Source organism: Lycium barbarum, chromosome 3 (assembly GCF_019175385.1).
Source record: "Lycium barbarum isolate Lr01 chromosome 3, ASM1917538v2, whole genome shotgun sequence".
NCBI classification, from domain to species: domain Eukaryota; kingdom Viridiplantae; phylum Streptophyta; class Magnoliopsida; order Solanales; family Solanaceae; genus Lycium; species Lycium barbarum.
In genome coordinates, this window is record NC_083339.1 from 148,521,514 (window position 1) to 148,643,409 (window position 121,896).

Below are 121,896 nucleotides of genomic sequence, written 5' to 3' on the forward strand. Positions count from 1 at the left end.
AAACAGCCCCAAAAATGGGCTGAATCCATTCTCGATTGTAGCAGTCCTAAATGGGCTGAGCCCGTTTAAATTATATCTACTTTTTTTTTATGCATTTAATTTGTATTGTGTGACTAACACCTGTTAATTTAGATGAACTTTAGTGAAGTTACTTAATAACGGGTAGTAAACCAATAATTAATAGGTTTCATTCTTGTTTTATTTTACGTTAAAATTATTTATAATACTTATAATGTTTATTTTTCACCGGAATAATTGAACTACAAAATGGCATGACTATATATTTTAAGTAAAAAGGGAATCATATTTTTATCCTAAACATTTCAAAACGTCATTAATGTGCCAATATAAATTTCAGTATATTTTAAATTCTTCAAGTCGAATTAACCACACATATTTGGCTAAGTATTTAATAAGGAACAATAAAAGGGATAAAGTAAATTCATTAGCGGTTTTGTATTTCATTTATCTTTCTAAAATGCAAAGTCAATTCATACCTCATCGTTTGGTTTGTTTCAAATATATATTAAAACATTGCCCCGCATCTTCTTCTATTTTATATGCAAATTATCATATTTCGTAAAACTAATTTTGAATAGCATTATTCCACTTCCATTTAAACCATTAGTACCACTCATAACTTTATAGCATTTTAGAATATCCTTTTATACAAATCGTTAGTCTCGTTTTGAGTAATGTCATTATTTGAAACCTTTTACAAGTCCTATTATAAATAGCATTTGAAACCCCTCTTTACGCAAAACATTATACTTCGTAAGTCTTATTTTCAGATAACATTACTATTTTCATTCAAAGTTTCAACAGTATTTATAAGTCTCATTTTAAAAAGAAACATTCCCGTTATGCAAGTTATTATATCTTCCTACAAGTTAGTTCAAATGGCACTACTATATTTTACAAGTTATTTCTTAAAATTCAAACACTATATTTAAAACTTAATTAATTAACCTAAGTTAGTCGGATAACCGTAAGTTAACGGATTCTAAAGGATGCCTAACCCCTTCCCTTTAGGATAATATAGAGCCCTTACCTAGAATCACACTGGTTAAGCAGACTATTAATTGAGGTTTAGTTTTAACTTTGCCTTAGTTAATCTCTAGGTGTCCTAATTCACCGTTAAACTAATTAGGTGGCGACTCCTTAAAACGAACAAACAGGAATCACCAATACGTCATACTCCCTAAATCAACCCGGTTAAAATGGGGTGTGACATGTAGTACTGTTAACATATTTTTCATTCAAGTGCTTAAATAATCAAAGAATATTAATGCGATGTATGACTATGATATTTCATAGTTTGCCCGTTATTCTATATATTTTTTATCACCTCAATTTTTTTAGCTTAATGTAACATCTCATCTTATTTCTAGACATTTCAGATGCAACACATCTGGATTTGACATCTACGATTATATATCTACTTCGTCAATAATGCTCCATTTGTGCAATTCCCAACATGCAAAATGCAAATATAAGGGTCAAAGCTCATCCATTTACTTATATTCAAGTTTTAGAAGTTGCTTGTTTACCGTTTCTTTAACATGAATGCACTAAAACAAAAAAAAAAATCATATGTAAACAATAGAAGCATTATAAAGAGAAATTAATAATGGTAAATCTTATCAATTAGCCTTGTAACAATATGTAATACAAACAGATTTGGGGCAATGGATAAAAGCATCATATTCTTCGTATGATTATATTGATACTTCACGTGATCAATATAAGCAAAAGTATAAGGCGAACTTGTTTCATGTCAGTACCGGTCCTTCTACATGCATATGCAACTTAAAGTCAAGTGATACATACATTATGAAAAACCAAAATAAAATAAAATTACAAAGTCTTTGAATAAATGATCCCATACAATCCACCGAGAAAGGGTGAAGAAAAAATCATATGTAAATATTTAATATCATCAACACTATATTAAAAATTACAAAAGAAAAATAAAGCACAACTACAAAGAGAATTGTACAGACAGAATGAAGATATTAAAAGAATAATCTCTAAAGAAATTTTATATGGTGCCAAAACTCATTATTGATATTATGTTACGGAAGAAAAAAGAATCAACAGCTAAAAGTAACTTTTGATCTTAATTTTTCTTTATTAAAATACCTTGTGTGATCTTCAATTTATAAAATTACATGATAACAAATTCAAATTCAAATTGAAAATTTTGCTATGATTATTTATCTCAATATCCTTATCCACAGTAATAGTAGCATACTGTTATCTTAAAAAGTGCATTCCAATTCAAATTTTAACTTTATATTCCAATTTGATAATTATCTTCGCAATGACTGCTAGCAAAACACGTAGATGTGATAAAGCAAAATGCATGCTGGCTGGTCATTTTTATATTATTATACTTTTTTTATAATATAATGGAGATATGTGGATATATTTATAAATATTTAGCTTTTCAATTTAAATTAAGAAAAAAATATATTTCAATTTGAAGACATTATCTATAGATTCAAAAACAATGTCTTTATATTTATCGAACAATCAAATTTAAGAAAAATTAATTTACATTGATCTTCCACCTTGCTTATGCGATTGAGACATCACCACGGCTCACAATCTCTACTATAATATCAGTATATTTTATGATATAGATATTTTCAAAAGTTGTATATTTTTTAAAATATTCATATTTTATAAGAAGTAATTATTAATATACCAAAGTTATATTAACTGTTCGAGTAGTTTGTACTTATAAATATGTTAGTATTCAATCATGAAACATCAAACAAATTCTTGATGAACCCACAAATAGACTTTGAGAATCAATCTTTAGCATTTAAATTTGTTTTTTCCCATACATATTTTCTTAACTTTTTAATATTGATTCTTCTCTTCAATAAATAAGAGATTCAATTTAAGTTGGTCGTTGAAATCACTACCCATATAAAACCATCTAAATCTAATTAATGGCACAAATAAATATTAAAGCAAAAATTAGGGTCTCATTTAAGTTGCATATGAGCAAACTAATAGTATGTGTCGATATTAAATATTTTCTATCGATGATAACATTTGTTTTTTAATATTGGTATAATTCAGTAAATTAGAAGATAAAGATTAAAGACAACCAACAGGAAGTTGCTTACATTATAATTTGTAAAAGGCTTCTTCAACACTCTTCTCTTCATAAACACCTTGTTAGCGCTTGTTCCTGCATCATTAGGTAATTAGAGATTTAGAGCAGAAAATAAAAGCAAAGGTAATTAGAGATCCTTATTGCACCCTTGTTCTTCAATTTTACACTTTCATGCTAAGCAGTTGAATTATACAAACACAATTTCTGAATGAAGAAAAAAAGAATATTTAAAATTAGGTGATATATTGTAATATAATTTATTGTGACCATTACAAATAGTGTGTTAAAATTCACGCGCTATATTATAACTTTGCATCAGAAATGGAGCTTTCGAAAGGAAGCAGATTGTAGGCTATTCACAAAATGAACTGAACTAAATCAAATGATAGACAAATATTAACAAAAGAATGAGTTGATTTCTCAGATGGTCACTCAACTAATACTTATTATCTTAATAAGTCACTTTCTTTATTACAGAAAATGAAATAAAAGAGAAAGGTGACTCTTTGTGATAGTAAGTATTAGTTGAGTAACCATCTGAGAAATCAACACCTAAAAGAATGAAGGATGACGACATGTTAAACTCATTTTTCCAAAAAAACATAATGTATAATCACAGAAACAAACATGAATTTGGCTAAATGAGATTTCCAGCAAGTCTTCAAAAAGGAAAAGCTATTCAAAATTGATGATGTAATTCCATATTAAATAGTGGACTGAAGAAAGATTAGGTTTATCCATAAAAGATTTACTTTTCATTTCAAAATTCAAATTACAAATAAGTACAATAATGATAAAACATTTAAAAGATAATCATCTTCAATTTAATTCATAAAAGATATATTTTCCAACTCAAATCTAAATTGCAGATTAGTATGATAAAGAATTAAGAAAATACATTTATCTTCAATTTTAAAAAGAAGAAAGTTCAAATTTTAAATCAAATTCAAATTGCAGCTAAGTACAACAATAATGATTTACAACTCAAGTTTAGATAGCAGATATCATTAGGCAGGATTTTAGTGGCCCAAGCACTTATTTGTAGGAGAAATTGATCCAATTCGGAGCTGTTGATGTTTATATCGATGTTTTAGCTAGATAGAACAAAAATGATAAGAATAATAAATATTTCACATTTGACTATTCAAATTCAAATTGTAAATTTAAAATTTATTAACAACCAAGGAGTGTTGCCGGATTTATCGTAATTTATATACGTAGAACACTTGATATATTTTGACTTAAGATAATATCTTTTATTTTATTTTATTTACATTCATCTAGTAATAAATCATAATTCTAGAAGTATATATGAATATTAATCAATTTATTCTCAATTGTGCAAATCATGTTGGAGATATTATTTGGACGAATTTAAATCAAATCAAAATACTTCTATATCTTGCCAATATTAGACAATATCTTCATAAGTATTTATTTTCTAGGTAATAATTTTCACCAAAATTTTGATTTAAATAACAGGCACATTAAGTGATATCTAATATACATAAACGAATTGTAGAAATAATTGAAACAGCTCATTCTGTATAGAAATGATTCATATCTCAGACACTAATAACAAATAACAAATTTTAAAAGAAGAAATTGGGACAAAAAATGTGCTCACTTGTGCTGCTAATAAAGAGACTCTTTCTTGATTACATGCAAAAGAAATAAATGGACTAAATTGTCACATTTAAAAAGACACAAAACAGCACTTTAAATACCAAAGGTCCCACGACCGGTAAGTCCTGAGTTCGAGTCACACTGGAGGGGAAGTGTGAAAACACTATAAATCCTCCTAAAATGGGAGGGGAAAAAAAAAAAAAATACCAAAGGTCACATAACTGAAGGCTCTTTTTGCATTCTCCTTTTTCTCCAATTAGTACGTAGTTGCATACAATATATGCTATACTCTACGAACAAAAACCTAGCACAGAGTGAATGATCAGTACTCTTCTTCCACTACTACATTTTAAAATTAACTTGTACTAAATTCCCAGGTTTTTGTGTCACTAATATGATGTGGTAATACCTTTCTCATTAACTTCTAAATCATCAAACGAAAATTGAAACCTAAGAGCACGGTGATGGAGGTGTGGGGTCCAGTCCCCTATCCCATATTTTAAGAAAGGAAGATTTTTCTTCCTTTGACAAATTATACATTGGCAACAATTGTGGACTTGGCTAACAAGCCAATTTCTTTGTTCACATTTTCATGATGTAAGCGCTTACCTCATCATAATCGTGATGTAAGCGCTTACCTCACCATAGGAAATTCATTCCTATAAATAGGCAGCTTATGGTTCATTTGTAACACACCAAAATCTCAGACAATACATCTGAGTGAGAGCAAAAGTGAGGTATTCCATAGACTGTAAGAAAATAGTCTGTGAAGAAAAATAGAGTGTGAGTGATATTGTAGTGAGGTGGGAAAATCAAAAGAGTGTTATTTCTTTTGAGGGTGTAGTGGTCTTAGGAGTATTTGTACTCGTTACTACACAGTGTAAAATTCCTCTATAGTGATATCAGCTGCTCCTCTTGGCCGTGGTTTTTCCCTTATTCAGAAGGGTTTCCACATAAAATCTTGGTGTCATTATTGCTGCATTTTATTCTTGCTGATTTAACCATAAGTTAGTGTTCCGCGTTTATCACTAATACCGTGAATATTATTTTTGCGGGTCTATTTTATTCCCATCAAGTGGTATCAGAGCTAAGGTTCTGTCTGAGTATGCTCTGTGGTTGCAGCACAGTCTGAACTTCCACATCAGAAAAGAATTACTTTGGTCTTCGAATAAAATAATATTTGTATTTGTGATAAACGATGGAAGCCAACACTAGTAGAATGGTTACTTTGAGTGGCGTAAATTATGCCATTTGGAAGGGCAAAATGGAAGATTTGCTCTATGTCAAGAATTTTCATCAACCTGTCTTTGGAAATAAAAAGCCTGATAATAAATCAGATGAAGAGTGGAATTTGTTGCATCGGCAGGTTTGCGGCTTTATTAGACAGTGGGTTGACGATAATGTGTTGAACCATATTTCTGGAGAGACACATGCTCGGACCCTATGGGAGCATCTTGAAAGTTTGTATGCTCGAAAAACTGGTAATAACAAGATGTTTCTGATAAAGCAAATGCTGGGTTTAAAATACCACGATGGTTCCGCAATGACAGATCATCTGAATATTTTTCAGGGGATCATGAACCAGTTATCTGCTATGGGTATTAATTTTGATGAAGAAATTCAAGGCTTATTTCTACTTGGTTCCCTACCAGATTCTTGGGAAATTATTAGAACTTCATTATCAAATTCTGCTCCGGATGGTGTGATCTCTATGGATCTTGCCAAGAGCAGTCTTTTAAATGAAGAGATGAGAAGAAAATCTCAAGGTTCCTCCTCATCAGATGTCTTGGTGACTGACACTAGGGGGAGAGGCAAGAATCGTGGTTCTCAAAATAGAGAACATCATAGAAGCAAATCCAGAAGCAGACTTAAAGATATTGACTGCTATCATTGCGGGAAAAAAGGGCACACAAAGAAGTTCTGCCGGATTTTGAAAAAAGAGAATAGAGAAAAGGAGGAAAAGAAAGAAGATGGCAATCGTGTTGCCGCTGTCACTACAGAAGATCTTGTTACTGTCCTTGATGCGGATCTGATAAATATTGCTTGTGATGAGTCAAGCTGGGTTGTGGACAGTGGTGCCGCATCTCATGTGACATCAAGGAAGGAATTTTTCTCATCCTATACTCCGGGTGACTTTGGAACTTTGAGTATGGGTAATGAGACTGTATCCAGGGTGGCTGGTGTTGGAACGATTTGTTTGAAAACTAGTATTGGAACTAAACTAGTTTTAAACAATGTAAAGCATGCACCTGATGTTCGTTTGCACTTGATCTCTGTTGGTGTTTTGGATGATGAGGGATATGTCAGTACCAATGGTGCTAGAAAGTGGAAGCTTACTAAAGGTTCCATGATTGTGGCTCGTGGCGAAAAGCGTCGTGGTCTATACTGGACTACGGCCTCTACCTGTGTTGATATGGTGAATGCAGTTGAGAGCAATAGCTCTTCAACGTTATGGCATAAGAGGCTTAGCCACATTAGCGAGAAAGGACTAAATGTTCTGGCCAAAAAGAAATTATTGTCAAATTTCGAAAGTGCTAAATTAGAAAAGTGTGAGCACTGCTTGGCTGGAAAACAAAATAGAGTTTCTTTCAAGTCTCATCCTCCTTCAAGAAAGACAGAGTTGCTTGAGTTGGTGCATTCAGATTTATGTGGTCCAATGAAGACAAGGACTTTGGGTGGTGCACTTTATTTTGCTACCTTTATTGATGATTGCTCAAGGAAACTTTGGGTCTACGTCTTAAAGACTAAAGACCAAGTGTTGGGTGTCTTTAAGCAGTTTCAGGCCTCAGTTGAAAGAGAAACTGGAAATAAGCTAAAGTGTATTCGTACTGATAACGGTGGTGAATATTGTGGACCGTTTGACGAATACTGCAAGCAACAGGGTATCGGACACCAGAAGACTCCTCAGCTTAATGGTTTAGCAGAGAGGATGAACAGGACCTTGATGGAAAGAGTCAGATGTTTGCTTTCTGAAGCAAAGTTGCCGAATTCCTTTTGGGGTGAGGCTTTATTGACCGCTGCACATGTTATTAATCTATCCCCTGCGGTTGCTTTGCAAAGTGATGTTCCAAACAGAGTTTGGTATGGAAAGGATGTTTCCTATGACCACTTGAAAGTGTTTGGTTGTAAAGCTTTTGTACATGTGCCTAAAGATGAAAGGTCGAAATTAACTGCCAAGACAAGGCAGTGCATCTTCATTGGTTATGGCCTTGATGAGTTTGGTTACAGGCTATATGATCCAATTGAGAAGAAGGTTGTGAGAAGCCGTGATGTTATCTTCATGGAGGATCAAACCATTGAAGATATTAACAAAGCGGAGAAGATAAAATCTTCAAGTTCTGAAGGTTTAGTTAATCTTGATCAAGTTCCTCATACAAATGCTGATGAAGTTGGTGGGCTCGATGACGATGGTGATGCCCAGAATCATGTTCCAGATCAGCATGTTGATGATGATAACGATGCTGCTATTGATGAAGTAGATGCTCCTACTCATGAAGTCGTGGATGAGTCAGATATTCCACTTAGAAGGTCTACTAGACAGCATGTTCCTTCTTCCCGTTATTCACCTAATGAGTATGTATTACTCACTGATGGGGGAGAACCTGAATGTTATGAGGAGGCCATGGAAGATGAGCACAAGGATCAATGGATTGAAGCCATGCAAGATGAGATGAAATCTCTGCGTGAGAACCATACTTATGAGTTGGTGAACTTGCCTAAGGGCATGAGAGCTTTGAAGAACAAGTGGTGTTCAAAGTTAAAGCCGAAGAACACAGCTTGAAGCCCAGATACAAAGCTAGATTGGTTGTTAAGGGATTTGGTCAAAGGAAAGGTATTGACTTTGACGAAATATTTTCTCCTGTCGTGAAAATGTCCTCCATTCGGACAGTTCTTGGTTTGACTGCTAGTCTTGATTTGGAGATTGAGCAGATGGATGTGAAGACTGCTTTTCTTCATGGTGACTTAGAACAGGAGATTTATATGGAACAACCTGAAGGCTTCAAGGCAAAAGGTAAAGAAAATCTTGTATGCAAACTCAAGAAGAATCTCTATGGATTGAAGCAAGCTCCCAGACAGTGGTACAAGAAGTTTGAGTCTGTTATGGGGGAGCAAGGCTACAAGAAGACTTCTTCAGATCACTGTGTGTTTGTACAAAGATTTTCTGATGGTGACTTTATCATCCTTCTGCTATATGTGGATGATATGTTGATTGTAGGCAAAAATGCTTCCAGGATTGACGAGTTGAAGAAACAGTTGAGTAAGTCTTTTGCAATGAAAGACTTGGGTCATGCTAAGCAGATTTTAGGCATGAGAATTACTCATTCGAGAGATGAAAAGAAGCTTTATTTGTCGCAGAAAAAGTACATAGAACGTGTACTAGAGCGCTTCAATATGAAGAGTGCTAAGTGGGTTAGCACACCTCTTCCTGGTCATCTGAAATTGAGCAAAAAGATGTGTCCTACAACAACAGAGGAAAAACAGAGAATGGCCAAGATTCCTTATTCCTCTGTCGTCGGAAGTTTAATGTATGCAATGGTATACACTCGACCAGATATTGCTCATGCAGTCGGTGTTGTTAGCAGATTTCTCGAAAATCCAGGGAAAGAGCATTGGGAAGCTGTGAAGTGGATACTCAGGTATCTAAGAGGAAGATCAGATGAATGCTTGTGTTTTGGAGGATCAAATCCAATTTTGAAGGGCTATACAGATTCTGATATGGCAGGTGACCTTGATAACAGAAAATCCACTACTGGATATTTGTTTACTTTTTCAGGGGGAGCTATATCATGGCAGTCAAAGTTGCAGAAGTGTGTTGCACTATCTACAACGGAAACGGAGTATATTGCGGCTACTGAAGCTGGCAAAGAGATGATATGGCTCAAGAGATTCCTTCAAGAACTTGGATTGCAGCAAATGGAGTATGTTGTCTATTGTGACAGTCAGAGTGCAATAGACTTGAGCAAGAACTCCATGTACCATGCGAGAACAAAACACATCGATGTCAGATATCATTGGATTCGTGAGCAATTGGAAAGCGAATTGTTCCAAGTCAAGAAGATTCACACGAATGAAAATCCTGCAGATATGCTGACCAAGGCGGTACCGAGAGACAAGTTCGAATCGTGCAAAGAACTTGTCGGCATGCACTCAAATTAGAAGCCAGTGTACCCTCCTTCAGGTGAATGGGACTGGAGGGGGAGATTTGTGGGGTCCAGTCCCCTATCCCATATTTTAAGAAAGGAAGATTTTTCTTCCTTTGACAAATTATACATTGGCAACAATTGTGGACTTGGCTAACAAGCCAATTTCTTTGTTCACATTTTCATGATGTAAGCGCTTACCTCATCATAATCGTGATGTAAGCGCTTACCTCACCATAGGAAATTCATTCCTATAAATAGGCAGCTTATGGTTCATTTGTAACACACCAAAATCTCAGACAATACATCTGAGTGAGAGCAAAAGTGAGGTATTCCATAGACTGTAAGAAAATAGTCTGTGAAGAAAAATAGAGTGTGAGTGATATTGTAGTGAGGTGGGAAAATCAAAAGAGTGTTATTTCTTTTGAGGGTGTAGTGGTCTTAGGAGTATTTGTACTCGTTACTACACAGTGTAAAATTCCTCTATAGTGATATCAGCTGCTCCTCTTGGCCGTGGTTTTTCCCTTATTCAGAAGGGTTTCCACATAAAATCTTGGTGTCATTATTGCTGCATTTTATTCTTGCTGATTTAACCATAAGTTAGTGTTCCGCGTTTATCACTAATACCGTGAATATTATTTTTGCGGGTCTATTTTATTCCCATCAGGAGGATCACCACCAAAACCAATACGAAAGAGAAAAATATGCAAATTTTAACATGCAAATCCTTAAGGTATATAAAAGTGATCTAGTCTAGGATATAAAATAAAGACGGGGAAACTCGGAAACAAAAGAGAAAGAGAGGTTAGAAAATAACATTTGTTGTTAAAGACATTGTTGAAGAAGCCATGATGAGTAGATACATTATTGATGGTTGTATTACATGAGATTGAAGGGAAGTTTAATTCGCTGGTTTATTAGTAGGCTTAATACCTAGATGGACCCTTAAACTTGGCATGTTTTGTAAGATAGGCATATAAACTTATAAGGTGACCAGAAAGACACTTAAACTTACTCAAAGTGTATTTTTCAAGTTTTTCAGTTGTTTTGAAAACAAAAACTATATTTTTCAAACACTCACAATTTTCATGGCCAAACAAGCCCTAAATATATCACAAAATATTTTTTTTAAAATGCAAAAATAAGGCAAACGCATATACATGAGACTATAAATGTGCACTTAAACCAATAAATACTCGCTAATCGCAATTTTGCAGCTTTCAATTAACTCGGATTTTTTTTTACACTTGAATAATTAAAAAACAATAACTTTAACCAATAAAAATCCTTAAAAAAAGAAATTTCAAATTAAGAAATTTCTAAGTTCAGTATTTCAAGTGTAAAAGAAATTTCAAATTAAGAAAATTGTAAAGCCGAGAAGAAAATCCTTAAAAAAAAGAAATTTATTAATTTGAAATTTCTTTTTTTAAGGATTTTTATTGGTTAAAGTTATTGTTTTTTAATTATTCAAGTGTAAAAAAAAACCGAGTTAATTGAAAGCTGCAAAATTGCGATTAGCGAGTATTTATTGGTTTAAGTGCACATTTATAGTCTCATGTATATGCGTTTGCCTTATTTTTGCATTTTAAAAAAAATATTTTGTGATATATTTAGGGCTTGTTTGGCCATGAAAATTGTGAATGTTTGAAAAATATAGTTTTTGTTTTCAAAACAACTGAAAAACTTGAAAAATACACTTTGAGTAAGTTTAAGTGTCTATCTGGTCACCTTATAAGTTTATATGCCTATCTTACAAAATATGCCAAGTTTAAGGGTCCATCTGGGTATTAAGCCTTTATTAGTATGTGATGAAAGTGAGGAGGCTCCACGTTGTTTTAGTAAAGCTATTGGTTGGGTAGTGGAGGGTCTGGGTAGTTATCTACGACAATTGTACAATATTATTTCAATTCTTTTATTTATTGGCAAAGGTATTTATGAGGGAAATGGGAAAGTTATAGACATCGGTTAGTTAAAATTTTTTAAAAGTTCAAATTTTTTTAACCGTGCATGAGTGTTTGTGAAAGACGTGCTCTCAGGTTAGTTTTTTTTTCCCCTTGCCTTTTTGTCTTTTTCCCTTTCTCTTTTCTTTATCTTTTTTTCTTCCTTTTCTTAAAGCAAATACAAATAGAAATAAAATTCAAAATTATAAAATTCTAATTAAGTAACTGTTTGGAAGTTCCAGACCATTATCCTGATCTGGTGGAACCAATTTTCCATGTGTTCGTCCTTTTTTATTTTCTTTTTGCAGTTATTAACTTTATTCACTTGGTAACTTCCCAACTATTTTTAAATTAAAATTCAAAATAATAACTAAATTAACTAATTATTACCTAACTAATTAACTTTTGTCCTAAAAATATCCTCTTTTTAATAATATATGGATTAGAAGAGTGAACTTGAAGTGCAGATTAAATGGGATTGTGGTGACTAAATACAAATAATTCATATATTTGGACTCGTTATTCCAGGGGAAAACTAATTACATAGAACAGTTGTAAATCTAACCAAGTGAGCACATGTTATTAGAACAGTTAAACTACTCACGGTTGCTAGTTATTACTCTGGATGCGCATAACATGCATCAACGAATAACTTATGTCTTATAACTAGAGTATGTTAATAGCACAATAGTCCAAGTAATTAATACAAGAGAACAAATAACTAGATGAAACTTTTAACAAGGATAGCAATTTAAGCTTCTACATAACACAAGACAAAGGAAACAATCCCATCAATTGGTTGAATACATGTTCCAGCACATTAAAAAGTAGTTGGCCCAATTAATAATACTAGCTTCTGGAATGCGCGTTGCGCATGAACCCTTTATAATGATGCATGGAATTTTTTATACTAACATAAATAATACAAATAATTTGTGTCTAAATTAAACAAGTTGTAGCAAAAAGGTAAAAACTCCTTAAAAGTGAGGAATATAGATTTTATGTAACTAGCTCAACAAAGAAAGGAGCCATAACAGAATTATATGCCAAGACAATAAATTAAAAATGTAATGTTATTGATGTATGTACAAATTATATTATTGTACAACGATGAAAAAAATATAACAAAGCAGTAAAATGCAAATGATAACAACTGTATTCACTAGTGAAAATGATGAATTTTAGGATTACCTCCAATTACATAAACTTCTGTTGTGTACCTATACAAAAACAAAGACAGAAGAGAGAAATTTTCATTCATATTAGTAATACAAAATTTTAGACCTTCAGTACTCTTTGCTCAAATGAATAATAGAGTAAAATATATTGAAAAGCTCATCCGGCAATCTTTACAAAACAAAATTTCATATGCCTAGAAGCAAAAATAAAATCCCCACATACATACAATATAATCAGGATTAGCCGATTGATCAAAGAAACTTAAAACCTACTTAACATTGAAAGATATCCTCTTTAATTCTGACCTTCAAGCGTTGATTCATAACCTTTGTTGTTGGACCTCTATACTCCATATGTATTTTGCAAACCAGCCCTAAAACGCGTTGACAACTTGTAAGAGGAAACACTCATTGAGGGCCATTTTGAGAATGGAGGAGGATAAGAGACTTTGAACTGATGTTAACCTTTTGCTTCCTAATTATATAAATTTCAAAATGATGTTTCATATGACATGCCATCAATATAAATAAGAAGTTACAATATTTTTCCAGATTGCATGAACCTATGTTTACTCACGTAGTTATAAAAAATTTAATGCTCACATACATGGGTATATGAAATGATTAGCAGTTACAAAATTTTCCAGATTGCATGAACCTATGCTTACTCACGTAGTTATAAGAAAATTAATGTTCAAATACATGGGTATTTGAAAGGATTAGCTTAATAAGTTGATTGAAGGATAAAGTTGTCATTTAACTTTTAATGGGTATTTTGGTAATCCAACTTTGCACTTTGGAGCTTCCCACTTTTAGTAGAATATGATATGATGATGTTCAAAATAATCATTTAGACCATTTTCTGAAAATTAATTCTAACAAGTACAATTTAATTGTTATCATCAAAGTATCACATGAATCATAATACATATTCTTTGTAATGTAGTTTCAAGAAGATTCAAACATAATGAGTTTTTATATTCGTTGTTTTCGGCTTTTCTCCTACGTCATGCTTTTCACCTTTTGTTTTACCCACCACAACATACAGGCAACATTTACCAACATTATTACTCAAAATTTAATCGGTAAGACCAAATTTTCAACTGAAACATGTTCAATTTTCTGAACATTATCCTTGGAAAAACTGTACATAATGAGCCTTCATAAGAAAATAGAATGTTTTTGTACATCAGCAATGCAAATTCAGAAGAAAGAATGTATATTCAGATTTTCCTGGCAAATAAATAAATTAACTAAAACTACTGAGAAAGCAATTACAGTAATGATTCTCCAACATCTCCTGTTCTATTGCTAATTTGTTTAGCTCAGGCATTCCATATTAGTCAGGGAAGCTATGACATCAGAGCTTAGCGGATCGAGAAACCAATTCCAAATATTATCCAGAGCATATATCAAAGATGAAATAAAGCGATTTTTGGTACAACGAATAGAAATATCAGTAGGCACAGGAATTCTGCAGAGAGGACAAATTGAATTTATCTTTAGCCAAGAATCAATGCAATGAGTATGAAATCCATGTCCACATATTGTAAGCACCCGCCTCGATTCACCCAATGAAACATCACCAAGACAAATTACACAGGCCAAGTGATCTACACAATTGTTATCTTGTTTTCTTGCCTTGGTATATTTAGAGCTGCAAAAGGCGATTACAAGCGACAACAATGACTTGGCTGCACCTGTATGTGCACTTAGTATGGACATTATAGGAAATGCTACAATTACTGCTATGGCTATGATCTCAGTACTGCTTGAAGTGCTTGGAGAAACCACTTGTGCCATTAATTTACTTTTGGTTTTAATATATGGTGATGTTTGATGCCTTCCCTGTTTTCCGCTGCATGTTTATATTTATAGTGCATGGTTTGAGGTTTTTGTTTACAAGGTTGTTGAATTAATTGACTACTAATTAACCTCCAACATTATCTGTAAGGAGAAATATTTTTATTGACTACTGTCCTAAACGAGGCAGGAGCAGAATTCGCGCTTATTTCGTGTTCCAATTGGCATTCAAAATCAAAAGGTATGGGATTGAAGTATTGATCAACCAGCAGGCGTGCAGGGCACGAAGTTTAGAAGCAACATGTGCTGAATGAAAAGGTAAACAAAACTTGGTTCCAGCGAGAAGATATAGCATTCTGGTCAAATAGCAAAAGGAGGGAAAAAATACACAGGACAAAATAGTGGTTAGTGGTTGCGTTATGGAATGGCCTGTGCCGTAATATGTTGCAACACTTGCAACTGCTGGTACTACTTAACTTCACCGTGCAGATTATACCCCTTCCGTCTCAATTTATGCGAAGGTGATTAACTGGACACAAAATTCAAGAAAATAAGACTTGTCAAACTTATAGTTTAAAACAAATAGTAATAGACATCTGCAGAATAAGAAGTTTGAAATTAAATTGCTTATAAGTATGAAAATATTAACTTTTTTAAGATAAATTAAAAAGAAGGGCAAAGGTGCAAATATACCTCTCAACTTTGCAATTTAGAGCAAATATACCCCTCAACTTTGCAATTTAGAGCAAATATACCCCTCATTACAAAATAGTGCAAATATACCCTGCTGTTACAAAATGGTGCAAATATACCCTTTTCGCTGATGGTTTTTTTTATTTTAAAATTATTTAGGTTATTTTTTTAATTAAAAAAATGCCACGTGACTTTAAAAAAAGTCTTAACCATTTTTTTTAGTAGACATACTTTTCTAAAGCCACATAGTAAATATTTTCTGGTGGGTCAAGTTTGGTTCGTTTTGAAAAAATATCTCCGTGACTTTAAAAAAATAAGTCTACCCATTTTTTAAAACAAATCAGACCCGACCACCAGAAAAAATTACTATGTGGCTTTAAAAAATTATGTCTAAAAAAAAATGGTTAGACTTTTTTTTAAAGCCACATGACATTTTTTTAATTATAAAATAACCTAAATGATTTTAAAAAAAAAAATCATCAGCAAAAAGAGTATATTTGCACCATCTTGTAATGACATGAGTATATTTGCACCATTCTGTAACGGCATGAGTATATATACACCATTTTTGTAACAAGGAATATATTTGCTTTAAATCACAAAGTTGAGAAATATATTTGCACCTTTGCCCTGAAAAGAAAAATACGAGGGAAGTGTGTAGCTTGTTATCAACCAGACGCACTTGTAGAGCTTGACCAACATTTTGTTAACGGAAGGGTAGTCAAATACCCTCCAATCCCCCTGCCATCTTCCCCCTACGAAAAGGAGAAGAACTTATTGTTTGAACAACAAAATAATAGCCAAATCAATTGCGTATACAAGTATTAGACTATTAGTTAAGTAGTATCTGATTAAGTGTTACACGTTTGAAAATTAAGGTTATATCTATATTTGAAAAGTAAACTACTAACCAAAGGCTATGTACTTGACTGTAATAAGTATTTAAGAATTTGTCGTAGTAAACTAATAATCGATGAAAATAGCGTCAATTTTGAAGATCAGCGTCCAAACATTAATATAAACATTATAACTTGAATAAACAATTTCCTCTCATCAGTTAACGTCCTGGTGCCTGTGCTTGTAAAAGATAACAAATATTCATGAAATGAAATGAATAGGACCCAAATACTTGATGAAATAGGAAGAGGTTACATGTTTCCTAGCATGTATAGTGTATCATAGGAGCATATGAACCTTTTTTACTCCATTACTAAATTTTAGTGCGGAAATTTCAGCAAGGAAATAATTTCTTGTATTACTTACAATTTGATTAGGAAAAAAAAATTTCAACAATTTTTGCATTCAATTATGATTTCACAGGCTCAAATTATAACGAAGGCAAAAATATCTGATAATTTCTTCTCATCGATCTAAACTTTAGTAAGCAAAATTACTCGTAATTTGTGCTAGCGGGAGATATCAAGAACATTGAAATAATCCAGGAACCCGCACCTTAACCCGCAAAATGGATACAGATTGAATAATTTTATTAAATATATAAATAATATGAGAAAATCAGATAGGTAATATAAGAAAAGAAATGACACAACTTGGACGTAAATGAAATTGTAGGGACATCTTGGAATTTATGTACTCCCTCCGTCTTAAATTATTTAGCGTGGTTATTAAAAATAATTGCCTCAAATTATTTGTCGTTTTAGAAGTTCAAGGAACAATTAATTATTTTGTTCCTCATTTACTCTTAGTCGAATTTTGTCATTAATGGAGGTCACACAAAAATAGAGTAACATTTAGTGGGAAAAAAATTATAACTTAGATAATAAGAATAAAGTTAGTTAAATACTGTTTTTAATTAATATTTCTTAAGGAACATGTAAAGAAGGATAAATAATTTGAGACGGAGGAGTAAATAATATGAGAAATTTAGATAGGTGAGATTGAGAAAAGAAATGACACAACTTGAAAGTAAAAGAAATTGTTGGAACATATTGGAATTTATGTATAAAATTTAAATTAATCTTAGAAAATATCATACTAGTAGCATATTATCCAACGCTTGTGGTGTGGCTATCGCTGTGTCACCAAAACCGAAACCTCTCCCGCTTTCTCCCTCTGCAACCGCCTTTGCGTTTTATCTTCTTCACTCCAACAACACTAACCCCAAATAAAAACCAAATTTCAATTCAATCCAATTGCCACTAACAACAACTGTTTGGTGGATGGAATCTGAAAAATACATTGCATTTCCTTTCTCTTCTTGACTTGGAGTTTGACTGGATGAGCTCCCCATGCCTTTATTAGGTGAACTCTACCACTTTTATCTTGACCCTTTTCAATTTTCACTCTCTTTTACACTTTTATTTCTTGAAATTTGTAGTTGGACCTATTTGGGATATGTACTGAAGTAGCCGGCATGTTTTGTGTTCTTTATTGCGCAGATATAGCTACTACACAGCCTTGTTCAGTTAGTTCCCAAACTGTATTTGGTACTAGACTTGTTTACAACAATGATATTAGATTTGTATCTACTTGGAATTCATTCCGTATACCACAAAAACCTCCAAATTCAAGAATTAAGTTATTTCGGGGTGGGTTGATGATAAGGGCAGTAGCTACCCTTGAAAAAGGACCCACCAAGAACACCCAAAGCAATGAGGAACAAAACGATTTCGGTGGTGTGAGGATGGGAAAATATTCAACTTCTACTGTTGTTGAAAGTGAGTTGAATGAGAGAGAGAAGTTGAGGCGAATGAGGATATCGAAAGCTAATAAAGGGAATACACCTTGGAATAAAGGCAGGAAACACAGTCCAGGTACTTAAAACATGCCAAGGTAGTTTTTTTTTTTTTTTTTTTTGAGCTGTTTCTTATGGATAAGGTTTAATGTTTTCGGGTATGTTTGAACTATTTGCAGAAACTTTACAACGGATTCGAGAGCGTACCAGGATTGCAATGCAGGATCCTAAGGTGATGTCATGTAAGCATAATTTTGTGAATGAAGTAGTAAGAGATGAGAATCTGACTAAGAAGAGAGGACCCCTTAGATAGCTCCAGAAACAGCCAATGTTAATACTTTTAGTCTCAATTAAATATTTACAGAACTCTGTCTGTGAGATTTAAGGGAACTAGGACATATAGTGCTACGACTTCTAATAAATTTTGTGACATTAACGTGCATGTGAAGTTATACCATCTTATAGTCATTTTGGGAAGGTGTAATGCTAACTATGGGGAGCGAAAAATAGATATAATAGAACACAAGTAGGAACTAACTAGGTTGGATGTGAGCAGATGTAGAAATTTAACATTTTTGTCAAGGGAAAAAGCTCGATCTTGCTTCAGCTGGAAGATGTATTTTTTGGTCATTCTGCGAGGCCCAATCCCGTTTAAGAGTGTGTGGTGTGGGACAAGAGAATCAATACTCTTGATTACATTTTAGGCACATGCCATCTGGCAGTCAGGGTATCTTGGAGAAGTTTGAGATAATTGTATTTTCCATTTTTCACTCTCAGTATTTAGTAACTTTCTCTTGATGTCATTAAGCTCAGTTAGCTTCAATATACATATCCGGGAAAATAACTTAAAGAATCTTGGATATTGGTGTCATCTGAGTGTATTATGACATTATATACATCTCTCGTATGTTATGTGGTCATTTGGATATGCATGACTTTGTCCTGCCCAGCAAAGCTATATATATATAAGTGATTTTCGGAGCCCACAATGAGGAGCAGATAGGAGCTTCCAGAATATGGGACTGATATGCAACATTCAAAATCCATGTGGAATATTCTTTTTGTTCTTTGTGAATATGTATGGGTGTTTGAATCTCCTTTTGTATCAACACATTTTATTCCTTTCAATTGTTTGCTTCAAGTTTGAATCCAGTTGTGAACTAACCAGATTTATACTTGAAAAGCTCGCATTCAAAATGTTCCCATGCAAAGCTAGAGTGCGTCTTTCTTTAAGAGGAGGAAGATGTGGTTAGGTGATAATTCAGGCAAAATCTTAAACTTGTATGTTAGACAACGTTCTACTCACAAACGTCAGTTAGTCTCATCTACTATAGCTATGTTGTTGATCTTGCTGCAACATTTTTTCCTGGACAGGGTGTGACTTCTTCTTTCCTTCATTTTGGTATCTGAAATAACCATTGTTTGATTCAGTCAACACCATATTAAGATATTGTTCATTTCTGTTCAGATTGTGCAAACGATCTAGTGGAATCTGAGATGACTAGATTTTTATTTTTTTTTGTCACTATACTTATCCATTTAACTTCACGGTTCAGAACTTTCGTTTGACAATATTACTGATAAGCTCTAATTATACAGGTGAAAATGAAGTTGGTTAACCTGGGGCATGCTCAAAGGTGGGTTTTACAAATTACCTTTGAAATTTTTTTTTTTATTTTTTTTTTAACCCTTTTGATAGCATAGTGGAGTCTTGTAATCAAGAGGTGAATGAAAAATAACCTGCGTACAAGCTTTTTTTCAAGTGGATGGAATTTGTCTATTCTGGTAGCTGAAATAGCATAAAAATGATGGTAAAAAAAAAAAAATAGAGTATTGAACAAACTTTTGCTTCCTGTTTCATGGTAACTTGTGCTTCAATCTGTGAAACTCAAGCTTCACTGAAGTCACTGCCTGATGAGTGTGCAACACAGACATTCAGAGGTATTGCCTTTAGTTGGCATGCCAGTAGTGCGCAAGTTTTAACTTCTTCATCACTTAAATTGGTGCTCGGGAATTCAATTCAACCTAGCAATGTTATACTAATTCATTATTTCATATTCCTAAATGTAAAATCACCCTCTTTATCTAGAATCTCAAATGAAAACTGAAGATTTGTGAAATTTTGTGTTTCGAACTTGTTTTCTTAATTCCAGTGAGGAAACAAGGTTGAAAATTGGTGTTGCTGTAAGGATTGGATGGGAAAGGCGCCGTGGGAAGTTGATGCTCCAGGAAACTTGCCATTATGAGTGGCAAAATTTGATTGCAGAAGCTTCTAGGAGTGGCCTTATGGGTGAGGAAGAGTTGCAGTGGGACTCTTACGAGATTTTGAGCAAACAGCTTGAGCAGGAGTGGATAAAGAGTGTTGAGGAAAGAAAAAATATGCCCAGGCTTAAGGGTAACAAGAGAGCTCCCAAATCTGCTGAACAGAGGAGGAAGATTTCAGAGGCCATTGCAGCCAAATGGGCTGATCCTGTAAGTGCTTTTAAGGCAGTCAATTTGAACTTCCTCACATTTCGATAACTTTCCAAAAACGGTGTTTTACCAATCTACATTTTCCTCCAACTAGGATTACCGTACTCGGGTCCGTACTGCTCTGAATAAATATCACGGAATACCAGAGGGGGTTGAACGAAGACCCAGGAAAAAGCCTGTTAGTGATGGACAGACCAGAAAAAGAAGCCCTCCGAAAAAGAAAGCAAATGAAATGGATAATCTGGTGAAGTCCGAGCCCAAGAGCCAAGTTCAACGTGTTCGATTGAGGAGAAAAAACACACCAGTGTACAAGGATCCTTTGGCTAGTTCAAAGTTAGAAATGTTAAAGAATATCAGGGCACAGAGAGTAGGTATTGACCAGAAGAAGATTGAAGCCGTCACGAGAGCAAAGTAAGCTATATTAAGCAACTATCAATTTGTCTCTTTAGTCTTTATTTGCTTCCTTGCTCTGCCTCTTTCCATCTGAAGTCTGCTGGTCACTCTGTTGTTTCATGTACCTCATAGAATCTTTAGTTAGTACGATCTTCCTTCAATAGAAAGTTTGGTAGGAGGTGAAATGTAATAGTGGAGGGAACTATAATCTTGAAACTACGAAGAGGTAAATATCGATATGTCAAACTGAGGAGGTCTAAGTTATGGATTTTGGAACAATTTCGATTTCTACAAGCTGGTATCATTGGTTTCAATCTGCTAAATAGTAGTAACTTATAAGTTCTTGGTGTGTTGACAACTTTGCAGAGCATTGATAGCTGAGGCTGAGAAGGCTGCAGAGGCCTTGGAAGTGGCTGCCCAGAGTAGCCCTGTTGCTCAAGCGTCTCTCGTTGAAACTCGGAAGCTCATCTCTGAAGCTATCCAGTCCATTGAATCTATAGAGACAGAGGTGGCTGTTATAGATGGAAATCTTTCACCACCTTCAACTGAGCTGCTGAGCCACACTGCAGACAAGGGAGATTCAGAATTTGGAGCTCTGGTTGATCCTGGTGAAAGAATAAATGGTTGGCATACTGTGACGCCTACGAATCGCGATTTAGAAAATGGACAACATGCCTTGCAAGGTTTACTGAATGGTAAAAGCTCAGCTCTCTCGTCAGGCTCCGGTGACTATGACTTATTGGGTGACAGGCAGGAAGTCTATCAAATGATTTCTAGTAATTTATCTCTGGAAAAGGAGGCCAATAATATCACACAGCCCACCACCTCTACTCAGAGACTTGATGAGGATGAAGCTAATGAAAGCCCAGGAGATGAACAGAAACAGCTTCTAAACAGTGATGAATCTGATGAAGGCCAAGGAGGTGAACAGAAACCGCTACCAAACGGATTGATTTCTGGGAAGAAATGGGTCCGTGGAAGACTGGTTGAAGTGAGTGAAGGATCTTAGATTAGCTGAAGGAATATTGAAGTATCTGATTTACAAACATGGAATGCGTCTCATGGATGCACTATAGAGTATACTTATGCCTACAACAAATTTTGACAAAGAGAGTTCTCTCTGCAAATCAAATCATAGTTCGAGCTTCTCGCCGCTTGACAGTTGCAAAAATAGGCATTTCGTCTAGTTTCATGCTAGATGCACATTCTCTTGTAATACCTTTACCATGACCAATTATGTAAAGTTTCAGGATAGACCTAGCCGCATTGTAATCTGTGGTGCCCCAGTTTAGTTTATTCCAATTATTGTGGTGACATTTGATTCGTTTCTATCAATCTCATTGTTAAGTAGTCACTAAATTAATTGATTCATGATGATTCACTTGAAACTTTGGACAGGTGATAAGTAGAATGTAGCAAAACTAAACATTATGCGAAAATGATCTTAAAGCAAATGTCAGCATTGCTTAGATTACATGAGCAACAAGTACATAGAGATGGATGTTATGACTATTACATCCGAGTGCAGTATAACTGCTTTAGTTGGAGAACCGTATAACATTCCAATTCTTCAGTTGAGAATCAATAGCATTCTCCAATTCACGCCTCTTCTTTTCTTTCACTTCCCTGGCTTGATTGATCTCCACTTCAACTTGTTCCTTCTGCAAAATATCATTTTGAATTACTAAAATTTCATTAGCAGCAATTGAGATAATACGAGAAACGGAGTGGGTGATTTATTACTCGCTCTGTCACAATCTCATTTTATGTGACATTTTTTACTTTTCGAGATTCAAACTATATAGGTTTTGACCATCATTTTGAAATGTGATCTTTTATCGTGTTAAAAAGAGAAGAATTGCAATTTATAGTGATTTTTGTATAGTTTATAAATATTTAGATTGTAATTTTAAAATATTAAGTTTATCCGATTCGATTTAGCTTCAAAATTTAGTTAAATTGACTTTCGGATCACGAAAATGGGGGGGGGGGGGGGGAGAGAATACTTACGTCCACAACGTCGGGGATGGGAAGCTTGGTGCCGTGGACAGCGGAGCGATTAGCTGCTTTGCCGACCGACCGCAGAGCATTATGACGGAAAACAACCTTAGCGGTCTGCCAGGTGTGTGGTACTTTCGACGCTCTGTTCATTTTACACCAACTTATTATTCTTCAGATTAATTAACCGTTGATCACAAATCAAATTCTTTTTGCTATTTGCATATCTGTAGCTATGTTCTATTATTAGTAGGAGGAAGTTAGAACAACGTGAGAGATCTCGACTCTGACATTATGGATAATGGCAAATCCACGTGGCGTCTTTTGCAGACGTCTCGCTGTTTGTATGCCTCTTTTTCGAGCTGTCTCCCCTCTCCAGGTGTCTCTAGGACATTCTTACACAGTGGAGCCACTCGGAACTACACTTTGTTCCATGTGATAAGTACTGGTTCCAATTAGAACTTATTTTTTCTGCAACGCAAAAAATTACTCTATGTAATTTTTATATCATCCTTAATTATTGCCGAGTAATCAAATAATTAAATTAACGGAAAAGGCTCAAATATGACATCGAACTATCAGAAATGGCTCATTTATGCCACTCGTTGAAAGTTTGGCTCAAATATGCCACTGCCGTTACCTTTTTGGCTCATCCATGCCATTATTCACTAACGGTGGTTTTAAAATACCAGATATGCCACGTGGCAAAAATTTATTGGTCCACGTCACTTAAATGAAAACCAGCCAAAATAAATCCTAACTATACAACGAGTGGCATATTTGAGCCAAACTTTCAACGAGTGGCATAAATGAGTCATTTCTGATAGTTCGATGGCATATTTGAGCCTTTTCCGTAAATATATTTCAATGAAGGTAATATAAAATATAAAATAATTAATAATTAATAAAAATAGGGGTATATTCTATAACAAATTCCTAAAAAATTAGCTATTTATATTTTATATGAATTATATATATATATATATATATATATATATAGAGAGAGAGAGAGAGAGAAAGACGCCCACGCGCACACACACATACAAATATATGTAAAAATAAACAGTAATATGTATTTGTATGTGTGTGTGGGCGCATGTGTATATATACTTAATGCATCTAGTATTAAAATATCAATCATAAAAGTAATATTTGATTTTGTGATAAATTCATAAATGGATTATTCTACTTAAAGTATGAATTTAGATAAAAATGTATAAATAGGTTAAAAAATAAATTTTCTATAATATAAAAAGGTATTACATAGATGGAGGATTGAAAATGCCAAGGGTAAAATAGACATTGTTTAGGATAAAGGGGGGAGAACGTCTATTATTCATAATTGAGGGGGGATTTTGATTTTTAAAGCAAAGTTGGGGGTTGAAAATCAAATAGGACACTTTTTCCTCTATATACTTGTCTTTGCAAATGAAAAGTTTATTCCTTGATTAGAAATGTGCTTGTTGAATAATTTCAAATACTTAACGTCTCCGGATAAGTATATCCAAGCTTAATAGTGAGTAATCTAGATTCTGGATAATTAACTTCAGCTTTGGAGCATAAAAGGCTCAAATATGCCATCGAACTATCAGAAATGGCTCATTTATGCCACTCGTTGAAAGTTTGGCTCAAATATGCCACTCGTTGTATAGTTAGGATTTATTTTGACTGGTTTTCATTTAAGTGACGTGGACCAATAAATTTTTGCCACGTGGCATATCTGGTATTTTAAAACCACCGTTAGTGAATAATGGCATGGATGAGCTAAAAAGGTAACGGCAGTGGCATATTTGAGCCAAACTTTCAACGAGTGGCATAAATGAGCCATTTCTGATAGTTCGATGGCATATTTGAGCCTTTTCCGTTAAATTAATAAAACATAATTTAAAAGAGTGCAGTCACAAAGAATTTCTTGAACTTTCCAACTCGATAATTAATATTAACAATAAAATAAGTGTGAAATGATAATTATCTCTTGATTTTCTAAACTAAATAAGTAAAAATGGACACTATTTTTAATATACGGGACAAATTAAAATGGACAGAGAAAGTAACAAACAGCTGCTTAGAGAACCGTTATCCAAATATAATTGAAAACTATAAAATATTTAATATTTAATTGTTTTAGAATCAAATTCAAATTTATGAGATTGAAGTAATTTTAGCACTATTAAGAAGAGCCGGTTGGGCTCACTTTCTCGTCGTCCGTCCCAATTTAAAAAAAAAAAATTTGTGGGCCCCATATATATTAAACAACAACTAATATTAAAAAAAAATTGTGGGCCCCATAATTCTAATATATATATATCCTTTCCAATTTAATAAAAAAAATTGTGGGCCCCATATATATTAAACAACAACTAATATTAAAAAAATAGTGCAAATTAATAATGTAAAAAAAAAAGTGCACCCTATATTAAAAAATCAAACAATATTCATGTAATTTCCAAAGTATCTCATTAAGTCAATAATGATGGATTCATTGCCACGTGCGTATTCGTAACCAACACTAATATAATAAAGTTTTAAATATGGATCACAAACTACAATGTTATATTAATCGTGTTTTGCACATAGTATCCCATATTGACAAAATCAAGCAATATATATAAAAAAAAAAGTGAATCCCATATTAAAAAAACAAACAATGTCAAAAAAAAAGTGCAAAAAAAAATTGTGGGCCCCATAATTCTAATATATATATATATGTGTGTGTGCATAAAAATAGTGCAAATTAATAATGTCAAAAAAAAAGTGCACCCCGTATTAAAAAATCAAACAATATTCATGTAATTTCCAAAGTATCTCATTAAGTCAATAATGATGGATTCATTGCCACGTGCGTATTCGTAGCAAACACTAATATAATAAAGTTTTAAATACGGAGCACAAACTACAATATTATATTAATCGTGTTTTGAACATAGTATCCCATATTGACAAAATCAAGCAATATATATATATATATAAAAAAAATGAATCCCATATTAAAAAAAATAAACAATGTAAAAAAAAAAGTGTAGACTTTGTATTCGTAGCAAACACTAATATAATAAAGTTTTAAATACGGAGCACAAATTACAATGTTATATCAATTGTGTTTATAACATAGTATATATGTGTATATATATATATATATATATATATATATATATATATATATATATATATATATATATATATATATATATATATATATATATATATATTATATGCATAAAAATAGTGCAAACTAATAATGTCCAAAAGGATGGGCCCCATACTAAACAACACCAAGCAATATAAAAAATAAAAATAAAAAAAAGATACTATATAAAGCATGGGTTTAGACCCATGCTTCGTCGTCCATTGTCCCTTAAAAAAAAAGGTGGCCCCATACTAAATAACACCGAGCAATAAAAAAAAAAAAGTGAAACTCACCATCTCCAAACTCATGGCAAAAAAAAAAAGTGGACCCTATATTATCAAAATCAAGCAATATCAAAAAAAAAAAAAAAAGTAAACCTCATTAAAAAAAATATAATGTTAAAAAAAAAAGAGTTGGCTTTGTATTCGTAGCAAACACTAATATAATAAAGTTTTAGATACGGAGCACAAACTACAATGTTATATTAATCGTATTTTGAACATAGTATATGTATATATATTATATGCATAAAAATAGTACAGACTAATAATGTCCAAAAAAAAAAAAAAAAGTACACCCCATAAAGGGTGGACCTCATACTAAACAACATCAAGCAATATAAAAAAAAAAAAGTGGAACCCACCATCTCCAAACTCACTGTAAAAAAAAAGTGGACCCCATATTAACAAAATCAAACAATATAAAAAAAAACAAAAAAAAAAAGTGAACCCCATATTAAAAAAAAATGATGTAAAAAAAAAAATGCAGACTTTGTATTCGTAGTAACACTTATATACTAAAGTTTTTTATACAGAGTACAAACTACAATGTTATATTAATCGTGTTTGGACATAGTGTATGTGTGTGTGTGTATATATATATATATATATATATATATGCATAAAAATAGTGCAAATAAATAATGTCAAAAAAAAGGTGCGCTTCATATTAAAAAATCAAACAATATTCATGTAATTTTCAAAGTATCTCATTAGGTCAATAATGATGGATTCATTGCCACGTGCGTATCAATCCATTAGTAGGAGCAAATGAAATTGCTTTTCTTCAAAAAGTTAAGTAGTCAAACCATACAGTTTTCTTTCTTTTTATATATTAGCCTGAGATCTAATCTAGATATTAAACTGTTATATTTGCTATTCCGCCATGTCATTTATTTGTTATGTTCACTAAAATAAATATACTTAAAATATTTATATTTTAAAATAAGATAGAATTTAATTACTTTTTTATTTTTATTCTTACTCTAGTAAATGTGAAAAGAGATTAATGTCGTAAAAAAAAAATATCAAATGGAGATCAAATAATAAATAAGGTAAATTAGTCAAATTATAATTCTAATCGGCGTTTTCTTAAAAAACCATGCAAAAGACAACATGACAAGTAAAATGAGCTAAACCGAGAATATTTACCAAAAATTAAAAAATAGTATTTCTTCGTTTAAATACAAAATCAATTTCTACTTTGTTTCGTTTTAAACATGTAAATTAATTTAATAATTTGAATTAGAATTATCCAAATCAAAATTTGATAAAAGATAATAAGTATTTTACACCTTTAAATTAATCGAATTAAAATTGAAAGTATCAACTGATGCTTAAATATTGCTATTGTTTTATCTCAAAGAGAGGAAAATAGTTTCCTTTAAAACAAGTCTTCTCTTTTAAAAAATATTAATAAATTTGCCGATTTTGTATTCGTAGCAAACATTAATATAATAAAATTTTAGATACGGAGCATAAACTACAATGTTATATTAATCGTGTTTTAAACATAATATATACTCTCTCTCTCTCTCTCTCTCTCTCTATATATATATATATATATATATATATATAATCACTATTCAAAGACAACTACATACACATAGATGCACTATAATCTAAAGTGTTGGTCCCGTGCGCAGCACGGGCATAGGCCGTCTAGTTAGCATACATGTATGAGGTTGGCTTGTCAAAATAACTTTAAACCTGTATATTTAAAATAGGCATATTGCTTATCTAGTTTGAACTTTAGACATTTGGATACGAAGTTAGGCTTTATCATCTCTAATTTCATACATATATATTTGAAGTTTGAATTACTGAGTCTAATTTCATATCGGAATATTTGAAGTTGGCATTAGCTCTAGTAAGAAGAGGCACAACTCTAACCCAATAGAGGAACCAAATTGTGAGCAATAAAGACACAAAACTGCTTTACGGTTGATAAACTTCAACTATCAATGTGAAAAACGCATAGCTCCGTTAAGATGAATATTCTCTTGAATTATTTTATATTATTAGGATTTTGCCTGATTTTCTTATCATATTTGAGTTTTACTTTTCTCTTGAAGAAAAGTTAAAGTACTTACTTTACTTTTCTTGAAAGGAAAATATAATTATCTTCCATATTTGGCTAGTATTTTTTTGGAGAAAAAAGTTTTGGACCTCTATTAATTGAAGAATCCTTCTTATATAATAGAAAATACAGAAAATCATTCACAATGTAGTCTCTAAAGGAGTCTTATTTAGGGGGAGATTTTTTCTCATAAGTTTTTATGCTTTCTTGTATATTAGTTTTTTATGTAGGTCACTTGACTAAATAATATCACAAGATTATGCGCCTTTAGTATACCTTTCTTTATCCTTTGATTTATCATCGTTCAAGGTTTGCGATTGATAGCTTCCACATGACGCCCTGATTATTTCGATCGGAACAAGTGGTACAGCGCCAATGGTTCAATGACGTTGAAGACAGGTACAAGGTAGATTAGTTCAAGTTGCAACCAACTCGACGATTATGAAGATTTTTTGTCAAAAAAAAAAAAAAAGGAAGAAGAGATATCTGTAGTACTACATGTGGAGAAATTTTCAATCACATTTTCAACAATCCTGCTGCTGCATGGTTTTAAAACAAAAATATTTTTTAACTCATGCTTACTTTAACACACTAGCTCGAATTTTCAACTTATACTTACTTTTAACGTATGCATTCAAATTTTTAACCTTTGCTTACTTTAAACACTTGGGTCAATTTCAACACCCATGTTCACTTTTAACGCTTGGGCTCCACTTTCAACCTGTGCTCACTTTTAACGCACAATGCTCAAATTTTTAATTCATGCCTACTTTTAACCATAGCAAGCAGCAGTGACGAAGATTATGTGAAGAAGACGATCAACTTTTGTCAAGAAAATCCAAGCCAAAAGAAGAGATTTGTTAGGGTTTTGTTACCATATTTGCGTTTTACTTTTCTCTTGAAGGAAAGTCAAAGTATAACCATAATTGCTTTACTTTTCCTGAAAAGAAAATATAATTATCTTCCATATTTGGCTGGTACTTTTTTTGGAGGAAAAGGTTTTGCATATCTATAAATTGAAGAAACCCTCCCACAATGTAGTCTCTAAAGGAGTCTTGTTTTGGAGGAGATTTTTCTCTCGTAAGTTTTTATGCTTTCTTTTATATTAGTTTTTTATGTAGGTCAACTGACCAAATAATATCAAAGTATTATGCATCTTTGGTATACCTTTCTTTATCCTCTGATTTATCTTCATTCAAGGTTTGCGATTGATATCTTCCGTATAATGCTCTGATTATTTCGATCCCAACATATTTCACTGTAAGCCTTCTAAACATCGATAACTCAAAGTGATCCCAATGTTGAAACAACATCAATTGATTTTACCATAAAATATAAAACACAGAATTGTTATACCGTGTGATTTCTCGTACTAAGTACAAAAGAACAAGAAGCGGAGGAGAAGTAGTGATGCACGTTTGAAGTTTGTGAACACTAACTATAGGTTAAATACTTTGAAGAAATCGAATAATACATGTTAAATCAGCAAGGGCAATTCGCAGGAATGCCTTAATTTTTGTTGTTCCCCCAATACCATGAAATTTGGGATTTGAATCTCGCTCAATAAAAAAAAAAAAAAAAAAAATCGCAGGACAAAATTTTATAGCAACCTTAGGCCTATGGTAAAATTCTGCCTTAAGGCAGAGTTTCGAAGGCAAAAATCTGTCTTGCGAATCCAAGTTCTACCTGACAATTTTTTTTAAAATTTTTGATTGAGCGAACCAGGTAGCCCAGGCCCAACATTAGATCTAGTTCCAAATGGACAATTTGCACGATTGACCTTCGTTTTATGTGATCTTTAATTTTTGACCTTTATCTAAAAATTTATGGGTTTCGAGTTTGATCTTTCGCTCAGTCAAATTTTTTTAAAAAAATCACTTAGCAAAGTACACCTATTCGGCAAAATCTCTACCTTAATACAAATTCTGTCTTAAGGCAAAGTCTGCCGTCACCAGCAGCAAGCTTTTGCCGGAATAGGTATACTTTTGTACCAAACTCTGCTTTGTGATTTTTTTCTGATCTGAAATCTAAACCCAATACCTTAAGATATTATACGCGAATGACAAAAATTAAAGAGCAAGAAGATCGTCCGTGCAAAACAATGGTTCCAAATCAGGAAAATGAAAAAGAAGGCCTGGGCTTTAAACCAGTATGCCAACCATACAGCCATAGGTAGCCCACGACTTCTGAGGGGCCAAGCAGACCGATGGCTGGTTATTTTCTCCCACCGACTAGTCGACGTCATCACTAATCTGGTAGTAATTCCTTCGTCCACACCCTTCCCTCCTAATCATTTTTACAAATCACACGTAACAGCAGTTAACTCACCTAACAGATCTTATCAGTCTCACTTCTTCTTCCTTCTTTCTCTTAATTATTGTACTGTAGAGTACAATAAATACAACTCAACTAACCAAAATTACCAAATGCACATTCGAATTCCGTAAGAAAATGATGAGGGACAGAGAATCATCTGATGAAGAAGATGATAGAGAGAACCTGATCCAGCAAAATGAACGACTAAATGACCATCCTAAATCTCCACTTCGCTCCACATTCCAAATCGACTACCTAAAAGACCGATTTGCCCTTGGTCATCGCTTCAATTCCGCTTCCGGTAAGAGGTATTTCCTAGCAATTATTCTCCCAGTCTTAGTACTCATTCTATATTTCACTACAGACATCAAAAACCTATTTCAAACCACTGTTACCAGCATTAAATACGATGGTTCAGTTAACACCATGCGCGAGTCTGAATTACGCGCTCTTTATCTGCTTAGAAAACAACAATTAGGGCTTTTTAAGCTGTGGAATCACACATTGGTTAATGATACTTCTAGTACAGATTTGCTAAGTCAGATTTCACTAAATAAACAAATTCAACAAGTTCTATTGTCATCTCATGAATTAGGTAACTTGTTGATTGAATCGGATAATTCGCCAGATCCTAGTTTTAGTGGATTAGGTAGGTGTAGGAAGGTGGATCATGATTTGTCGAAGAGGAGAACTGTTGACTGGAAACCGAGATCGGATAAGTACTTGTTTGCAATTTGTGTTTCCGGTCAAATGTCAAACCATTTGATCTGTTTGGAAAAGCATATGTTCTTCGCGGCTCTGCTTAACCGCGTTTTGGTTATTCCGAGCTCAAAAGTTGACTATGAGTTTAAGCGAGTGTTGGATGTTGAGCATATAAATAAATGCTTGGGGAGAGAAGTGATTGTTACATACGAGGAATTTGCAGAAAGACGAAAGAGCCATTTGCACATAGATAGAGTTATTTGTTATTTCTCTCAGCCACAACTTTGTTTCATGGATGAAGAACGTGTTAAGAAGTTGAAGTCATTAGGGGTTTCTACGAATAAGCTCGAAACTGCTTGGGATGAAGATGTGAAGAAGCCAAAGAAAAGGACTGTCCAAGACGTGGTGGCAAAGTTTTCTACGGATGATGATGTTATTGCAATAGGTGATGTGTTCTTTGCTGATGTGGAGAAGGACTGGGTGATGCAGCCTGGAGGCCCCATTTCCCACAAATGCAAGACACTCATTGAGCCAAGTCGTCTTATTATGCTTACTGCCCAGCGTTTCGTCCAGACATTCTTGGGAGACAACTTTATCGCTCTTCATTTCCGCAGACATGGTTTTCTGAAATTCTGGTATGTTTTTTTTCGATGCTGTATCTAGTATTTAAATAGCTATTTGGTTTTGCATCTATAACTAGTTGTGGGAACAAAAAGGTCCATGCTCGTGGCTGATCAATATATTGCTAGTAATGTTCATTTCCAACCCCTCGATGCCTGCTATAATGCCTTTAGTTATGTACTACCATCTTAGTGACAAAAGCTTCTCGTCTTAGTTCTTCTTTACTTAATATTAGACCTAACCACATCTAATTTGTTTATTGTTCTTCTTAGCAATGCCAAAAAGCCAAGTTGCTTCTACCCTGTTCCTCAAGCTGCAGACTGTATCAATCGTGTGATTGAGAGGGCCAATTCTCCAGTAATATATCTTTCCACAGATGCTGCAGAAAGTGAAACTGGTTTACTTCAGTCACTAGTTGTATTCAATGGGAAGACGGTACCCCTTGTTAAAAGGCCCGCTCGAAATTCAGCTGAAAAATGGGATGCTTTATTGTACAGACATGGCCTTGAGGGAGATTCTCAGGTGAGTAAGAGTTTATACCTTATGCATTTTGTCCATATTCATATGCAGAATATTAAGAAGGCTCAGTTTATGTGGCACTGGATAATACCTTTGGTACTGAAACTTCTACGCTCTATCATTCTGGATCAGCCTCTGCTTTCTAATTATAATCTATCAAGTGAGCACATTTTGAATTCTTCAAGTCCAATCCTGGTCTGTAATGAATCTAATTTTAAAAAATTCAATACTATATACGGAAAGGTAGAGTAGATCTGATTTAATTGTATCTTGGATAACATAGATCATCACGGCATTATACGTGCAGCATATTTCAAGTTTAAATACTCAAGTTTAGTTGATTCCAGCTATAATTCAGTCTTAGCTAATAAGAATCAACTGAAAATAAGTGTAGAAAAGCCGTGTTTATCCAAATTGAAAAATTAGAATCGACCTAATGTGATCTAGTTCTTTAGATTCCTTGACAAAGCCATTTGTTAGTTCTGCATGGGCTTAAGTCAAAATTTGAAATTCTATTGCATTAGAGTGTGTGTTTAAATGCAAGAATAAGTTTACATTCTTAGACATTAAGGTTTTGACAGGATAAAAGTCAAACTGTATTTACAAAGTTAATCCGTATTTACCTATTAGTGGACATGATTGATAAAGTGTTTCTCTTTGTTTTTTAAAGATGCATAGTATTTTGGGATGACAAAGTAGGAAACTAGGATATTTAGGCCCCGTTTGTCCATAGATACAAAAAAAAAAAAACTTTTTTTGGAATTTTGGAGTTGGAGTTGTGTTTGGCCATAGTTTTTGAAATTGTAGTTTTTGGTGAAATGTAGTTGTAAAAAAGTGAAAAAAATTTGAAAAACAAGTTTTTTGAGTTTTTGGTATTCCGGAATACAACTTCATTCGGAATTCTCATGGCCAAACGCTGATTCCGGAAAAAAGTGAAAAAAAAATTCCGGAATAAAGTGAATAATTCTTATGGCCAAACGGGGGCTTAAAGTCTGTCTGAGTATTAGATGAACAAGAAAGTTGTTTTAGACCTGTCTGTGTACTTGCCCTTATCCAAAATCTTTATCGCTGGTCCGTTGTGTATAGAAAGGCTTAATGGTACCCTTCGATTCGGGGTTATAGGTACAAAATTCAATCTTCTCATATCTGTGGATCCTACTTTGAATTCTCATATTTTATCCAAAATTGTGGATCCAAACAATCTCATGTTTCCTCTCTTAGATTGTACAGTTTTCATTTTTTCACCATCAAGCTGTATATAGGATCTTGCAGAACTTATATTGGTAGAAGAACAAGGGCCATGTAACTTATACATAGTACAGTTTTTTGATAGCGCATGTTATTATTACTCATAGGAAACAGGCAACACATGAGCAGAATTTTTTCCTATGAAGTCTCTTCTTTTCTTTCAGCTTTTATTGCATTCTCTTTTTTATTTTTTTTGGTTTGTGTTTTTTCGTCTCGCATACTCTTATTTGTCTGTTCATTTCCTACATGAAGGTGGAAGCTATGCTGGACAAGACAATTTGTGCTATGGCTAGTGTTTTTATTGGATCATCAGGGTCTACTTTTACCGATGATATTTTGCGGCTACGGAAGGACTGGGGATCTGCATCTCTTTGTGATGAGTATCTATGCCAGGGTGAACTGCCAAACTTCATCGCAGATGATGAGTGAAACAGAAAATGGCTGAGCATATCTTGTCTTGTACACCGCAAGCTCATTCTGCTACTTAACTCTCAACCTGGTAGGACATAGAGGCTTTTCGAAACAAGTTACTATGCCTGTAGCAATTTCTCTACGTACAGGCAAATCAAAAACTGCGATGGAGTAAGAGTGATATCTGTTGTTCTATTGTTTGTTCCATACTTCTATTCTCGATTCTTTAGCATAGATGGCCTATTGGGCCGATTCTTTTGATCTGTATTCTAGTGTATTATATTCTTCTTAGCAGAGAGACAATGTTTTATCCTGTTTTAACTAGTCTTGCCATTAGTTTTAGTGCTTGTAGTTGTAGGTTCGCATATTGGCACATACACCTCAATAGTTGAATATTTTCAGGATGAAAGATAACTGCACCTTTTTCTCTAGTTCATTTGTTTCCTCCTTCTGATTTTCTGTTTATGTACACTGAGGAAAATCACAAGTGGGAACATTGAGGTAAATATAAGTGGATCGGAATCAACATGCTTGGGATAAAAATGTATATCGTTATTTCTTTTATTCGATTTTGCGATTAATATTCAATTACATTTCAACATTTTCTTGTCAATTCTCATTGAAAAGGAAGCGTTGCTTATCAAATTTGCCCAACATTGTTGAACTTGTGTGGCTTGAATTGTTTCAGCTGATTCGATCAACTCATTAATCAGCAATAATTGGCTACTACAAAAGAAAATTTTAGCGCTAGTAACAAGCTACTTCAAAAGAATTGATATAATTCACTTATTTAAACAATCTCAAAATTTTGATAAGCTACTTCAAAAGAATTGATATAATGTCCGATCACTTATCAAAAAACTTATTTAAATAATCTCAAAATTTTGATAAATTATTGTATGGTACATGCTCAAAACCAAACCATTTAATGCTCTTATGTTCTCCTTTTATATGTTTTCATATAATAGTCTAAGAACAATACACGGTTCTTACATATTCTTACAAATTTGTAAGTGCATCTGAACACATTACTGTATAACAACAACAACATACTTAGTGTAAGCTCATAAGTGGGGTCTGGGGATAGTAGGATGTACATAAAATTTACCTTTACCTTTACCTTTGTGGGTTAGAGAGGTTGTTTCCGATAGATCCTCGGCTCAAAATAGACGCGGTCGATGAAGGATTGTCAGAAAATAAGACAACAAATATCAAGATATAAAACAAATAAACCATTTTCGTATCGGAGGAGTGGCTGCCGATCTACCCTATGGCTGGATAGATAAATGTTTGGATTTTTGCGATTATTTTTTAACAGGGGTCGCTGAGTATCAAAAACTTATTACCTGGAATCCTATTTTTTTAGAACGAGTTGAAGGCGTAGGCATTATTGGGGGAGACGAAACATTAAATTGGGGTTTATCGGGACCAGTGCTACGATCTTCCGGAATAGCACATAGTAATACACACAAAAGAGTATGGATCTACATGATACCTAGATAATAGTACTATCACATTACTGTAACTGATTATTTTTATACTACTTTTATTCTTTTTTTTTTCTTTCATGATATCTATTTTTATTCTTAAAGGGAGCTTTGGCGTAACTGGTAAAGTTGTCTCTATATGCCCAGGAGGTCACTGGTTCGAGCCGCGGAAATAGCCTCTTGTAGAAATACAGGGTAAGACTCCGGCTCCCTGGACCCCGTGTATAGCGGAAGCTTAGTGCCCTGGTCCCCCTATCTATTTTTGGTATTCTTAATTAATTGTTTTTAGTTAATACCTTTAATTATCGGAGTGGGCTTAACCCATTACACGAAATAGGGCCGTATAGGTCGTAATGGGCCAGTAAACTAAACCGCCCCACCAATCACGTGGATTAAAAGCCCAGTTATATAAAGACTGAATTTGCTGATGTGCTTGTTTCTCAAGACAACTAAAGAGACTTTGCTTCTTCCAAAAAAGCGAACGCATCTGAAGAAAGTAAATGGCAGATATCGAAGATGAGATTAAGGACGAGAAAAACCCTAGGCCACTTGATGAAGATGATATTGCTTTACTCAAGACTTATGTACTACTCTTCTTCCTCTATATCATAAACCCTAATTTTTCGTATCTTTATATTCTTGCACTTAATATTACTGTAATCTTTCGGATTGTGTGCGTTTTTCTAATCATTGATAACCGAAGTGGAGAACTAACAGAAAATAGCAAATCAATGAGAAATTTGGAAATGAATAAGCTGTGAACTAACTAATGAGCTGAGAAAATCTAAATTGACAGCCAAAGAATGAGTTTTATTGATGTAAGGTACTCCTCTGTTTCAATTTATGTGACACGGAGTTTAAGAATGATAGGAAGACCGTCGAAACTTGTGGTTCAAAATAAGCTGGCTATGCAATGGGAAGTTTAAAGTTAAAATGTTACTACTATATATATAAAAGTGTCATCCTTTTTGAGTTTTTGTGACCGTCTAAAAAGGAAAGAGTGTCAAAGAAATTGGGACGAAGAGAGTAGTATTTATAATGGTCATTTTGAGCTGCAGTCGATATATGTGGGGTTTATTTTTTGAGGTAAATAATTTATTTAATGTTGGGGGAAGGTGGTATATATACAATCTGATGCCTCCTTCATCTTGTTTTTGTGTATCAATACCACTTCCTTGAAACAAATAGGTCAAGAACTGATGATGGAATTTCTGAGTTCCAAGGTTAGCAGAAGGTTAGACCATATAGAAAGAAATGAGCAACGTCCAGGGCCAAATATTTTCTTATCAGCTTGAAAGCAACCATACAACAATACAACTTTCCTGTTGCTTCCATACATGCTGACCCTCCTTGATGTTACAACTTCTGATAAGCTTTAGCAGATAATTCATGAGATTGTACTTGAAATATTAGTTAGTGAAGTGATAAAATTTCCAGCTCCATCAAGAAAAGGACGACTGCCAACGTAAGTGGCTGAAGAACCTGCTTCTGATCTGCCGCATGAAGTGCTTTGCCTCATTCTTATGTCTTGAAAGATGGTTGCTACTACATCAGGCTGTATCGATTGCCTTCCGCTTTTAGCAATGAACACACCCTTAAGTCTGAACTGGCCTTTTTAGTTATCCTTAACTTCTTTTCTTTCTCTCATAGGATTCGTTTAGCTCCTCCTTGTGAAATCAATGTAGAGTGGACATAGGGATGGATCTAGAAGCCTTGTTATACAAGTTCACATGAACCCAGCAGCTTTTGCCCACACCTTGTATATATAAAGAAATCTACTACAGCAACAACAACAACATACCCCGTGTAATCCTCCCACTAGTGGGGTCTGGGGAGAGTAGAGTGTACACATGCCTTACCCCTACCTTGTGGAGGTAGAGAGATTGTTTCCGAAAGACCCTCGGCTCAAGTTCAGCAAATCAAAATAGATATAAAAAAGGAAAAACGGCAATGAAGAAACATGTCAACTAACACGGAAATCAGTACAAAGCATATAGAGAAATCTACTAAATATTAATATTTGACTGTGAACCCAATTACTATTGTAGTATTAACTAGAGGTCGCTGGAGGAACCCGTTAACTTCAAATCCTGGAGCTGCCTCTGAGTGGACAATCGCCAGCACCATGAAACGTTACAGAGGCTGGAAACTAAATATCCACTTGGATCAAATGGAAAGTGGAGGTTACTCTTCCAAAATTTCTAAGCGATACTCATCTTACCTGCACTAAACCTTCTTCCAATTTGGAGATTTATATACAAGGGTATGGTGTGATCAGGTGATAGGGGTGTATAGTTCTTGCGATAAAATGTCATTCATTTGGATAGACATTACATGAGTGCTATTCATGTAAAAAGTGTTTGATCACATTTCTATATGTAATGTGGTCTACCAGTACCAACCACAGGCATATACCACAATATATGCACACTGAGTTCGAAGAAAGGAGAGTGTACTTTTTTTTTTTTTTCTTTTGCAAATTATAGTTTAGTGCCTTTTATCTATAGGTTCACCTTTTGGAGAATCCCCTTCATTCAGTTTTGAAAATATATGCGCCTTAGTTTCTGGTCATTTTTTCAGATCATTTTTAATTGAATTGTTGAAATGACTTTTGCAGGGTTTGGGGCCTTATTCAACAAGCATAAAGAAAGCTGAGAAGGAGATCAAGGAAATGGCAAAAAAGATAAATGATTTGCGTGGTAAGTAATTGTATGCCTTTGCCTTTTGTCTTTGGTGTTAAACTAATGGTATTTTCAACTGCAAAGTACTGTTCATTTGCCTCAAATTTTGGTCTTTGTTTTTTGGGGGCTAGTTAGAAGGATAGAAAAAGAAAGAGAGCTTTTCTTGTCCCTTGGTCCTGGGAATTGATTTGGTTCTGTTAAAATATGTAGAGGTGTTTTCCTACTTTCTTCGTTCTTTGCATATTTCCCTATAAATGCTTGGCAAATTCCAATTTACTGCATCTGCAGGTATTAAGGAATCTGACACTGGATTGGCTGCACCAAGTCAATGGGATCTAGTTTCTGATAAACAGATGATGCAGGAGGAGCAACCTCTTCAGGTTTGTTTTTTAGGAAATGAAAGATGACTAATTCTTTGTTAGTCAGATACTTTTAAAAAAAGAGAAGATACTTTGAAGCTATAACTAAATCTTTGGAGCAGGTGGCTAGGTGTACAAAGATAATTAGCCCCAATACTGAAGATGCAAAATATGTTATAAATGTCAAGCAAATTGCTAAGGTATGTTATCCTGTCTTTCTCATATAGTGCTGGCTGTACTAATTTCTGTGAGTGTTTGGAGGCGGTTTGTCTTACAAGTCTCCACAAACTGATCGAGATTTAGAGGTCTGTGCTTAAGCGGTAGTAATTAGCATATGTTGGTTAGCAGCAAGACATAAGTAAGAAATGTGAGACTTCTTGATTTGGAGATCTATCAGTCAGATTCCTTTTCTTCTAAGAACTGATTAATTAACAGGGTAATTTCCCATGTTTTTGTCTTTAGCCTGAGGGTTTGTGCTCTTTCCTTTGCTTTGGTTTATTGGCTAAATGATGTATTGTCATGAGACAAGTGTTGCAATACTTTTGCAATGGATTATGATCACCTTGTTTGACTATGCTTCTTTCATACACGCAGTTTGTTGTTGGATTGGGTGATAAAGTTTCGCCAACTGATATTGAAGAAGGCATGAGAGTCGGGTAGATTCTTCTTCTTGTTCTTCTTCTTGTTCTTCTTCTCTCTCAGGATCTTTTAGCTTTGTTTTAATGACTTGCTGCAGTTTGTCCCCAAAAAAGTATTGATTTGCTTTAGCTAGTTGTTAATTACTTTTTGCTGGAGATGACAAAAGAAAGCCACACTTATCTTTGTTGGCTTAGCAGGCATTTTGTCTTTTTTGTTTGGTGGATCCACATGCTCTATTAGAAGTAAGCTTTTGCTTATTGCTGATTATGAAGCTTGATTGGTGCACATTTTGCAAATTATTAGTTTGTGGAATGGATACAGATAGCTTACCTTTTTTTTCGTGCTAAAGATGCCTAGTGTAGGTATTAATTAGCTTTTAGGTGAAAGTAAGGATATCAACTTGACTCGAGTCTTCTGCTCTTTTTAAAGTTAATTGACTCTTTGCTTGACTATATTGTTAATGTTGCAGCGTTGATAGGAACAAATATCAAATTCAGATTCCGTTGCCCCCAAAAATTGATCCAAGTGTCACAATGATGACTGTTGAGGAAAAACCTGATGTTACATACAATGACGTTGGAGGATGCAAGGAGCAAATTGAAAAGATGCGAGAGGTGATTATGCGTGTTCATTTTTCTGTTGTGTTTCAGAGTGGAGTTCCATTTCTTTTTCCCATTTTCCCTTTGGTTGACGTTTGACAAAATTGGTTTGTGCTCCTTCTCTTGCTCAATTAACAACAGGTTGTTGAGCTTCCCATGCTTCACCCTGAAAAATTCGTCAAACTTGGAATTGATCCCCCTAAGGGTGTTCTCTTGTATGGTCCTCCTGGTACTGGGAAAACACTGCTTGCCAGAGCAGTTGCAAATCGTACAGATGCATGCTTCATTCGCGTTATTGGTAGTGAGCTTGTTCAGAAATATGTTGGTGAGGGGGCTAGAATGGTTCGTGAACTGTTCCAGGTTAGAAGCACTCTTATTATTTTTTATTTTTTTTGGGACATCCTATGAATCCCCCAACTCCAATTGGCCCACTGCTGGATAACTCAGGAGAGTATTGGCCCGCCCTTCTACCATGTTCCCTCTTAAATACCAGACGTCGCGTCTGTGACAGGGTTCAAACCTATGAGGTGCATCCACCTCACGTCGTTACCTTTTAACCAAAGCCCCACTGCGAGATACGTTCTTGTTGCTGAACTCTTTTATACAAGGTTCAAATTTAGCATTGATTCTTGACTGGAGCTTTGATATGACAGATGGCACGCTCCAAGAAGGCCTGCATTGTGTTTTTCGACGAAGTAGATGCCATTGGAGGTGCACGATTTGACGATGGAGCCGGGGGAGACAATGAGGTTCAACGAACCATGCTTGAAATTGTTAACCAGCTTGATGGTTTTGATGCTCGCGGGAATATTAAAGTTCTCATGGCAACGAACAGGTTAGCTTGCCTGTGTTGGGAAAATAATTTACTATATGTTGTGTTGTTTGTTTCCACCAGTATACACATCTACTTTTTCTTGTTCAGTTATTTATGTTTCAAGGTTTGGTGATTAATAATTGGAGCTATTGGTCAATTAGTGTTGCACAGAGATGTGAATGGCTTTCCTGTGCGTGTTTCAAGTTTACTTCCTATATATTTGCTACTGAAAAGCCACATTGGGCTGAACCGATGAAGTCCCTAGTGGCCCTCCTGATGTATTTTTTCATTGACATTTTTTTCCCATTTTATAGTGCTCTTTTGGTGGTATAAATTGTTCGTCTTTTAATATTGCTTATCTATGGGCAGGAACAAAAAGGTGTCCTCAGTCATATATTCGTATTTGGTAGCTTAAAATACTGCTGACAGCTTGTTATCATCTTGCTCAGGTTCTAACTCCATCCTATTGTTTACAGACCTGATACACTTGATCCAGCTTTATTACGTCCTGGACGATTGGATCGCAAAGTTGAATTTGGTCTGCCTGATATGGAGAGTAGGACACAGATATTTAAGATTCATACACGGACAATGAACTGTGAGCGGGATATTCGGTTTGAACTCTTGGCCCGTCTCTGTCCTAACTCTACAGGTAATATTTCATAAACATGAGTGGCATGTTTGACATTATAAAATGAAAATACTACAGCTGACATTTTGACATATGGGCATTAATTGTGTCCGTCTGATTGTAACGCCTACCTTCTTCTTCTGATTGTGTAAAGACTATTATATCAAAGCGGATATTTCTACTGCATCATACTAATGTCTTAATAGCTCCATCGCTACTCAAGTGCCACCTTTCCGTTGTAGGATTTGTCAGAAAATTACAGGAAATCATTAGAAGTTTAATATTATACAGACGGAGAAGGACCCTAATATATTATTGGTTCTTTTTGTTCCAGGAGCTGACATTAGAAGTGTGTGCACGGAGGCTGGAATGTATGCTATTCGAGCAAGGAGGAAAACTGTCACGGAGAAAGACTTTTTAGATGCTGTCAATAAGGTTATTAAAGGGTATCAGAAGTTCAGTGCAACGCCGAAGTACATGGTCTACAATTGATATAGCGTCTCTTTTTGAAGAGGAGACAAAGGGCATCGACAGAGGAACAAGGGGCTTTTCATTTGATCAACGATAAATATAGACCTCTGGTTGCAGTGTGTTTATTGCATGGAAGTGTAGGATCCCGCGTGCTTGTGCATTCTAATGTCTGATGATTTGTTCTCGGTACCAAAACTAGACACTATTTCTCTGATTAATTTTTCTTTGTTTCAGCTTCTTAATTTCAGTTCTGCTTCCATGCATAGATTTGTAATGTGCTATATACGTTTTGGTTCCCGCTTCTAAACGTCTTCCAGATGTACATTTTATTTTTTTGTTCTGCACATGCTTCCTGGTGTCATATGTGCTGTGTTTTTTTTTTAAAACAAGTTACACTAGACATCCTTGCTGTGCGACTCAACTGTAGTGTATTTTCGAATCAACACTAGAACTTTTTATATGAAGGATTAAACCTTTGGTATAATGGAAATCTAGCATAAGTATGAAAGTGACTCAATTTCTGAGAGATTCTTAAACTAGGGGTAATCCTATACATATTTAGGTGATTGATGTAAAACGTAGGGTTACACCTGTAGGGTAAGAGTATCTGAAATCCAACTACAAGTGTTTAATAAATCACGAAGGATCAACTTAACAACCGTACAAGTAGATATGTCTGACTTGTGCATGAAGCTCTAATTTATTAAACACTTGTAGTTCTTGGAATTTTCACAGCATGAATTCAAATCTTTTTTTGGCGCGGATTGCCCTTCAAATTGGTGGTCTTTAAGTATTGCCTTTCGCCTAACACCCTGAGGTTGTGGGTTCGAATCCCAGTTCAATATAAAAAAAATCGCAAGACAGAATTTTGTAAATCTACTATGCAAATTTTGTCTATTTGGGCCTTAAAGTAGAATTTGCATGGGCACAGGTAAAATTTTTGCCCCTGCAGCAGAATTTGTAGAATTTGCACGGGCAAAATTTAAAGACAACCTTGAGGGGTAAAAATTAAAGACCACCTCCAGCGAAGGGCAATCCTTCAAATCAAAACCGTGGGAGCTAGCTCTGAGCAATACATGGCCCCATTCATGGATTTTGGGCCGGTTAACGGGCCCATTCAGTGTATTTAGGGGCAATTTGCACGATTGTGCTTATTCGGAGGTGGTCTTTAATTTTTGCTCTTCGCTTAAAATATCCTAAGGATCTAGATTCGCCTAAAATATCCTAAGGATCTAGATTTGAATCTCGGCTCAATCAAAAAAAAAAATCGCAAGACAGAATTTCATGACAAAATTGAGCCTAACTTTTGTAGAATTCCAATAGAGTAATAAAAAAATAAAAAATAAAAATGAGAGAGAGACCAGCGCCTTTGAAGGGATCCGTGCAAAAAAAAAATGCCTAACTTTTCTTGAGATCTCATAAGCTTCGCTACAAGAAACATTAATGCAAGTCTGCAAGTGGGGCCATGCTAGGCATGATGAATTGACTTACAAGTATCAAGATCACAAGCAGTTAGTTGGTGAGGAAGGTATGGGCAAAATTATTGTTCCATTATGTCAAGCAGGCAATAGTCGATTGCGATGTCATGTCAACTAAGAAAGTGAAAGAAAAATATAATTGTTGGAGCACACTTGTTTGTCCTCTGTTTCTGGGGAGGGGTTGATAAAACTGCTGCGGCAGGCAAATAAGTAATGCATTTCTTGATTATTATTTTTTTACCCCTCCACTTTTTGCTCACTCAAACCCACAACCTTCGGGTTGGAGGTGAAGGGTGCTTTAACATATGAGCAACCCTTCTTCCCAGTAATGCAGTTATTGATCAACAAATAACCAATACATACTGATTACAGCTACTAACGGAGGCAGCATGTCCGTGATAAGATATCAGAAAGTTTCTGAAGTGATCATGAAAGTATGAAATAATATTATTTCTTTAATCCCGCAGTATGAACAAATCAGGAGGAAGCAATCCTGATAAAGAGAGAACTGAAAATAAATTATGCACTATGAACAGATTATAGCATTTCGTATTGGTACAATGAACTCCAAGTCTGCAAAACAACAGGATCAACCGTCATTTCTGATAATAGCAAAAAATAGAAAAAGGACACCTCCGCGTGTGTTAGAATAAGCAACATGTTAAGTGCTCGTCGCATGGAAACTATGGCTCATAGTCCTGAGCATCTGTTTCACCCCTTGCACCGACTGTCCTCTTGCTCATGTTTGCTCGTTGCACTAGCCGAACTAATGCTTCAACCACTTCTGACATAGGTGGCCTGAACTCGGGCTCAGGCTGCCACAAAAAAAAAAAAAGGTCCATTGAGATAGTGTTGACTGATTGAAGGAACTAGATTAATGCAAACTAATAATAGCAGATCTTTGAAGCTTAGTCACTTCCAGTTCGAAATATTACCTGGACACAGAGAGCTATTACATCAGCAAAGCGTGATAGAGATTTAACAGGATAGAGACCCTCGAGTGCTGGATCAACCATCTTAGCCAGGGCATCAATATCGTGCAGCTGAGGTGTTGCCCATCTAACTAGAGATTGTTCAGATCTTGCTCTTGCGCTGCATTAAAAGAACAAACATATCATTAGAAAACTTCAGAAAATATCTTAAAAATTACATGTCATCAAATCCTCATTACCTATCAAAAGGTTTTCGTCCGGTAAGAAGTTCCAACATAACCACTCCAAAGCTGTACACATCACTCTTTATGGTGAACTGCCCAGACATAGCAACCTCGGGTGCACCATATCCAGATCCTGTATTATGATCCCATGTCTGCGAGAAGAGTTCGATAGTCACATGAAGATGTCAGGAGACTGGCTTTATGATGAAAATCTATACCAATTGAAAAGGAGAGAGGCGGAGAGAAGACACCTGCGTGGATACTTCTCAGCTTATGAGTCAATCTTATTTTTAACATGGTAAACATATTCCTATTTTGATATTTGATAGTTCATGGTAAAGAGTATTTCTTCTATAGAGATTTTACCGTGGATAATTTATATTCAAGATCTGGATAAAAATTCAGGTTTCTTTTCTACAAGGACAGATGAATAGGCAAAGAAGATGTAAGTACAGGCATATAGGCATGTGCATGAGCCATGAGTACCGTTATGCATGTGAATTAATCTATCAGAATCCACATTCTTCCATTAGAAGATATTGCAACATCCAACAAAAGACACTTGGCAAGGAATCCTAAAGCAAGGAGCCCAAGTTACCTGATCTGCATCAGCAATAAGACTTGCCAATCCAGAGTCTGATAGATGAGGATTGAGTTCTGCATCAAGTAAAATATTTGCAGATTTGATATTATTGTGAACCAAAGACGGTGAACAAACTTCATGCAGATACCTGCAAAGGATGCTTATTTTAGCTAGTCAAGAAACTTGACAAAAAGAAGATAGAAAGATCAGCATATTAAACACGGTGGCTAAACAATGGCTTGCAACATACGTTCTTGTTTTTTTTTTAATATTAAGGTAATGAATCATATTCTTGCACGTTACTGATCATCAATGTTTAAGAGACATGTTTTTAATTATACTAACAATGTTTAAGAAGTATAAACTATACAGTGGCCTTCATAATAAAGCACTACGTCTGATTTAAATCCAAGAGATCAATAGCTATGTTCTAATTACAATGTGCTTCGTACTGGTTATCAAAACATGTACTCTTTACCTCCAACTTCAGAAAGAAAATACTACTCCAAGAGCTTTCATTTTATTCTCTCCCCCCTTCACCAAAAAGAAACTTAATAATTGTTGACTACAGTCACATAGCAGAAGATATATGATAAGAGACTAGCATTTCAACCAATGGTACGAGGAAAATATGACAACTTGTTATGAGCTCCATGAACATTATAAAATGACATCAAATATTTTTGTAGATCATGAAAACTCACTCTAATGCTCTTGCTGTGCCTAGTGCAATCTTAACTCGGCTATTCCATGTAAGTGGCTTGCTTTCCTCATCTGACAGATGCAGGAACTCATGCAGAGAACCATTTTTGTGGAATTCATAAACCAGAAGGTGCTGCCCATGCTCTGAACAATATCCAACCAGCTCAGTTACATTTGGATGGTGCAACCGGGATATCTCAGAAACAATATCGAGAAAATCTTCAGGATTCTGGAGTGCAGAAGAGTTGATTTTCTTGACAGCAAGAACCTGTGGCGTTTCAAAAATTAGAAAGGAACTTAGAGGATGGTTCAGTTATACGGGAATAGATGATAGTAGCTTTAAACCGAAAGTTTTTAACAGACATAATTGTTCAACTAAATGAATGTTTTATTATCAAACTTTTCTTCTTTCATTTTCTTTAGATAGGTAATTTTTCTTATCGAACATTTATTTCTCATTTTAACTATATTGCTTATAGCAGCACATAATAAATTCATGATATGAAATCCATATTCAGCTAGAAACATTTTCTTTTCATAGGTAGTTAGTCAGTCATAAAAGAGAAATCATACCTTTCCATCATCGAACTGAGCCCGATAAACACGCCCAAATGATCCCTCACCAATAAGGTTATCAACACTGAAGCTATCAGTCGCCATCTGTAGGTCTGCGATTGAATATTGTCTAGCATTTATTTTAGCAGTATTAACTTTCTTGGGTGGGACAATTGGTTTTGCTGCTATGTCATCTTCATCAAATGACTTGTGACGTTCAATAGGTGGAGGTCTTAGGTTTACTACCGCAGGAGCTTCAAATGCTTTCACACTTGGCGCAGCGGAAGCTTGATTAGTTTTCAACTCTGCAGCCAAAAATGGACAATGAACAGAAAATCCAGACAGAAAAGCAAGAACCAGACTCTTAAGTGTTACAAATAGGCAAATGCACAATCAGGTTCAGATTAATGAGACAGGGAAGTGAGATGAGGCTTAAAAGGCATAACTATGAACAACCGACTGATGAAGTTGAGCAAAGCAAAGAATTAGAATTTGCGAAGAGATGAATATGGTTGTAAGCACAAAATGGGTTAGAATGGAGAAACAATTTTCCAGCTATGCACATGAAGATGATTCTTCACTTTGCTGAAAATAGCTTTTTGAAGCAATAGTAGTTGTATAAAGGTCAATTAGATTTCTGAAGAGTTTTAGTGTCATACGAAGACAAACCATCAAGGGGAGCTGACTATAAATCTTCGAAACAGGCATATGACCAGATCCACTGGAAGAGACCATAAAGATGAAGTTTTCTTTCTGTCAGCGTCAACAGGTCTAAACATCAGTTCGAATTTCTACAATTTAGTTCTTGGAACTTTTCAGCATGTAAGAACTTTTGTTTCATCGGAAGATGGGACCTGTCACATCTGTGCAGTTTTATATTTCAATGGTAAATTTTGTTCCTTCCTTGGTTCTTTTCTTCTATATCAACGATAGTTGCTGGCAAAGTTTTGATCTTAGTTAAACATCACTTAAAAGTTATGAACGCTAACACGCAGTGATTCAGCACAAAGGTTAAGGTTGATTCTCCAAATTCACTTCAGAACATTTTCTTTTGATGCAACAAGTCTATCTTACACCTTTTCTAGACAGATACATGAATGAGGTCAATGATACTACGATTGATTGTTATGTTCCATAACTAAATAACAATCACAGAGACGATGACAGGGTCTAATAAAAATCTTAACTCACAAAACCAAGCAATTATGAAAAGAAGTACCTTGTACTTCCTGCGAAGCAAGAGGAGCAAATGGCTGATTATCATGTTTTTCGATGTCCGTTGATGACCGTCTCGATCTCTTCTTGATAACAAAGAATGCTACAATTGCACCAACAACTAGAATAGATATTACTATGCCTGCAATGGCTCCACCCCCTATCCCCGATTTACCACCACCATCACCACTGCCTCCACCACCAGAAGGGCTATTCTTGCCTCCTGAATTGTGGTGTCGCCTGCTTGCCGGGGGTGTGCCAGGTGGAGGAGGGGGTGCAGGTCCTGAGTTCCATGAATTACCATTTGATCTGTTACAAGAGTGTCACAAACTCTGAATAATTCAGAAAGCACTTTCGAAATAAATTTCAAGAACAAAACCAATCACGCTAGCATAAGATACTTACTTCGCGATCCCTTGCAACTGGGTAGGAACCCAGCCGGTAAAACGGTTGTTCTCAACATTCCTAAAGCATAAAGGAACACGCATGACTTTCAGCCATGCTTTAAATCGAGACTATAAATAAGATAAAATATCAATGATAATATCTACGAAGAACCATAGACTAAAAACTCACAAGTCATCAAGAGGAAGATTGGCTAAGACATCAATAGTTCCTGTGAACTGGTTGTTTTGCAAATACCTGCATGATTCAATATGTAAACCTCAACATTGAAGGACTCAACCAATTGTCTACAAGGACGAAGCAGAAAATTATTATCTCACATTTTGTGCATACTAGTCAGTGCCTTGAAGCTTTGAGGAAGGTCACCCGTCATAGCATTGAATGAAAAATCCCTGGAGCATAAAGATTAATCAATGAAAAACTATGCGACAAAGAATGATTAGCTAGTCATTTTGAGGTTTTTAAGACTTGGCCTAAGAATATCTCAAAATATATATGCAGCTACTCAGTTAACTTAATTGGGACAACCAAATAATTCTACAGTCAGAACAAGGATCAGATACTGTTTCATGATATTGACTTTCTTTCCCAAAGCAACAACTCAAATGGAAGAAAAATAAGTGTATATTAATGAGCTAAGAGTGGCATGTTATACCTACGACACCTCGTATAAGACCACGACTTGGTAATATTATAACACTCAAGAAATGGCATGAGAGGAAGATAGGCCTTACAATGTGTTGAGAGAAGACAGAGAGTCGAATGCGGCAGTCACTTGTCCTTGAATTTGATTATGACTGACATCTCTACAGCCAGATACAAATATTGCGCAGAGTCATTGAAAAGCTTAACCTTAAAACAAAAGCTTACTGCTGGAAAGGAAATTGCAATCAAATTCAATGATTTTACATACAAGTATCGGAGGGAAGTCATCTGCGAAATGGAATATGGAAGGCCACCATTAAAACCATTACTAGCAAGGTTTCTGCATTGCAAGGCAAGGTTTAAGAAAGATAACAGGAAAAATAGAGTCTGGAATGACAAGAATGTACAAATTATGAGACATACAGTCTTTGCACATTTGGAGGAAGCTGATATGGCAACTGGTTTCCCAAATTGTTATTGCTTATATCACTGCAAATCCCCAAAGATTAAACGTGTGTAAGAATTTAATATAAGTCGAAAAGACATCTATGAGGACATTATTGAAGGCCATTCATCTTACAAATTAGTCACAGATGTTAGACTCGCTAATTGGTAGCCCAGTGAACCAGAGAGTCCAAGACCTGATAACTTGCTGAAGGAGAATGAAAAAGGAAGCAAGCATCAGAAATCACCAAGTCAACAATTCTGAGAGTTGAAACAACATGCCGAAGAAGATAAAGAAGGAAAACATCAAAAATAACTACTTATAAACAATAAGGAAGGCAGAAACTCACATTTCAGTAACTCTATTGCCCGAGCAAGTAATGCCTTTCCAGTTCTCTGCACAAGGATCACCGCCATTGGCAGTCCATTTTGTTAGCTGCCCAGGTGAATTTAGGCTGCTATACATAACTCTCAGAGCAGCAGCTGAAAATCAAAGTACCACCAGAAAAAAATTAGACTGAAATCCAATTAGGCATATTTACCTGTCAACACACTCTTACAATGCCCAAAAGAAATTGTATATTTTGATTAACAATAGCTGGAAGAGAAATCAAACGTCCGACAAACTGTTAATGAGCGGTGTATCTACCAGACATCAACAAGCATGGTGAAACACAACAAGTGTGTTGATCAAGCCGTGAACCTATTTGTTTATTATCATCAGGAGAACAATCTTTTAAGTTATGAAGTCCTTGATCAATTTTAACCTCACTTGTTTTTTTCGCGGCCCACCCCTGTCTCTTCCAAGCAGCAAAAAGAAGAAGAAGAAAAAAAAAAAAAAAAAAAAACTTGTCGAGCAATGCTTGGCCGAAAATAGTGAAATCCATCAAATACGTCTGACACAGTTTCAATATGTCAGTTCCCAGAATAAAGGGTTGGGTTCTCATATGGTCTTATCACCATTCTTCTTGATTCCAAATTTCTTTAACAAAGATAATGACTTTATGAGATAATAACTACTTTATTAGTTGAGTGAAGATTCCACAATACTAAAAGTCCACCGACAAGACCAAATGCATACATGATAACTAAAGAATCCAAGAGAGCTTGATTAATGCCTTGATAAAAAAGAAACTTTTCAGTTTCACGCAATAAATTCAGGTAAAGAAAATAATTCCGACAGTTGCTGAGTTGAGTCCAAATATGCATCAACTGATCAGTAAACACATACAGAAACAGATAAAGATAATGAATGCCTAAACGAGAAATGATATCTTACCGTCATTTGGATCTGTGTCGGCAATGACAGAACAACAAAGCAAAATGCCGATGACTACCGGCAGTAAACTCATCTTTAACGGCGTCGTTCAACACTTGTCGGAGTTTTAATTACCAGTCAGTCACAAAAACCCAAGTTTTTTAGCTTGGGAACAAGAAAGGCTTTGTCAGAACTTTCCTATTTTTATTTACAACTAAATTTCCCTTTATAATATTTTGGGAGTATTTTATTTTATAAAAAAACAAAAAAAGGAATATAAATCTATATAGTGAAAAAGAGATGAGGTGGTTGGGTGGGGAGAGGGGGGAGGTAGTAGGCATTCTAATGAAAAGCTGGCAGGCACGATCTGCTACAAGAATCCAAAGCCACAGAGAAGTATACTAGTAGAGAGAGAGAGAGAGAGTATAGTATATTTCATTTTAGAATATTAATTGGAATTTATTTCTGTATACAGCTACAGGTCTACAGTACTCTGTGACATATACCCATACAGTTAATCATTTTTTTTTTTTTTACACTAAAAGTAGCTAGCCAAAACAAACATTAACAATAATTATTTTTTCAGAAAAAAATTGTTAGTAGGATAAATTATTTTTCAAAACTGAAATTTGATTATTATTATTATTATTATTATAGTTGCTTTTTTAATTATCCAAACTGAAATTTGTGAAGGTAACAGCAACAACATACTTAGTGTATTCGTCTGGAGAGGATAAAGATACGCAGACCTTATCCCACCTCGTGAAGGTAGAGAAATTGTTTCCAAAATACTCCCGACTAAGGCGTGAAATTTGTGAAGGTATAGTAATTTCTTTTTATCTATTCAATTCTAGGTCAATAGATTACCCAATACATATGTTGTTGGGACATAGCTGATATTCCATAAAATTAATTAAAATATGCCCGTATACCAACAATAACGTATTCAATGTAATCTCACAAGTGAGATTTGATAAAAATAGGATGTAAGAAACCTTACCTTTATCTTTTGCGGGGTATTGACCCGTATACCACAGTTACAAAAAAGGAAAATTGTGATCAAATTTAACTTATAATTTTCTTAAAAAGTCAGTTTTCTCAAAATAAATAGATATTAAATAGAAAAATTAATTTTGTGTTCAAAGCAAATTGCATCAGATCTAGTTCGAGACTTATGTTGTGGTTTCTATAGCTGGCATTTATTAAACAGCACTCAGATTTCCTTTTAAGAAGTAACAAACACAAATGATTGCTTCATAAAGTGGGCATCTTTAACTTTCCATTAATATTGAGTAACAGTGTACAACTAGTATGACTAGAAATTTATGGATAGATACGGTCGCAGAAAAGAATACGGAGTGAAAAAAAGAAAGCGAAAAGGGAACTAGTCACGGGCAATCCGTTAAAGTGACGGGTTTGTAACTGTCTCTATCTCTTGTTAGCTTCACCAACTGGACATTCACCTCATTTTGCTGATGAGCAATTCACAGGACTGCCCTTATTCTGGGTCTTTAATTTTTGTCCATTAAATTGGTGGTCTTTAATTTTTACTCTTTATTAAAACTTTTTAATTTCAGGTTTGAATTCTCGTTCAGTCAAAAATTTTTAAAAAATATCGCAAGGTAGAGTATGCAAGGCAGAGATTGGCATAGCTACCTTCAGGGTTTGAAACTCTGCTTCAAAGGAGAGCTTTGCCTTCAAGCATGTCAAAACTCTATCTTCTTATACCTAAAGGCAAAACTCTGCCTTACGTTTTTTTTTTAACTGAGCCGGGGTTCGAACCCCAAAACTCATGGTATTAGCCTATTAGGCGAAAGGGACAAAAAATAAAAACCACTAATTTGGGGGCAAAAATTAAAGACCAGTGCATTTGAAGGGCACTCTGCACAAAAAAAAAGTTTGTTAATTAGGGGTGTATATGGATGAGGTTGGTTTGGATTTTTTAAATACCAAATCAAACTAATTGCATCTGGTTTTTAAATTTATACACTAAATCAAACCAATAAAATTCGGATTTTCCAATCTCGGGTTATTCGGTTTTCTCGGATTTTTCTGGTTTTTTTCCGGAAAAGCCTTCATACAAAACATATAACTTTTACTTCAAATATTTCTTTAGTCCTAGTAAGATACAACTATATAATCAAGGTGTTTCTTAAGAAAATAACACAAAATGTGAGATGAGTGATAATAAAATCGGTTAAAATAAATATTGCTAATTAATAAGCCATAAAGAAGATGATCATAATCTAAAAATACTAAGTCATTGTTACGCCTCTCGTTTTCGTCGTAGAAGAACCCATGGTTTCCTAATCGGGTATGCTTTTGGAATAGAGACCCGAGCCTGAGTTTTGGAGATAGAAAGTGTCTTACCCCGTGTACAAAGGTTGCAGCAGGTATTCCTGGCAATTTACAGGATTAAAATTTGAACGAATCGAATCAACGCAACCTGAACTGATTCAGGGAAATCTGTAGACACCAGTCATCGTCGACGAGCCGTTAACATGTCGACGGACCATCATTGTGCGGTGTCGTTATGTTTCCGCAGCCTTGAATCTGCAGGGGCAGGTCGTCGACCCACTCGTCGAACCGCACCGCTGGAACTTTTTAGTTCCAAGTATAAATATATGATTCCACGACTTTATTTCTCATTTTCTCTCTTCCAAGTCAGAGAAAACCCTATTATATTTACTCCCAATATTTCCTATCATAATAGTGGAGATTTAGTAAGATCCGAACCCCGTAAATCCGAGCTTGTGAAGAAGAAGGTTGTTCCTAGGGTTTCCTCAAAGTTGTGGAGCTTAGGAAGTTGGAGTTGAAGTGATTCTTGGAATCTTAGACCCCTTAAGACTTACAAGTTCGAGGAGTAGAAGTGGGACGATTGGATATACTTCAAGGTATGTTAAGGCTACCCCTTTCTTTCTTTGGCATGATCCTATGATATGAGCCAACTAGCGAGTAATCGAGCTTCCATATTACTCTATTCTTAGAAACACTAGGAGTACTTCAGTTTTTGATGTTCCTATACCCCGTATGATTGTTCCTTCTATTCATGGGTCTTGAGATTTCTTATGATGACGATGTTAATTCAAAGGTTGTCCATCAAAGGTAATGAGGCTTTATGTCACTCTGAACATTCTATGTACACGTTTCAGTTATGCATTGCATTCATATACATATGCATATTGACCCATGACCAGAAGGTATTATATACGTGTGTACCATATGTATATGGGGTATGGGGGAAAGGGATAGGTGTTATATACGCATTACCACCTGATCAGCTGGTGCACCTTGATGATGATATATGGATCGGGTCGTACGTTCCTCGGCATTATTATATGATATATGGATCGGGTCGTACGTTCCTCGACATTATTATATGATATATGGATAAGGTTGTACGTTCCTCGGCATTATTATATGGGATATGGATCGGGCTGAACGTTCCTCAGCACTATGACCTAAATATATATACATTAGCATGATTATCATTGAGAGCTTGCATATTATGCGCCCTCAAAGGCATTGTCAGTTATACAGATTTGTGCAGATACATACAGATACTAGTTCATACAAATACATGCAGATAGTCATTTCAGCTTATGAGTTCAGATTTTATTCATGATTCTTATATATATACATGTTGTTCTTATGCCTTACATACTCGGCACATTATCCGTACTAACTCCCCGTTGCTCGGGGGGCTGCGTTCATGCCCGCAGGTTCAGGTAGACCGATAGGTGGTCCAGCTCAGTAGGACCTCTATATCCAGCAGTGGTCAGTGCGCTCCATTTGATCCGGAGCTGTAGTCAGTTTTGGTATGCCACCCTTTTGAGATGTATATGCATATGCGTATGACGGGGTCCTGTCCCGTCCTTTCTATAGCTTTATTCTAGTAGAGGTCTGTAGACAGTTGTATGTATTAGTCGGATGATGTAGCCTTGTCGGCTTCTATTCTTTTGTGTACAGTAGATGTAGCAGCCTAGCCGGCTTGCCCTGTTCCTTCAGCATGTATATGTATGTACAGAGTTTATGACGCCACCCTCATTTATGAGATCGATTTGAGTCACTTATGGGCCCTCGATGTTCAATAAAGTTCAGATATGGGTACAGGGGTGTTTGGTCGCTAGAGGTCAGGCACTCGTCACGACTCATCGGTTTGGGTCGTGACAGTCATGCTAAAATAAGTATGATCAATAAGTATTAATTACATGACAAAGAAAAAAAAATCAAGTTATGTATTTTCACTCTCTATACCAATTATGCATAATTAAATAATAGATACCCAACATTACTGTCATTCCTAGTAGTAAAATTGAATTTTGTTTTGTTAGCATTAGTGTTGAGTTGGTTTTGATTTGGACTTTATTTGAGTTAATAACATCCATAGGATATAAAACTTATTGACATTCAAAATTCTAAGCTCAAGCTTGGATTACTATGATAAAAGACAAAAAACTATGAAATTTTTTTAAGAAATATTTATAAGTTACATTACAAATAAATATTTTTATGTATAAAATATTTTTAAAATTGAATACATGTAATTTCGGGTTTGTTTGGTTCGGTTTAAACTAAACCAATTATAATCGGATTTTTTTTTAACACCAAACCAAGTTAAATCAAACCACTAATCGTGTTTTTTTTCTTGATTTATCGGTTTGGTGCGGTTTGTCGATTTACCTTGTACACCCCTATTGCTAATGTATGATAACTCAAATCTTATCAACGATTATAACATTAAAGCCGTAAAAAGTATTATGGGGCTAAGTAAAATTATTGTGGTGATATTATCTGCTTTGAATTAATCTCCTATAGTTTTTGTCAAAGAGTTATATGTCACTAAAAGTATGAATTAATCTCCTACAGCTTTTGTCAAAAAGTTACATGCCACTAAAGTATTCATATATATTATATACGTAGCTTCTCAATATTTCTAAATTTTAATTATCAATATCGTACTTTGTTCACATATATATCCAGCAATCTGTCATTCTACTTTTCCAAGCTACATTTAGCATATTAAAGGTATAAGTAAGTAAATGGAGCCCCACTTTGTTCACGGATATTCTATTATTTTTATACTTATTTCGTCGAATCATTTGTCTTATAACAATTGTTAGGCTAAGTCACCCCCTGGTACTCTTAATATAGTAATATGTCCGCTTAGGGTCAAGACAGTACGATTTTTTCCAAAAGATTTCACATCATTACAAATATTTGTACATCTTATATGATCGTAATGTGACTAATTTTTTTTTTCACTGTAATAAGAAAATAACAAAAACTATTTCTTGTATCATTGAGAGAACTTAAATAAATTTAATATAAAAATAAAATAGTCAAGTTTTACCCGCTATAACGGCAAAACACACCCATCAGTGACTTTGCATATTGTACCTAACAATTAGTAAATCTTGAACTTATATGTAGTAGTTTTCTTAAAGTAGAAGAATTAATCTATTCGCTATTTTTGTCAAATGAAAACATGCTAGGATTAGCTTTTTTCAAAGATATTTCATTTTCATAAAATTATGCGATATGCCTACTTTGTAGACGTCGCAGTAATCTTTCGGACTCAACTCCGTACGTATGCCCAAATAGTAATTGAATTATATATCTATCTAATACACTAAAGATTTATAAAGATGAAAGCAGAATAAAAATAGTATAAAAAGTGAGTAGTATCTTTTCTATTAGGAGAAACCTTCTTTCCTATTTCGTTCACGAAACGCGTTCATTTGGATTAGTGATTCATTCAACGTTGAAAAACTACTCTAATTTGGTGAAATGTCAATTATATTGATTTATAAGTACTATATAGATAACAGCTGATGGATATGCTTGTTTTCCAGCAAACAAAATACTGTCAGCATTACCAATTTCCCCAGCACCAAAGTTTCCTTCACTATTTTATCCTGTTGAATTCGACATATATCAATATCTATATAGTCATTTTCTTTTTGGGAGGCCGTAGGCTAAATTGCAAGTTATTCTCAAGTAAGTTTCAAGTTTAGAGAACATGAGGTGGGGCTTTATTTGCTTCTTTTTTTTTCAGAACCCATGAAAGATGGCCTCTTGGCAGTAAAAGGAATATATTTTCACATCAAAATTAGGTATAGGTGATTCTTTGAAGAAATGGTCTCTTTCTTTGCAACCATAGCCTTGCAATTACTCATATATCCTACCAACCCCTCGCTTCCATTTTCTCTTTCAAGTTCAATGATCTAATCTGTGCCACACAAATTAATGTATACTCCTTTCTATCTCAAATATCAGTCGTCTCGATAAACTACTAAAGTATTTGACCTATTTTAAAAAAAAAAACATGAATGTATTTATTTATTTATTCAAATTTACTTTTACTGTTTTAATTACGTGAGACACTTAAAAGAGAAATTAAAGGGTATCTTACACAAATACTCTAGACCACCTATTCTTAGTAGAACATGCAAAAAAGAAAGGAAAAAACGGAGGGAGTAACAAGAAAAGTATTTGACTAATCTATCGCAACCCCTAGTTAATTTATTAGTCATTGCCTATTTACGTGCCTCTTAATTTTAGAACAATTTATGTTATTCTCTTGATTTTCTAAAATGATAAGTATTTGAAAGTAATTATTTTTAGTATACATGAGTGATGACCACTAAATGATAATGGAGGGAGTCTTTTGAAATAACTGATTTTAGCAAACATGACAAGTAAAATGGAACGAAGAGAGTAATAAATAAATTTCTTAAATGATGTGTAAAACTTAAACAAAAACAAATCAAAGGGACAAAAATAATAATTAAAACTTTGAAGAATAGCATGCTGACGTGATAAATGGTTCTAATCTCTGAGCAACTTTGAGGAACGAAGCTAGATAATCTAGAAGTCAAGTACTTAAATGAGTGATTCTGAAGAGTAAAAGGGTTTAAATATGTGATTATGAAGAGTAAAAGGGTTTAAATATAAAATACCTACGCCACACGGTGGCCTCTTGTTGGAAGTTGTAACATGAACTTTTAGAATTAACAATTTCAGCCCTACCATTAGCTTAAAACCACGTTTCCACAATCATTTGTTGTGTGATATTGATCCTTCCTCTGCCATCAGTTAACTAACAAGGGACCGTTTAGCTATCTTTCTTACTATAAGCACATCAATTGATAAGTTCCATATGTCTTCACTTAATCATAGGACCAATCAAATCAAATTTCGTAAGATTTGAGATCGTGAGAAAACAGTGTTTCTTTATCTTATTTTACGTTGTCGTTATTTGATTGAAGCACAAGTCAATATTCTTAATTTGGTGTTTAAACTAATATTGTCATAAAACAAATTTTTAAAAGTGTTGTGAAAATTACCAATTAGTTGTGTTTTAAGTTTATTCATGTCAGTATGTTTACTTAGGCTCACTCTTTGCTAGGAGCCTCTTAGCTTTGTCAAAGATTTACCTAATAAAAATTATAGCAAAGTTTTACTAATTAAAGAATTTTTCTTTTCCCGTATCAAATTTTCTTTCATATAATATGGAGTACGATAAGTATAAATTAAATAATATAAGTAATGATTTGTATAACCGAGAAAAATATTAAATCATAAGATACTGACAATATGGTCAATTGCGTTAATTTGGACAAATATGGTCCCATGGAACAAGCATCACTGAAACGCGCATTGACAAATACAGCAGCATAGGAGCTGGTGCCATGTATTCAAACAAATCCAAATACTACTCCATTATTTTATGCTCTAAAATCAAAGGTTGGTGGATGATTTATATGTGCCAGTATATATAACATAGTAGACTGGACAAAAAAAAAATTTAAAAAAAGGAGAGAAAGCAAGACAGACGACGGGGAATGCATGTTATTAATGGAAGGCCATAAAGAAGATAACTTTGACCATCAAAAAAAAAAAAAAAAAAAGAAAAGAAACCATCTACCATAGACATACGCCCTAATTTGCAGTAACAATCCTCAGACGAGGAGAAAAGAAAAGCAGTTTTGTCACTGTTACAAGCACATGCTACTCTTTGTGAGACTATTTCTTTTTACACGATTTGTAACTATTTATTTGAAAATAATTTAATTTAAAATTTTTATTTATCTGTTGTAACATACTTTATACTTACAAAAAGTAATCATCATATTTAAGATTACAATCTCCAAAAATCTTTATTAAACCTCGTGTTTGGATAAACATCGCCACATAACATGAAATCGGAGATTATTAGGTACTAGACCGCCACATAATCCATTGTTAAATGTTTTCCTTGATCTAGCTAGTCCGTAATAAATGTTGGAGCCACAATCCTCATCAAGAAATTCAAGATATAAAGAAGTACATATAAAAAAGTCAATCCAACATTATTATATTATACATAACAAATAATTTTAAGCGTACATACAATTTAACTTTTGACGAAGATTTGGCGATCCTTTGTGCCCCTAGCAGATCTAACCATTACCCAATGTGCGTAACCATTTACCGCAACAAAAAATCACGTGGAGCGTTGAAGCATGGACTGATGAGTTTTCTTATGGAAATAATAACTATGCATACTAAAGTTGGTGCATTAGCCGTAGTAGTGCGGGCGGCAGGTGATTGAGGAGGACCAATTGGTTTGATTGTCGGTGGAGATTGTCCTTTCCATTGACTCAGCAATTTTATGCTGCCCACGTATTTCTCTTCAAGTTCTTTTTTGAAGTCTTTAAGTCTAAATAGACCATCCATTTCATATAGCAGTGCCCACCTGAGCAATGCAATAGGCCTCTTAATTCTATTTCTTCCGTCTCAAGCGATCGACACTCACCTTCATTAATTTTGTACATGTCGATATGTTAGGATCTCGCATCGCATTTTATCTCGTATTTATGACAGATCAAGAACAGATGGCATCTATAATAAATTATATCCATGGATATTTGAAATATTATAAGATACGGTGAAACCTCTATGTAACAACATCGTTGGGTTCGAATTTTTTTTGCTGTTATAGAGAATTGTTGTTATACATCTATAATAACATTGACATTTAAATAATATTTCGCTGTTATAGGCAAAAATGATGCATAAAATTTATTTTTTCATTTTTAATTGTCAAATTCTAAGCTTAATCGCATTTGTATAACGAAGGAAAATCTTTTAATGATGAAAATATATATATATTCATATGATATTTTTTGTCATAGATAGTGTATTAAAGAATCAAATATTGGTCAAAATCTCTACACTTATTATTGGTAATTATAGATATTTTATTTTTATAAAGATTGTTAATTATTATATTATCAAAAAAATAAGATAGCTGTTATATCGGGGGTAATTTTACAAAGAGCGTATTGTTATAAAGTTGGTTGTTCCTGTTATAGGTGAAATGTTGTTATAGAAAAGTAAAATATAACATAAAAAATCGGTTTTTAAAAAACTTGACTGTTATAGAGAGGTGCTGTTATATGCGGATGCCGTTATAGAGAGGTCTGACTGTACTCCCTCCGTTCACTTTTACTTGTTTACTTTTGACTTTGCACACTCTTAAGAATTAATAAATGAAGTATTTATTTTATTATAATGCCCATATTAATTGGCATATTGTTTCATTGAACTTGGAAAATTATTTGATAATGAGTAATTAATGTTAAGGGTAAAACAAGAAAAAAGAGTGTCTTTTCTTGATATGCTAAAATGGATAAATAAAAGTAAAAATTTATATTTAATATAGTGAATAAGTAAAAGTGAATGGAGGAAGCAAGTTTTATGATCATTTACCTACGTCTTAGGGTTGGTCACTTGTCCCAATCTGGTAGTGGAATAACCAAATAGAATTGCAATCTGGACAACCTATCACGTCTACTAGTTTTCTTTTTCTTTTCTTTTTCTCCCCTTCTTTTTTTAGTGTTTTTGTTTTCACATTTTTTTGTACTGTCTTACATAATCCGTTTTCTCCATTGCATGGAGGGTAATGTATTTTAATGAAACATATCACTATTTATTACCATTTGTTAAATAACCACAGAATTATAATTATTCTATTCTTCTTACAAACTTACAATCATGTGCAGTGCACAGACGTGCAAACTCGAAAAGAAGACATTGAGCCCGTTTGGATTGGCTTATAAGTTGCTTATAAGTTACTTATAAGCTGTTTTCAGCTTTTTTGAGTGTTTGACTGGCCAGCTTAAAGTCATTTTGTGCTTAAAATAAGCTCAAAAAAATAATTGGGCCCATTTGACTTAGCTTATCTAAAGCAGCTTATAAGCTGAAAACAACTTATAAGTCAAAAAAAATAAGTTAGACTACCCAACTTATTTTTTTTAGCTTATAAGCTGTTTGCAGCTTATAGGCATAAGCCCATCCAAACAGGCTCATTATTAAAGACAGCCCAGAACTCTCAAGTCCAACTATAGAGCTCGTTTTTGGACAATTTGCAGGATTGGCCTTCGCTTGGGTGGTCTTTAATTTTTACCCCCTCAAAATGATGGTCTTTATTTTGCCCTTCAGGCAGATTTGTATGGGCACAGACAGAATTTCGTCTCATGCAAGGCAGAATTTGCATTGACAGATTTGCAAAATTCTACCTTACGATTTTTTTTTTTTAACTGAGCTGGGGTTCGAATCCATAACATTGAGGTATTAGGCGAAGGGCAAAACTTAAAGTTCACCAATTTGAAGGACAAAAATTAAAGACCACCCCAAATGAAGGACAATCCGCGTAAAACAAAGCTCGTTTTTGCCCCAACTGAATATGGGCTGGGCCTAATCTCCAGGTGATTGAAACTCCTATATAGTATGTGGCCCATCTAGCATCTTTTAATATTTTGAAACAATTAAGTATTTGTGAATGGATTAATGGAATCTTTATGAAAAGGAAAAAGTGCTTAGCCTTTGGGAACTCGCAATCATGAAGCAGCAACAAACTTTGCGGCTCTGTTTTATGCTTGACATCTTTTTTCAGTTTTCATAGCCTTAATCGTTGCCATGCCAGCTGATGAAATCACTTAAACCCATACGCTTCCTTATATTCCTGGTGAACATAATTATCATCATTGCATGATAATTTACTTTAAAAGGTTGTGTATGTGATGACCCTCCAAACTTTTGAATGTAAAAAGGAAGAAAAGTTCGTTCAACCATAAAGTTGTTAATTCTAGAATTTAGAACGGGACATGGCGTCATAATGCCCCGTAGTGGTTCAATACTGACTATTTGCTCTCTACGGAACGAATGAGATCTCTTTATATGGTCTTGGATTGTTTTCACCTTTTGAACTTACTCTTGAGATTGAATTAGGCCCAAAGTCCTTTTTTTTAGACAAGATTTTATAAAATTCTTTTTATTTTTATTTTTATTGGAGAGGATAAGTCTTTTCAACGGGAACCTTAATCTAGACACAATAGGATCAATTGAGTTAGCAAATGTAATGTGCGTAAACACATATATTTTATTTTATTTTTAAATTTGACTTTTTTATTTTAATAAAGGATAACCTATAATAAAGATTTCTCCTTAGACACTAACCCGACCAAGACTCACCGATAAGGAAACTTAGGTGCCGTTGGCCATAAAAATTATTCACTTTTTTTCGGATTTTTTTTTCACTTTTTTTTGGAATTAGTGTTTGGCCATGAAAATTCTGAATACAACTTGAAGTTGTATTCCGGAATACCAAAAACTCAAAAAACTTATTTTTTAAAAAAATCACTTTTTTACAACCACATTTCACCAAAAACTACAATTTCAAAAACTATAACCAAACAAAACTCCAACTCCAAAATTTCAAAGAAAAGTGAAATATTTTTTGATATTTATGGCGAAACGGCACCTTAGAATTTGCTACTTGTAATCCAAGTTTGCTATAAATGGCGTCACGAAATGTTAGCCCAAAAAGTTAAAGCCCATCTGAGAGATTGTATTTGGATAAAGTGATGGCCCACAGCAGGCCGGGCTGGTGTACAATTTTGGACGGACAAACACGTTAGTCGGGAATTTTAACAAGTACGTATGACGGATGACGATGACGCAAGACAGAAATCTGGTACTCCATCCTGGACATTCCCATGCGTTGGTGCACGTGACACCCTGACTTTTCCTCCTCAGAATTATCCTCATAGATAAATTCACACTTATCCTAAGCAAACATAGCATCAATTGAAATACTGGCTCTACAAATCTCCATGCCATTCATTAATCTTAAGTTGCTTTAAAACAGTAAACGGGAGGTGAGTGGAATGGCCAGTACTAAAATTGATAACAAAGTCAACATTTCTGGTCCTGTGACTGTGACTGGGAATTCTCGATTCTTGATTGTGAATCACCAAAATGGAGGAATTTTGGACCTCGTACGCTTTGGCATATGGGGTAACAAAGAAAGCGGTGACAAATTTCTCGAATATTCGGCTGGCGGTGAGGTGGAACAGTCACTACGTGCCGATGATCATAGCGGTGGTGAGGTGCCTGATCATAGATGGGTTATATTTGTGTCCATTCTAGTGAGGAAATTAATCTCCATTTTCGGTAAACCCATGGAATGGATTGGGTATCTCATCGAATTCATCCTCAATCTCTTCTCCCTCAATGGCAATTTTTTTGGACTTTTCTACAATCTCTTGCATGGTAATACTAATAGTTTCTTTCCTTCCTCTTTTTTTAAAAAGCGTACTAGTATAGTACTCACGCGATGCATAGTCAGTTAAGGATAAACGTAATCATCAAGATATAGGTTTAATAAAGAATTTCAAGATTCAGCTTCTTGTAAAATGTTATTGTAAAATTTACACTTAGCATATTTAATTAGCACTCTTAGTTCATTGTCTAAGAATTATTGAATTAGTTACTTTATTTATTTTACAAATTAATCAAAATCATAAATATCCTCACACAATCCCTATCAGCCTCAATCTCTTCTCTCTCAATGAATTCTTTTGGCCTTTTCTACAATATCTTGCATGGTAATACTAACAGTTTCTTTCCTTCCTCCTTTTTAAAAGTGTATAATATACACATTCATGTACGCATGTATATATAAAGTTACTATCTTAAACTCATACAATATAATAGGTACGTGTTCTAATTGAAATTGTTTTGCTTGTATGATTTATTTAGGAATTAAGGATGTTGATTCATGAGTTTATATGAGTCACGTGTTCCAAAAGGTGTTGATTTTGCCTGGTGATTTGAAAAAGTAGCTTTTTTGTTCGGCAGTCTTTGGAATTGCATTCTTATTCAGTGTGTTATTCTTGCCATTTGGAAGAAGCTTTATGTTGACTTGAATGTCACTTTCGAAATTGAGGAACAAAAGTATATTTCCCATAATGCTTCCATTTCCCTTGCTACGCATACTTCCTTGACACTTCGGCTACCAAATATCATGATTGAAAGTCTGGTGAAACTGAGGGACAAACTTATCTTTTACTAGTAGTATATTTTTGTCAATGGAATACATGAAAACAGTTCGGGAAAGTGATGTGGATCACCTGACTTTTCTGAGTTTGTTAATCTCAATCAGAGTTTTCCTTTCAAGAAAGTGGACATCTTTTTAAACTAACATAAATTATGAATTAATTGGCAACATCTGACATCTGCATGGAAAACGATGTTAAACTTTGTCTCTGTATCAGCATGGTGATTACCATAGAATTGTTATATTTTACATCAAATATGTAGATGTTGCTTCGTTTTGCATTATATGCCTACTGAGTGCTGGCTCAAAATATTGTATGGTGCTTCCACTATCAAGCTTTGTCTCTGTATTATTTATTCATGAACAAAATGTTTCGTGAAAACAGGAAAGGTGGTGATGCCAAAGAGAGGGTCTGAAACGTTTATAAGTGCTATTGGGCATTTAGATGGGCGTATAAACTTATACAAGAGTGAGAAGTTAACCAAGGAAATTGGAGAACCTGATTTCTGGCAGAAAAATGTTCAACTTGGAATAGGACACAGAGCCCTTATGGACCTCTGTATGATGGCCTCAAAGTTGGCTTATGAGAATGCAAAGGTTGTTCAGAATGTTGTAAATCTTCACTGGAAGGTTATGTTATGATTCTCTCTTTTTTTTTCCCCCTTTTCATTTTGATTGTTCTTTTACTCTGACTGATGGAAGATAATAAGCTCCCCATCTTGTTTACTAAAAATATATATTTTCACTGCTTTCCATAACAGATGCATTTTGTGGATTTCTTCAATTGCTGGAATGGTGAGAATTCAGCCTTTACCTTGCATTTGAGTCATATAAAATTACCATTTATGCACACCCTCTTTTGGGGGAGTAATATATTTTGACTTGCAAGTTGCCATTTGCTAGCCTTCAAGGGGAAAATAAAATTGCATTGCGAGCTCAACTTCCATCCTTTGTATTTGCTTATCACTGTTATTGGTTTATTTTCTATATTGAAGCAAACTTTGACTCATTTACCTCTTCTTTCTTCATCATCAATTATTATGGCATTTTATGATTGTATGGACTATTTTCTTTTTGTTCCTTGTATTTACTGAAACAGATTTCGAGAAAGAGATGTCCACCCAGGTTTTTATATTGTGCGATAAGCCAAAAGATGCAAACTTGATAGTCATCAGCTTCAGGGGTACAGAGCCATTTGATGCTGATGACTGGATCACTGATTTTGACTACTCTTGGTACGAGATTCCAAAACTGGGAAAAGTACACATGGGATTCTTGGAAGCCTTAGGTTTAGGGAGCAGAGCAAAGGCCTCCACATTTCATGAACAACTGTTCGTAAATAATCTGAAGTTCACCAATTTAGGAAATGTTGATGCAACTATTGCCTCTTCAGAAAGTTCCAGATCTTCTACCTCATTCAGTGATACCGATGCACACAGTGGGTCAGACCAGTCCACTGACTCAGAACGGCCTGATACCACCGCAAAGAAGTTCAGACTAGATATGCCTGAGAGGACTGCATACTATGTTGTTAGAAGTAAACTCAAAAGGTTACTCAAAGAGCACAAGAATGCAAAGTTTGTGGTTACAGGCCATAGCTTGGGCGGAGCGCTAGCTGTCTTATTCCCAACAGTCTTAGTGCTACACGAAGAGATGAATGTCATGGAACGACTATTGGGAATATATACATATGGGCAGCCAAGGGTTGGGAATAGGCAGTTAGGGAAGTTCATGGAAGAACATTTGGAACATCCAGTCCCGAAGTACTTCAGGGTTGTTTATTGCAACGATCTTGTTCCGAGATTACCTTATGACAATAGAACATTCCTGTTTAAACACTTTGGGATTTGCCGGTACAGCAATAGCTTATACGTTGTGCAGGTAAAGTTTTGGTGCCCTTGTTCTTCCTACGTTTATCTTTTCTGAATTTTGCTTCTTAGATGATGCAAGAAACATTTTGCAACTTCACTAATCAATTAATCATAGCGTTCATTGTGAATTCCTTGGCTGTTAGCAGAATGTCATGTCCTTGTTCCATAATAACTTTCTGTCTTTCTTTATTGCTTATCCATTTCAATCAGCTTGACTTTTACTTGTTAATGTGAACACATATATATGTGCTGTGAGTAATTTCTTTGCTCGTATTCTACAGAATGTTGATGAAGAACCAAACAGAAACTTTTTTGGGCTGCGTTTTCTGATACCGCTGTATCTGAATGCTTGCTGGGAGCTAATCAGAAGCTTTGCAATGGGTTACATATATGGACCCGAGTATGAAGAATGTTGGGAATCAGTCATGCTTCGCGCGCTAGGACTTTTTCTTCCTGGTATTTCTGCCCACAGCCCAGTTGATTATGTGAACTCCGTCAGACTAGGAAGGGAGAGAAGTACCCAAATGTCATCCTTTTAGAAATGTTTATATCACAAAATAGTGGTTTTACAGCTACATAAGAACAAGGTCGCGCATTTCCTATGAGGCTTATGCAGTATGTGTCCTGTTTAGTTTCTGAAGTTTGGTATTGACGTTTAGTTATGGAAAGTAAATGTTATTTCAGCTTTTTATGAGTTCAGTGAACCTTTATGTTCAAGTAAAGACTTCCTGTGTAGAATGTGTGTTGTTAAATGCATTAAAGGGATGTATTTGAATAAGATATTGGACACTGGGTTCCTCTTGTTATTGTACTAAACAGATTCTTTTTTAGAAGTTAGATTGTACGTCGTTATTTCACACATATGGAATGATTCTTTTGGTGCATTGGTTAATAGCCCTCCTCTTACATAACGATAACAACAACAAACCGAGTGTGATCTCACAGGTGGGCTTTGGGAAATGTTTACAGAAAAAGGTTAAACACTTAATTTGGTGACATTGCAAAACTTCCAAAGAATTTGATTACATTTTTCACTCAAGTCAAGCATTGGAAGGTTGTCCCATTTGACAAAACGTAGACTTTTTAGTTGTTTCCTTTCTAAAACAATCATGCACCTTTTTCTTTTTCACCTTTGCTTTTGGTACCAAACTTATTCCATATTAGTGAATTTGTCCTCGTTTCGCGCGGTCGTACTTAAGAAATGACTGTTTTATAAATTTAATTGAGACAAAAATATTTCATATATCTACTTGCAAAATTAAGTCTATAAGTTGATCAAATCACGAATATAAGTATCTTAATTGACTTAACTTTTCATGGTGCAATTTCCATTTTTCAAGCACCGTACATGTTGCTGTATTTTTCCAAACTTCTATAATTAACATATGAAAAGTGGTTTCATATATATTATTTAATAAGTTTTATTTTTAAAAAAATGAAAAGAAGTTTGAATTATTGTAATAAATTAAAACTGGAAACTATAAGATGATTTCGTTGGGAAAAAAGAATATGAGAATTCACTATAGAATAAAGAGAAGAATCTTTCTTGGCTTATAAATATGTCACATCATTTCTGTTGAGATCAACTTTGCAACACCTTTCTCACTTGAAGTATCTATACAAAGAACGTCGCACTATAATTTCTATCCCATTTATAAAATACAGATTTAAAACTTTCCAAGTTAATATAAACAACTCCTTAAATCATATAAATATTTTTTAATACGAAAGACAAAAAAAATTAAAAAAATTATGAAATATATATATATATATATATATATATATATATATATATATATAGTAATAAAGAATATTAGAAATGCATACCTAATATGTCACCAGCTTTTTATTTTTCTTCCTCTAAAGCCTAGCCTATTTTTAGTATTTTGTTTCTTAGTATAAATTACGCACAATTATGTTTCATAATATTAAGATCATTTTCATTCTGTTAAATAAAAATTATAAGAAAAGGAAAAGGACAAAAACGAAAAAGAAAAGAAATAAAAAAGGTAAAAGATAATTATATGTGTTCCGTCTTTGATGGATTCAAATTCCTTAATTTCTAATATTTGCTTTTTTTCCCCTTCCATTTATTTCTTTTCTTTATTTAGTGTAATCTATTTTTTCAACTTAACTTAAGAAATTATCTCATTTGTAAAGCATTTAAACAATAAAATAAAAAATTAACACTACAAAATAGATTTTTATATTTCATGAATATAATACTAATTACTAAGTAATTAGCATAAAAATATATTCTGTCTTTTAAACAAAGAAAAATAAATTAGCTTAGAAATATTATATGGCAAGAGAATGGTAAGTTATTTAAGATTTTGTTGTCATATTTTTTCCATATACATACGTTATTATTGAAAGAAAAGAAAAGGAAACCAAAATTAAAGGGAAGAAAATTTTGGCTTACTAGATAGCAGAACCCGTCAATGACGAAATTAATTTTGTATCTTCTGTCTTACTCCTATTTCGTATACTTTCTTTGGTCTTCTTCTTTCTCTCTTTTTTTAAATTTCCGTAAATTAGTGCTCCCATCTGTATTCTTTTTCCTTTTCCGTTTGCTCCTTTCCTTATTGCCTCCCATCAATTCTATTTTAGTTACCCAGCCAAATCCTTTTATTTGTCATCCTAATTTTCTGTAAAATTCCATAAATACTTTTTGTACCATTTTAGACACATTATACATTTTCTGTATAAAAGAGGAGAATGAAAAGAACCCAATTTGCAAGGAAACGTATTGAGTTTGTATTGTTCATCTTTCGTTGTTGCTAACTTGGTGCAAACTCCTTGCTTATTAGCCACTTTGATGCCGTGATAATGTTCCTTTCTACTCCACCCAACCTGCAAGAATGAGCACATGAAAATTAGGTTGTGAATACCATACTTTTTGGAATGCTTTCACTTTAAATATTTTTGCCCTTCAGATTGATCTTTTATGTAGAAGACATAACGGTTGCCCTCTTCACGTTATGAAGCAATTGTTTATTTCTCTTTTAATTCTGTGTCATTTTAATGTTGTAACTGTAGCTATTAAAAATGTTATAACTGTAGCTAAAATAAAGATTTCTTTTCTTCCTTTTATCTCTATGTAGAAAAAATTCAAAAAAGGAATTAAAAGATAAATATGAATGCTGGCCATAGAGAGGTGCCACGTCACCTTGTCTATGCCTAGCTTTATATTATACTCCCTCTGTTTCAATTTGTTTGAACCTATTTTTTTTTTAGTCCGTGCCAAAATGAATGATCTCTTTCCTAATTTAGAAACAAATTCACTTTATGAATGATTTACAGCTACACAAATTTTCAAGGCTTATTTTGAACCACAAGTTTCAAAAGTCTTCCCTCTTTCTTAAATGTCGTGCCTATTCAAATGAGTTCATATAAATTGAAACGGAGGGAGCATATAGATTAAACAAAGTGGACAGCGCTATAAATTAGGCACAAACTTACACATGAAAGAAAAGTTAGGACAAACACATAACAATCCTTGATACTAGTAGGTATTTATATCAAAATTTGATTTACCCTTAAAAAGAATATTAATTAGAAAAATGGGTCAAATGGAGCCTTTGAGACCCACAAACCCGGAGGAAATGCTTTCGACCACTTACAAGTTACATTTACAAATAGGAAAAAAATAATCTTTTCATATCTCTCACGTATAAAATGAAAATCTCTTCTAAAAAGAATATAAAATTAAAAATAAATTTGCAGAGGACTACAAAATCAATTGACCTAGGTGTGAGCAAAATAACCAAAGCATAAAAGGAATGAGCAAAGCAAGAAAATGAGAAATGAGAAATTATTAAAAAGGAAGCAGAGGTGTTTTATCTCCCAAGTGTGGGGACGTGTCCAATTTTGGAGTCATATAGCCGCTCCAGTGTGTGAGAGTTACAGCAGATTGAGTCAAGAAGATAACAGCTAATGGCAAACAAAATTATCTACTAACGGAAGTGGCCAAACCACCAAAAATTAGTTTTTTATATACAAAAAGATTCAACATAACACTTCCTTATGCTTCCCGAGTATCCTTTTGTAGGTAACTGCCAAACCACCGCAAATTTCCAGTTCCCACTTTTAACTCTTCTTTCAACTTCAACCCCACCCAAATTTTGTTTGTATATTTATCTTGTATTCCTATAACTTCAAACATAATCTTGGTTTCAGAACCCACAACGTGTAATACGACTGCTTGGCTGTTTCATTCAGAGGTAAGAAAAGATTTTGGTTTCTTTGATTACATCAACTGAATGCTTTACATGAGAAACGCTTATCTCTTTTTCACTTTCTTTAACGTGTACCACCCGTTTGAATTCTTCTTTACGCCCTTTTGAGGCCTTGGATCTTGTTATTTTCTGTGATGGGTGCTTTCTTTTTACTTGATTTTGTGCATATGTAAGAACCAGTCTCTTATGGACTGTAAAGCTAGAATCTTTTTTTTTTACTTTTGTGTATATTTTTGTCTGATAAATGGTTCTGAACTAGAAAGGGATTTTACTTAGTACTATTTAGGTTCACCAATAGACGATCTTCTTACACTGAAATATCGTCATGGCAGGTTTTACTGCTATTGTTCAGTAAAATGCCCCAAATTGGACTTGTTTCTGCTGTTAACTTGAGAGTCCAAGGAAATTCAGCTTTTCTATGGAGCTCAAGGTCTTCTTTGGGAACTGAAAATCAAGATGGCTGCTTGCAAAGGAATTCATTATGTTTTGGTGGTAGCGAATCCATGGGCTACAAGTTGAGGATTCGTAGTTCCCATGCCACGACCAGAAGACTGGCAAAGGACTTTAATCCTTTAAAGGTTTGGTTTGAATAAAATAGACTGATGACTCAAATTATGATCACAAGGCGTATGTTCTCTAAAATAAAGGAAGTATCTTGTCATTCAGGTAGTTTGCGTTGATTATCCAAGACCAGAGCTAGACAATACAGTTAATTATTTGGAGGCTGCATTCTTATCATCATCATTCCGTACTTCTCCACGCCCAACTAAACCGTTGGAGATTGTTATTGCTGGTGCAGGTAATATTCCAATCATCTATCTTTGTAGTCTTCATTTTGCTTTATTTGGAAGGAAGCATATTATTGTTGTATTATCACTAGAACATTTATCTGTACATGCCTTTTCTGATTAACCGTTTTGGACTGCAAAATTTGAGGTTATTAAGCTCTTGTCATTTTGAAAGTCCCTGCTGATTGGATCAGGAGCAGTTACATAAGTGTTGATTTTGACTATTCAGCCATGATAAGTCGGTGAACATGCTGTCGATTGAGTGGCATGTCTAAATGATGACTCTGAAAGTATCGGAGGCATATGAACTAATTTCCAGTGCAAGGTTGATCCCACTGTACCTATTATCGCAGTATTTGGGTTCCAAATTTGCAATACCAATTCAAAGGTCAAATTACAAATTAAGTTACACATACGGGGTTGCTCTTTTCTAATACATGCAACATGTGAGAATGGGAAGGAGATATCGTCTAGATCTTCATATTTCATCTTTACTATGTTGGGACAACTGACCTGTCAGCAGCCTTGAGCTTGTTCATTGACTTGGCTTGCAAACTACCGTACCAAATCATATTCAACTTGTACTATAATCAACTAGTTGAGAATTATCTGACTACCTAAAGAAGAAATGTTATTTGCATGATTCGTTCTATTGTACTATAGAGGAGTATAATAAATAATGCTGGGCTAGGTACTAGATAGCTTTTCAGATAAATGATGTCGTAACTTGATTTTATTATAATTCAACTTTTTCGCAAATCAGGTTTGGGTGGTTTGTCTACAGCAAAATATTTGGCAGATGCTGGTCACAAACCGATACTGCTGGAGGCAAGGGATGTTCTAGGTGGAAAGGTTGAGAAGATTAAAATCCCCTTATTTTGTGTCTTTCCCTATTACTAGTCCTTCCGCGAAAAGGGGGGGGGGGGGGGGGGGTACTGTTTCTGTTTGTTTCACAGAAAAACAATTTTCACACTCTGTCAATTTTCAGTTAAACAATTGCTGGTTGTTCACTATTCCTATTTGTAACTGTCTATTTTTCTTTTTCAGCTAATCTTTGAAGGTCAAGCATCCAACTTTTCGTGCATTTAGTTTTTAGTTCCTTCCCCCTTCTTTTCCTCTCTCTCTTGGTTTTGGGAGGAAATTGACCTGTCCTAAAATTTTCCAGTTTTAACTCTCTTTTCTTTGCCTACTTGTTTAGTTACATGTGTATTTAGGTGCAAGTTGGTATTTGGCATACTTACTATTTGTTCTCCTGCTACTAGATAGTTCATGCATTCTGGCAGGACACATTTTAATCTCTACCTTTTTGCCCTTTCAATATTCTTTAATCAAGAATCGATTTGCATACTACTTCTTTCTCGTATTTTATGCATCTATGTGCTTTCATTTGAAAATGGCTGGAATGGATTGTCCTACCGAATCGGTTACCAAGAATCTAGTTGTATAGGCAAAAGATTGATTCAGCATTAGTCTTTATGTGTTCTGCTGTTGATACTTTATATCTGCCTTTAGGTAGCTGCATGGAAAGATGACGATGGAGATTGGTACGAGACTGGTTTGCACATATTCTGTAAGTTTAACTCCGCATACTGTTTACCATATGTTTACATTAATCTTCTAATACTGTCATTGCAATTTCTTTTGAGATTTTTTTGTCCATTAAACTGATAACTATCCTTGCTTCTCCTTTCTCATCTTGTTATTCACATAGTGACTCATACAAGTTGGTACTTGATCTCTTTTAAGTTGGGGCTTACCCAAATATGCAGAACCTGTTTGGAGAATTAGGGATTAACGATCGATTGCAGTGGAAGGAACATTCGATGATATTTGCAATGCCAAACAAACCAGGAGAATTCAGCCGCTTTGATTTCCCCGAAGCTTTACCTGCTCCTTTAAATGGTGAGCTAAATCGCTAATCATGAGTAAATTTCTCCCTTCTATATTCCCTAATAAGTAATGAAAGTGATTACTCCATTAACACCTCTGGCACTTCGCTAACCTTAAAAGAGCATAAAGGTTCGTTATTTCTTCAACGGTCCATCTCTGTGCAGCTAATGTTTGACACTGGGTATATGTTCTAAGTAATGCAAGCATAAGCCAGTTTTACTTATACCTTCATTTCTCTATCTATGCCTAAATTAATTTAATGTGATTTGCAGGAATTTTGGCTATCCTAAAGAACAATGAAATGCTTACATGGCCAGAGAAAGTCAAATTTGCGATTGGACTCTTACCAGCAATGCTTGGAGGGCAATCTTATGTTGAAGCTCAAGATGGGATAAGTGTTAAGGACTGGATGAGGAAACAAGTGCGTAATCATTTTATCTTACTTTTTAAGTACATGACCCTGACTATGTAGTTCACACACAAATTGTTAATTAGAATATCCACCTGTCTTTCTCATGCTAACAACATAGATCGAGCAAATATCAGCAGCAGTAATTTTCTTTGCAGGGTGTGCCGGATAGGGTGACGGATGAGGTGTTCATCGCCATGTCAAAGGCACTTAACTTCATAAACCCTGATGAGCTTTCAATGCAGTGCATCTTGATCGCGTTGAACAGATTTCTTCAGGTTAGCATCCTGATCCCAGGTTAAAAACAAAAAGAGAGCGAAATAATTTATTCCTACGAGGTCTCTCATATGGCATGAATTTGTAGGGAGAGGTTTTTCTGGGTTGAGGACATTGTTTTTGACTGATATAGAAGTTTGTAATTGATTGACCTACTCTTAGGAGCTTCTACTAGAAGGAGCTGAACTGATTAATGGCAAGTTGGACACTTATATTAACCGTCCTCCTCCTTTTTTCTTTTCCAATACTTTCTGGAGTATATTCTGGAACGACCATTTTCCTTTACGATGTTATGAAATGGGGCCTACTGTTATTGATACCCTAAATCTCGTGGATGAAGGACTACTTTACTGATTCACTTTCAAACAGCTCAGTTTTCATCTAGTATGCATTTTTTATGTCTTAAAGAAATGAAGGTGAACTACTTATCACCCCGAAGTAAGAAAAAAAACAGAAAGAAGAAGAAATGATGGTGAACAAGCACTCAGTTTATCTTTCCTGATATTTTTTGAATTATTAATGAACAGGAGAAACATGGTTCAAAAATGGCCTTTTTAGATGGTAGTCCTCCTGAGAGACTTTGCATGCCGATTGTTGAACATATTGAGTCAAAAGGTGGCCAAGTCAGACTGAACTCACGAATAAAAAAGATTGAGCTGAATGAGGATGGAAGTGTGAAGTGTTTTATACTGAATGATGGTAGTACAATTGTGGGAGATGCTTTCGTGTTTGCCACTCCAGGTATAATATCCATTATATAGGCGTGTCTTCCAGTTTTCGCGTTCTTAATATGAATTTAGAATTTTTTGCTGACTTTGGATGATCCAACCAGTGGATATTGTCAAGCTTCTTTTGCCTGAAGACTGGAAAGAGATTCCATATTTCAAGAAGTTGGAGAAGTTAGTCGGAGTACCTGTGATAAATGTCCATATATGGTTGGTGAAAAATTTACTTGTTAGTGTTTTTTCTTCATCTAGCATATCTATGCATGTGCATGTAAATGTCTATACATACTTGTTCAGTTGTGTTGTAAATGTTGACATGCATATTCCTCGGTTTTTGTGTTAATTTCCGTTTAATGAGGAACTTACGGATGTTGGCTTTTCCAAAACTTTGATAGGAAAAAGTGCAAATTTCTGTGCTACCTTTGTATATTAGTTATTAGTGGCTGAATTTTCCGCTGAAAAGACAATCAATTTAATTTAATTGTGGATACATATGTATCCTTAAGATACGGAAACGACTATCATTATTGATATCAAACCAATTACAATTGTATAATTTAAACTGCAGGTTTGACAGAAAACTGAAGAACACAGAAGATAATCTGCTCTTCAGCAGGTTAATTTCGTTTAATTTTATTCTTCCCTTCCCCCCTCCCAGTCTTGGTGAGACAAGATGATAGAGGTCCTTTTCCAATTCTTAGGATATTATGTTGTTGCTGATACTTCTATTGGTTCCCTTAATATCTCTTTCGTATTCATGCAGAAGCCCACTGCTCAGTGTGTATGCTGACATGTCCGTCACATGTAAGGTAAATTGCATAGTGCTTGTTGTGTAAGTGTATGAGTTGCTGCCAGATTTTTATTGGTAAATGTTGTACAAAATATAAAGCGGTGGTTACCAATAAGTTGGATAAGTTAACTAGGTTCATTATAGAACATTCAATTTTTTTTTTTTTAAATTTCCAGGATAAGTGTCCTGGGGTGTTGTATATCATTTTATGCAAACACAAAAGAAGGGGAGGGCTAGACCATACCCCTGATATACAAACACAGATTGCAAGGCAATCTAGCAAAAAGGAGAATGTTAAAACTAGTCAGCTATACATTCTCTAATATACATTAGACCTATACACTTTAGCTCACAAAAAAATTAGCTTTGTCATATCTTATCCTCATGCTAGGCATTTGACTCTTGTCTAAGTAGTAAGCACCAAAGGCCCCTCTTGGCATCTGTTGAAGGTTATGACTCAACGATGGATTCTCCTTAGATGATGCAAATTTAGCCAGAAAATCAGCAGTTTGGTTACCCTCTCTGTAGCAATGTTTGAAAGTAATCTCCATTTGATCCCCTATATTCATAGTCTCCTCAATGATATCCTTTATAGTAAGATTGTTAGAGGTCCTGTTTGTTAACATTTCCACAATCATCAATGAATCAGACTCTATATAGCTTTGTCTGTATCCATTGTTTTTGATCCATTGAGCAGCATATCTGATTGCCATAGCTTCTATCATGTTACTGTCTATCATGAAGTTATTTCCTTTGCTGGGTATAGTCAAGTCCTTTTATGTGTGGTTTAGGGCCCTCTGACATAAGTGGCCTCGCTGCAGGAATATTACAACCCGAATCAGTCTATGTTGGAATTGGTTTTTGCACCAGCAGAAGAGTGGATATCCCGTAGTGACTCAGAAATTATTGATGCTACAATGAAGGAACTGGCAAAGCTTTTCCCTGATGAAATTTCGGCAGATCAGAGTAAAGCAAAAATATTGAAGTATCATGTTGTAAAAACTCCAAGGTCAGATATCTTTTTGCTTTCGTCATTGCTCATCATGATATGGTTTCTCGCTCTTCATACGAGTATATTTAGACAATATTTGGGAGTCCTTCATTTGCTAACAGTTGTGTAATTTGCTAGAATCACAGTCCAAAATGGAATCTATATACTAACCCTGATTGATCTGTTTTTTTCTTTTTCTTTCTCAGGTCTGTTTATAAAACTGTGCCAGGTTGTGAACCCTGTCGGCCGTTGCAAAGATCCCCAATAGAGGGGTTTTATTTAGCTGGTGACTACACGAAACAGAAATACTTGGCTTCAATGGAAGGCGCTGTCTTATCAGGAAAACTCTGTGCGCAAGCTATTTTACAGGTTAGTTCTTACTGGTTGTCAGCAGTTGTTTCTTTCTATCAACTTATACCTGTGACAAAAATGGACATTAAAGCACGCTCTTTCACCTATAATTTTTAATTATGCATCAAGTTATATTCTCCAACCGATGTAATATTTTGTGCACACACCACTAAAGTCCAAGGAATGTGGTCGGACGGATAGGATTCTTCCATCCTTAAACCATGGTCTAAGGTTTGAGCTTTGGAAACAGACAACTCTTCGAGCCGGGGAGCGCTTTTCACTTTTCCCTTTAAATGGGCCCTCTGTGGTGCTAAACTGGAATTGTCGGGCCAGTGAGTTTCAAATACCGATTGCAGTGTCACTTGGGAACTCTGCGCCTTTAGAGCCTCAGTAGTAGTTTGATATATGCAGAGGGGTTGTCTTTTATCATCCTTTATTACACATTTATCTTTATATTTTGCAGGATTACGAGTTACTTGTTGGCCGGAGCCAGAGAAAGTTGGCAGAAGCAAGCGTAGTTTAGCCTAGTGGAGCTAGTATGTTGCTTCTATACACTAGATTTAAGATGGAGGCCATTCTGAATTAGCGTTGTACACAGTATACAAGAACAGTACAGAGTGAACCAAGTAGGAGAAATGTTACCTAATTCAAGGGGCAAGCTCCTATACAAACATCAAAAAATGATGACGACTTGAAGATTAGCATTCTTTAATCAGAAGTTAAAATATAAGCATATAGCTGTGTATCACTTCCTTCCCTTTTCTTCTTTTTTCTGGTGTTTGTAAGCCCTCTATTTCTTTAAGAGTCCTCCCAACTATGTATTTCATCCCGATTTAGTTGCCATGTTATTAATTTTGAGATAAATAGTATGCGATCCCAAGAAATGCACATACATTAGTTGAAATTTATCGATATTCAACTTTCTTGAAACTAAACGTCCCTACTGAACCAAGATAACAAAATTTTACTACAACGTCTGCATTCAGCGGTGCAATTAGAAATTCTATCAAAAAAGCTACACAATAAATATTCTACATGTGTAAAAGGGATTCGACAAGTTATACATATACATAATTTTCTTTTACCTATATGTGCAGTGCAATTTTATAGTGAAAAGGAATTAATTGAACTCCTTCACCATACATGGCTGCGCTATCTGTATCCAAAGTGAGATCGAACGCATGATAAGTGAATTGAGATTGAATATTACTACTCTATATAAACGGCAACTCAAAGATTTTGTCGTCCTCACATCAAGTTTGATCCAATGGAGCTCCTACACGTGGTTGTTGCCCTCATTTATTCTGTTAAGGCACTTTCCACTTCGTCCTTTTCGGCTTTTGTTATTTGTGTATTGTTTACACTGTAGTAGCCTTATTGTGGATTTTTTCTTATCCTAAACTAGATTACTCTTCTGTTTCTTTTTAATTGTTTTTTATTATTAATTTCTGTCGCTTGTTTATTTTAACAAATCATGGTAAATTTATTATTTTTCTATATTACTCTTATCATTAAGTAAAAAGCATAAAGTTTTAGTAGTAAAACTTAGATTTTCAAAGCATAATTAATAAGAGTAATTTAGTAAGACAAACCTCGAATAAATAGTTTTTTTAAGAAAAGTGTTAAGTCAGCAAAATACAATAAAAAATAACGGAGGGAATATATTTTTACATTATTTGTCAATATATATTTTAGTAAAAATTTTGCAACTCTGGAGCTACAGTTTCATTATCTGGCGGAGCATTTATTAGGTCTTACTAATTAATACTCCGTATTTATTTATCAAATACGGATAACCTATGGTTCTGGATAATACGTATTTATAAGGGCAGCTTGGTATCCACTGTACAGGCCATTGGGATTGCTTATATTGGTAAAAACAATATTTTCTATATTGGATAAAAATATCACATGGATTTAACTCAGATACTTTGTTCTCGGAGAGAATTTTACACTATTAATATAAATTTCTTTGTTGCAACTTGCAACATGTTATTTACCTTACATTTTAGATTTTTGGCTCCATGAAACAAGAGAGGTAAATTCTTAAGTGACTAGCTGAATACACCTTTAAATACGCTAAAAGTTGTTGTTCTATAACCCTTTTTATTTCTATTGAAATCTCTAATATGTTTGTTCTATTTTAACTATCTACGGTTGATACTAATCACATATCTCTTATTTCTATTTACAGTTCACTATGACTGTGGCGAGCTTGTACATAGGTCTTTTGGTGGCTTGTACATACCAAACTTTTGATGACCCAGACGGTCATGGATCAACAGTTAAAATATACAGGACTATCCGTGCTTATAGCTTTTAGCCTTAGTTTTGTCCACTGTGAAAATGTGTTTTTGTCAAGTAGCACAACTTGGGAGTCCTGTAACTATAATCTAAACTGCTTGTTGTAAAATGCAATGTAAATATAATCTACTTTTAGGCTTGAATTAGATTGTGCATTGCAAAAATAATTGCTTCTGACAATTTCAATGTGGTATGTGGAGAAATTAGATGGCCCAGAAAGGTCTACTAAAAAAAGTGCGATAAAAATACAGGCTTTTATATTTTGAGTTTGGGCCCGGACTTAGCGCGGACCTGCGATAACTAGTATGAATATATTCTGACATACACGACATTTCATTTAAGCTTAGTTTTGGTCAAATCTTATAACAATAAACAACAATATACCGAGTGAAATCTCACAACGTAGGGTCTAGGTAGGGTAGAGTGTACGCAGACCTTCCCTCTACCTTGTGAGACACAGAGCCTATTTCCGGTAGACTCGCGGCATAAGGACAAATAATGCAAAGCAGTATGGTCAAGAAATAGCGGACGCGAATAAGCCATGGCAGAATACCATAAAAACATGATAAAGGCGTTTGAAAAAATATTAGGTCAAATATCATCATCTATATATTATTAAAAAGAGCATAGTTTGCAATAGAATTTGGACAAGTGACAGCGCAGGAGAATGCCATGTGTTAGTTTTAGGACAACAATTAGTTAATTAGGTAATTTTAGTTATTGTTTTAAATTAAAAATAATAATTAAATTAAAAATAGTAACATATCTTTTTTTTAAGTAGTGGTTGTACACAATTTTTCACAAAACTGAACAGTTAGTTTTTATATGAGTAGTGGTCTTGAAGGCCACGTTTTGCATATTCTTCCAACTTTGAATTTCTTTTTGTTTTAATAAATTAGAATGAGTTTGAATTATAATTAAAATCCTAACAGGTTGCAAAATCGACTAATTTTAGTTATTAGTTATTTTTTAAAATTAAAAATAATGAAATATCTTTTTTTTAAGTAGTGGTTGTACACAATTTTTAAAAAAACTGAACAGTTTAGTTTTTATATAAGTAGTGGTCTTGAAGACCACGTTTTGCATATTCTTGCAACTTTGAATTTCTTTTTGTTTTAATAAATTAGAATGAGTTTGAATTATAATTAAAATCCTAACAGGTTGGGAAATCGACTGATATAACTAACTGTAGACAAAAAAAAAAAACACAAAATTAGCTTCAATAGGTTTGCATAGTTTTCATATGAGACAGAGATAAAAGGACGTGCGACGTGGGACGTGCTCCTCCGGTTTCATCAAATTTCGAAACTGTCTTCCTAAAAAATTCTTTTACCTTAATCCCAATAATTAACCACCCCTCTTGAAAAAACACTACAACAAATACAACCAAACCGATGAGGGAGAGAGAAGCCGGAGTAGGCAACAGCGAAGGCAAGTAGTCTTCATACATACTGTTGATTTATGACAGAGGGAGGGAGGCAAGTATTCATCATACATAGGACTCTTCACAGTTACAGTAATACTACCATTTCGATTTCAACAAGTTGGTTTTCTTTTTTTACAGTTTGTTTAGGATTCAATTTTATGGGTTATTTTCATAATCTGGCGATTGGTTTACGGTTTGTGTTGTTCTTTTAAGAATTTTGAAGGTTCTGAGTTTATTTTTGGGTAATTTTGCTTCTGGGTTTATCTCAATTCAACTTCATCAAGTTAGTTTTCCTCTTTACAGTTTGTTCAAGGTTCAATTCTTATGGGGTATTATTCAAATTTATGCTAATAGGTTGAGTGTTTCTGTTGTTTTTAATTTTGGCATTTTGAAGAGAGATGTTGGGAGAACTCATCACCAGCAGTTTAGTGTATGTGATTCTAATTTTAGGAATCTTTGCAGGGCTGATGTTTTAGAGAATTGAAGGCTGAAATGAAACGCAAGGTAATGGTGTGCATCTGAGTGAAGCTTGAATGCAAGGTTTAACTAATCAGTTTTGCATCTTCATATGATTCTTTTGGAATCTGCTATCAGGAAAAAAAAAGAGATGAAAAAATGTGTAGAAATAGCATATCAATCCTTTTTAATCGAGAATTATCTACTTTTTACTTTAGTGACAATTTATTTTCTCGATTGTTTGGCTACTTAACTCACATGTTGATGTGGTGTATTTCGAGTGCTTTTTGTGGTTGTTTCAGCTTCTCCCATGTTGTTATGGACGCTTCTCCGGCGGATTATGTTTTTGGATTCATCATCGACAATTGGCATATGTATTTGCTTGGACAAGGTACTTCCATCTTCGGATCTATGACATTGTATATCTTTATCTAAGAGCCATTTGTGGAGCTTTAGAAGGTAGTCTAAGTAGTGTATGAAGGTCAATCATAATGACACGCTGGCATGTTGAGCAGATATTGATTAATTGGCCTATAAACCTTATTGAGCAAAGAGTTTTCTTCTTAGATTATATTCCTCTGAAATTCGTTTTTATGCTACTGCAGCGCACCGCTATAGAATCACTAGGAGACAAAAACATTCAATAGAACCTAAAACTGTTCTTCAAACTGCATGATAATTTTTGGTCTGGAATCAAGTAAACCCTCCTATCAAATTTATCTAACAGAAACATATGTTAATCATTCTCTAAATTTAAGGTTTTACGACATAGCCTAAGTAGTAGAAAATGGGTTATCACTTTTCCTTTGGAATTTATCTAACAGAAACATATGTTAATCATTCTCTAAATTTAAGGTTTTACGACATAGCCTAAGTAGTAAAGAATGGGTTATCACTTTTCCTTTGGAATATAAATCTAAACAAATTAAAGGAATGGCATGTGCACAAGCATAGGAACTTTTAAGAATGTGCATTGTTCCCCATCATTGTATTCTCACTTCAACCAAATATTTTTTTCCTTTGATGTCCATGCTTGCTTAATGTTTTACATCTCCACTTTAGGGGAAAACCTGCCTCAAGTGTTAGTACGGGTGTTCTTGATCTCAGTAAGGAAAAGTCTGCTGCTAAACCTCCAGGAAGGCCGTCTATTCAGTCTAAGACAATTGTCATCCCTGACTTAAGACCAGTAGACACTATTACTCCTATTTTTGAGACTAGAACTAACAGATGGATCTGTTATCAACCAGGGGGAATTTTTAAATTTCAATGCATTTTGTCGAAAGAAGGCAACTAATTCAATGTGCGTTTCAAACTTTGTATTGTATTCTTTCCGCCAAATTTCATGTTCTTGGAGAGTTCGCTTCACCTTAAATCTCAAAGGTCTACTCTTGGCCAGTCCCCCGCTACCCAAGATAAAATGTTTGTTCAAAATCTTTTTTGAATTTTCAACTGAAAAACTGTTTGACTGCTAATTTTATGCTTTGGTTTCTAGGGTGCACGGGGCTTTCTAATGAATATAAAGCAGTCAACATTGACAAAGGAGAACAGTTCACTTCAGGTATTTTTTTATTTTTTGCTAGAATCCGCCTAGAATTATGCTAATAAAGATAACAGATGGCTTATTATTTGCATGCTATTATACCAACATGGTGCTTTGGGCTTAACTTTTTTCTTCATTTTTACTTTTTGGGATGGCAAGCCAATAGAGAAGGTAATATTTCATTCTTTGATAGCTTATACTAGAGTCTCCAGGGACACCAGTCAGCACCATAAATTTCACCAATAAGCATGCAGGTTTTTCTTTTTAATTATATGGAGTATAAGAGTAGTGGAAGGAGGAATGTGGGAGGAGACTGAGCTGCTAGATATCCCTAGGGTATAGGGATGAAGGTAACCTTTTCAGATCTCATTGCTTTTGCCATGGCCGAGTATATACTTCATTTATATAATTCATGTATTCACCCTTCTGAATAGTATACAAAGGTAGTATCTTCTTCTCCCGTAAGGTGTCAAATAACTTCCTTATTTCCTTCTGATTTTCAAGGAACTTCTACATACATATAGATTTTTCATAATAAATATGAAAAATATTCACATCATCTCTTGCAAAATGATTTTATGTGCAACTGACAGAAGTGTTAATATACATATTAATGTAGTATGTTTCAACATTTATGATCATAAAAGTTTATCTTTAATCCGAGGTGAACTTGCACTTAAATTTTTGAATTATACAAACAAAAAATATAACGACCCCCAACTTGCATTCAAGAAAATATTTATGAGTTGCTTAGGAGTTTTGCAGAAGCTTCGGCAAATGTTACGAGGCCAAAAGGCCTGTTGTTATGTTTCAGGCTGAGGTGTCTGGTATATACTTAAATTTTACAATTTCTAAGAGGAAATGTCTGAGGTGCAAGTATTTTGAGGAGATGGCGAAGAGATATTTTTTGCAATATCAAAAAGTTCAACTTAGAGTTATCTATGTATGATAATTTTGTGAAGCCAATAAAGAGCTCGATTCAGCTATAAATTCACATAGTATAATTTTATCTTCAGAATTGTCATTCAATCGAATGACATATTCATATTTCTGAAAATATTCTTTGATTACAAATATTTGTTTCACTTATTAAGAGAAAGAAGAAACATGTATAGAATGGTTGGAGAAGATAAATTTTCTTCAGTTGTAATAAATATTTTGAAACTTTTTTCATTAAAAATAATTGTTTCACTTATTAAGACATATAAGGAGTGTGTATACAATAGTTGGGAGAAAATAATTTGTTTTACCTTCTTATGTTGAAATGTAGCTAATGTTCTTGGATAGGGGATGTTGATTTTGTGTGTGTTCTGTAATATTTTGTTATCCTCACTGTTTTTTGTACTTTTAATTGATTCTGCACCTTGCTTCTAAACTTCTATAAAAGGAAGAGTGAGCTTTGGAGGAGGTCTCATAATATTTTACTCACAATCGTATGCTCTTTCATGTTATTCTTTTCTTAATTCGAGGCCTTAAACTTTGTCTACATGCTATTGCTCATCTTATAGGTATGATATGTAATGTATGCAGCAGATTTAAATTTACTTCTATGTAAACCTGAACTCACTTTATCACTATGAGCATACATGATTAAGTATTAGGTCACATCCTCATGTAATATTCAGTCCTTTTCGGGAAACTTATTAGTATGAAAGATTGTAATTCATTTTTAGAATGCCATCAATTGTTTTGGTTACCAAGGCGGATCTAACTAATAACTTATGGTTAAATCTGTAATTTATGGCACATACTTTCTCCCCTCTTTTTTCCAAACTATCCGCGCATCGCGCGGGTACGTATACTAGTATAAAATAAAAATATAAAAGTACTGGATTCTCCCTATTCAACTTAATATCTAATCAACTTTGATTATATATTATGATTTGCGTCGTTAGTCAACTAGCTGTTCGCTTACAAGTTACAACAATGGGGGATCAGGGTAGCTTTTGCTACACTCTCGGACATACACTGTACTCAGATAAGAAATGCAAAAAAATGTACGAAACAACCTACAAAAAAGGAATGTTCTTAGAAAAAGCCTCTCACTCCCATATCTATCGTATCTTCACTCTTTTGGTTCACTGAATGGGTACTGTGTTCTACTACACTCCTCTTTTTCCTAATTGCAGCATCACTTTTGTTCTTAGAAAATCCCTCCTACTTCTTGGGAATACAATTGTGATTAAAGAGAGGGATTTTCATTAAGGTTTATAACTCAAGAGATTATTGGACCGACCTATTTTGTCAAATGTGTTGAGGGTTCCCAGAAATGTATAAGCTCCAAAATCAAAGTGAAGGCACATGACTTTTGATTGATGAAACTTGTGTATCGTCCTTTAAAATTATAATCTCCTAGTGTAAATATTGAACGCGATGGTGTATAAATCTCATTTTTTTTGTTTGGTTTACAGATATTTACATGAAAGCCTCCTTAAAATATGAGATTTAAAATCTTGAAAATTAGAAATTTTACCTGCCACATGATGATATAAATATTATTCACGGCGACAATAAATTTACTCAATTGTAAAGATGGTATCTTTAGCAGGGAAGATAAAGATATGATGTATAAGTTAGGCTACTAATGGTCGGGTTTGAATGCAGCAGTCAGTTGGCACTCCACATTAAGCTAATCTTATAAACAACTAGATAAAAATCTCATGTTGCTGATGATTGAACAGGTGTATCGTATTTACTTCTTATTTAGAACACTGATAAGCTTCGAGCTAATGATTTCTGACAGTATAAACAAGTAGATCTATGGAGATTTTTGGTTATCCCAAAACGTGAAAAATTGGGATCCTATAAACTGTATTTGCATTATACATAGTTGTTTGCAAAATTAGATTATAAATATCCAAGCTTGGTTACGTTAAATATTAAATGAAGGTGGCACTTCAATTTCATGAAGTACATAAAGCCAGTCAGCTATAATCTTGGGATTTAATATAAACAATAATAGAAGCCAGCTAAGAGCAGAGTGAGTACCGAGCGTTACCTCCAATTGACGTGGTAAGATAATTGAGATTCCTTTTTCGAGTTTCAGTTCTAGGAATGAAAAATCTCTTGGTAGCAATTGCATCTTATTTTACACAAGTGAATGTCGATCTATTATAACAATTTAGCTTGTACATGAGTTTAAACATGAAGACTCGAAGACTTTATTTTTTGTTTAGATTATAAACATGAATATGTCGAAAGAAACCACTTAGTTGAAAGAGTTTTTACCGTCGTTTGATAGGAAGCACCTTATTTTCTTAATGAGTCTACTCAATGCCAACTCAAATTAATCAGGACAGTAAGTTTTGAATGTGAAATACCTAATTATTGGCCGTTTGATCCACGCTGGAAGCAGAACAAGAAAATCTGGACCCAAATTTCAAAAGCTACAGTGAAGTAGCCGACATTGTGTTCCCAAATCCCATAGGGATGCCTTGTCCAGATTAAGCCGCTTTCCTTTTCTCACGCTCACTTTACCACTTTTCTAATCTAAACACACACACCAAAACACACATAACTACAACAAATTTAACAATCATCCCTTATATTCCAATTTACTATGCCTAAGAAGAATACATACCCGCACGTTCACTCCTCTTTTTTCGCAGCCAAATTACGAGAAAAGATAAAAATGGTCCCTTATTTTTTTTATAGCAGGTTTAAAATAGTCAATTGAAAAGTTTTGATCTTTTTAAGTTTTTTTTTTCTCCATCAATATTTAGATTTAATCGCAACTATGAAAAACACAAATATGAACAAAAAATAACAGAAATTACACCAGACTCTTGAAATAGAACAAAAATAATATAAACTATAAAATTTGTATTTCAAATGTGAATTACCGTTAAATATTTTTTATTTTCACAAATTCGATTAAATTTAATATAACAAACTTAAAGGACCAAAACTACTCAGTTGATACTAAAATACTATTTTAAACTTACTACGCATCAAAGATAACGGACCATATTTGTTATTTTCTCACCAAATAACTCTCTAAGATTCAAAACTGCTGTTTCTTTCAATGCAAATCCCCCATTTTTCGAAGTGACCATGTTCGTTGTTTAACCCCCCCCCCCCCCCCCCCCGGTCCCCTTGCATTTCTTGGCATAAATACCTGTTTCCTTCACCATATTTTTCCAATCAGGGTCCAGCTCTCAAGTTGAGCTTTTTTCCCCTTTACTCTTTTCTCAATCTTTTTCTTTCTTCTCCATCACCAAAACTAAAGTTATCATCTTTAACTAGTAATCAAGAACTAATCATGGCTGATCAACAAGTAAAGCAAGTGTCATACTCATCAAAAAAGAAGAACAACATTTCAAGAAAGTGTGCTTCCTTGATTAAAGAACAACGAGCCCGGATTTACATTCTCCGTCGATGTGCCACTATGCTTTGCTGTTGGTATATTCAAGGGGATGATTAAATTCATATATAGTTACAATCCAAAATCAACTCCACAACAACTACTACTACTATACTCCACTCCTACTTAAATTAAACATACAACCAAAATAATTGTACTCTACTACGTCCTTGTTTCTACTTACATACATATGTCTCGCCGTGCGCTTTCCCCTTTTTGGCTCCATCCATCATTTTCACGTGCTTGGCAAAAATCTGCAGGCCCGCACATGAGGACCGTGTTAAGATATAATTAAGTAAATAAAAAAGTATATCCTCTCTAATAGCTCAAGCTTCTTGAGATGGTCACACATTTCAAAACATACACATGTTATGGCTACTCGGCCAAGCTAACTGGTCTTGCTGGTCCTGTTCGTCTTCCGTAGTTTCTTAGCGGTCTGCTCAGTTATTCTGTCTTTTTGATCCTGTGCCACTTTTCACCTTTTTATCCAGTGGGTTCAAAAGTCCATTGGGTTTTTTTTTTTTTTGGGACAAGAATAAATTACAGGAGAAACTTGTCGATGGCCTCTCTGAAACAAAGGTTTTTGGACAAACAGGGTTATGGATGGATGGGGAAGCTGACACAGTGGGAACTTCCAAGCATATGGTGGACACAAAGTTTAAGCTCGCGACACTGAATTATAGCAAGAACTCGTTCTATATGAAAGGCTCTTTTTATGTTACAATGTAACAAGTGTATATGTAATTGTAGTGCATTTTACAATGTTTTAACCTGTCTTTCGTGGTCTGAAGCAAATATAGAAGCACAATAAAGATCGACGTGATTCAGTCCACAATCGAAGGGTAGTATATATGTTTACTGGTAATTAATTCAATAAGCGTAATACATCCATGGTGGTGTAGTAGTAGCATCTTTACTACTATGATTGTATAAATAAGGAGACCCGTGGTAGCTACCTTTAATGGAATGAAATTAAAGAACGAACTTTATGTTTAATTGTCTTTTCTCTAATGGATTAGTTTGTGATTTTGTAAGTGATAACAAAGTATTTCCTTTTTGTGTGTAGTATTTTGGATTTTTAAGTAAACTTTCCTTAAAAGTTTGCTTTAGGGACTTTCTTTGACATATGCACACAGTCCAAATGAAATGACAATTTTATTTTGAGTTGTCATTGGAAGATCGATTGAACATAAAAAAAGGAGACATATATTGGAAGAGTAAATATTAGAAGGGATGATAAGGCAGGCTTTGGGAGTGAAATTATTAGATATGGATACCAGCTTCGTCATCAATGCGGACCTTTGCTGCTGCTATTGCTGTCTTATTGCACAAATGACAGTTGAGACGCTAGCTTGAGCCAACCTGGTTAATATAGTAATCATACTTGTTATCTCTATTAAATCAAAGTTATGTAAGTGAAGTCAAAGGACAAGAATCTACAGGAGCATTATTTCCCTTTCTCATGGTGGATAATTAGAACATCCACCTGTCTTTCTCATGCTAACAACATAGATCGAGCAAATATCAGCAGCAGTAATTTTCTTTGCAGGGTGTGCCGGATAGGGTGACGGATGAGGTGTTCATCGCCATGTCAAAGGCACTTAACTTCATAAACCCTGATGAGCTTTCAATGCAGTGCATCTTGATCGCGTTGAACAGATTTCTTCAGGTTAGCATCCTGATCCCAGGTTAAAAACAAAAAGAGAGCGAAATAATTTATTCCTACGAGGTCTCTCATATGGCATGAATTTGTAGGGAGAGGTTTTTCTGGGTTGAGGACATTGTTTTTGACTGATATAGAAGTTTGTAATTGATCGACCTACTCTTAGGAGCTTCTACTAGAAGGAGGTGAACTGATTCATGGCAAGTTGGACACTTATATTGACCGTCCTTCTCCTTTTTTATTTCGGAAAAGGCTCAAATATGTCATCCAACTATCAGAAATGACTCATTTATGCCACTCGTCAATAGTGTGGCTCATTTATGTCATCGAACTATAGAAAATGGCTCATTTATGCCACACATCAATAGTTTGACTCATTTATGTCATTGCCTGTTATCAAAATGACTCATCCATGCCATATTTCATTAAAACTGAATTTGCAATACCATATATGACACGTGGCCTCCAACTAGATTATGGTTGTGGGTGGATAAGGTGTATGGGTCGGATTTTTTTATTAATTTGGTATTTAAAATTGGGCTGGTTTAATTAAACAACGTAGACCTCTAATTGGATTCCACGTGTCATATCTGTATTATAAAACCGGCGTTAATGAAAAATGACATGGATGAGTCATTTTGGTAACGGGCGATGGCATAAATGAGTCAAACTATTAATGAGTGGCATAAATGAGTCATTTCCTATAGTTCGATGGCATAAATGAGCCATTTCCTATAGTTCAATGACATAAATGAGCCAAACTATTGACGAGTGACATAAATGAGTCATTTCCCATAGTTGGATGACATATTTGAGTCTTTTCCGTTTTTCTTTTTTGAATACTTTTTCTGGAGTGTCTTAAATCTCATGGATGAAGGACTACTTTACTGATTCACTTTCAAACAGCTCAGTTGTCATCTAGTATGCATTTTTTATGTCTTAAAGAAATGAAGGTGAACTACTTATCACACCGAAGTAAGAAAAACATAGAAAGAAGAAGAAACGATGGTGAACAAGCACTCAGTTTATCTTTCCTGATATCTTTTGAATTATTAATGAACAGGAGAAACATGGTTCAAAAATGACCTTTTTAGATGGTAGTCCTCCTGAGAGACTTTGCATGCCGATTGTTGAACATATTGAGTCAAAAGGTGTCCAAGTCAGACTGAACTCACGAATAAAAAAGATTGAGCTGAATGAGGATGGAAGTGCCAAGTGTTTTATACTGAATGCTGGTAGTAACAATTGTGGGAGATGCTTTCGTGTTTGCCACTCCAGGTATAATATCCGTTATACTAGTCGTTTCTTCCAGTTTCTCATTTTTAATGTGAGTTTAGAATTTTTGCTAACTTTGGATGATCCAACCAGTGGATATTTTCAAGCTTCTTTTGCCTGATGACTGGAAAGAGATTCCATATTTCAAGAAGTTGGAGAAATTAGTCGGAGTACCTGTGATAAATGTCCATATATGGTTAGTGGTGAAATGTTTACTTGTTAGTGATTTTTTTCATCTAGCATATCTATGCATATGCATGTAAATGTCTATACATACGTGTTCAGTTTGTGTTATAAATGTTGACATGCATATTCCTCACTTTTTGTGTTAATTTCCCTTAAAATGAAGAACTTATGGATGGCTTTTCCAAAACTTTGATAGGAAAAAGTGCAAATTCTGTGCTACCTGTGTATGTTAGCTATATTAGTGGTTGAATATTCCTGTTATGTCCCGTGTTTTCGTATAATTGGAAATCGGAAAATAATCAAGACTTGTGTGTTATAAGGAAATATTTTGATTTTAGTGGATATGACTATGTTGGTTATGAAATCATTAATGTTAAGACATTGGGGAAGGCCAGGGTAAATTTGAAATTTCGGAAATTAGTTTCGGGAATTACAAAACGGGACTTTTAATGGATTGGGCCAAGAAAATTGATCAAAAATTTAGGCTCAAAGTCTATGGGGTGGCCGGCCATATTGGCTAGGTCCAAGCCCATTTTAGCAAGTCATGTGCTAGGCACATGACTTTAATTGGATATATATCATACTTAGCCTTAGGAATTTTCAAGAAAAATCATCAAAGCAACAAAAAGATAAGAAAGCACCTCAAATATACCTCTCGGCCGAACCATAGAGAAGAGAAAGAAAAAAAATTTGCAAGCTTGATTCTAGCCTTAAAAATCTTGATTTTCACATATTTGGGAAGTACTCGAGGCCCTTTTCAACGGGGTACAATTAGTTTGGCGAAAGGTGCGCGTTTGCGACAAGTCGGAAATTTAAGAAAAGGTAAGAATTTTGCTATTCTTTTGTTATGGATGTTGACACCCAATTTTGTCCCGTCTCTCTGCCAAAATACCTATTTTTAAGCTTCTAATATTTTTGGAAAAAATAAAAAAAATATACATTATGTTTACTATAATTATTAGCCTCTTATCAATACCGACACTTTATTATTCTATTATAATAATAATAATAATTATTATTATTATTATCATTATTATTATTATTACTATTTATTAATATTATTATAATTCACAGTTCTTATCATTTCGGCATTTTACCAGCTTACGCATTTATCTTTGCATAATTAAATAATAGTATTCATTTAGTGCGGATTTTCAAAGAAAAATAACATATATTATTACACGGCTATTATAACACCATATGATTTTATTACCCGAGTCTAGTAATCACATATTTTTTGGTATTAAGTAATATTTTGTCACCCTCGGTATGTTCATTAATTAAAATGGGTCTCTTATTCAAATTTAGAAGTCAAACTGTTTCTTGCACTCAGTCCGTGTTTTGACTTACCGGGCTCCAAATCAAATCCCGATTGACTCCTAATATTTTTTGGACTAGTCCATATCTCTTATCTCAATTTTTAGAATAATTCGTGTTTTAATTTATTAGCCTATTCTCTTAATACCCGGTCTAAAAATTGACCCAGTCCACAAATGGACCGGGTCTGACTCGTTTACTCAAAATAAGGGGAACCCTTTTAGGGTTTCCCCTCATTTTTCTCTTCCGCCTCATCATCGCCTCTTCTCCACCATCCTCCGCCTCTACACCTCTCCACGTTCCCGTCAATTATCACCACCATCACCACCATCGTCACCTCTACACCACCATCCTTATCCACCACCGTCTCCACCATCCTCGTCCACCACCACCTCCACTAATCCACTCCGTCGCCACCCCATCACTTCACCCGACATCTCTGACACACCCCACTTCACCACGTGATCCCCACTTCACCACCGATATCCCACTCGCCTCCGACACCCCTGTCACACCCATCACTCCGACACCCCTGTCACACCACGTGACCACCATCTCCACCACACCCATACCCCCTTCGTGACTCCCACTTCATCACCGACACCCCATCGACATTCCACTCACCTCCGACATCTCTGTCACACCATCTCCACCACACCCATACCCCCACGTGTGTTTGACACCCGCACCACACCTTCACACCTGTTCCCCCACTCCTCTCTCCTTTCCTCAAAACGAACACCCTAGCCCCAAATCCTAGAGGAGGAGCTATAAATAATCGTTCCTAGAACAGTTTTAAGGACCCCTTTTTTTGGAACAGAAAACCACCCCTAAGAATCAAGGTTGAGAAATCGCGAAAATCGGTTATAAAAGTCTCCCCTTTTCTTTTTTTTCAGAATTCCCCAAGGAAACTGGGATTTTTTCCATTCTGTTGCTAAAATCCCCCTAAGTAAAAAATCCCAATTGTTTATGCGACCTTTTATTTCTGGGAATCAAATTTCGAAGTGTTCGAGTAGATATCGAAGCCCCGCACTCATTTCGCTGCACCCGAAGAAGGTAATTCCCTTTTTATTCTTATTTTCTATTTTTTTTTTTTGTTTTCATGATCAATGTGTTGGTTTTGGAACAGATGGATTAGTTAGATTAGTTCAGTCTCATCTTTAGTTAAGCTGGTTTGGTTTAATTAAGCTGGATTTTCCATTAGACTGATGTGGGATTTGAAGCATGCCTATTTGGCCTATTTCGATATATCAAGATGTGTGTCTGACTCATGGTTAGAATTGATGAATCCTGCTCAAAATAACCAAAAAATGTTTTAATATAGAGGAATGGATTACTGCTTATACTTGATTGATTAATAGCTGCCTAAATCATGCACATATCATCTTTAGTTTAAACCGAGCCTCTTCCTGTCTGCTTCATTGTTACTTTATGGCATGATTAGAAGTAAATCTGCTCATAAGTTTGGCTTTCCTTTATGGTTAATATAATCCCATTTGGTCAGTGAGGATTCCATAGGTACTAAGTGTTTATCTACGATTATACTAAGGATGATATACCTATCTGAATAGCTGGTGGTGTATGTTTAAATAATTTGTAATGCATGTTTAAAGGTTGTAACTCATTTGTTCAGGTTGTATGTCTTCCATTTTAGTGAAATAGCACACCATCTGTATAGTTGAAAGCATTATTAGATGTGTCATCTGAAACTAGCTTGATTTCTGTCCCCCTTAGCTGCGCTTTAGCCTGTCTGCAGTTACTTTGGTTACAATAAACATGTTTGGTCCTGTTTAGTTTAGTTTTCGTGATCATGTTGACTGTGCATGCTTCAATGTAAGGTTCAATTGGTTTACAGGTTTGTAGTTTCCTTCCCTTTCTTGCTGAAATGCTGCTTTGTTTGCTTAAGATGAGTTTTGAAAGTAATGACTTACTAAACTGGTGATGTTACGCTCAAGTACACTTGAAAGATTTGCTTTAAGAGGAATAAATATTGGCTGGCCAATATCAGGTTGAACCCAGATTTTAGAAACAAAAGTTTGTTTCAAGTGCAAAAATAGATACTGTAAACTCAATCTGAGTATTCGAAACTGCTCATGGCCTACCTTTGTTGACTACCCAAATGCCGATATGCTTGGGTTGTATGTTCTTGCGTTCTTTTCCGTGAATCTGAATATATTCAACATTTTTTTTACATATAGTTGTTACCTTTAGAATGCTACATGGATAAACCAATGCATATTTTTCCCAATTGCTTATTCAAATCTAAGACTTTGGGTATTTGTTAGTCTGTTATTTAAGACCTTCTCTGTTTAATTTTGTATGATCCTGGGAATATGCTAAACATTCTAAGTAATGCGATGATGTCTCGTCATAGTTTCAGTATGGTAAGTCATTGGCGGTGATGTATTTTTTGCTGCAAATATTAGTGTTCTGCTTAGTTCATGTAGAGAATATGGATTGGAAAATGGGCCTAAATGCTATAAAAACCCTTCCTAAATTCAATAGATATCTGCATGTCATGTTGGACTTGGTATGAATCATGAATTGGCAGCACATATTTTTTACTATGCATGATACGACATGTCTTATTTGAATGCTTCCAGTTGTTGTATGTTGCCAGTGCATTTAACTTATATTCCGAGCATCTTCATGCGAATGAATATGTGCTATAGCAGGTCCTGTACGTGATGTTATCAATTTCAGTTTGGGTTGTTTAGACTTTGTGTGTTTGTCGCAAGTGTATTCAAGTTGAAGTATGTATATAAGTATATTTGAAGTATGTTCATGAAAATATATATCCCTATGAATGTGTAATACATGAGGTATACATTAAGTATACGTAGTATATGTGCAATCCAATGGTCTGATCCTTTAATTCGCATTACACATTTTTAACTTTATTTGTTGATTAGATACTAATCTTTTTCCTTTCGTCTTATGCATGATCATCACATACGAGTTCGAGGGACTCACTTTTCCTCCACATTTGGTTGGGCTAAAAGCCCAACACGACTTTCTCTTGTGTCCAGCCAACCCGCAACAAAATAGAAGACTTTTTGGGCCAAGGCCCAATAGCGAACGAAAAACAGCCGCAGCAGTCCCTAAAACGGGCTGATCCATTTAATTTCCATCCTTTTTATCTTATTTTACTTTATGTATTTGGTTTGTATTATTCGACTAACCCCTTTTACTTTGTTTTGCTTTCTTAACTTAGATGAACTCTAGTAAATTAGTGGGTTAGTTTTAGCAAAGGGTAATTAGTTCAAGAAAGACAAACAAACAATTCTATAAATTTTACTCTTTCTTTTTCTTTTCATGTTAAAACCATTTATAATGTTAATATTTATTTATTTAAAGATCTATTTGCAAAAAATAAAAAAATGATTATATATATATATTTAAATGAAAGAAATTATGTTCTTCTTATCTAAACCTTCAAAATGTCATTAGTATGTAAAAATATAAAATCAAGTATTATGTTTACAAATAACTCTTCAAAATTTGGAATCAATCGCACATCATTTTAGCTAAACATAATTAATGAAAAATTAATGAAAAAGGAGGGAAATTTAAGTTCTTTTTTTCGTCATAATTTTCTTCTAAAGAAAAAATAAGTTTAAGCATTTCTACAACACCGTATTGATATAATATAAGTGTATTGATATAATATGAGTTTACTTAAGACTCACATTAGCTATTTTATATTTGTTTATGCTCTTAAAATCACAGAAAAGAATTATTAATATCTCTCTGTTTGGTTTGTTTCAAATATTTATTAAAATATTGTACAAACCCGCGTCTTCTTCTATATATATATTCTATGCAAATCTTATTTTAAGAAGCATTATTATTTAAATCTTTTTAGCAATTTTATAAGTTTTATTCAAAATGACGTTTGAAATCTTCTTTTATGTAAATTATTATATTTTCTCTAAATCTTATATCAAGCAACAATTTATATTTTTTTAAAATTTCAGTAGTATTTATAAGCTATTTTCTTTAACTTTAAATATTATATTTGCATCCCTATCCTTAATTAATCAACCTAAGTTGGTCGGATAACCGTAAGTTAACGGATTCTAAAGGATGCCTAACCCCTTCCCTTTAGGATAATATAGAGCCCTTACCTAGAATCACATTGGTTAAGCAGACTATTAACGGAGGTTTAGTTTTTAACTTTACCTTAGTTAACCTCTAGGTGTCCTAATTCACCGTTAAATTAATTAGGTGGCGACTCCTTAAAACAAACAAACAGGAATCACCAATATGTCATACTCCCTAAAATCAACCCGGTTAAAATGGTGTGTGACAGCTTGGCGACTCCGCTGGGGAACTTTAGGCTCTAACCATAACAACTTAGGTTAATAAATAATTTGTGGGATATTTTGTTTGTTTTGTTTTATGTTGCCTATATTGTTGCTTTATATGCTTCTAAGTGTTTGTATTTTATCCCTTATATGCATTTTTCTATGTAATATGTACATTACTGCTTTCCTTAAATTGGCATTCCGCTCATATTTCTTCCACTCCTGGAAAACTCACACATATTCACACACTTAAAGCGGCTTCGCAGTTTGCGCCCGTGCACTACTAAACTACCCCTTTAGTTGGATTGGTCTTGTGGATTTAGTCGATCTGCGGTGCAGTCGACGGCCACGGACTTTCCACTTCCAAGTTGTCCGCTTGGGGGAGCCTTGTGTCATAGGAAAACCATTCTTAGTCTACCTAGGGTAGAGCGAAAACCAAAACCTTGTAAGGACATGCATCATTTTAAACCTAGGAGGCTTAATACCCTTGGTGTATTAAGTTCATTAGTCAACCTTACCAAATGTCCAAATGAGTCTATGACTCTAAGTGACACTACTCACTATCTATGTGCATTATTTGAAGGACAAATATGTGGAATATGGGGACCTAATACTCTATAGATAAATATTTCAAGGAAACTGACATTTTGTTGCAGGTTGCCGTGGAGCATTAATTAATGCCGGAGGTTGAAGACAAACCAACGGAAATTAGTGAAGTTGAAGTATTAGATATCTTATGTTGATTTTGAGATGTATTATTGGCATGTAATAATTTTTATTCTTGCAAATTACTTTTAGGAGGAGTTGTGGAATGATACATAAAAGACATGTTTGTCCTTCAAATATTCGTTAGGCCTACCTCTGGCATAAAGAGGTCCCTTGCATTATAAAACGCGATGTATTATGTGCAATAATGTGTTTATATGCAATAATATGTCCTTACCGTATACTGACTCATTTTCTTTTTTTCTTTTTCTTGTTTTATCTTTTTTCTTTTTAAAATTTATTTTCAAAATAAAAGGTTGACTTGTGCTAAAGGGGAACTGGCGGAGCATCCATATTTCACACGGTCTAGAGCCAAGAAATCAGACTCTGACTCATCACTAATCATCTGGTTAACTAAAAAGACTCGTTCTAAAATGGATCAAAGTTTGATCAATGCAACCACTTCATCTGAGCCATCTCTTAGTTTGCCGATCACGAGTGATCCCACATCTTCTAATCAACCAGAAACACATTTGGAGATCATTGCTCGTTTGGAGCGACGAGTTGCTGAATTAAGTCACATGGTACTTCACAACCGGTCATTTTCTCAAACGCCACCACATATGACTCCATCTCATGGGGTTCGTCAGACTTTGCCTATGCCACCTCCATTCCCAAATTTGGACGAATTTAACCAAGCAAATTATTTTACCACTTCTCAGCCAGTTCGCTCCGAACACCTCACTCAAAATGCTCCCCTTTTATTTACAACCACCTCTTCAAAAACTCAGTTCATACCGCCGGCACATGATGTTACCAATACACATCAAGTTCCGCCAGTATATACTTATACCACAGCTCCACCCATGACACAAATTCAAGGGCAATGTCGCACAGATGTTGATCATTATGTCGAAGTTGAAAATGAAGCACGGTCAGTTAATGATGAAATGATAAATAGAAAGCTCAAAAGTTTGGAGGATGCCATGAGAAGTTTGCGTGGACTGGGTAGTAATCAAAACGTGAGATATGAAGAATTATGTGCATTCCCCGAGGTAGAATTGCCACCAGGTTACAAGATTCCAAAATTTGAGAAGTTTGATGGGTCAGGAAATCCTTTCTTTCATTTGAAAGTCTATTGTGAAAAGTTGATTGGCGTAGGAAAGAATGAAGGGATAAGAGTCAAACTATTCAATCAAAGTTTGAGTGGGAAAGCCTTGGAGTGGTATTCCAAGCAAGATACAACCAAATGGCGTACTTGGGATGATTTGGCAAATGCTTTTGTGGATCACTACAAGTTTCATGTTGAGATCGCTCCTGATAGAATCTCAATTACAAAGTTGCAGAAAAAGTCGATCGAATCATTTCGAGAATATGCTATACGGTGGAGAGAAGAAGCATCTAGGGTACACCCACCCATGGAGGAGACAGAAATGGTTATTTTCTTCATTCAAGCACTAGAACCGGAATACTATGAACGTTTGGTGACAATGGGTGGAAAAACTTTTGCAGAAGTGATCAAAGCTGGGGACATGATCGAAGATGGCATTAAGACAGGGAGAATAACAAGTCTTGCGGCTTTGCAGTCTACTAGTAGGGCTATACAAACAGGTACTCTCGGAAACGGAAAGAAAAAAGAAAAGGAAGCAGCCTCGGTAATGGCTTTGGGAAACACATCATACCACCATCAACGACCCCCGCGATACCAGCCTAACGCTCACCACTCACAATATTTCCAATATTCTCCACATCCCTACGACCAAGCTTTGTCATCTTAACAACCTCAATCACCACAAATATCCTACCCTGTTTACAACACACAACCAGCATATCGAGCTCCACGACCACCACAACCTCATCATCCAAACAATGCATCCGCACCTCGCCCAAATAAACCGTTTCGCAATTTCACACCATTGGGAGAACCACTGAACGTTGTTTTTGAAAGGCTGCAAGCTTCAGGCTTAGTATATCCTGTGGAAGGTAGAATTCCAGATCCATTACCCAGAAGCTTTGATCCCACTAAAACATGTGCATATCATTCGGGGGTAAAAGGCCATTCCACTGATCGTTGTTACGCATTGAAGCATAAGGTTGAGGATCTTATTGAAGCAAAACAGATCACGGTCAAACCACCAACACCAAATGTGGTTAACAATCCACTCCCGACCCATGATGGGGCCACGATAAATATGATTGGAATAGATGGAAATGTTGACGACCCAGCCGAATTTATAGTGCCTGTGGATCGTGTGGAGGATCATGATTTAGTAGCCGTTGCTTCTCCGGCTGTAGTGATAAGGGGTTGTGTGCCTGTCGAGATATTAGGAGCTTCATCAATACCTGTGGAAGTAGTTCGAGCACCAAATCAGTTGCCAGTGCTCGATACAAAAGCCGTACCATGGAATTATCAACAAACTGTGATGGAGTGTCGAGGAAAGGACACGATCACTGACAAGGTTAAGACGTCAGGAATGACAAGGTCTGGGAGGTGCTATTCTCCAGAAGAACTAGTTAGATTGGGGCAACTTAAGGAAACCAACGTACCTCCCAAAAGGGTCGTGACTGAATTCGAAGCAGAAGAATTTCTGAGGAAAATTAAAGCTAGTGAGTACTCAGTTGTGGATCAGTTGAAAAAGACCAATGCTCAAATTCCTATTCTCTCTTTGCTTTTGAGTTCAGATATGCACAGAAATGCACTGTTGAGGATTTTGAATGAAGCATATGTTCCAAGCGAAACAACTAGTGAGGCGTTAGCTGGGATGATTGAGCGCGTGCTTGACAGTCATCGAATCAGCTTCGATAATGAAGAATTGCCGCCGGAAGGATGCATGCATAACAAAGCACTCCATATAACTGTCAAGTGTCGTAACATGTTTGTGGCTAAGGTATTAGTTGATGGGGGTTCTGGACTCAACATCTGTCCATTAACAAGTCTGAAGAAGATCGGATATAATGTTAGCGAGCTCAAGACCAGTGATATGAATATTCGAGCATTTGATGGGGCTCCAAGGCGTCCTATTGGGGAAATAGAGTTGAAAGTGTTGATTGGCCCTGTTGAATTCATTATGGACTTTCAAGTACTTGATATTTCCACGTCATACAATATGCTGTTAGGTAGGCCGTGGATTCATCTGGCTGGGGCTGTACCATCTACTTTGCACCAAACTGTCAAATTCGAGTGGGATCAACAACAAATATGTATACATGGAGAAGGAGACACATCTTTCTATATAGAGCAATCCACTCCATTCATCGAGGCAGAAGGAGGTTTCGACGGAGCAGCTTACCACGCTTGGGAGGTTGTGAATGTCACTAAGGAGAGTGAAGTGTGTCAAACTCAAAAGTTCAAAAGATCATGCGCCGCAATTATGGTTGCAAAAGAAATGGTGAGAAATGGGTACCAACCTGGATTTGGGCTAGGGAAAACACTAAATGGGCGGGTTGAGCCAGTCGTTCTCCCTACGCAACAGTTTACATTCGGTTTGGGATATGAGCCAACTGAGGAAGAAGTGAAGAAAGCACGAAAGAATAAAAGGAAGGAGATTGCATTGCCAAAACCTATTCCTACCATTGATCAAACTTTCTCAAAACCTTCAGATCTGATTGTTGAAGTTGCCTATGATGATATCGTGGAGGTTGTCAAGAACCTGTTCGTGGAAGATGAAAATGATCATGCTGCGATAATAAAAGACTTTGCTGAAATATTGACTTTATAGGCTGCTGAGCCAGGACCTGAGTTGCAAAATTGAACTTCTATCTTAGCCCCGGTTCGTCGGGAGTTTCAGTATTTTCAGTTTAAATTTCCTTTTGTAGTAGGCCGGAGGTATCAACTAGAACATTTAGTTCCTTTTGTCATGTTGCCTCTATGTTTGTTACGGCCTTTTTAAATTAAGATTCTGTCATTTTGTTTGAACGAACTACGTTTGGCCTGACTTCCTGTTGGATACGTAGGCAGCCCACATCGGGTTCGGCCACTTTTTCAAAATATTTCAGTGTTTTGTTGTATGAGTGGAACTACGCATGGCCTGATTTCCTTTTGGATACGTAGGCAACCCACATAGGGTTCGGCCCCTTTTTAAAAAAAAAAAAAAAAACTCAAAAGTCTTTATTTGTATCACGAACTACGTCTGGCCTGATTCCTTTGGGATACGTAGGCAACCCCAGGCGGGTTCGGCCCTTCTATCTTAAAATTTTTATCTTCATTTTGTCCAAACATTTTGGTTCCTATAAAATACATAAGGATTTTTATACAAGACTTGGTCTTCCCACCGCTTAAATTCATGTGTCTTAGTATCTTGAAACTGGGACAAATTTTTGAAATCGGTCAAATCACTTTCAAAAAATTTTCATTACAATTTTCTCACTTTTCGATCGTTTAGAACCAAGCGTTTCCAGGACTTGAAACTGGGACAAATTTCGAAGTCGGTCAAATCACTTTCGAAAACTTTCATTATAAGTTCTTATTTTTCAATTGTCCAGAATCAAGCATCTCTAAGACTGAAACTGGGACAAATTTTTAGAAGTAGCATAAAAGTGGTCTTAAACAAAAGTCCATCCATATTTCTAAAATGTGAGTAAATTCAAAAATCGAGTCTTCTTAATCATGTTACATATTAGAGCCACTAAGTATTTCCTTTCAAAGTCATCTAAATCTCATTACTTTTATTTTCAAAATACATTTTTTTATAACTGAAACTCCCCGGCAAAGCAAGATATGTGGTGAGACATCGAAGAACGCGGACGCGACCGAGACAAAAGTCAATTCAAGGGCCAAGTTCCCCGACATGCACAAGTCAACCAATTTTCTTTTAAACTCACAATTTTTCTTTGTTGAGACAGGTCCAATTAACATGAACACGGTGCATGTATTAAATTATGGGCGTGATCAAAAAGTTAACTTTCTTCAAAATACAAATACTCTTCAGCGTGGATGCAAAGGTAGCTTATGCCGAACGGTGGGCGTCGTTCCACTCATCACGAAATTTCAATTGCAACAGTGGACACAAGTTCATCTTCTCAACCAAGGGCTGTAAGCATAATTCTTTCAGACCCAACTATTTATTCTTATCACTAACAATTGTTTTAGCTCGTGACATTCATCGATGGATCGAATACATATAATCATGGACACTGACCTTGATCACCTGTTATCGGTTACAATTCCTCAATTTCGACATCATTTCATACATATTCAAATCATTATCAAATTCTTTTAAAATGAGGTATTTTAATAAGATAGCAAGATCTAAATATTGCATCGTATATCAAATTGTGGGGTTAATTATAGATTTAATTTCCGTCACAACGGGACAGGGATTAAGATGTGGATATCTTTTTACAATACTATTTCTAAAGTGGACGTGGATTTACATTTACATTGTGGATGCGAGCATGGAAGTGAAAATAGAATTATATTACGGAAAATATACCTACAATTGTAGAAAGTGGATACAGATTTACGTTTTCGAAAGTAAAGTGGATTTATTTTGCGCCGTATAATACGGATGTGAAAGTGGATATAGGTTTGTTTTGCACCGTATAATACAGGCGTGAAAGTCGACGTGGATTTATATTTTGTACCGTGAAAAATGGGTATGGATTTACATTTTTGCACCATAGGAAGTGGACATGATTAGGCGCCCACCTTAGAATGCGGGTATGTCAATTTTCAATATAGGCGCCCACCTTAGAATGCGGGTATTTCGATTTTTAATTTAGGCGCCCACCTTAGAATGCGGGTATTTCGATTTTTAATTTAGGCACCCACCTTAGAATGCGGGTATTTCAAAATTTAATTTAGGCACCCACCTTAGAATGCGGGTATGTCAATTTTCAATTCAGGCACCCACCTTAGAATGCGGGTATTTCAATGTTCAAATTAGGCGCCCACCTTAGAATGCGGGTATGTCAATTTCAATCTAGGCGCCCACCTTAGAATGCGGGTATGTCAATTTCAATCAAGGCACCCACCTTAGAATGCGGGTATGTCAATTTCAATCCAGGCACCCACCTTAGAATGCGGGTATTTCAATGTTCAATTCAGGCACCCACCTTAGAATGCGGGTATTCCAATGTTCAATTCAGGCACCCACCTTAGAATGCGGGTATTTCAATGATCAATTTTAGGCACCCACCTTAGAATGCGGGTATGTCAATCTTCAATTTAGGCGCCCACCTTAGAATGCGGGTATTTCAATGTTTAGTTCGGGCGCCCACCTCCGAATGCGGGTATCTTATATTTCAAGTTCAGGCACCCACCTCCGAATGCGGGTATCTTATATTTCAAGTTCAGGCGCCCACCTCCGAATGCGGGTATCTCATATTTCAAGTTCAGGCACCCACCTCCGAATGCGGGTATCTTATATTTCAAGTTCAGGCACCCACCTCCGAATGCGGGTATCTTATATTTCAATTCAGGCGCCCACCTCCGAATGCGGGTATTTTATATTCAAGTTCAGGCACCGACCTCCGAATGCGGGTATTTTATATTTCAATTCGGGCACCCACCTCCGAATGTGGACTCAACTTTCGAAACAGGGGTTGCAAGTGTAACTTCTCCAACCCTGCCTTATTTACATATATTTCTTTATTGCTAACATTTGTTTTTAGCTGATGGCTTTTGGTAATATCAAAGTTGGCATCACACATCAAATCGCGGAACTATTTCTTCGGCAGCGAACTGGGGCAATTTGTCGGGAAGGATAGTCAAACTTCCCGACACGGGTCAAAGATCTACCTCGAACACTCGTCTCTAATTCCAAGTATTCTCTTGCGTTCCAGCAATTCAATTTTTAGAATTCTAAAGTTTCTATCATAATACCTAGTGTCCTCATAATTCAACACTGGGGCAATATTTTGCAAAGATTCGCGCCAATCGGGATTCATTAGTCATAAGATGTCGTAGTTGTCCCAGAACTACACTCGACCTTATTTCTCGTGCAGCCCGAGATATGTAGGCAACTCAGAGACCGAAGTTCGGTCATAATCCTCTCAAGTTTCCTTTAGCCGGGACAAAATAGGCTACTAAGTCAACGTCTTTGCCCGACAACTCTTTTCATCATTACCGGGCAAAGAGGGACAAGTTGTTGACACCCAATTTTGTCCCGTCTCTCTGCCAAAATACCTATTTTTAAGCTTCTAATATTTTTGGAAAAAATAAAAAAAATATACATTATGTTTACTATAATTATTAGCCTCTTATCAATACCGACACTTTATTATTCTATTATAATAATAATAATAATAATTATTATTATCATTATTATTATTATTACTATTTATTAATATTATTATAATTCACAGTTCTTATCATTTCGGCATTTTACCAGCTTACGCATTTATCTTTGCATAATTAAATAATACTATTCATTTAGTGCGGATTTTCAAAGAAAAATAACATATATTATTACACGGCTATTATAACACCATATGATTTTATTACCCGAGTCTAGTAATCACATATTTTTTGGTATTAAGTAATATTTTGTCACCCTCGGTATGTTCATTAATTAAAATGGGTCTCTTATTCAAATTTAGAAGTCAAACTGTTTCTTGCACTCAGTCCGTGTTTTGACTTACCGGGCTCCAAATCAAATCCCGATTGACTCCTAATATTTTTTGGACTAGTCCATATCTCTTATCTCAATTTTTAGAATAATTTGTGTTTTAATTTATTAGCCTATTCTCTTAATACCCGGTCTAAAAATTGACCCAGTCCACAAATGGACCGGGTCTGACTCGTTTACTCAAAATAAGGGGAACCCTTTTAGGGTTTCCCCTCATGTTTCTCTTCCGCCTCATCATCGCCTCTTCTCCACCATCCTCCGCCTCTCCACCTCTCCACCTTCCCGTCAATTATCACCACCATCACCACCATCGTCACCTCTACACCACCATCCTTATCCACCACCGTCTCCACCATCCTCGTCCACCACCACCTCCACTAATCCACTCCGTCGCCACCCCATCACTTCACCCGACATCTCTGACACACCCCACTTCACCACGTGATCCCCACTTCACCACCGATATCCCACTCGCCTCCGACACCCCTGTCACACCCATCACTCCGACACCCCTGTCACACCACGTGACCACCATCTCCACCACACCCATACCCCCTTCGTGACTCCCACTTCATCACCGACACCCCATCGACATTCCACTCACCTCCGACATCTCTGTCACACCATCTCCACCACACCCATACCCCCACGTGTGTCTGACACCCGCACCACACCTTCACACCTGTTCCCCCACTCCTCTCTCCTTTCCTCAAAACGAACACCCTAGCCCCAAATCCTAGAGGAGGAGCTATAAATAATCGTTCCTAGAACAGTTTTAAGGACCCCTTTTTTTGGAACAGAAAACCACCCCTAAGAATCAAGGTTGAGAAATCGCGAAAATCGGTTATAAAAGTCTCCCCTTTTCTTTTTTTTCAGAATTCCCCAAGGAAACTGGGATTTTTTCCATTCTGTTGCTAAAATCCCCCTAAGTAAAAAATCCCAATTGTTTATGCGACCTTTTATTTCTGGGAATCAAATTTCGAAGTGTTCGAGTAGATATCGAAGCCCCGCACTCATTTCGCTGCACCCGAAGAAGGTAATTCCCTTTTTATTCTTATTTTCTATTTTTTTTTTTTCTGTTTTCATGATCAATGTGTTGGTTTTGGAACAGATGGATTAGTTAGATTAGTTCAGTCTCATCTTTAGTTAAGCTGGTTTGGTTTAATTAAGCTGGATTTTCCATTAGACTGATGTGGGATTTGAAGCATGCCTATTTGGCCTATTTCGATATATCAAGATGTGTGTCTGACTCATGGTTAGAATTGATGAATCCTGCTCAACATAACCAAAAAATGTTTTAATATAGAGGAATGGATTACTGCTTATACTTGATTGATTAATAGCTGCCTAAATCATGCACATATCATCTTTAGTTTAAACCGAGCCTCTTCCTGTCTGCTTCATTGTTACTTTATGGCATGATTAGAAGTAAATCTGCTCATAAGTTTGGCTTTCCTTTATGGTTAATATAATCCCATTTGGTCAGTGAGGATTCCATAGGTACTAAGTGTTTATCTACGATTATACTAAGGATGATATACCTATCTGAATAGCTGGTGGTGTATGTTTAAATAATTTGTAATGCATGTTTAAAGGTTGTAACTCATTTGTTCAGGTTGTATGTCTTCCATTTTAGTGAAATAGCACACCATCTGTATAGTTGAAAGCATTATTAGATGTGTCATCTGAAACTAGCTTGATTTCTGTCCCCCTTAGCTGCGCTTTAGCCTGTCTGCAGTTACTTTGGTTACAATAAACATGTTTGGTCCTGTTTAGTTTAGTTTTCGTGATCATGTTGACTGTGCATGCTTCAATGTAAGGTTCAATTGGTTTACAGGTTTGTAGTTTCCTTCCCTTTCTTGCTGAAATGCTGCTTTGTTTGCTTAAGATGAGTTTTGAAAGTAATGACTTACTAAACTGGTGATGTTACGCTCAAGTACACTTGAAAGATTTGCTTTAAGAGGAATAAATATTGGCTGGCCAATATCAGGTTGAACCCAGATTTTAGAAACAAAAGTTTGTTTCAAGTGCAAAAATAGATACTGTAAACTCAATCTGAGTATTCGAAACTGCTCATGGCCTACCTTTGTTGACTACCCAAATGCCGATATGCTTGGGTTGTATGTTCTTGCGTTCTTTTCCGTGAATCTGAATATATTCAACATTTTTTTTACATATAGTTGTTACCTTTAGAATGCTACATGGATAAACCAATGCATATTTTTCCCAATTGCTTATTCAAATCTAAGACTTTGGGTATTTGTTAGTCTGTTATTTAAGACCTTCTCTGTTTAATTTTGTATGATCCTGGGAATATACTAAACATTCTAAGTAATGCGATGATGTCTCGTCATAGTTTCAGTATGGTAAGTCATTGGCGGTGATGTATTTTTTGCTGCAAATATTAGTGTTCTGCTTAGTTCATGTAGAGAATATGGATTGGAAAATGGGCCTAAATGCTATAAAAACCCTTCCTAAATTCAATAGATATCTGCATGTCATGTTGGACTTGGTATGAATCATGAATTGGCAGCACCTATTTTTTACTATGCATGATACGACATGTCTTATTTGAATGCTTCCAGTTGTTGTATGTTGCCAGTGCATTTAACTTATATTCCGAGCATCTTCATGCGAATGAATATGTGCTATAGCAGGTCCTGTACGTGATGTTATCAATTTCAGTTTGGGTTGTTTAGACTTTGTGTGTTTGTCGCAAGTGTATTCAAGTTGAAGTATGTATATAAGTATATTTGAAGTATGTTCATGAAAATATATATCCCTATGAATGTGTAATACATGAGGTATACATTAAGTATACGTAGTATATGTGCAATCCAATGGTCTGATCCTTTAATTCGCATTACACATTTTTAACTTTATTTGTTGATTAGATACTAATCTTTTTCCTTTCGTCTTATGCATGATCATCACATACGAGTTCGAGGGACTCACTTTTCCTCCACATTTGGTTGGGCTAAAAGCCCAACACGACTTTCTCTTGTGTCCAGCCAACCCGCAACAAAATAGAAGACTTTTTGGGCCAAGGCCCAATAGCGAACGAAAAACAGCCGCAGCAGTCCCTAAAACGGGCTGATCCATTTAATTTCCATCCTTTTTATCTTATTTTACTTTATGTATTTGGTTTGTATTATTCGACTAACCCCTTTTACTTTGTTTTGCTTTCTTAACTTAGATGAACTCTAGTAAATTAGTGGGTTAGTTTTAGCAAAGGGTAATTAGTTCAAGAAAGACAAACAAACAATTCTATAAATTTTACTCTTTCTTTTTCTTTTCATGTTAAAACCATTTATAATGTTAATATTTATTTATTTAAAGATCTATTTGCAAAAAATAAAAAAATGATTATATATATATATATATATATATATATATTTAAATGAAAGAAATTATGTTCTTCTTATCTAAACCTTCAAAATGTCATTAGTATGTAAAAATATAAAATCAAGTATTATGTTTACAAATAACTCTTCAAAATTTGGAATCAATCGCACATCATTTTAGCTAAACATAATTAATGAAAAAGGAGGGAAATTTAAGTTCTTTTTTTTCGTCATAATTTTCTTCTAAAGAAAAAATAAGTTTAAGCATTTCTACAACACCGTATTGATATAATATAAGTGTATTGATATAATATGAGTTTACTTAAGACTCACATTAGCTATTTTATATTTGTTTATGCTCTTAAAATCACAGAAAAGAATTATTAATATCTCTCTGTTTGGTTTGTTTCAAATATTTATTAAAATATTGTACAAACCCGCGTCTTCTTCTATATATATATTCTATGCAAATCTTATTTTAAGAAGCATTATTATTTAAATCTTTTTAGCAATTTTATAAGTTTTATTCAAAATGACGTTTGAAATCTTCTTTTATGTAAATTATTATATTTTCTCTAAATCTTATATCAAGCAACAATTTATATTTTTTTAAAATTTCAGTAGTATTTATAAGCTATTTTCTTTAACTTTAAATATTATATTTGCATCCCTATCCTTAATTAATCAACCTAAGTTGGTCGGATAACCGTAAGTTAACGGATTCTAAAGGATGCCTAACCCCTTCCCTTTAGGATAATATAGAGCCCTTACCTAGAATCACATTGGTTAAGCAGACTATTAACGGAGGTTTAGTTTTTAACTTTACCTTAGTTAACCTCTAGGTGTCCTAATTCACCGTTAAATTAATTAGGTGGCGACTCCTTAAAACAAACAAACAGGAATCACCAATATGTCATACTCCCTAAAATCAACCCGGTTAAAATGGGGTGTGACAATGGAATTTGTATGAATGTGATAAGGATTGAGAATAGACGAGAATCCCGTAGTTTTGATATGTGTAGAAAACCGTGGGTGTGTGTGTGTTTGGTGTTGTAGCCGTGAGCTACATGAAGTGCAAGGCCATGTGAATTTGATCTTGTTAGTTGGTTTGTGGCGTCGTTGTGACATTTATGACGTAAATGATCGTTTAATGAATTGAATTGGTGTTGGAAAATGATTTCGGAACATTATGGGAAAGTGTATACCTTTGGTATATTTGTGTATATCATTGTATATCTATGATGCTAAAGACTTTAAATATGACTTATGGTTGATGTTAGTGAATTTGGAGTGAAATAATGAGAGTTAGAACGTTCGTCGTAATTTTTGATGTTTTGAATGAAATATGGAAAGTAATGAACTTTGGGAAATTTTGTATATGGTTTGGAGCATAATTGGGGTGTGATTGAATAATTTTGAGTGATTGAATGAATACAATAATGTGGACATAGATTTGGAATATGAAGTTTGAATGAAAAGTTGCCAACTTATATAGTAAGAAAGAACATTGAAGTTAGAATGGTTTGATTATGGTTTATGTTGTTTGATGATGTTTGGGTTGTTGTTGTTGATGTATTTTGAGCCGAGCTAAGTCTCGGGGGTGTTAGATTTATAGGGGAAATGCTGCCGAAATTTCGGTAGGCAAAAATCAAGTTAATGAAAATCTTAAGCCTAAGAATCTCTAATTGGTAACTTTGACCATTTGCAGATTCTGGACGAAACGGGATTTGATTTTAAGGAAAGCATAAGACGTCCATAAGATATGTAAAGCTCCCCACTTCTTCGTTTGGCATGTCTTAGTATGTTAGGTGAATATCGGAGCCCTGTCACACCCCATTTTAACCGGGTCGATTTAGGGTACGACATATTGGTGATTCCTATTTCTTTTGTTTTAAGGAGTCGCCACCTAATTAATTTAACGGTGAATTAGGACACCAAGATGTTAGCTAAGGTAAAGTTAAAACTAAACCTCAATTAATAGTCTGCTTAACTAGTGTGATTCTAGGTAAGGGCTCTATATTATCCTAAAGGGAAGGGGTTAGGCATCCTTTAGAATCCGTTAACTTACGGTTATCCGACCAAACTTAGGTTAATTAATTAAGATGGAATTTCATATAAAAGAGGACTTTGAATGTCATTTTAAATAAACTCGTAAATATTACTAAGGCTGTAAATCAAATGCTATTTAGAAATAAAACTTATAAAAGATAGTTTGCATAAAAGAGGATTTTAGATGCTATTTGAAATAGAAGTTTATGAATGTTTCTAAGATTTTAAATAAGATACTAATAAAATTTTAAAAAGAAGATAATAATTTGTATAAAAGGAGACTTCAAATGCCATAAAATTTGTAAATATTATTAAGGTTGGAATATAGGAAAAAGTGCTGTTTAAAATGAAATTTGTAGAAAATGTAATAATTTGTGTAAAAGAAACTGCAAATCATACGAAAATAACTTATAAATGTCGCAAAGATTTTAATTAATGGTGCTAATAGAACTTGCATGAAATGTATAAGCAAAAAGAAAACGCGAGTTTGCGTAATGCTATAACAAATATTTGAAACAAACTAAACGATGATGTACTGATTGACTTTTGCATTTTTGGAAGTTCAAAATGTTCTTTAATTTCTATTTACGTGTTAGTGATGTTTCGAAATTCTCAAGATAATAATATGTGAATCCTTTAATTTAGAACATATATATGGCCATGTCATTTATTTTGCAAATTGATCATTTTAAATAAAAAGCGTGAAGAGAAGGAAATAGTTTGTGAAATTAATTGTTAGTTCTTTCCTAAGTTGACTACCCATAACTAAGACTAGTCCACTACTTCATCTAAATTAAGAAAATAACACACAAAAAAAAGAGTTAGTCATACAATACAAATTAAATACACAAATATAAACAGATGAATATGTAATTTAAATGGGCTCGGCCCATTTTGAGATTACTATTTGCTGTTGGGCTTCGGCACAGCAGTCCCTTTGAATTTGGGCCACTGCTGGGCTTCGGCCCACCAAATTTTGTGACTGGATGGCTGCTGCTGCTGTTTGGAATTGGGCTTGGCCCAGGATTTATTCCTTTTAAAACTAGGCTGCGGACAGAGCTGGACAGGGGAAATTTCATTGGGCTTCTAGCCCAACAACGAACGTGGAAGAAAAAACGAGTCCCTCGGACTCATCCGCGATGGCCATGCATAAAACGAAAAAAAAACAGAAATTAGTACATGATTCGCAGCAAAGCCAAAATATGTAATGCGAGTTCAACATACCAGTGGGTTATGCATATATCATGAATATTCGAATATATTTCATATATATATAGTCATAAGGATGCTTGGAAGATTAATATCGAAGGATTCCGTATTGAAATCAATGTAGTAAATAGGACAGTCTAGTCAAGTGTGCACAGAATTGAACAAATCAAGACACTTTATAGGCACAAATCAGTTTAAACAAAGAGAAGAAAGAAGAGAAAGAGGCATACATCCACAGGAACAGTTACGGAGAATAACAAACACCCTATGTTTAATTCTGAATGAAGTATCAAGTTCCTACAGATTCAGTATTTCATGGAAAAAAACCGCACTAGTTCATGAAAAAAACTAAATCCCTATTTCCCTGGATCAACCCATGAGAACCAAACAAGCACAACTGATAAAATATTAGATGTTATTCTAAAAAAAATGTGTTGACCAGTTCCTGTTAACAAATTTTGGTCAATAAAGACAATCAGACACTTAGCAAACCCCAGAACCTTTTTTTTTTTTTGTCTTATAAGTAAAGTGATAACAGACAAACAAGTAAGACATCCAGGCAATCAACTTGTGTCAAATAGTATGCAAATCAGAAGAGAATCTAGAATTTAGCTTTTACCCTTTCTCCTAATCTCATTCTTATTTTTTTGAAGTTCATTCTTTCCAGAGAACAATTGGATGTAATGCAAATAAGTTGACTGAATATAAGGCAACCCAGACAGTTTCAAAGAACCAATGTTGACCCTTTCGAAAGGAAGAGAATTCATTATTTTCGAAAAGACGAGAATTCATTACTTAACCATCTGCTAGTGATGAGATGCAAACAGTTTTTAAGTCATGCAAAGCAGTAGACAGGTAGACATGACCAAATTCAGACACCAAGGACATACAAGGCCAAACTCTGGCTCTAACCATTATCTATGAAGACACAAGGCATATCAGGATAAACCAGAATCAAATCAAGCTAACAGACTACAGAGGCACAAAAGATGTATGTGTTCATGCTAAGCTGTCATGAAAAGAACATTGAACTGAAACAACATTCATTTTTTGTATTAAACTGCTGGCATCAAAATAAACATATGCAATTGCATCAATGATTTCTGCTAAACTAACACATGAAATAAGGACAAACCTAAAGTATTATATGGCATCATGTACAGGCAACAGCCAAGCAAAGCCACAGGGAGCAATCTGATGCCCCATTAGCCAAGGCTAGACAACTATGACACAACTAAGCAGTTGAACTAATCTATAACCAATCATTATGGAGCAAATACACCATACTTAATCTGCCATAAGTTAAATAGCCTACATCTAACCCAAACAAAAAACATAAATGAATCACTGCAGAACAATTAGAGAGCAAACATTATGCACACAATTAGCAAACTACCAACTAAAATATAGAACTAGTTAAATGAAGGATAAATAACAATTCAGACTTGACTTGCACATTTATATGAATAGGGATAAACAGACATGCCACACTCGACTTATCAATCAGCAGGCCCTAAGTCCAATATTAGTTAAATAAAGATCTCCCCTCAATCAATACTATAACTATTCAGACCAAACAATTCATAGACAGATTTTATTAGTAGTCACAGATAAACTGCAAAACTCCATACTAAGCTGCTAATCTTACTTACATGAATATGTCAACATAGGATGCACTAATAGGTTTGAACACAGGCATGTAACAGAGGCCAAACCATTGCTTAAGAGTGTAAGCAGAGCTTAAGCAAGACAAGTAAAAGTTAAACATGGCCTAGATATGAACTGATACTTTAATCTTACTTAGCAGCATAATAGAGGCTTGATTCATTAGAAACATGGCAGAAATGTAGCTGAACAGGATCTAAGGTTAGCAACAGACCAAAGCAGGCATTACACAACAACAGACTTGAATTATTTATAGTATTTTCTTCATCATTTGATCAAAACTGTATTTCTATATTTAGCCCAAAATAAGCTAACAAGGTTCGAAACAGGATTATGTCATATGCTTATAGAATTACCCCCCAGGATACCCTTAATATATTTTTAACATGGACAATTACTCTCACCAGAGGTCAAACCACCAACAATGACATACATGATCTCATGACAATCAGACCATAAATGTAATCAGACAAAAGGTATGATAACAACAAACAATGATGGAGACTCCAACATAGCCCATGTGACCTTCCAGCAGATATGAATATTTAACATTCAAAGGTCTATACCAAGTACTAATAAAATTGAAATTAAGCTAATCTGAATTAAGGCGTAAACATGTAGATACTATTAACTATTAAACTAAAAGAAAAATCTAAAACTAACTAAAACAGGAAGATACATAATGCTACATAAACTACTAAAATGAAATTAATCCAACTGGAACGACAAACATATTGAACACATAAACACTTATTAAACTACTAAAAAAAAACTAAAATTAAACCGAATAAGGAAGAGTAGTTTACCTCTTCGAGTGCAACGAACCAGGGTGCGGGATCTTGGGTCTACACTCGAAGGGTTTAAGCAAATTCGAGCTTGAAATTACTCAGACCCGAGATGGTAGCACATGCGGCTAAAAAATGTTTTCAAGGAGTTCGATGATTTGTCTCTTGTAAGGGGTTCTTGCGTTTCAAAAGGGTCTTAGTACTTGAGGAATTTAAAAAAAATGCAACAGATTTCTTCGATCCAAAGGAAAAACCTCCCTTTTTTTCGGGATTTTGGAGATGATTAAACTTTTGTTTTGTGGGAGCTTTTTCTGTTTTCCGATCCTCTTTGATATCCTCCGTCTTTTTCGATATTCTGATCTGATTTTCTCTTCTCAGAAGGTTTCGAACGACAAAAAATAAAACTTATGTTGTAAGGGGGTTCCGATTTCCTTTTTTTTGCTCCGATCCTCCCTCCTCTTTCTCGTTGTTTTTTGTTCTCTTTATAGATTTGTTTGTTTTGTTGTTTTGTTGTTTTGTACTGAAAAGGGGAAGGATGAGCGGGAGAGAGAGGGTGGGGGGAGACAAGATGAGTGGGGAACAGAGGAAAATGAGAGTGGGGTAGGCGGCGGTGGTGGCGGGGAACAGGGAATAGTGGGAGCGGCGGCGAGGTATGAGAGGAGGAAAGAGATGGAGAGAAAGGAAGAAGAAGAGGCGGAAGCGGAAAAAAATGAGGGGAACCCTTTTTAGGTTTCCCTTATTTTGATGAAAATATATCGGACCCGGTCCATTTGTGGACCGGGTCAATTTTAGACTGGGTTTTAAAAGGATGGACTAGTGAATTAAAACATGTACTGGTCTAAAAATTGAGATAAAAAACATGGTCTAGTCCAAAAAATATTAGGAGTTAATCGGACTTTGATTTGGGGTCCGGTAAGTCAAAAATACGGACTAAGTGCACAAAAAATAGTTTGGTTTCTAAATTTAAATAAAGACCTGTTTAAATAACTTGTGTTAAAATATTGCTCAATATGAGATATGCAATCATTAATGCTCAGATATAAAAAATGGCGTTGTAATAGTCGTGCAATAATATTTTGAAAATCCACAGTAAAATAAATACTATTATTTAATTACACAAAAAAGATAAATGCGATGCGTGTGCGTAAGCTGGTAAACAATGCTAAAATAATGATAAAATTGTGAATTATAATAATAGTAATAAATAATAATAATAATAATAATAATAATAATAATAATAATAATAATAATAATAATAATAATAACAACAACAACAATAGTAACTGCAATAGAATAATGAAGTGCCGGTATTGATGAGAAACTGATAATTTAGTAAAAAATGACTATATATATATTTTAATTTTTCTAAAAATATTAGAGGCGTAAATAGGTATTTTGGAAGAGAGGCGGGAAAAAATTGGGTGTCAACAAGCCCCCGGAGCAATTCTGCTCCTCAAAACCCGATCTATAAAACGGCTACTATTCATTCAATTCAATTGAAGCCTAAGGGCCCTATTTTGGCTAGAATGCAACTAAATATCTGAAACCTATGGAAATGTGATCGGGTCACTTTGAAATCATTATGTATGATCTGTTAGCCTCTAAATGTTCGTAAATTATGTTCGCCACCTCGATTTGACCCGAGGTGGGCCCGCTAACCCCGAGACGCCCTAGTTGTCCTATCGGGCTCTCTTTTTGGATGAACTTCGATATGAGATCTTCGACTTTGAAACTTCCCTCTATGAAATATGTTTTGACTAGTATGATATGTTAAGTTCCGTTTGAGCCATACGTACCGCTTTGGAAACATTTCCTGAATTAAACTTTCGTATCAAGTAACCATTTGTCTATTTTGGTCTACGAAATGACTTATGAAATTATTAAGTTTTGAAAGGCTATTTTGAAATATAATTTGCATTTGTTTGCTCACGACTCCGCTCGTGCCTTATTATGACTTCGTTCACCGGTTCCCGGGCCGGTTATAATTCGTGCGCCCTATGATAATTCGGTCGTATGCTGTGTTCCGGTTCCCGAGGCCTCGCCATAGGGCCGGGTTCCGTTTGGAGTTATGCTGTGATATGGCTGGTGATGCGATACGCTCCCAGTGTATGTGTGTTCAGGGATGTACAGAGATTTGAAACCTTCCGGTGTTATGCTGTGTGTGGCGCCAGCGTCGGAGTGGCGACCACGTTCTTAAGCGTTGCATGATTTCGTTTGCATTATGTATATGTATATGATTTTGATACGGATTTTGACACATTGATTTGTACTCCCCTTTGTTATCCGGTTTGCTTTCAGTTTTGGCCATATTTCTGCACTCCGTGCTTTACATACTCAGTACATATTTCGTACTGACCCCCCTTCTCTTCGGGGGCTGCGTTTCATGCCCGCAGGTACAGACATTGGTGATCCTCCACTGTAGGCTTCACTTTTCTGCTATTTCGGAGTACTCCTCCTTGATCCGGAGTCCACTTCTGGTACAGACATCTTTTGCTATGTATATTTTGTACATTTGACTATTTGGGTACGGCGGGGCCCTGTCTCGCCATATGTCTTTGTTTTGGATTCGTAGAGGCCTGTAGTCATGTGTGTGGGGCGAGGGTCCTATATATGTTTGTTTGATTTTGTTTTCTGGTCTTAAAGCGGTCCGTTTGTTATGATGGCCCTAAATGGCCCTTATGCTTATATTTGCACTTACGACCGGCGATGTCCATTCCGCCGCTCCTTTTGGATTCGATATGATATTTTGATTTGTGCGACCGCCTAAGACATATTTTGATATAAGTTATGTTTGATATGATTTTTATGAAATCTTGAAATAAGTTTGGATTTGGTAAACGAATATGCGATTTGGTCTGGGTACCCAGGTAGGGTGCCAGTCGCGGCCCACGGGGCTGGGTCGTGTCAATTCCGCTGAAAAGACAATCAATTAAATTTAATTGTGGATACATATGTATCCTTAAGATACTGAAGCGACTATCATTATTGATATCAAACCAGTAACAATTGTATAAACTGCAGGTTTGACAGAAAACTGAAGAACCCAGAAGATAATCTGCTCTTCAGCAGGTTAATTTCGTTTAATTTTGTTCTTCCAAAGCAGCTTCTGTGTGTTGATGTCTTTATTTTCATATTAGTTTTATTCCCCCCCCCCCCCCCCCCCCAAAAAAAAAAACCAACCACTCTCTAAGCATTAGCTGGCGAGATTCAGTCAAGAATAGACATGGTAACCACTTCCCATGGCATGAAAAATGATCTGGAGGATCATGTTATCCAGGTTCTGTCAGTTATATGTTGATTTAAATGCACCTCTATTGATGCCTTGGTGGAGACGAGGTGATAGAGGTCCTTTTTCAATTCTTAGGATATTATGTTGTTGCTGATACTTCTATTGGTTCCCTTTCTTAATATCTCTTTCATATTCATGCAGAAGCCCACTGCTAAGTGTGTATGCTGACATGTCCGTCACATGTAAGGTATTAACTCGTCTGTATCCATTCATATTGTTCTCAAATTATAATATGAAGAGTTGCTGGTAAATTGCATAGTGCTTGTTGTGTAAGTGTATGAGTTGTTGCCATATTTTTATTGGTAAATGTTGTACAAAATATAAAGCGGTGGTTACTAGGAAGTTGGATAAGTTCACTAGGTTCATTATAGAACATTCAATTAACTGTCTATTATGAAGTTATTTCCTTTGCTGGGTATGGTCAAGAGTGCATTACAACTTAGCCCACTATCCTTTCATGTGTGGTTTAGGGCCCTCTGACACAAGTGGCTTCTCTGCAGGAATATTACAACCCCAATCAGTCTATGTTGGAATTGGTTTTTGCACCTGCAGAAGAGTGGATATCTCGTAGTGACTCGGAAATTATTGATGCTACAATGAAGGAACTAGCAAAGCTATTCCCTGATGAAATTTCAGCAGATCAGAGTAAAGCAAAAATATTAAAGTATCGTGTTGTCAAAACTCCAAGGTAAGCTAGCATTTTGCTTTCCTAGTTGCTCCTGATTATATGGTTTCTCGCTCTTCGTACAAGTATATTATGACAATATTTAGAAGTCCTGCATTTTGCTAACAGTTGTGTAATTTGCTAAAATTGCAGTCCAAATGGAATCTACATACAGAATCCTGATTGATCTGTTTTTTCCCCTCAAGTCTGTTTATAAAACTGTGCCAGGTTGTGAACCCTGTCGGCCCTTGCAAAGATCCCCTATAGAGGGGTTCTATTTAGCTGGTGACTACACGAAACAGAAATACTTGGCGTCAATGGAAGGTGTTGTCTTATCAGGAAAGCTTTGTGTGCAAGCTATTGTACAGGTTAGTTCTCACTGGTAGTCAACAGTTGTTTTCTTCCATTCATGGCGTGTTTGATTATATTCTGTCGTCTTTGTTGCGGTAGAGAATTGTGGAACCATTTCTTAGGCATTAGTTAGCAGTCTGCTTCTGCAAATCCTGTTTCGCATGAATTTGGTGGGAGGAGAAATGGACGTTAAGCACCCCTTTTACTTGTAATTGCTAAATCTGCATCTGAGTTATAGTCCTCCCACTAGTAAAGCGTAGTGTGGTGGGATGTATATGATCCCGCCATGACTCCATCCTTAATCATTGTCTTGATTTCGAGCCTTGGAAACGAAGAAACTCTTGGGAGGGAGCGCTTTTTCCTTGAATGGGCCCCATCGAGAAGCGGAGTTACGATTTGAATTTATGAGTTCTTGAAACTGCAACTCACTAGGTTCGTAATAAATTATTTATTCATATTGAGTGAATTTTTAAACACAAACATAGGGTTTGAGCCAAAGCTACTGTAAGTGAAGCTCTAGCTTCACCCCAGACCCTCGCGCGAACCAGGCTAGTCGGACCAGTGAGTTTCAAGTACTGGCTGGTTAAAACAAAAAAACTTGTGCACACAAATTTCACCGTTACTCGGGAATTTGCCCTTTTAGAGCCTCACCTTAGAGCTTGATATGCGCAGAGGGTTGTGTTTTATCGTCCTTTATCACATGTATATCTTTATATTTTGCAGGATTACGAGTTACTTGTTGGGTGGAGCCAGAAGGAGTTGGCGGAAGCAAGCATCTGTCTTCCAACCATCTAAGACCGGATTCAATAGCAGCTCCTGCAAATTTAGGGTGGTGGTGTTTTTATTTTGCTTCTGTACACTAATTTATGGAGGAAGCGTTGTACACAGCATATACAAGAACGGTACAAGAGTGAACCAAGTAGGAGAAATGTTACCTAATTGAAGGGGCAAAGCTCCTATACAAACATCAAAAAACGATTTATGTCTTGAAGATTAGCATTCTTTAATAGAAATTAAAATGTGAGCGTATAGCTATTTACCACTTTCTTTTTCTGTGGTTTGTAACCCCTCTATTTTTTTAAGCGTCATCACAAATATGTACTCCTTCATTCTGATTTAATTGCCATATTATTAATTTTAAGACAAAAATATTATGCAATCCCAAGAAATTCACATACTTGAGTTGACATTCATCGATAACAAAATTTTGCTACAACAACAACGTCTGCATTCAGTGGCGCAATTAAAAATTCTAATAAAGAAGTTCAAGAGGTGCTAGACGTCTGTAAAATTTAGGCATGGATCCACAATATTCGCCTTTGTGGAATCAAGTAAATATTGTAACTAACAGTTATAGAGTTAATGGTCAAAAATTTAAATGAACTATCACCTTTTTTTTTTTTTCGAGTTTCGCACGTTGTTCGCTTTTTCTACCTAAATTATTATTATCTATGGATTAAAACATGTCTCGAGCCAACTATCACTTGTTCCCTTTTTTTATCGGAATTATCACCATCCAGTTGTTTTAATATTATATATAGATGGTGACAGATCAAGTAGGAAAAAGTAACGACTAATAGTTGAGGGGTGAAACTCGTGAAAAAGTGATAGTTTAGGTGTGTTTTTTACCAACAACAACAATATACCCAGTGAAATCTCATAAAGTGGGTTCTCGGATGGGAGACAGTATGCAGACCTTACCCTTAACTGGGGGAGGTAGAGAGACTGTATCCGGTAGACTCTCGACATAAGGACAAGCAAATCAAAGCACTATGAAAAAAGAAATAACGGAAGCGGATAAGTCATGGCAAAATGCCATACATAGTATGATAAAATGTCTAAAAAACGAGCAGTAACTATCACAAATTAATACGATAATCGAAGAACCAACAGATTAGCAAAAATTGAAGAGAAAGAAACTACAACAGCATTATTTCTATTTTTGTTTACTAATTAAATCTTCTCAAGTGTTTAAGGAGATTTCATTATGTAGAAATAGACGCACATGAAACCTATTAAATCAAAGTTACGTAAGTACATTTATCTCTTGAATGTGGGCGTACAGAGAAATAATTTTGTAGCGAATATGGAATAGGAATCAGATACAACATCTTGGGTTTTAATTATTTATAGAGAGAGAGACTATAATTTTTTAATAATTAATTATCTTAGCAAAAATAATATAACATAGAAAAAGACTTTTAAGTAAGAAGTTATAACCAACGGTCGGCACTCTTTTAATTTTCCTTATTCTTAATTATAGATTTTTAATCAAATCATTTATAAATAGTTCACTTCCCGCTTTCTTTTCTTCTTCTTCTTTTTCTTCTGGTTAACGTAGTTAAGTCTTGAGTCTTCAAGATCCCCCATACTCATCATAATCGCCATCCCAAAGGTCTACATTCTGGTATTCAAGATTACACACATTCATCAATCATCATCATCACCCATATTCTTATACAGTATATAGTTCACTTCCCGCTTCCTCTTCTTCTTTTTCTTCTGGTTAAGTCTTGAGTCTTCAATATCCCCCATACTCATCATAATAGCCATCCCAAAGGTCTAAATTTTGGTATTCAAGATTATACACATTCATCAATCATCATCATCACCCATATTCTTATATATAGTTCACTTCCCGCTTTCTCTTCTTCTTTTTCTTCTGGTTAAGTCTTGAGTCTTCAAGATCACCCATATTCATCATCATCGCCATCACAAAGGTCTACATTCGGGTATTCAAGATCACCCACATTCATCATAATCGCCATCCCAACATTCTGGTATTCAAGATCACCCACATTCATCAATCATTATCATCACCATCCCAAGGATCTACATTCTAGGTATGAAAATGATGTCTTTCTTTAAGTTAATTCGACTTTTATAGAAATTAATATTGTCTTGGTTGTTATTTGTTACTAGTATTTTTTATTTTAAACTGAATGTCTCAGTCTTTTCTACTTTCTATAGAATATTCTAGTTTCTATTTGGTTGTGAAATCTTCTATTCAGTGCAAAATTGCCTTTTTTAAGGGGGTCCCTCTAATCTACGTTCTTGGTGTGAAAATTGGGGTCTTTACAGAATATGTGTACGTTTAATTACTTTCTTACTAGTATTTTTGATTTTAAACTGAAAGTTTCAGTCTTCATTGAAGCCTTTGCTTGTCGGATATTGCAGATGTCTAACGATAAGCACATTCTGCTGAAAGCAGCGGAGAATGATGATCAGGAGTTTTTTGAGAAAGTGTTGAGTTTGGAGATGGACTTGAGTTTAGAAATGGATGTCGATGTCGTGCATGACCATGAAGGCGTGTCTAGGACACCTTTCATGGTGGCCTGCATGCACGGCAGTATAGGTGTAATCAGGTTGCTACTGTCTAGGAAGAAGGTATTCGTCGAATACAAGAGCAGTGATGGGAAAACTGCGATCGATTGGGCTAGGGAAAGGAGTTTGCCTCAGGATGTGATCCACGATATAATATTAGCTGCGAGGGATTGGTTGATAAACAACTACAAAATTACCCCCTGTCTCACTACATGCGGACACTCAACATGTCCATTCTTGCACACCGGGGAGTCGAAAAGAAGAGATCTGAATAGATATGGTTATTCGGTAGCATTGTGCAACTACTTTACCAATGGACGTTGCAGAGATGGGGTGATGTGCCAAAATGCGCATGGGAAGGTTGAGAAGAATTACCACCCCGACATGTTTAGGACTCGGAGGTGCTACTGGGGAGAACAACGTTCCAGGAAGGACATATTGACTTGTAGTTTCGCACACTATGGGGAAGAAGGCATCTTGAGAAACTGAGCTCCTAGACAACCTAACCGTGTTCCTGACCGAGCTCCAGCAAGACGAGCTCCTGGAAGAATACCCAGGAGCAACAAACACATATATTTGTTTTCCGGAGTATCCAGAAAGATGCATTATTCATAGAATATTATGCACCAAATCAAGTGTATGATGAAATACATATGCTACGTTATTAGTTTCGTTCAACTCTACCAAGTCAGATGCATCATGCACTAAAAAAGGAAAACAAAAAGATTCTTGAACAACAATAGTGGCGTTAAGATACTCATGTGCTTCTTCCACACCCATTATTTAATTAAATTTAAGACTACAAATGAACACTCTTTTGTTAAGTGAACACTCTTTTTGAATCGGAGGGAGTATTATTTATATGAGTAAGGGTTAACTCAAGTTAGTAAGATGTTAGCCATGTGGTTTTAATACATTACCTTGGATGCTATTGTAAAAGCTTTATTTATCAAAATGGAGATTTGAGTAGTTTAATTTAAAGTTCCAAAATATTTTTGTTAGAAAGTATGTAGTTTTTATTTATTTCTTTTTGACGTAGATAAATTTTGTACTTTTATTTTACAATCTTTAATATTGTGTATATATGTATGTTTATTACAGATTTGTTTTTTTCTAAAATCTTTAGATTGGATGTTAGGAAAATCACAACAAAATAGTAGAATTGTGAAAAGTTTATTCATTTAGTATAAGATTGATTTTTTCTATACTATTAATAACATTAATATCCAAACATATTTTTATTTTTTTCAGGTTAATACACTAGTATATATTCAGAACCTTCGCCAAGTACTTAAGTCAAAACTTAAGATAAGAAAAGTATAAATCACATTAGAAAAGAACCATAAGCACAAACGTTTCCACAAAAATCACGTAGTTGCTGCTATCTGTCAGGCGAAGGTAGCTAAGTAGGGTTGACGAGGTTCATTTGAACCTCCTTCGGCGGAAAATTACATTATATATACAAGATTAAAATTATTTTTTATGTATATATAGTAGATGTTGAACCCCTTGAGTTTTTCTTCGTGTATTTACTGCTTCGTATTGTTTCATATTTTTGAACCCCTTAATGAAAATCCTACTGGTCAAAAGTGTAAGCAATCTTACCATATGCCATTTCTTGGGTGAGCGAGGCTAAAAGTTAAAGGCTTTCTTAGGAGGGTCATAAGTGTGATAGCGTGGTCAGAGATGTCTACCTGTGGCAATTCTTGAAACAAGATAGAGGGAAAAGTCACGTAAATACAACTTTTAAAAATGATAATTAAGAAGATTATAACTATTTTTAAAATATTACACACATACAACTTATTCAAAATTTAAATTTTTTAATTACATAAATACGACTTTTTACATTCCTAAAATATCAATATAGAGGTATATTTATATTAATGTGTTTCAT

General features: G+C 35.0%; 8 protein-coding genes, 1 long non-coding RNA gene and 1 pseudogene across 18 annotated transcripts; 8 read left to right on the plus strand and 2 right to left on the minus strand.

The window, feature by feature from the left end:
- The first annotated feature begins 17,513 nt into the window (after positions 1 to 17,513).
- Positions 17,514 to 22,406, plus strand: LOC132633562 (uncharacterized). Of its 2 annotated transcripts, XM_060350062.1 has the most exons (7): positions 17,514 to 17,773; positions 17,911 to 18,285; positions 18,386 to 18,438; positions 19,806 to 19,843; positions 20,360 to 20,678; positions 20,773 to 21,089; positions 21,438 to 22,406. In XM_060350062.1, exons 1-7 carry the CDS (start codon positions 17,761 to 17,763, stop codon positions 22,078 to 22,080), a joined length of 1,758 nt encoding a protein of 585 aa, XP_060206045.1. In that variant the 5' UTR covers positions 17,514 to 17,760; the 3' UTR covers positions 22,081 to 22,406. The 2 variants fall into 2 exon arrangements, with proteins under 2 accessions (XP_060206045.1, XP_060206044.1); XM_060350061.1 differs by having other exon boundaries at positions 17,514 to 18,285.
- Positions 22,407 to 22,515: 109 nt separating this feature from the next.
- On the minus strand, positions 22,516 to 23,483 carry LOC132633563 (uncharacterized). Its single transcript, XR_009579685.1, has 2 exons — positions 23,082 to 23,483; positions 22,516 to 22,732 (listed from the first exon to the last, which is right to left on the minus strand). It is a non-coding gene; the product is annotated as an uncharacterized LOC132633563 (long non-coding RNA).
- A 7,142-nt stretch (positions 23,484 to 30,625) lies between these two features.
- On the plus strand, positions 30,626 to 34,805 carry LOC132633564 (O-fucosyltransferase 36-like). Its single transcript, XM_060350064.1, has 3 exons — positions 30,626 to 32,207; positions 32,466 to 32,715; positions 34,213 to 34,805. The coding sequence occupies exons 1-3, from the start codon at positions 31,006 to 31,008 to the stop codon at positions 34,387 to 34,389; spliced, it is 1,629 nt and encodes a 542-aa protein (XP_060206047.1). The 5' UTR covers positions 30,626 to 31,005; the 3' UTR covers positions 34,390 to 34,805.
- A 1,475-nt stretch (positions 34,806 to 36,280) lies between these two features.
- Positions 36,281 to 42,396, plus strand: LOC132633565 (26S proteasome regulatory subunit 7 homolog A-like). The gene is made up of 10 exons (XM_060350065.1): positions 36,281 to 36,442; positions 38,476 to 38,557; positions 38,828 to 38,919; positions 39,021 to 39,098; positions 39,493 to 39,554; positions 40,007 to 40,151; positions 40,278 to 40,496; positions 40,790 to 40,971; positions 41,427 to 41,602; positions 41,916 to 42,396. The coding sequence occupies exons 1-10, from the start codon at positions 36,359 to 36,361 to the stop codon at positions 42,071 to 42,073; spliced, it is 1,278 nt and encodes a 425-aa protein (XP_060206048.1). The 5' UTR covers positions 36,281 to 36,358; the 3' UTR covers positions 42,074 to 42,396.
- Positions 42,397 to 43,953: 1,557 nt separating this feature from the next.
- LOC132633566 (protein STRUBBELIG-RECEPTOR FAMILY 6-like) lies at positions 43,954 to 50,743 on the minus strand. Its single transcript, XM_060350066.1, has 16 exons — positions 50,515 to 50,743; positions 49,586 to 49,718; positions 49,372 to 49,443; positions 49,215 to 49,280; positions 49,060 to 49,131; positions 48,881 to 48,952; positions 48,467 to 48,538; positions 48,318 to 48,383; positions 48,147 to 48,206; positions 47,746 to 48,050; positions 46,545 to 46,831; positions 45,974 to 46,239; positions 45,285 to 45,417; positions 44,702 to 44,838; positions 44,466 to 44,622; positions 43,954 to 44,345 (listed from the first exon to the last, which is right to left on the minus strand). The coding sequence occupies exons 1-16, from the start codon at positions 50,585 to 50,587 to the stop codon at positions 44,214 to 44,216; spliced, it is 2,103 nt and encodes a 700-aa protein (XP_060206049.1). The 5' UTR covers positions 50,588 to 50,743; the 3' UTR covers positions 43,954 to 44,213.
- An 11,795-nt stretch (positions 50,744 to 62,538) lies between these two features.
- Positions 62,539 to 66,584, plus strand: LOC132633567 (triacylglycerol lipase OBL1). Its single transcript, XM_060350067.1, has 5 exons — positions 62,539 to 63,093; positions 64,266 to 64,510; positions 64,642 to 64,675; positions 64,980 to 65,761; positions 66,033 to 66,584. Exons 1-5 carry the CDS (start codon positions 62,709 to 62,711, stop codon positions 66,288 to 66,290), a joined length of 1,704 nt encoding a protein of 567 aa, XP_060206050.1. The 5' UTR covers positions 62,539 to 62,708; the 3' UTR covers positions 66,291 to 66,584.
- A 3,232-nt stretch (positions 66,585 to 69,816) lies between these two features.
- On the plus strand, positions 69,817 to 77,113 carry LOC132633568 (15-cis-phytoene desaturase, chloroplastic/chromoplastic). Its single transcript, XM_060350068.1, has 15 exons — positions 69,817 to 69,974; positions 70,322 to 70,567; positions 70,656 to 70,788; positions 71,541 to 71,629; positions 72,290 to 72,347; positions 72,524 to 72,679; positions 72,940 to 73,088; positions 73,235 to 73,354; positions 73,880 to 74,093; positions 74,185 to 74,287; positions 74,646 to 74,693; positions 74,841 to 74,886; positions 75,689 to 75,876; positions 76,065 to 76,227; positions 76,673 to 77,113. The coding sequence occupies exons 2-15, from the start codon at positions 70,346 to 70,348 to the stop codon at positions 76,730 to 76,732; spliced, it is 1,749 nt and encodes a 582-aa protein (XP_060206051.1). The 5' UTR covers positions 69,817 to 69,974; positions 70,322 to 70,345; the 3' UTR covers positions 76,733 to 77,113.
- A 2,550-nt stretch (positions 77,114 to 79,663) lies between these two features.
- Positions 79,664 to 83,611, plus strand: LOC132633570 (uncharacterized). Of its 9 annotated transcripts, none has more exons than XM_060350073.1 (4): positions 79,664 to 80,056; positions 80,402 to 80,443; positions 80,698 to 80,786; positions 81,458 to 81,881. In XM_060350073.1, exons 2-4 carry the CDS (start codon positions 80,432 to 80,434, stop codon positions 81,687 to 81,689), a joined length of 333 nt encoding a protein of 110 aa, XP_060206056.1. In that variant the 5' UTR covers positions 79,664 to 80,056; positions 80,402 to 80,431; the 3' UTR covers positions 81,690 to 81,881. The 9 variants fall into 9 exon arrangements, 5 of the variants coding, with proteins under 5 accessions (XP_060206056.1, XP_060206057.1, XP_060206055.1 ...); XM_060350074.1 differs by having other exon boundaries at positions 79,664 to 80,023; XM_060350072.1 differs by having other exon boundaries at positions 79,666 to 79,944.
- A 2,471-nt stretch (positions 83,612 to 86,082) lies between these two features.
- Positions 86,083 to 87,068, plus strand: LOC132633571 (small polypeptide DEVIL 22-like). The gene has a single exon (XM_060350075.1). The coding sequence runs from the start codon at positions 86,197 to 86,199 to the stop codon at positions 86,356 to 86,358; it is 162 nt and encodes a 53-aa protein (XP_060206058.1). The 5' UTR covers positions 86,083 to 86,196; the 3' UTR covers positions 86,359 to 87,068.
- A 641-nt stretch (positions 87,069 to 87,709) lies between these two features.
- On the plus strand, positions 87,710 to 116,681 carry LOC132633569 (15-cis-phytoene desaturase, chloroplastic/chromoplastic-like; annotated as a pseudogene).
- The last annotated feature ends 5,215 nt before the right edge of the window (positions 116,682 to 121,896 follow it).

Coding starts and splice junctions, on each gene's coding strand:
- LOC132633562 (XM_060350061.1), top strand. CDS start 17,886: ATGTTTTGTGTTCTTTATTGCGCAGATATAGCTACTACACAGCCTTGT. Junction 18,439..19,805: donor TTGCAATGCAGGATCCTAAG/GTGATGTCATGT, acceptor CTAATTATACAG/GTGAAAATGAAGTTGGTTAA. Junction 19,844..20,359: donor AACCTGGGGCATGCTCAAAG/GTGGGTTTTACA, acceptor TCTTAATTCCAG/TGAGGAAACAAGGTTGAAAA.
- LOC132633564 (XM_060350064.1), top strand. CDS start 31,006: ATGATGAGGGACAGAGAATCATCTGATGAAGAAGATGATAGAGAGAAC. Junction 32,208..32,465: donor CATGGTTTTCTGAAATTCTG/GTATGTTTTTTT, acceptor TGTTCTTCTTAG/CAATGCCAAAAAGCCAAGTT. Junction 32,716..34,212: donor GCCTTGAGGGAGATTCTCAG/GTGAGTAAGAGT, acceptor TCCTACATGAAG/GTGGAAGCTATGCTGGACAA.
- LOC132633565 (XM_060350065.1), top strand. CDS start 36,359: ATGGCAGATATCGAAGATGAGATTAAGGACGAGAAAAACCCTAGGCCA. Junction 40,972..41,426: donor GTTCTCATGGCAACGAACAG/GTTAGCTTGCCT, acceptor TATTGTTTACAG/ACCTGATACACTTGATCCAG. Junction 41,603..41,915: donor TCTCTGTCCTAACTCTACAG/GTAATATTTCAT, acceptor TTTTTGTTCCAG/GAGCTGACATTAGAAGTGTG.
- LOC132633566 (XM_060350066.1), bottom strand. CDS start 50,587: ATGAGTTTACTGCCGGTAGTCATCGGCATTTTGCTTTGTTGTTCTGTC. Junction 49,444..49,585: donor GGCAATAGAGTTACTGAAAT/GTGAGTTTCTGC, acceptor ATTCTCCTTCAG/CAAGTTATCAGGTCTTGGAC. Junction 48,384..48,466: donor CTGACTAGTATGCACAAAAT/GTGAGATAATAA, acceptor TGAATCATGCAG/GTATTTGCAAAACAACCAGT.
- LOC132633567 (XM_060350067.1), top strand. CDS start 62,709: ATGGCCAGTACTAAAATTGATAACAAAGTCAACATTTCTGGTCCTGTG. Junction 64,511..64,641: donor TTGTAAATCTTCACTGGAAG/GTTATGTTATGA, acceptor TTTCCATAACAG/ATGCATTTTGTGGATTTCTT. Junction 64,676..64,979: donor TTTCTTCAATTGCTGGAATG/GTGAGAATTCAG, acceptor TTACTGAAACAG/ATTTCGAGAAAGAGATGTCC.
- LOC132633568 (XM_060350068.1), top strand. CDS start 70,346: ATGCCCCAAATTGGACTTGTTTCTGCTGTTAACTTGAGAGTCCAAGGA. Junction 70,789..71,540: donor GATTGTTATTGCTGGTGCAG/GTAATATTCCAA, acceptor TTCGCAAATCAG/GTTTGGGTGGTTTGTCTACA. Junction 75,877..76,064: donor CATGTTGTAAAAACTCCAAG/GTCAGATATCTT, acceptor TTTCTTTCTCAG/GTCTGTTTATAAAACTGTGC.
- LOC132633570 (XM_060350073.1), top strand. Junction 80,787..81,457: donor TATGTATTTGCTTGGACAAG/GTACTTCCATCT, acceptor TCTCCACTTTAG/GGGAAAACCTGCCTCAAGTG.
- LOC132633571 (XM_060350075.1), top strand. CDS start 86,197: ATGGCTGATCAACAAGTAAAGCAAGTGTCATACTCATCAAAAAAGAAG.